The 144,179-nt window shown below is 38.4% G+C and overlaps 1 protein-coding gene across 1 annotated transcript; it reads right to left on the bottom strand.

Annotated features, from left to right (window-relative positions):
- Positions 1 to 28,673: 28,673 nt before the first annotated feature.
- vegfc (vascular endothelial growth factor c) lies at positions 28,674 to 102,626 on the bottom strand. Its single transcript, XM_053337287.1, has 7 exons — positions 102,364 to 102,626; positions 71,874 to 72,111; positions 70,483 to 70,673; positions 60,092 to 60,231; positions 52,122 to 52,267; positions 36,144 to 36,468; positions 28,674 to 29,295 (listed from the first exon to the last, which is right to left on the bottom strand). The coding sequence occupies exons 1-7, from the start codon at positions 102,475 to 102,477 to the stop codon at positions 29,187 to 29,189; spliced, it is 1,263 nt and encodes a 420-aa protein (XP_053193262.1). The 5' UTR covers positions 102,478 to 102,626; the 3' UTR covers positions 28,674 to 29,186.
- Between the last annotated feature and the right edge of the window lie 41,553 nt (positions 102,627 to 144,179).

Raw genomic sequence — 144,179 nt, forward strand, 5'->3', positions numbered from 1 at the left:
AGCAGCTGTCCTGAGTCCTTGCAGGAAACAGAAAAGGTGTTTTCTTTCCCCACTGCAGCACAACTGAAATGTTGCAGTAATAGTTTTCGTCAATGAGCCATTGTTGGAGATTTTTCCTTTTTTTTTTTAAATGAAGGACCAAAATATTATTTTCTACCTTTCTACCTTTCTTTTTTTTTTCCTGCTGTGCTGAAATCATACCAAATTTTGTGAATTTTGTGTACCATTACACCCCCAGTTGATACATTTTTGTATCCTGAGGTTTTGCCATGTGAAATCGAACAGAACCAAAAGGAAACAATAACGTAGGAACTCATCTACTGATTCAGATTCAAACAAACTGCAGGTGTGAAAATACCCTTAACCTACTTGTACTTCATTCTCATTGCTGTTGCTGCAATGAAACCTGAATTTCCCTCTGTGGATTAACAAAGGTTTAACTCATTTTATCTTATTTTCACTTTACATGGAGCTAGAGTTTATGTTTACCAGGATCTTCGTTAAATTTAAGTTTTAACTCCAATGGTAGGAAACAGTTGAAGACTATTTACCTCTTTGTCAGTCATTTAAAATGTAAATGAACTTTGTGAACCTCTAAACATTGTGTGTACATTCTGGCTGATGATGTTATCTGGTTTAGCATCTACTATCTGTCTGAATCCATGTGAACACACCATTACTGAGACTCAAAAGTGATTAGGAGTGTCAGGGAGTGTATCAGTAAAATGTCTACTAAAGATTGATTTGGTGATTTGTATGTGAAAATATTTTAAAACCAGGATATATGTGGTTAAAAGTAAGAGTTGTGTCCTACTGTACCTACATACTTAAATGTACATTTTAGTTCACATTTTAGTTCAGTTTTTATCAAGATGTCTAGATGTCTTTTAACCTGCAGATCACCAAATTAGTGCTTACTGGTTAGTTTTACACTTTAACCAATTTCACATACATAATGTAAAAATACATACCTTATATACCTTTGCCATAAGAATACTTAAATAATATATATACTGTATATATATATATATATAAATTCATTGGACTCTAAATAGTCCTCATATCCAGTTGAGTCTCTTCAGCGTACATGACTGTCTGCAGTTCATCTACTAAGCACAACAGCTCTCATCAACAATTAATTCCTGGCTGAGATAACCTAATAATGCTTTTACTTTGAAATAGTTTGAGCTCAATTTACTGCCTTAGTGGACTGAATTTTAAGTTCATCTCAGATGTGTTTTCTTTCTTTTTTTTCCTCCAACTTTCAGACATGGTCATAGCTCTTCCTTTCGCTGTTTGGCTAGCTGGAGACATCTTACATCAGCGTGCCGTCATGTTTTCAACGCGTGATCAGGAGGATGGTGATGAAACTAGAAAAAAAACAGGGAAAAAAACCTACTTGTGTTCCTGTCAAAAACCTCAAAGATTTACCACATGAGGGAAGAGAGAGACAAGGAGGGTGAGATATAAAAAAGAGGCCAGATGACTGAGCTGAGTGTGTGTGAGTGTGTGTGGAAGTGTGTCTGTGGGTGGTTGGTAATGTGGGGGAACTAAATATTCTTGTGGTTATTCTCCCGTAGGGAAAAAGCAAGTCTATGAAGTGTGTAAGCTGCTCAGTGTGTCTGTGTGTGTCTGCGTCTGTGTGTGTGGGAGTGGTGGTGGTTGTGATTGACAGGCCGTTACGAGGTGCCTCTCATTCCCATCTGCGTGGTGAGCTTCCAATCCGACAGCGCTCTGGATCAATCAAAAACTTCCGGGATGGGAATGTTGAGGAAGCAGGAAAACACGACTCGCTTCCCTGGTTTTACACAAACCCAGACAGACAGATAGATCGATCCACGGCCTCATCTCCACCGCTGCTTTAAAACGACACCAGACTACAGCGCTGAATCTCAAATAGTCTCCAAATGAACTGAAACTTCACTATAACTAAAGTTTACTGTAATGATAACAGCTCTGAAAAACTCCTCACTACTGATGTTCCAATGCTTAAACCTGTTTTACCGCATTGTTTGGCCACTGAGGGGCAGCAGAAACAAGTTGTGATCAAAACACATACGTATCATTATCTTTTAAGTAGATGTTGCAAACACAGCTCTCTGATCCATCAGAACAATCAGAGCGCAGTGAATAATAAAAAACAGCAAAGTTGAAAGTGGACGGCTAAAACTTATTATAACACTATGGACTATACACTAAGGATGTATTGTGATTGAACATCATACGTATTTTCTGTCTAAATAGTTTTTTTTAAGTGTGTTTAATGAGATGAGAAGCGCCATTAATTTCAAATGTATTTATGTTTGTTTGTTTGATTGTTTGTTTTGAGGTCAGAAAACTGGAAAAATGCACACTTCTGATATATTATTGCCTTTAGTCATTCATATGGATTCTAATATTAACTCTTCTTGTAGCTCTGATTTGGTCTCCACCAGCTGCTGAGAAAAATATCTTGCTCTCCAATTAGCTAAATCGCTAAGGTTGTCTGTCTACTGTTTGGTGCTGGGCAGGGAGTTTAACGTGTACTGTGGATTAATCAGCAGTTTTTAGTTGAACAATTGTCTGCTGCTACTGACAGAAACTATGTTTAAGAGACTGAACCAAAACAATAAAGTTGTGGAATATAAAAAATATATATTTTGAAAATACTTGTCACTGTTAATATCAAATACTTTGCAGCTGAGTTGTGATTTCATACAGTGTTGTAATAATTCAGGAGGAGGTTCTCATTGCTGAAGGTCTTAAATGTCAGACAGTAATATGTGTGGCCCCACAGTACTGACAGAACTAGAGATCTATTGAGACTATTAAATGATGAATGCAGTGAACGTGTTTGACATTTTTTCAAATCCCAGTGCAAGCACCACACAGGCCACTGCTCCACTTTCCACTTTCAACACTAGTCGATGCCCCAGAATAGTAAATTTTTTGTTCAACTTGCTAACTTGACTAGATAGTGTACTTTGACTTCTTCTCTTAAAAAAACACAGAATGACAATGATCGGCTCTTCAGGTGAGGAATCAAATAACAATAAAAAGACTCCTAACATGGCTAAAGTCAATCTGTGCACTTTATTTCTGATCATCAAACTGACTGTTACACTGTTATAGGGGGACAGAGAACTAACATAATGTTTAATAAATTGTGATTCTGGGCACCCCCTGAACCAACATTAGGTTATTTTAAAACTATTTATAGTTGACACATTTACATTCACCACATCAAAGCCATTACCTACTCTATGGTAATGAAGCACTTTGGGGTGCTATGGAGTTGACCTTACCAACAACTAATGTGTTGTGGTTTTAAAGTTATTGCTTATAGGCCTTGGGAACAAAACACATACTGTTCTTTAAAAAAGAAAAAAAAATCCTGTCCAGTTATTTCAAATGTTGATAATAACATTTGCCATATTTCTGTATTAAGATTTCATCAGACTTCCTCAAAGTAAATAATACATATCAAAGATGGCAGGATAGCATTCTATCATAGGAGTAGTGAACACTGTCTCAGAATCAAGATTGTGAAGGTTACTTTGGAAATGTAATGATATTACTAGTTTTTAAAATGTAACTATTTCAATGACTTTATCACAGTAATGTAACATTTGATGACTTTTCTAATCTTCTAACCAATGTTTTCAGCTGTTACGGTAAATGTTCCCATCAAGCACCAAAATCTAAGTTCAGTTGTTTTTCATGGATACTGACATGATTTATAAGAGAGATCATTTCTTATAAAGCAACATTTATCTCTCATTGTAAAATGTATTCATTAGTTCATGTAGATTTAGGAATATAAAATAAAGATATTTGATGAATAAAGTGGGTTTAATTGGTACTGTGACACCATTTAAGCCCATGTGTGCTCCAAATGTTATGATTTATTTACAAAATATATAAATATATAGATTTAAAATAATTAAAAACAGTAACATGTTAAATATTAAAAAATGAGGAAAAACCCTCCTGAGCAAAATCTTAAAGGTGTGACTACAGATGTAACTCCCTATGTAATCATCAATATTTTCATAAATGACTGCAATTGTAATGGATTACAGTTACATTTATTTTGTAATTATATTACGTTACATTTAACTAGTTACTCCCCAATTCTGCTCAGACTACTGTACTGCATTTTAAAGCTGCACTAATCAATATCTTTATACACTGTCGCCCATAAATTTGGAATAAAACATTTTGTACTTAAGTAGGTAGGTAAAGTGTAAATATTCACAAAATTGTAATGATCAATCTCATTGCACCCGGTCAAAGGTGTTTACAGAGGTGTATAAATATATAAATAAATAAAAGAAGAATGTGTCTGAAAACAAAATTATTCCAACTTTATGGGCCACCGTGTATTAAGAATGGATCAAATAATTATGTGTACTAGAAAGTTATTGCTAAGTGAAAAACTGAAACTCATTTATGTTTTTCCAACTCTCATCAGTATTTTCAGCAGTATTACGCAGTATTGTTTTTCAAGCAAAAAGATCTGATCAACCCACTTTACTCTACCTGCCCAGCACCAAACAGCAGACATACAAAATTAGAGACTAGCTGTGAACATTGTGGAGCATTTTACATCTTACCTTTGTGATTTTTGAACTTGAGTTTATCAGGCAGCCAGAAACATGACTCCTAATGAATGTTATCGTATTGTGTCTCTGTGGCTGTTGGATGTATAGATCAGCAATTATTTTCAGAAACATTTGTCAGAGCAACTTAAGTGATAGAGATGCCAGTGATGTGTTTTCTCATAGCTCTGCTGCCCCCTAGTGGCCAACAATATGAATTATTGCAGCTTTAAAGGTACCAGCGTCCAATATTGGAGGGAATAGGGGTTAATAGGTCACAGTTCAAAATGCTCTTGGGTTCCAACTGGATTAAGTGAAGTGAAATTATCAGAATTGACAAACAATATTTATATAGTAATGCCTATTACCATTATTTGTTGATTTTATTCTAACATCTATTGGCCCATATCATATACACTGCCTGCATATATCACTGTCACTTTATTACACTGCTGGGACCTGACATTTCGTTCTTTTCATGTGAAAGCATGTTTTTGAATGACAATAAACAAACCTTGAACCTTGATGAAGTTCAGTGTTATGAACGATTTTATACATTATTTTATATTCATATATCAAAGCTCATCATAAAATATGATATATTTTGTTGAATTCCAAGATCCCTCCATCTTGAATGAATATCACTTCAGATTTCAGTGACCTATATATTGTGTGTACTTCAGCATTTATTAGCTATTTCTGAGTTAAATTAAACTTGTACGAATGAATGTGAATCAGAAGTTTGTATTAGATGTCTAAGTCAGAGGTCAGAGTTTTGTTTACCAAATAAACTTTGTAATGACATTTTTTTTAAAGTTTTGAGTGGAGTAATTGGAACAGTGGGGAATGAAAACAAATCAATTTTCGACTTTTTATGATGCACATCTGCCAGCATTGCTTTAATGAAAAAAACTTGATTACTGTAAAAAAGTTTTTTTTGTTTGTTTTGTTTTCTAAGTCAGGCACACAATGGTCTGTTCACATTTTGATTCATTTGTTGACGCCACCATTTCAAGTTTTGGAAGCTCAGTTTTTCAGTTGGTAGATAATTACTTTATTGCTCAAAATCACTGGACAATTATGATGCACATTAACATTTGAGTTGCATATATTCTTTTAAATGTTAATCCCTCATTGATGCACCGGTGTAAAAAGTATTTCTTGGTTGTAATAGTTAGACTCATAATTTCTTGTTTCAATTTTGAGCTACTGAAAACAACGTCTGAGGGCTTTTGTACCTTTCAATGCCTGTTTTTCCAGTACTGATGAGGAGATTAGAGATCAAAATACTCTGACCTAAACATCCATTTCAGTAATGGCATCCATCACTGCAAATCATCCTTGAGCAAAACACTGAGGAACCTATTCATGAGTGAAGCATTTGGGACGACCCTGTTGTCAGGGCTCTGGGCTTTCTGCCTGATGCAAGATACAGCAAAAACAAGCTTGGGGCAGATGCTGTTCAGACCTTTCTTACAAAGTATTTTCAGGTTACTTCAGTGCGTGTGTGTGACTGCCAATGTAGCTGACATTATCTGAATTTAGCTGCTTCAGTACACCCCTCTCATGCGGTACTTACTCCCCGTAGCTTAAAACAAACACCAAAAAATGAATTGAAGCTGCTAATTAACCCAGCAGGTCAGATGAAAACGTGTTAGCCATGGAAATGAATGCTGGGATACCACCTGCTGCTTAACAGCAAATACAGTCCCAGAACGCAGAGCCCTCCCACAGCATATTAACTTTCATCAGTCTACCATAGAAGAGGTTAATGATGAGGGTTAGGCATACCACACAATGGTTTGAATCTACAAGATGTTGGTCAGATCAGTTAGTCCTGCCAGGCTGATATGGGTGCTAAGTTCTCCACCATTCCTCGAGCCCTTTGTGTCAGGAACAGCAAAACAGAACTTCAGAAAATGGTATTTGGATTAATAGGATTTTATGTACAAAGCATTCATTAATCAAGAAATGGATTACCAACCGAGAGAATCAGGTGACTGACCCTTAGTTTGTCTGTGTGGCAGCTACAAATTAGCTGGCATGCAGTAAACCTGGTTCACAGTAGTATTACAGTGTAGAAATACTTATTGGTTTCTTAGATGAACTAGCATATTTGTGAGCTGTAGATGTTTTCTGTTCATGGCCACTTAGTAGGTTAATCCAGTCATTTGTTGTTTCCCAATATTAATTTAATCATTATCTCTACATTAGGTACCTTCAATGGGAGAGGAATTGAGAATTAAAACTGTAGTGGACCTTATGAATCAAACTGAATCATACTATGAATCAAATTATAAATTCCTTTTGCTTTTTGTTTTTTATAATAAACATATAAATTAACCTCAAAGATAATCTGCTGAGAATCCACTTCAACTTCTGTTTCTTAATATTCTTTATTGCAATTCTTCAATAATACCACAAGATGGCAGCATTTAGCTGTTTTCCCCCCTTCATAAGGACGTTATTGTTGCAGTTGTTACCAGCAGAACAACACATGGCCACTGGTGTTCTGTGAAGGTTTTATGATGACTTTCCATTTAGATGTGGTCTAATAGTAGTGTGGATGTTAAACATGTAATATTTATTTTATGTTCAGACCAACAGGTGGGAGTATTTTGGCACTGAGAAAAAAGACAACCATTAAGTGTTACTAAATACTGCCTTGTTCAGAAGGTTATTTATGACATCCAAGGGACACAAATAAATGAATAATTTCTGACCTTCAGCTGTTTCACTGTTGCTGATAAATATAATTTCACAGCATGTATCTTAGCACAAGGGTTTTCTTGGACTTTTGACATATTGCCAACTCATTGGGTCAGAAAAGGCTTACATTCTTTTGGAAAATCAGTCAAACTCTGTTGGCCACACTTTGATATGAGTAAGAGTTGTGACATTGAGTTGTCTGGAAACACTTTAGAATTTGAGCAGTTCAGTCTTTGTTTCCTTGAGTTAAACTCTGTTGCTAAGCACTGTTACAATACAGCTCGCTGACTGGTACAGTATGTGTGATCTGGAACCATTAAGTGATCGAACATTGGAGTTTTGAGGCACTTCTTGGGGCAATTCAGGAGAGGTGAACACAGGTCAATGATAATAATACTAATTTATGGCATTAATACTAAGTTTTCGTGACATTGTTTTCTTTTTTTCAAAACAACATACTTTCTGGAAGCAAAACACTTCTGTACACCTTGGGTATGGTGAATAACAACTGTCAGACAACTTAACAAATAATGAAGAATCTGTGTCAGCATTAACAATAAAAACATCAGATTGCACTGACCCCTGCATGGTTTAAACATGATCCCATGGATACTTATGGAGCCTACTTGACCCAAACCAAAACCTCCTCTCAGGACCAGATTGTGCATTGAGTCCAGCTTTACTGGGGGTTGTCTTTAATGACATGGTTGTCAGGTATGTAAGTAAATAAACATAAGTGCAAGTTCTGCCAGAATACAACAGGATCTGAAAACAAATCATTATACTTTATCTTATTTTCTATATCTTATTTACTGGTATTTTATTTTCATAATATGGTCATCATTTTTATTAGTTTTGATAAGACTTTTCTCTTCAAAGTAACAACTGAGATCTGGGAACACTCCCTGCAATAATAATAATAACTTTATTTTTATAGCGCCTTTAAAAACAGAGTTTACAAATTGCTTTGACAGACAAATTAAAAGCAGGATACTCAGAAGGAAATATAACAGGAAGCCAAACAGTAAGGTCAAACGAGCAAGACAAACTTAAGGTAAAGTTAAGATAAAATTAAAGCAAGAAGACAAACACAGAAGAGAGAAAACAGAAGGTAAATAAAATGATAAAAGGGATTTTTTGAAAGATTTAAAAAAGGTTTTTATAGGTCTTCTCTATTCAGGCAAGTGGTTCCAAAGCCAAGGGACCCTGATGGCAAAAGCACAATCACCTTTTGACTTAAGGCTCAGGAGCCGCCAGAAGGACCGCACCTTAAGATCTCATGCTGCAAACTGGCTCATATGGTGTATGCTTTAAAAGTGATCAGTAAAATCTTAAAATCAATTCTAAATCAAACAGGGAGCCAATGGAGAGAAGCCAGGAAGCCAGTCTGCATTCTGAACTAGATGGTGGCGAGAGAGTGACTTTCGGTTTATACCACAAAGAATGGAAGTACAGTAGTCGAGTCTAGAGAAAAGTGTGTGAATGACCTTTTCCAAGGCAGGGTGTGAACAATCTCTGCACTCATCAGCTATCATTTGATGATGATTTAGCCTCTGGGGGCAACAGCCAATGTTTCGGGGCTTCCGGTGTAGCCAGTGGATATCCAGGCGAAGACTTCCTCTTCCATGCGCCAGTCATTGTTAGCAACTTTAGATGTGAGAATGGAGTTGGAGTTGAGAGACGTCTACGGCTTGGTTGGTTCACAATAGTCAGTTTACACTCAATTAACAGTTTAAAACCAAACAACCGATCATTACTATATGTGTTTCAGGTCCAGACAACATTTTGGCCAAAGTGTTCCACCATGCTGTTGTAGAAATCACCTGTGGAAATGGAAACCAGAACACTTACAATCCTAAAACCTTGTCCCTTGCCTACAGGTTCTATATTCGCAGATAACTGGTTATAGAGTTTAGAATGTGAGAGTGTTGGTTTAATTCTGGAGATGGTTCTTGTTTGAAGGAAACAGGACTGGACAACTTTTTTGAGCTGTGGTTCAAAGCTCAAATCTTAATCAGATTTTTGGCTTGTTTGGTGTTTGCCCTTTGATTCGTGTTTCCCCTAAATTTATACAGTGCTCACACGTACCCCTAACTCCAACCTGTTGTTTACTGTTACATTTTATCTGAATTTAGACTAAGCTCTAACCCCAACCATGGAGGACAACAGTACAGGAAGCTGAAGACTCCTTGTGTTTCTCTGTGTTTTCCCCTCACTCTTGCTTCTTGTGTTCCCCTGTTGCTCTATCTCTCTCTTTTTGTTTTTGTCTGTATATGAACCCGACGTGGATGTGGTTTCCTGCCTACTGTCCCGTCTCCTGGCTGCTACTCTGCTAAGCACTCACACCTGCCTGCAGTCTGCTCATTACTCTGCCCAGTCAACACACCTGCCTCTCATCAGCTCATCTACCTGAAACTATTCCAGCATGACTTTCCAACCATTCCTAGCCAGATTGTTGTCACACTTTAGGCTGTCTACTAGTCTCACTTTTGGGAACTCTCTGCTGCTTGTGTGTCTTCTACTGTTTGCTAACCTGCGCTTTCTTGTGCCTCACCTCCGCCTCATCTTCAGTCTGCCAGCCAGCCATTCCCAGCCTGTCACACTCACCCTTATTTCATACTTTTCCACATAAGCTCCACTCCTCTTCCCATCAGCTCTGGGCTTCCTTCCCCCTGCCATCAGCCTCCATCAGAACTCAACTTTACAATAAACACTTCTTTATTCATAATCCAGCTCTGTGTCCTGCACTTGGGTCTAACCTTTGTTCATACCATAATAATTGTAGTAAAACTGACAATGATCTCACCTTAAATTTTGCTGATAATTCATCAAGTAGGTCAAAGCTGAACAAGGAAGCCAATCTGTAAAGTGAATGGTTTACAATGAGCAGTTTAGATACTAATCTTAACCTTTGCCTTTGTTGTTTCTGCTAAATTATCCTTTTAACTAGCTAATCAACACAACAAATTACTGGCTTGAAGTACAACAACATCTCCTTTTATGGTTGCATGGTTCATATAGCCAACTACTTAAAGGACTTCAATGAGACTATGAATACCATTGAAAATTGTGATAAAAAACTATTGTGGCTTAGTGCAGGCTGCATCTCTGTGGCAGATCACTTAAGGACCATTTCCACTGCAGGAACTTCTGGGTCATTTTACGGGGCAATGACCGATGGCGCTTGTCTGGAACCACCGCTGAAGGACAGTCTCCCAGAACTTTTATGGGGGTTACGGACTATGGAGTCCCTGCCTCAGGGTACTGAGGCAGGTACTCCATGCAGCAAAAGAAGATTAGTAGTAGAAATGGAGATGGACAAGAAGACATATTATTGAGTCACTTGCAGAGTCCGGTGGGTCCTATCAAGGTCCTACTATGGCAGTATATGTGTAGGATCGTCTGGTGTCAGTCAGTGTTTATTCCACCACTGTCTTTTTACTTGATGTATGTTTGTACTGCATGTTGTTTTTATTGTATGTCATTTATGTGCTGCAACTTTTCCCTATCTCCGAGATAAATTTCTCCCTGGTGGAGACCAATAAAGTAACCTAACCTAACCTACTCTTCAATCGAACCACAACAGAGTACAACTGAGAGTACTGAGTGAGAGGACGTTCCTATAAAGTTTACATCTCCTAAATTTTACCTGAAACTTCCTTAATAGGACTTTAATTCCCTTATCTAGTTCTTTTCAGGTCAGGTACACATTTTTCACTCTTTAATTTAGACATTAATAATGCCTAATATTTGATTTGGTGCATTAGGAATTTGTCCATCATCTTGTTCTGCATGTGTGCTGATGCATAGAGTATTTTCGTAACTTTGCTGAAAGGTATAATACTCCACTAAGTACACGGCAAAGTGAATCAAGATGTAAAATATTTGATACGACAACCTCCCTGAACCTGGACATCCCCCCAGACTCCAGCGGACCCCACTGAAAATATTCTCCCAATGAGGTGAGAGGTGATCTGCCATAAATAAAGGTTCATGTTCATTAAATATTTTATGTCCCATGTGACTGACTGTTTCATTCCCCATGTTTAGAAGTCAGAATGAATGACCTTATATAGAATAATGTGTGTTTTTCAGAGATTTAATATTAGCTAGACCAAGTGTCTGCCAGTGCTGGCGGTCGCTGTGTTTTCATAACCAGAGGAGAGGAGTAGTAACTCTGCCTCTCTGTTTCTGTCTCTAACACACACACACACACACACACACACACACACACACACACATACTCACACCACTTCAGCCGGCCAGTGCTTGAAAGATGTTACATAAAAAACTTATTTTGGCTGATAGACATCGCATCTGACAGGCATGTTCAGGGTTAGTGGGAGGTCAGATGCTGGAGAGGTTTCAGTGGTACATATTGTAGCAAGGTTAGATAAATCACATACTGACCTTTGAGTCAAACTCATATTGACCAAGTGAAATCATTCAGTGCTCTTTCACTTTGTCCATAATGGCTGTTGTTACAGCTGCAATATGTAGAGATTTTTTGGTCCACAATCTATATAAAAATTGAATGTATGCCTATAGGAATGTGTGTGTGACCTCAGTGTCGTAAAAACTGGCAAAAGCACAAAAAGAGAGCTAACGTAGTTTTTATTTCAGACTGCATCATAAATTGTGTGTACCCCTTCACCTTAAATAGTTAAAATGACTATGTCCCACTCAGGATTTTTAAGTTAAATATTGATTATTGATTGACTTCTGTTCTTTTTTGTTTTGTCTTTTCAGAAGGCTCCATGTAAAAGCTACTACAGCTAATCTGTACATCTTTTTACCATACATACATATATACTATAGTGTGTGTGTGTGTGTGTGTGTGTGTGTGTGTGTGTGTGTGTGTGTGTGCCATTATAAGGATTGTCTGTCTGGTAGACACAGACAGCAGACTAAAGCTCCTGCTGACTTGCTGCTTTTACTATATAACCAGTAAAGACAAGTCGTGTGTCCTACTTCTCCAAAGTGTTGAAGCAGTATTTCATATTAAAAGTGATTTCTCAGAAAGTGATAATAAAAATATCATTGCAGAAGTAAAGGCATGTTGCTGGTAAGATCTGATGGCATGGCGTACAGTTCAAAGCATACTAGGAGCTACAGGAGAATTCCAGTTTTTCATATTTAAAGATCTCCAAGTTTTATGAAAATAACCTGCTTTGAATAGTAATGTGTTGTGAATGCACTTTTTCTACAAAATAGTTAAATTACTTTGTCAATAACCCTAATTAATGATCCTACCCTCCTCTATGACCCTATATCACTGTAAAGTCCATACTAAGTGTATGTGTGTATCTTTAAGGAATGTCGAATTTAGTGGCATCTAAAGGAACAGCCTTGGCAGAAATGGAATATAATATTCATAAGTATGTTTTCATCCAGAGAAGCCACTGTGTTGCGCCGCCATGTTTCTACAGTAGCCCAGAACAGACAACCAAACACTGGCTCTAGAGAGAGCGAGTTTCGCGGCCGCCATATGTTATCCTCAAGGACTGTGAAAATAATGGACATAGCCACCGTGACATCACCCATTGGTTTGTGGACTCTTGTTATAAAGGCTCAAGTTATAATTTTGATAATTTCCATCTTTGATTTTTGTAAAGTCAATTGACCATATTTGGACAAAAGGGTGGAGCTGACCCTACACTAGCTGCTAGTTTGGTTGGGATGGTTCATTAGTGTTAATGTTAATGTTTGCAAGTGAAAAACAGGCTCAACACCATTTAAAAACAAACTGTACTTACCAGACCAAACCAAACATGGCTGTCAAACCAAACATGACCAAAATGTAACAATCATCTTTTGAACTGAAAACAAACAGGAATTTCAATGACTATGCCTGAATCTGAGATTACACCATAGTTACATTACCTAACCAACGTTGTTGCTTTGGTAGCAACCTGCCTGTGTTGCTGTCACTCAAATGAACAGCGCTCTTAATTATTCATAACTTAAAGCCTTAATACAATTCAAATGGGTAAAATTCACCCCTGTACAGTTCTTATGAGGACGTTTAGCTATAGAGACCTAAACCGTTTTTTTGTACGAGGAATTTTAACATGGGGATCTATCGGGATTGACTCATTTTTGGGTCCAGCTTCAAGTGGCCATTTGAGGAACTGCAGTTCTTGGCACTGAATGGCTTTGGCTACATTTATCATCCCCAGAGGTTGGTTCTCCCACAAGCTTGGACAGTAGGTGTATTGAGTTAGATGCAATCTGCAAACTCAGTGCTAGATGCTAATAAAAAAATCCTGGTCACAAGTCCTTTAAAAACACATCACACTTGTATATAATTGCATATTGGACTATGACTGGTTCTCAAACTCAGTGTCTGATTGGTGCATCCCTCCTTCAACCCCTCCTACTACCCCCTTAAAATGATGATGTCATGATGATATATTTCTTCAACTATCCCTGTTTTAATTGAGCTTCTCCTGATTTAAAGTCTTTTTTGGTGTTCACTGCTTTCCACCCTTATCAAAATAAAAGTCTGAGGTAAATATCACAACTTTAAAACTGTAACATAATAACTACACATGTACTGTCTTAGTTTTCACATTTGAGAAAACCTTGGGAAAGAAATACAGCTCAGAAAAGGACTTTGAGTTACTTTTCGAGAAATAAATAAATAAAGGAAACAGGCAGATGTGCTGAACAGTTTATTGAGGTTTCTAACTTGTGATTCTGACTCAGTATCTGGCGTTTTGTTTCAGTGCTGTTTACTGCAAGCAGCCTCTTTTATCTGTCTGTAAGTCATGCAGCCTGTCTCGATTAGACAGCTTATTGCACCTTTTAGGGCTATTTCATGGATGTAGTCGAGATTGGAATGATGAAACTACACACACACACACACACACACACACACACACACACACACACACACACACACACACACACACACACACACACACACACACACACACACACACACACATACAGTACACACACTCTTGTCCCAACAGGTGTTTTCAATTTATGCTGCTTTCATTCACAATTATTCACAGCTAGTAGATGGTTTGAATATTATTGACCCACAGGAGACACATACTCGTGAGTCAAATAAAAACCTGATGTGCAGTGTGTTGTGTGTCGGTGTACACACTGGTTCAACGTGACATTTTAAATTTGACCACTTTTATGAAAAGCATTTTTTCCAGTGTGGAATAAATCAGCTTTTCGACCATCATGGTACACTAAAACAGTGGGAGCCATATAGTAATGAGCTATTTCAGGTGTGTGTGTGTATAGCTTGTTAGCAGACTAAGGCATGTTTGACTGTAGGTCTTACGGTGAGCTGAGCCAAATTCTCACCTCAGAAATTTGATATTTAATTAGAATAAAACTGAGAACCTTAATTTGTTTCTTTCTTAAAATGAGTCGGGCTGCTGAGTGTTAAAATCATGAACATCAGGATGTGAGGCTGCTTCCACATTGGCTTCATAACTGTTTCAGTAATTTTTCAGTATTACAGTAGGCTATTATGTAAGGAGAATACTTGTATGCGTATGTGTTAAATTTAAAATCTGCCTTTTGTGTGAGGAAACTAATGATACTACAGCTATTGTGCATACTTTTCCATTTAAAATTCAAAAGAGATTTGAGATATTTGGGATATGTTTGTTGAAACGGTGTCTGAGTCTCCAGCTCCCCTGGCTCTGGTTAAGACCCCAAACTGAAACACTGTCAACTTCCATTGTGTGCTACAGATGGGAAAATGTCCTACTGTATGGCGTGCAGAACATTGTGAAACCACATAATGTAGGCTTTTAACTAGAACGGTCATCAATCAATCAATCATCAATCTTTATTTGTATAGCGCCAAATCACAACAAAGTTATCTCAAGGCACTTTACACATAGAGCAGGTTTTAAACCGAACTCTTCAGGTTTTAACTTTAAAGAGACCCAACATTCCCACATGAGCAACAGTGGCCAGAAAAAACTCCCTTTTAACAGGAAGAAACCTCAGGCAGAACCAGACTCAGAGTGGGCAGCCATCTGCCTCGGCCGGTTGGGGTTGAGAGGAGAGAGAGGAAGGATAGAGGAGAGAAGCACAATGAAAATCAACAATGAAGCTAGAAGGTCCAAGACTGGAATCTGTCATCCAGACATCTACAGGCCCAGATTACCTGTGAGATGAGAAAACACAGACAACTCCGGGGAAGAAGTTTAGATTATTGAATGCATTAATAGAACATGACTGTTAATGGATATAGATGGATGGATAGAGAGAGAGAGGGAGGAGGAGAGAGGAGCTCAGTGCATCATGGGAGTCCCCCGGCAGTCTAAGTCTATAGTAGCATAAACTAAGAGCTCTAAGAGCCCTAACTATAAGCTTAATCAAAAAGGAAAGTTTTAAGCCTACTCTTAAATGTAGAGAGGGTGTCTGCCCCCCGGACCAAATCTGGAAGATGGTTCCACAGGAGAGGAGCCTGATAACTGAAGACTCTGCCTCCTGTTCTACTTTTAAAGATACTAGGAACCACAAGTAGACCTGCATGCTGGGAGCGCAGTGTTCTAGTAGGTACATAAGGTACTATCAGCTCTTTAAGATATGATGGAACCTGACCATTAAGAGCTTTGAAGGTGAGGAGAAGGATTTTGAATTCTATTCTGAATTTTACAGGAAGCCAATGCAGTGAAGCCAAGATGGGAGCAACATGATCTCTCTTTCTAGTTTTTGTCAGAACACGAGCAGCTGCATCCTGGACCAGCTGGAGAGTCTTTAGAGACTTGTTAGGACAGCCTGATAATAATGAATTACAGTAGTCCAGCAAATGCATGGACTAGTTTTTCAGCATCATTTTGAGACAGGATATATCTGATTTTTGCAATATTACGCAGATGAAAGTAGGCAGTCCTTAAAATTTGTTTTATGTGAGAATTAATGGACAGGTCCTGGTCAAATATAACTCCTAGGTTCCTTACAGTGGTGCTGGAGGCCAGAATAATGCCATCCAGAGTAGTTATGTCATTTGATAATGAATTTCTAAGGTGTTTAGAGCCAAGCACAATAACTTCAGTTTTTTTCTGAGTTTGATAACAGGAAGTTGCAGGTCATCCAGGCCTTTATGTCCTTAATACATGTCTGTAGTTTAGATAATTGGTTAGTTTCATTTGGCTTTATTGATAGATATAATTGAGTATCATCTGCATAACAATGAACATTTATTGAGTGATTCCAGATAATGTTTCCTAAAGGAAGCATATATAAGGAGAATAGTATTGGTCCAAGCACTGAGCCTTGAGGAACACCATGTCTAACTTTTGTTTGCATGGAGAATTTATCATTAACATTTACAATCTGAAATCTATCAGATAAATACGATTTAAACCACTTCAATGCTGTTCCTTTAATACCAATTAAATGTTCAAGTCTCTGCAACAGGATTTGATGATCAATAGTGTCAAAGGCAACACTAAGATCTAACAGAACAAGGACAGAGAGAAGTCCATTGTCTGTTCAAGTTTAAAGGTCATTTGTAACTTTTACTAGTGCGGTCTCTGTGCTATAATGAGCTCTAAATCCAGACTGAAAATTCTCAAATAAACTGTTACTATGTAGAAAGTTACACAGCTGATTAGCAACGGCTTTCTCAAGGATCTTGGAGAGAAAGGGAATGTTCGATATCAGCCTATAGTTGGTTAGAACCTCTGAATCAAGAGTAGGCTTAATGCATAGGCTCATGCATTCATGTGGAGCTGAGGAGCAGTTTCACAATCTCATTGTCATGAGCTGTTGTCATCATACAAATATAGTCATAAGATCAATTAGATCTGCAAAGGATTCTTTCATTTGTTATACAATATAAAACATCTAATAGAGAGACAAAACATAAAAGCTCCTATATGTGAATCTACTGTCTCTCAGTTAAGATTGTCTCTGTCAACTTCATAGAAAGCCATAGAGTGTACTACTCTATGGCTTACATATGATGTATGACTATTTTAGAGACTTAGATATCATATCATATTACATTGTTGATGGTTTATTTTATTTTTAATATACACAAGTATAGTAAAGCAAACAACAGAAACACACCTGACCGCTTCAGTTCAATTATGTTTGTCGTCTTGGTTTTGTACCGTACTGCCTTGATGACACTGCTAATGTCAATGTAAGTTGCTCTGCTCTGCATGATATTTAACCCTCACATACTGTTCATATTCTGACCCATCACAGTATTTCCTCTCATAATTAGTCTCTATACCAAACTTCTGAACCACAAATCAGAAAGCGCTCATCAGTCACGTACAAACATGATTTATCCTTAATGAAGCTTTCAGACAGCAGAGAGAGTTTATTCTTTTGTTTTGTTTTGAAGTATATTTTTGTGGCTTTTTGCCTTTATTTTACAGGTTAGTAGAGAGAGAGACAGGAAATGGGAGGGCCGCAGGATAGGGCCGCTCGGTGCGGGAATCGAACCGGGGTCGCCTGCAGTGAGGACTGTAGCCTCAACACATGGGGCGGGTGCTCTACCCACTGTGCTAAACTCCGCCACATTCTTTTGTTTTTATGATTTAAAAAAAACACATGGTCCAATGTTGCATAAAACAATGAGAGCTATTTCAACAAATTATATTAAATGTGAAGAATGAAGACTCTTGAAATTTTGGATGAATATGTGTCAAATTTGTTTCCTTTTTGTATATTCCGGGTCACATTAGGGGAAGATATCAAATTTATCAAAGTGTTTTTACAGCTCTGGGTTGTGAAAATGGGTCAAATCTGACCCTGAACAGTATGTCATTCAGTAAAAAATATTCAGAAACAAATGTGTAATATAATCTCTGACCATGCATATTCATATTCACATCAAAGTTTTAATCATCTGCCTCAGCTGCTATATTTATCATCAAACCATCTCCTGTCAGTAAACATACTATATTTGAATGACACTTATTAACATGTTACTTATTTTGCAGGTCCCACATGGTTTCAGTAACATGGGCCCCAAATGTGAAGCCCATGTGGGCTGACTGTATGAGCTCCATAAGAGATGTAAGTGGGCTAAGCAGGCATGGGCATAAACAGGACAATTTTATGGGCCCCATATTGTTTCAGAAACATGGGCCCCATTTATGGTCCATTCTGATCCCACTTAGATCCCAAATGGGCAAACATGTGGGGACTACATGGGTGTCACCCAATTGGGCCCCACCTGAAACCCAGTCAGAACCCACTTGAAGCCCATATGGGCAAACACAGGTGAGGCCACCATGGAAACTGCAGACAAACCCACTTGGGACCCATATTGCAACCCAAATGTAACCCTTATGGGGCCCACATGGACATCCTGGCTGGGTAGCTACTGTTTTTACTTCCACTATCATCTTTTACTCTTTGTAAAAGATCTCATGTCAGCCCTGTTTTATATGACACATTTTGGTGCTGTACTGTAAATGTATTTGACAGAAACAATAATTTAGCTACTAATGACAAGTAGCAGTGATGCTATAGTTAAGACAATTGATTCTAAAGTTACTTATAAAAAGGAAGCTCCAAAGCTATAAATAGCTTCCAATAGAGTCAAACTGTTTTCATGATGTGAGCTGAGATCTCTGTCAGTGCCCCCAATGGTCATTATGGCTGTGGCTCAGGAGGTAGAGCAGATCAGCAACTTGATTCCCAGCTCCTCCAGTCCACATGTTGATTGTGCTTGGGCAAGATACTTAACCCCAAACTGCTCCTGATGACTGTGTCAACGGTGTATCAATGTGTGTGAATGTTAGGCAAGGCAGCTTTATTTATATAGAGCATTTCATACACATGGGCAATAAGTACAGTCCATTTACACACCACAACATGTGGTCTGATGGTGGCCACTAGAGGACAGGTCAAGGGGTCACCAAAATCATTACATACTTATTGTAGGAACCATAAATATTGACAGTTAATTTCAGGGCAGTCTGGGCAATATTTGCACTCGTTCAGCCAGCATGTCGTCATCCCTTCTGCTAGAAGGACAAAAACAGAATAATTCACTCTAAGTGGCTGCCTGTTCAGATTTCAATGCCAATGTCTGACTCATTGAAGTTACTAAAAGCCTCTGTTTCATCTGTCAGGAAACAAATGTGAGCACAATTGAATGTTTAGGTCCAACCAGAGACATTTTTTAAAGAAATCAGATTCATATTGCTTTTCTAACCAAAGTATTTTTAAGAGTGTCGTCTCAAATTAAATTTGGATTAAATATAAGTAATTGTGTCTGCAGTTTGGTATTCTAAGGACAGGTGTGGGGGATTGTTTTCACTATTTCCTTTAAGTAATAAAGCCAATCAAGTTATGATTGTTTCATGCCAAACATCACATCAAACATCAGTCATGAATTACAATCAATGCACATGATTAAAGGTATTATTACAGATTAGAGAACAGACTGCTTTATTTACCATCCTCTTGTTTTATTGCAGTAAGAGTGACAGCTGCATACAGCTTACTGTAAATGTTATTGAGAATACTTCCACAGAGGGAAAAGAACATCTGGCAGCGGTTCAACTTAATATGGACAAAAAATTAAATTACAGTAACTCTTGTGAGTCCACATTAGAAGTAACGGTCGATCCCTTCAAGTACATTATACACACACACACACACACACACACACACACACACACACACACACACACACACACACACACAGCTTCTAATTCTATTGTACTATCTAAGCAGCTGACACACCCAATGCCCCCATTTCCCTCCTATGTGGTTGTACTCTCTTGCCCTCTCCCTCCATCTCTCTCACAGACACACACTTGCACACACACACACGGAGGTCATAAGTCAAAAAGGGTTTGAATGGCAGGAAGGGAGTGGGATTGTTAATACTGGACTTTACTGTAATATATGGTGTGAACTGCATTCTGTGCCACTGAGCTTTATCTTCACATCTCTCTCTCTCTCTCTCTCTCTCTCTCTCTCTCTCTCTCTCTCTCTCTCTCTCTCTCCTAGTCTCACTCAGTCACACACACACACACACACACACACACACACACACACACACACACACACACACACACACACACACACAATCAGACATCGTGTGTGCCAACATCTTCTTATCCTCTAATCAGCAGACCTGGGTAGCTCCACTAGCTTCCTTCCCTATTATGGAGAGACTGGAGGTGTGTGTGTGTGTGTGTGTGTGTGTGTGTGTGTATGTGTGTGTGTGTGTGTGTGTGTGTGTGTGTGTGTGTGTGTGTGTGTGTGTGTGTGAATGTCTTGTGGGTGTTTATTGGAGTGTCTACAACTGTCCCACCTTTACTTCCTGGAAACTGAAACAAAAACAAACAAAAAAATTAAGGGAGCCTAATGTTTCAAAGAGGGAAATTAAAGCAGGCCACATATTAATTATTTATAATTAAAAAATGTTTTGTTTAGTTTTTTTTTCATTTATCCTGACACCTGTGGATACATTTATAGACTTTTAGCTGCAAATTAAATCCAAACATAGGAAAGGTTAAATAGAGAATAAGAAGACCATAGACATACATATCTATATTAAATGTATGATTTCATTTTTGTTTAAAAATTAAACACCACAAACACTAAACATAATTTCACAATAACGTGATAACAAAACATCTCAACTCATATGAACTCTTTTCTCTGGGTGGATCTCACTGACAGTCGAGTCTCTCTGCGTGTCTGAATGTACAGATTTGATTGGCTGTTTAGCGTCATGTGAGAAAATTGACTTGCTGTGAGTTTCTGAGGGCCGCTCCACTTTTCGTGTAATAGCTCATAGCTAATAATCAGCCACAGGTCTGGGTTTGGATCATGGTCTGGATAGTCTGGGTCCAGATAGTCTGAGTCCAGACCCAGACTGTGGTTCACCTGTTAGTGATTATTGTCAAATTTTGTCTGAGCGTTTCTATTTTAACAGGCGCAGTTTCTCCAGCTATTACGGTAAAAGTGGAGCGGCCCTCAGAAACTCACAGACTACTGTGCAAGTCAATCTTCTCATGTGACGCTAAACAGCCAATCAAATCTGTGCATTCGGACATGCAGAGAGACTCGACTGTCAGTGAGATACCTCTGATCTAGACTGTTACACAGATACAGCTGTGCTTCAAGCTTACAAAGATGTTAATAAACAGCTGTTTAGCAGGTATAATGCTTGCCATGTTTACCAGTTTGGTTTAGCATGTGAGCATGCTAAATTTTGGTAATTAGGACAAGGTGCAGCTGAGGCTGATGGGTGATAAAGTTCCAGCACTTTATATCGTTTGGCAAAAATCTGTTTTCATTTTTCATTTCACAGTATCTCATAAGAAATCTGTGGTGAACCTTTGCTAGGAAATGAGACTCTTGGTGTGTCACCTACATTTTTTATTTGAATTTTGATTTTATAAGGCATGAAACAGTCACCAGTTGTATTACAGGCTTAAAGAACGGCAACAGAACAAACGTTTTATTTGACATTTGAAGTCATAACATGGTATTCATGTATACAGAATGGATTTCCCCTTTGAATATTTTTAATAATACATTAAAAGCCATCATGACGTTTTCAGTGTCTCACTAGGCAGTCCTGAACCTCCACCATCAAATTCCAGGCAGCCCTTTACACATCCTGTGTGGAGGTTTACAGGCAGTCAGTAACCCATTCATGAGAATATAAAACTCACTCCACTGTTCAGACATAAAAGGGAAAAAGTACTTTGCTTGAGTAAGTGAGTAGGGGTCATTAAGAAACACTGCTCAGTGGTTCTGTTTATCCTGTTGTTGAAATAGTTTGTGGCATCATTTCAAGCAATAATCAAAATCCCCTCATTTAAAACTCATTCTCGTGGCTGCTGTTACTGAAAGTGTACAGAGTGCAGTCATAATTACAGCAGCATGCTACTAAGCATGGATATAATGACAGCTTCACTTGGAGTACATATAGTAGGTTTCTTTAATGCATACTATAATTTGGGCAAACTGACCCTTAAATAAAAGCTATCATTTGTAAGTATTCCGCATTAATGTTTAAAAATGACTAGACCTATGTTAAATATTTTATGTTCTTATGCTACACAGGGTGCTAACCTGCTCGTCAGAGGGAAACTAACATTCACACACTGTTGGTACAGCCATCGGGGGAAGTTTGGGGTTCAGTATCTTGCCCAAGGACACATAGACATGCAGACTGGAGGAGCCGGGAATTTAACCACCAGTCACCCGATTGGTCGACGACCTGCTCTACCTCCTGAGTCACAGATGCCCCAAACATATAACCAATTCCTAACTAAGAGTAATTGGTTGTTTAACAATCAAGACTCCCATGATGCCACTCTACTTAACAATGTCCCAAACTCCATCCTTTGTTATTGTTTTGATTGAGAGACAACATAAATTACATGTTGTGCCTTTAACTAGATTGACTTCTGTGTCCAGAACACTTTTGGTATTGACCAGGCTCACCAAGTGCACCTGTGGCACACAGATATGGGGAGGCATCAGAAAGTTTTCCTACTTTCATCCCCTATTCAGACTCATGGGTATTAATGCCATAACCAGAAACAACCTGTAAATAGAAAGTCGAAGGACGAGCAAAACATGAGAAAAGCAGTTTATGCAGATGTGTCTTCACCTAATAAAGTGACAAAATATTACTGAACATAAGTTTGCCAAGATTGCCAAGACAATCGCTTTTATATTATATTATATTGTCTCCTGGGCCTGTGCAATATACTTGTACAATTTAAAATGCAATCTAGTGTGTCTTTTTAACTTGAATTGACTCTCTGAACAAACAGCCGCACAAGAGTTCCTATGTGTGCAAGCACAAAAGACAAATAAAGTTCTTGATCTTGATCTACTGTGCCTTTCCTCCCAATGGGGCACACAGTGAGTCACCAAGATACAAGTTGAGGGAGATGCCAGCTTTGTGGTGCCATACTACACTTTGCACCCTTTGTCATCACAAAAAAACAGATCCCAGATCTCAGCCACATCTAATCAGGTATAACTTCTGTTTTTTTTGTCATAGTTCAGCACCTAAACTAGATGACTTGGGTATTCAGTACCATGAAGGAACCTAAAGATTGAAGTTTCTTACCTTTTATTTGCCACATCTGCTTGTTGCAGTGTTGATGGGTACGACTACAGACTAAATGTGTGGATTTGACAATGGACCACACACACATTTTATAACACTGCACTATAACAAGCATGTGAAATCCCCCCTTTGAACAAATGTTGTGATGTTCTGACATTTGACGCTTCACTGTAATCTAATTTAAATCTCATTGACATTTTGTTCAGCAAAAATAACTTTAGAAATAACTCTGTTCTCACATGCCAGTGAGAACAGTGATTGTGTTTCATTTTCACACAAACAACACAGACAAAGAAAGATACACACACAGAGACGCACACACACACACACACACACACACACACATATACTCCATATGCAACAAGAGCACGGTGCACAGTTTGACACTGACGGTCAAATGTGGAAGAGAAAGAAAGGTAAGGTTTCTTCTTTCCTGTCTCCTCTTGTTCCACCATCTGTCTCTGTGCCTTAACCCTATTCATGCTCTACACACACACACACACACACACACACACACACACACACACACACACACACAGCGACAGACTTCCCTCAGAGATGGATCAATCCACCATGCCATTCATTCAGGCTCTGCACGTGTGTGTTAGCATTCTTGCGTCGAGTGCAGCGATGCAGAGGTTAGCAGGTTGTGTGTGTGTGTGTGTGTGTGTGTAGGACACACTGTTCCAGAGGTTGATATACTTTATAATGCAGTCCAGATGTTAAACATTAGTTGTCCAACCACCATCACCTCTCATGTCAACCCAGTTAATGTGTGTGTGTGTGTGTGAGAGAGAGAGAGAGAGAGAGAGAGAGAGAGAGAGAGAGAGAGAGAGAGAGAGAGAGAGAGAGAGAGAGAGAGAGAGAGAGAGAGAGAGAGAGAGAGAGAGAGAGAGAGAGAGAGAGTGCCAGTGACAGTTTGAGGTTTCTTTACAACCTGTATAATCCATATTTATAACATAATGGAACAATAGTAAATGCACTGCATGATGGGATATATGTGCTGTATGTGGTGTCACATCATCATTGCAGGCTCACTGCATAGTATCCCCTAAGGAACAAAGCAACATTACATATATACATATATACATATAACATATAATGTTGGGTCTCTTTAACCCTCATATACTGTTTGGGTCAGATTTGACCCATGTTGACATTTGAAAGCAGTTAAAAACCACAAAAGTTACATTCTTTAAGCCTTAAATGTTATGACTAACCCTTTATGTGAATAGTGCATTGAGATAACTTGCACTGAGTGATTTGACACTATATAAATATGCATTGATTGATATAACACATTGTGTTGTATGGCCATATGCTGGTAATACTGTTGTAGTTGAATGTCTGCATCTAGCCAAGCACGCTCCTAAACAGTAGGTAGTGTTCTTGCCCTACCTGTTTCAGTAAAGTATTTTGGGGACTGAGTTTTTGCAGCATGTACTTTGATTCAACAATTCCCTCAAGGATATTGTGATTTTGCGATCTAAATTACTGCTGCTTTTCTGCATGAAATGGGTCAATCAACTGCTTATGACTGGACCATAGACTGTATCTGGCCAATTGTTGCGTTCATGTGGTCATATGAGTTGTATATTTGACCCCTATAGGTGTGAGAGATTGCACTTTGTTTTTCATTTAACATACACTATGTCTTTGGGTTGCATTTACTTAGTCAGAAGTTGTTCAGACAGCAAGGATAGACATTAAAAAAAGATGGCGGATGCAGCTAGGCCAGGTGCTGGCAGGACAGGGTGACTACTCAACATCAGTACAGGGACAGCAGATGTAAAATTGCCTTTTGGCTAATTCTGGCATGTTTATGTGAGGGGTTAGTTATTTCAAGACTATTTATGTTTATTATTGTTGGTATTTCATATTGTGAATTTAGAAGCCCCGATTTATTTTTGTGTGTAATTCTGTTCATTTAATGGTTTAATTTATAAAAAAGAAATAAAAGACACTGTGAGAGACAGTCCTGAAATCTTACATGTTTGTGTGAGGCTAAAGTATGTGAACCCTTGCTCTTAGTAACAAGTGTAATCGCCTTTTTCAGCAGTAACTTCTACTAAATGTTTCAGGTAACTGTTTATCAGTCCTGCACATCAGCTTGGAGGAATTGTAGCCCATTCCTCCTCACAGAACAGTCTCAGATCAGGCATGTTGTTGGGCTTCTAGCATGAACTGCTCATTCAGGTTCCTTCCACAACACTATAGAATTAAGATTATTGGCTTGGTCATTCCAAAACAAACATTTCTTCTGCTCTAACCATTCTTTGGTAGAACAACTTGGATGTTTCGAGTCATTGTCGTATTGCATGACCGACTTTCTGTCCAGCTTCAGCTCACGGACATATACCTTGACATTTTCCTCTAGAATTTACTGGCATAACTTGTTCTATCAATGATTGCAAGATGTCCTGGTCCAGAGACAACAAAGCAGGTCCAAACTGTGATTGTGCCACCATCATGTTTCACAGATGGGATGAAGTTCTTATGCTGGAATGCAGTGTTTGCCCATTGCCAAACATAACGCTTCTATTTTTCCAGTAGCCTTCTGGATTGTCCAATGCGGTCTTGATGAAACCATAGACGGCAGAAGTTCTCTTTGCAACTCTGCCATTCACACCACTGTTTATCGATGTACCTCTGATGGTGGACTCATGAACACTGACATTATCTACTGCAAGAGAGGCCTTATATTTTCCTAGATGTTATCCTTGACTATTACACAATTTTCTCTTGGTGTGGTTAGGGTTGTTGGTCGACCACTCTTGGGGAGGGTAACAATGGTGGTGAATAGCCTCCAACTCTCCCTGACAGTCGCCTGGTGGAATCCACTATTTGGAAATGGTTTTGTAAGCCTTTCCAGCCTGATGAGTATCAACAATTGTTCTTCTAATGTCCTTTGATCGAGCCATGGCACACTTTTCTGTGTTGTTAAGCCGAGACTTTGCTAGTGAATACCGACATTTCCTCTTCTTTAACTCAGGCAGGGCCTTCAAGACCAACTCTAATTTTCTATTCAAATTAATTGATAATCCTCAGAGGTTCACATATTGTGCCAAACACAAATATGTAGTGCATCATTTTCCTCAATAAATAAATGTAGTTTTAATGTTTAAGACCATGGCTGTTCATTGATAGTAGTATAAAAGAGCACATAAACATTTCAAATTGCATCATAACCTTTGAGAAAAACCATGCAGTGCAAATAATTTCTGGCCACAATAATCACAAAAAGACCCTGGGGGGCTGAACAACCAACAGCTTTGAGAAGGGACAGCAAACCCACAACTGTTCTAATATATGTAATATATAGAAAAAATATATAGAATATATAGAAAAAATCCATCTGGTGTCAGAGTTTATATCTTGTATCTATTGCTGAAGGAAAAGCTTGCTTTTTATCAGGTAATACCCCCACATATTTACATAAACTGCCAAAAATGTAAAAAAAAAACAAACCAACAAAATATATAGAAAATGGAGAGAGGCAGTGTGGTGCATGGTACTAAATGTTTTATTGTGTACACATTCTGTACATTCCAGTGAGGATAATGCATCTGGTGACCAGTCAATGAGATTGAAAGCTCTGAAAGAGCTGGTAAGTAGACCTTTGTGTTGACATTATTTTCTCACACCACATCCTTTATCTCTGCAACTCCCCGAAACCAGGAGAGCAGCTTGGTTAATAAAACAGCACACCCAGCTGACAGGGCCCGACATTAAATGAATATATCAGGTTTAACTTCTGCTTCTTCATGCTCAGTCTGGACAAATGTGAAACACCAAAAACATCTTAGTTCACTTTAAAAGATGATGGATGTTTTCATATTTTACTGTATGACGTTAACCTTCATTTGTATTCCGCTGTCTGTAGCTGCAGGGAGGACGGCTCATTACTGGAGAATGTCCAGTAAGGAAATAAGGAGGAAACAATAATACGGTTAGTTTTTTAATAACATGTCTTCAGAATTGACCTGACCAAACAAGTTCCTCAGAATGTTACCCATTCTGCAGTCATTCTTTCACAAATACTTTTTATTAGTTTAGAATTTGTTCTTTGGATTTGTTCTGTGGGTTGTATAACTTACGAGAAAAACCTCCTACATTTACTCAAAGAGCAGCTGGTGTTGTGTGTAACAGCTAGAAATAGCAATTTCATGGGCATAATTCTAGATGACAAACTGTTACACAGATCTTATAAATTTAGTATACAGAATCAATACTAATCAATTGTAATTAATATCTGATTTCCAGAAAGAGAAATATAAGAGAGAAATAGCTGATGAAAGAATGTCAGCACAAGGTCCAATAGGTAGCTGTTCTGGAGCTCTCTATCATATTATATGGTCTTCAACAGAATTTCGAGTTTGCCAAGTCACCATGGAATTGTAGACGTGATCACTGATTGTTTACACGACTTCTCATTCAATGTTGGCTCAAAAGCTGAGGACCAAAGTTCACTTTTGGCCTTGGAAACAGCTTTTGAGAGAACAATCTCACTGCAAGGTCCATTTAGTAGCTATTAAGGGGCTTTGAAGTCTAATGGCATTACATGTAGGTGTATAAGCATGTGTTCGCTGTAGGCCTGTAATATTCTGAAAATGTTCTCATGGTGATTTCAAAAGATGGACTCTTGGGAGATCAGCTTTGAGCTAAAAGAAATCCAAACAAACCCAAATTTCACTTATTTTTTGCCTGGTTAATAATGAATCTGGAAGGTTCATATGTGAGTCATTAAAATGTAATGTAAAAAACAAAAATCAGTATGAATGAAAAGTTGTTTCTAGATGGTCAACCCTTTGATGTATGTTTAAACAGTAGCATGCACAGCAGTGATTGATGATGACTGTTGCCACTTATGATGATCAAATCTACCTCAGCCTTTGGGCATTGTGCAGATTACTGTTAGATTAAATGATTTATTGCACAAACTCTGGTGAGATGAAGAATTTAATGAAACCTCACATATCAAACACAAACACAGCTCTTGTTAGGTCGTATAAGCCAAAATTCCTCATCCTAAATCTGCTTCTTAATATTTTCCTTCTAAACCTTTCAGGTATGAAAGTTTTTTTGTGTGGGTTTGACTGTCAGTTTCACAAAATAAAAGTGGAAATTAATAAAAAGGTGATTTCAGTGTTTTTAAAAGTTCAAAGTCTTGTCTTTACACTACACGCAACACAGGTTTTACCAACACTTTAAGACCCTTTAGCTTTTGAAACCACTGAATGCTCAGTACTGGTGCTGAAAGAACAGACCAGAACAGACTGGATAAAGAGTAAGTTAACAATATACAACATCCAGTATACTTTATTTTACAACATATACTTTACATGATATAAAAATATTGATCACAGTGTATTTTCATGGAAAAAGGTCGAAATTGCATAAACAGAGGTTGAAAAATAACATTTAATAAATTATATAATCAATATCTGACATACGAATACTAAGACATAATTAATACAAAACCCCCCAAATATTTTAAAACAAATTATTTAGACAATATTTTAAAACAAGTGTCGAGTGTTGACTCTTTCTTTCAGTCCTTCTCTCCATCCTCGGGCTCCGATCAGTGGCTCTCATATTAAAACGTCCTCATAGCCGGGTCAGTGCATTTCCCACCTTCAAATCACCAGAGTTTCCCATATCTGCACTCCAATCACTAAGGTTTTCCCACATTCATCAGGGTCCGCACAGTTAGCTGCCATCACAGCTGATGGGGATACTCATGACCAACAGGTCTACAGGGGATGGCTGATGAATTCTATGTGTTAAGTTTGTTATTTGCTCATTAGCATCTTGTTAGCTCCTTATTTAGCTGGTGGTTAGTCCAGCCGTCTCCAATGGGACGGTACACAGCGGCACACTTCCTCGCTGAAGGAGAAACCCGGTTCACACCTTCGCCTCCTGACCTCGCAGGGAGGCCTGAGACAACTGCAATGAAGGAAAAAAAATGGGATAAGTAGATAAATATATTTAGAATGTATTGGTTTGGCAGGATTGAGTCCCTGCAAGTGAATACATTAACCATTTTCATTCTTGTGGCCAGTTCATTTGATGGTAATGTACCTGTTAAGAGATTTCTAGATCGCAATGCAAAGTTGATTTAGAAAGATCATTGGATGTCCAAAATGGATAACTGATATTTCTTCTGTATTTGTTAACAATTTGGTTTGATGAGGGAAAGTAGGCAGGATTTCAACTTCTGACTCAAGGCCTTTATTGTTCTTCACACAACTATTTTTGACACCTTCCATATAGCCATGTTTTACCAAAATTCTCAAAAACTAAACCTTTACAACTTTAAGGCCATTATCTATTGATTTAAATCCATCATATGACCTATCTATCACATCATGCAATGTGTTTTATTTTATCTTTATTGTAGAGACATGAATCAAAAAGGTTTGTTTATGGAAAGCACCCAACCTGAAACCTCAGATTCCACACTGGTGTGGCTCACATATTATCTTGGATTTGAATCATTTTGGTCACTATGATTGTCTGATATGGAATACTGTTTCCTAGGAGCCTGGAGGTTTTCAGTACAACCAAACTGCTGCAAATGATTGAGGACTGCTGCTGCCTCGCAAAGACAAACACTAACTACTTTCTTGTGTGTTCTTAAGGTCAAAGGTTACAAACTAAGGTTTAGATTTCAAAGCAGTAAAAGCTATACAGCCTTCAAAACTACTATGTGATTAACAACCCAAGCCTGAGCCACCAGAGCTTTCTCCAGAACAGGATGTCAACATTGAGAAAAAGGTTTTCCATTTTAACTTCTGATGCAGGTATTGGTCTTTGGCATTACTGGAAAATTTGATGTCTCCAACCCCAAAAACAATCGGAACAGCTCCTAAAAACTCAGCCCAGGTTATACTCTCAAACTTCAAATGACTAATGAGCAATGAAGTGATTGGCAGGATGGAGTCAGTGTTTTACGTAGCAGTTACTATACATAAAGAATCTGGGACTAGTGTGTAATTGCCAATGCTTCTCTGGCTGCACGGGGTGTCACATGGTGGATGACAGAATATTTAGTCATGGTTACTTAAAGAGACACACACACACACACACACACACACACGCACACACTAGCAGATTCACATAGACACAAAGTAGTAAATCCCAGACACTAGATTCCTACCACTACTCATAAATCACTCTCAAACGGGGTCACAAAGGGTCAAGAATGGACGGGATGGATGAATGTGTGTGTATGCATGTGTGTTTCCTCCTGTGTGAGGAGAGGAAATGGTTAAGTGACAGCTAGGAGAAGTCATTAGCACACTGCAGTCTTGTATTACAGACCAGGTTCACAGCAATAACCATCTACCACTGCTGGACAAACAGACACTAACATCACCAGTGTGTGTGTGTGTGTGTGTGTGTGTGTGTGTGTGTGTGTGCATGTGTGTATTGGAGCAGAGGTTGATGACCCTAGGATGTTGCAACCACTGAACCGCTGAAATACAAAAACAAGTTTGGCTTCCAAATGTCTCCCTGTAATCACAGTGGTAAAGAAATTAGTGAGCTAATAATTTTATTCCAACAAACTAGACGACAAGAACAAGAACACTTCATCATGTTGGAAAACTGATTTTGTGTAGATGTAGAAATCCTCTGAATGGCCATGAAACACATCTTGTAGTGAAAAGCTGCTGTAATGTTCCTATAGAGGCAGCCTACTCAACTGGCGGCTGAATGGCTGACATGATGTGTTGAGTAATACATTTGTTTCAAATATGTGATTACCTTTGGGGCACAGCTTGTATTGCCAAGAAAATGTAATTAAGCACTTTAATTTATGACTAGGCTACTTATATAGCCAGATGAATCCAACCAGTTAACTAAACTACAAACATGCCTTAAGGACATAAAGGCCTGGATGACATGCAACTTACTGCTATTAAACTCTGAAAAAACTGAAGTTATTGTGCTTGGCCCCAAACACCTTATAAAATACATTTTCTAATGATAGAACTACTCTGGGTGGCATTACTTTGGCCTCCAGCACCACTATAAAGAACCTAGGCTCTGTTTTAGGACTAGGTTGTACAATCCCTTATTGATTTGCACTCCTGATGTGTGGAATGGGTTGATGCAGACATTTAAGAGGTTCCAGGTAGGAGCCATGGTGCTGTCTATGGGACAGAAGGGCTAAAAGCCTCATTGGGGTCGTCAGGTGGGCACCCTCCTTCTCTGGTGTTTCAATGATAGGCCCACGACACCTCCAGAGGGCCCATCGTCCCAGGTGTGTCCCCCTCTGCTTAACCCTTCTGTGTCACAGATACTATTTTGGGGCCCAGGTGGCGTCTCTCCTCTTCACCCAGAGCCACCGGCTTGCCAGTTCAGCTGTGCATGAGAGGGCTTTGATGGCTTGGCGTTGAGCTTGGCCTAGAATTCCTGTCCTGGACCTGTATTTTCAACATTGATATTCAATGTGCTTTTGTTCCTTTCTCTTTCTCTCTCTGTCTCTCTGTCTGTCTGTCTCTCTCTCTCTCTCTCTCTCTCTCTCTCTCTCTCTCTCTCTCTCTCTCTCTCTCTCACACTCACTCTCTTTGATGATCGCCCGGTTCTGCCTGAGGTTTCTTCCTGTTAAAAGGGAGTTTTTTTCTTGCCATTGCTCATGTGGGAATGTTGGGTCTCTTTAAATTAAATTAAAGAGTACGGTTTAGACCTGCTCTATGTGTAAAGGGCCTTTTCGAGCCTTCCGACCACTCAAAGTGCTTTTACACTACATGTCACATTCACCCTTTCCCAGACACATTCATACACGTGATGGCAGGGGTTACCATACAGCAGGGGTCGGCAATTAAGTTTGGCCACAGGCCAGATATTTTCCAAGCCATTACATGTCGGGCCACAACCAAAACAATGGCTAATTTAATGAATTAATAGGGGAGGACGGGTGATAATGAAAATGATAGGCACTCTTGAAATGACAGAGCAGACGCACTGGGCTAACTTTGTGGACTGACCACTGGGGGCGCTATTAATTATATGCCATTTAAAAAAAAAAAATCACTTTCACTAGTTGCGGTTAGCTGTCAAAAATGTCACTATCAAAATATCTCAAGAGAAAGGTTGACAACGAAAACAGGATCTTTAATCATGAATGGACAGAGAACTATACCTTCATCCTACCCAGTTTCATTATTGCAAAGCCCACATGCCTGATCTGTAACGAGGGTGTCTCCGTATGCAAAGACTACAATATTAAACGACACCACGAAACAAAGCATGCTAACTTCAAGGTTGCATTCCCTCAGAAGACAGAGGCACAAAAGCGAAAAATCGAAGCCCTGAAAGGTGGATTTGCACACAGCAACAGGATCCTGCTGCGAGGCCTCACATCCCAAAAGAAGGTAACTAGTACATCTCTAAAAGCGTCCTGGTTGCTCGCAAAGCACAACAAGCCATTCACTGATGCAGAGGTCTTCAAGGAGATGATGGTGGTAGTTTTGGAGGAGTTTGCTACCGACCAGTCGATGGATAGTGTGATCGGGTCAGTGAAACAGATGTCCCTCTCTGCGAGGTCTGCTGCCTGCCGCGTAGAAGCGCTGTCCGACGCGGTGCAGGGTGAAATCATCACCGGTGTCAGTCACGCAAACTACTTTTCCTTAGCCATTGACGAGAGCACTGACAACACAGATGTAGCCCAGTTGTGCGTTTATGTGAGATATTTTAATGGGAAAGATTTCAAGGAAGAGCTGCTGTCTCTAATTCCACTAGAAGGGCACACCACTGGAGATGCTATATTTGCGAAACTGGAAGAGTTGTTTCAGTTGCATTCATTAACATTTCAGAGGGTTAACCTAATCGTAACAGACGGGGCTCCTGCTATGATGGGAAAACACAGAGGTCTGGTAAGCAGGCTGAAAGAACTCACCCCCCAAATTCACAGTTGTAAAGGCCTATGTTTGATGTCTGGCCTGTTTAAAAGAAGTTGTGTTTTAATTTTCACAAGGCTAATGTGAAGCCTATGTCCTTTGTTTGAATGACTAATAACTGTTTTAGGGACTAATTCGGAATTTCAGCACCAGGCGCTGTCCACTGACTTACTGTTTTTTCATGTTGAGTGTTCACGCTGCACCTCGCTGACGTGCTTATTCACTCTGGTATTATTTGTCGATTGAGGAGGTTTATCTGTTTTGGAAAATGAAGTTTCTAAATAAAGAGCATTTTTGAGACTGGCAGTCCGATTTTTAAAAAGTATATTTTATATATTTTTTTCATTCTCTAGTCTAGTCTAAACAATCTCGCGGGCCAGATGTTTTTGCTTGCGGGCCACATCTGGCCCGCGGGCCACCTATTGCCGACCTATGCCATACAGGCTGCCAACCCACTAATCGAGGGGTCTAATATTCACACTTGGGGATGGGTATCAGTACTCGAAATAAATAAATAAATAAATAAATCGATAACAAGTAGTATGGAAATGTCTCCTGTCAAAGCAAAACTGCAATCCATCCTTTTTGCACCCAGAGCTAGAAAATATGACTACTCGTATGGACTTGCTCACAGCCAATCAAGCAAGCGTTCTTCAATTTAATGTGTCATGTGATTGACCCACTGCCAAAGCAGCTACAACCCATCTGTGGTGGTGAAGTCACAATTTAATGCTCCTTTTCACATGATTGGTTTTGAATGAAGTACTCAGTTGATATCAGTATCACTTTAAGGGTTCTTGGGTTGATACTGGTATCGTCATTTTCTAAATGACACTTAGCCCTAATTCACACACCATTGGCACAGCTATCAAGGTCCAGTATCTACATGCATACTGGAGGAGCCGGGAATCAACCTGCCAATCTTTAAATTAGTGGAAAAATTAACTCTACCTGAACCGTGTGGTGTACATACATAATGAGAATAATAGTTCAGGGAAATGTCCGGCTGCCAAGCCCTTAGCTTTCTGACAATGTGGCCCTCTGAACAATATAGTTGAAAAGCACTGCTGTAGTGGCTAATATTTGTATTTGATAATTGTATTTTTCTCACAGTCTCAGGGTTAAACAGTATGTACTGTACTGCTGTTACCAGGAGCGATTGCTCAGAGACAACAAGCTCGCCTTCCCCTAAAATTTCATCAAATAAATTGTCACAACTGTCATATTAAATTCACACTAAAATTATAATTTACATCAGATCAAATCTGCACTTGAATGCGTTTGATTTTACAACTATGACATCCTGTAACCAGCTGTTTATTGCCGTTATTTTCCAACGTGATTTCCCTATTAAACACTGGCAGTCCGCCTCAGACTCAGAGCGTAGGTCAATGGAGCAGTGGGCGGGTTGGACGCTCTGCTGCTGTATGATGATTGGAGGAAATGTTTCATAGGGCTCAAAGCCCTTGATAGACAGCTTTGGATAGGCTGACTCTTCTGAGTGTAGTTTTGCCAGTGTAGCTTGACTTTCTCGCTAAATCTGGCGACTTTCCAACTCTTCTTGGCAACTTTTTTTCTCAAAGGTGACTATCGACAAATCTAGCGAGTTTTTCTGGTGTTATTAGAGAGTTTTCTGATGTTTTGGAGACTGACATGAAAGCACGTATCACTCTGTCCTCAACGAGCAGCAGGTGCTGCTGCGAGCCCTGCCCCTGTCCCAAAGCACTCATAGACGGTCAGGTTCACAAAAAAAAAAAAAAACAACAACCTAGAAATCAATCTTGTTACTCATCAATGACATATCCAAGACTGTTATAATCCCCCCAAAGCAAATTCAATTTGCATTCAGTATATTGGAAATAATCACCTTTTCATAGGGTGATAATTTCACCTTTTACTATAGGGCTCTGTTACCTGGGTGGGTGAGGTGTTAAGTGTGTTTTTTTGGCTGTCCTGTGCAGGCCTACCTGGGCAGGCTAGTGGCTAGTTTTGAAAATCTTTTTTTGTGTGTGTGTTGATGTGGTTCTATGGCATAGATTAAGCATACAACAGCCTCAATTAAACACTCCTTTTTTTTGCAACTGCCTCGCTTCAATATGACAAGTTTTATGATGAAGACGTAAAGTGAGCTTCCCCTGTTTAAAACACCAGCAGCCGTCACTGGCTGTTACCAACAAGATTAGGAATGGTTTTGTTTGTCAGGGCAGATGTAGTAATATGATGGTGTTATTATCAATAACAATGTAAGTCTCATAACAGAGATGATATACTTAACCTCCTGCCCATTATGGATGGATTGATGGATATACAATGAATGGATGTACAAATTGATGAAAGGATATACGGGGGGATGAATGTGGATTGATAGATTAGATGACAAACGGTTGGACAAACTGCTCAAGGGGTTTAACGAATAGATGGAGAAATTGGAGCTTAATGGGTTGATGGATGGATGGTAAATGAATTGAATGGGTATGTGGATGGACAGAAAGACAAATGGATGGACAATTTGATGGGTGGCTGGATAAATGAATGGATGAACAAAGTGATGGATGGATTGCAAAAGTAAAATGGATTGATGGATCAATAATAGATGACTGATTGAAATGAAGGAGGGTTGGATCCATGGGTGGATGGATGGATGTGATATAAGATTACCGAAATTCAAAGCTTTCAACCACAGACCATTAAGTTTTATTTTGGTTGCTGATATGTAGGTGGATACACTATTGACTCACATTGTGCATAACCAATAAGAGAGCACTAGATGTATGGACCCAACCATGCTTCCTAAAAATGTGTAGGAAATAAGCTTCCTCCATACAGGCTTTGGTGGAAATGTAAAGCAAACCACAAACAGCACTAAATGTATGCATCCCTACTCCATACCTGCATGTAGCTTGGTGGAACCTCCGTCCTTTTAGGAAACACTTGTTGGGCGACTCGTTACATTCACAGGAACACTTTGTTTTATTGAGGGGCTGGTGCCGTGGACAGGTCTTGCTACATGTGCACTGACAGGTCTCCTTGTTGAAGACATGGGTCTGTGGACAGGAGGGAGTCGGCAGGGCATTGCACACACACTGGCAGGTGTTGCGGTCCAGGTGTCGATTGGGGCCACAGTCGTGAGTTTGATCCCCACGCTTACATACGCACTGACAGGTTTCCATGTCCAGTTCCTTATCTGGGCCACAAACGTCTGCTGAGAATATGTCTGCAGAGATGTAAAGAGATGGAGACAGGTGGATTATTATAACATATAATGATAAATGGTAAATGGACTGTACTTATATAGCACTTTTCTAGTGTTTTTGACTGCTCAAAGCCCTTTTACGCTACATGTCACATTCACCCATTCAAAACCTGATGACAGGAACTACCACACAGTGTGCTAACCTGGTCATCAGGAGGAAACTAACATTCACACACCATTGGTGCAGCCATCGGGAGTAATTTGGGGTTAAGTATCTTGCCCAAGGACACATTGACATGTGGACTGTAGGAGCCAGGAATTGAACTGCCAATCTTACAATTAGTGGACGACCGTTCTACCTCCTGAGCCACAACACTATGTAATGATATTCAGTGTTGCCTTTTTTACATTTTCCTATGCTTATGGTCTCCGGAAGTAGCGAAAACCCAAGGACTGCCGCACAGGTGGTCGAGTGGTTAAGAGAGCATGCCACATACGCAGTGGACTCCGGTTCGAGTCCCGGTTGGCGGACCTTGGTGCATGTCACACCCCCTTCTCTCTCCCGTGATTTCCTGTTTCTCTACTGTCAAATAAAGGCATCTATGCTGGAAAAAATATTTTTTTTAAAAAGAAGACCCAAGGACTACATCTGACCAGTTAAACGTTTGTGGCATGTATTAGAAATCAAAAATAGAACAAAATATCCCTTCAAACACAGTCTGTGGGACAATCACTTGTACCTCCATACAATTAAATACTGCATTAATTGTATGTGTTTAGATGCTTGACCAATAAAGTTGCCATGAAAGAAGCTACAGATTTGAGAACACATATGTTTCACACACGTCTTCAGCCTAGCAGCAGAGAAGATCTAAACAATCACCACAGTTTCAAGGTGGACACCAAGATTAATGTCACCAATTCAGTATCCGTCCATATGTGAAATATGGTTACAATCCCCCCTTGTGTTCCTGAGTTGGTGTTGAATAATAGCCAGAAAAGTGTTTTTGCATAACATTATGATATCACAGTTGACCTTTTGGATAAAAAACGGCATCACTTCATCAACAAAACTTGTGTTTTGTATTTGTTATAATTAGCCTATTCATTTTTGAATTATGGGCAAAATGTGTTTTGTGAGGTCGCAGTGATCTTAACTTTTGACCAACAAACTCCAATCAGTTCATCCTTGATTCCAAGTGGACGTTTGTGCCAGATGTAGTGAAATTTAGTTTGAAGAAATTCCCTCAAGCCGTTCCTGAGATACCATGTTCATGAGAATGGGATGGACAACACAAAAACATAATGCCTCTGGCTATGGCTGTCACTGACATAGGCATAAAAATAATGGATGAATGGATAGTGACCTAGGCTGACCCACTGAAGCAAGTGAATGACACCTCCTATGAAACAAAGGTGTGTGCCACTTACATGCACATGCATAACTTTACTGTATACTGTAGATAAACATATACAGTGCCAAATACAAATATATTGATCAGACTGGTGTCAGTGTTTGAATTTGCAGTATATGCAGTATATGTGTAGTGAGTACTATGGCACTGGTGTGATACAGTTGTTAAGTGGCATGCAAAGGTTAAAGATGTGGTCATTTGCTGCTGTAAGAAAAAATACTGCTGCAAAACAGTGTTGTAAATGTTGGTTGTTAAGGAAACATGTTACACAACTACATATAAAAAATGTGCATGATAGTTGTTTAATGACGCTGATTAAGTATGAAACTGAGACATTCCGGAGAAGCAATGATCTCTCCTCAGGGATTACACAGATTCTCTTTCAATACTGGTAAACTGTCTTTTAGCTTAAAAACACAGAGAGAGGAAGAGAGAGATGGAGAGAAAGCAACAAAAGGTTTGGTGAATTGATGTTTAGATGTTTGTATGTGTTTGTGTGTGTGTGTGTTTGCGTGTCTATAGACGAACAAACACGGATGACAACTCTTACAAAGAAGCGGTTTACTGCTGACAAAATGCAAGCTGTGTCTACTCCAGCAGAGTGTGTATGCCTAAACACAGTAAACAGCCGAAATCAATGTAATGAACTTCAGTGGAACTTTAAATTCCCCAAAGGACAACTGTTGTCATGGAACTGTTTTCATGCTTGGAACAAAACAACAACAATAAAAAAAAGAGACCTTTGATAAATTCTGTCAAATTAATCATTTGTGCCGTTGAATTACTGATGAGTAACTCATACATTCAAATATCTTGATTGTTATAATAATTTCTGACATGAATGACATCTGCAATAAAAACAGTTTCCTGATGATGTAATCGGTCATCCCTTAAAAATGTTGTTGTTTAGATGATGTCAGAGATTACATCACACTATGTACAACAGTCAAACCAGAAGTGTAGCCACGTCTCAGTCCAAAAAAACAAAGTGTAATGAATCAGAACGTGTGTTGAGGCGACAAGCACACATGAAATAAATAATGACGCTATTATAGCATAAGAAGTTCAGGCTCACTCTGAATAACACACTGCTCACTGCATTACAGTTATTATATTACACATGCAAAGATATTAAATACCTCCACTTGCTTGTCCTATACTGGCCCAATTATGCACAATTGGCTATAATAATTAAAGTTTTAATTTAAGGGAATGCAGTTACATAATTTGAGGGCACCAATCATTACTTTTAGGGAACCATGTAATTTGAACAAATTACATAATTTATTCATTTTTGGAAATAAATTACATCATTTGGGAAAACGTTTGAGGGAAAGTTACATAATTCAAGAGTAAGAATTATTTATGTTAAAAAAGTTACACAATTCAACACCACAAGATTTTATATTGGATAACAACTAAGTAATTAAAGCCCACATTCTTAATATGAAGGAACATAATGCACAAATGATTCATTTCAGGGAACACATTCAGACAAATTGTGTGATTTGACAGCATCAATTCTTAATTCATGAGTGCAGAAGTCACAGTCATTTATGTGAGGACAGAAATTAGACAATTGAGAGCTTCATTTATTCATTTAATGCAAAAAAATATGGAATTTCAGGGCACAATTTATTAAACTTATGGAACAAATAATTTCAAAGTTTGGTACAAAGTTTGGAATTAATAGGCAAACGATACAATTGAGGGAACATATTCCATAATTAAAGGACACATTATTAATGTCAGAGATCAAATTAGAAAAATCAGTGACACAAATCATTTTTGGAGGGAAAAAAAGGATAAACCCTGAGAGTATAAATGATTATATGTTTATTTAGTGTATGTTGAGGATGCAAATGATTCATTTGAGGGACTAAATTGAAATTTGTAGCAGCCTTAAATGTTCATTACAGCCCAAAATATCACATGGTTTGATGTGTAATGCACAGAGCCTCTGAGAAGTATTTGGTTCAGTATTTCATGAGAAGTTAAACCATTATAATTATAACCAAATTTAAAACTCACACATGTGATCATTCTACGAAAAGTGGGTGTAATGTGGTTTGTGTGTTATGATACAATCAGATGATGATGATGATGATGCGATTGAATGGAACTGGACATACCATGGTTTGTAGAATAATGTTCCAAAGAGAGATTTTTTTTTAAAAAGGAAAAAAAAAGGTTTTTAGTTATGCAGGATCACACAATGCTGATCCATTGTGGGTTAGCTGGCGAACCTGTTTTTGATTGGATGTGACAGTCACTGGCAAGGGTTAATTCTCTGTGAACACACGCACACATAAATACACATAGAAACGGGAGCTGGCCATGTTGTTTCTGTGGAAAGTGAGTGGTGGTTACAACAGCTCAAATTAGGATTTCACATGAAAGCCACGTTGTGTAAAGTTTTCATTATTATTATAAGCTCCCTTGCTTTGTTTATGGTGGGAGACAATTTTATGTTGCTATTTTATGTCCTTGCTTAAAATGCTTCTACCAAAGTTGTTTTTTGAAGGGAAAGAAAAAAAATGATGAAATGTACATGTATTTTTTACATGACAGGTTTTCACATTTAAAAGATAGTGAAAAGATACACTAAAACTTACACTAAAAATACAGCTGTTAGTTCTGTAAGATTATCCCAATTTTTTTTTAAACCACAATATATGAAAAAAACAAAGGAAAATGAGCATGTGATACTTTGTCTGAATTGCTGCTCTTTATGGTTTCCATATTTTTAATGATGCCAAATTCTCTTGTGATTTATCATTGCTTTTTCTGTTTTTGCTTTTCACCAGATGTTTGCCCCGTTTGCAAAACAAACTTTCACAATACGAGAACAAAAGAAATGGAAATAGAATGACATAGAAACTGTCTACAGTGAGGTCTGTGGATTGTGCTGAGTGACTAAGACATTGTTTTTGGAAAGACAGTTGATTTTCACAGTCACTTTTCTTGACTGTGCCTTGATTACATAAGACATGTATTGTTGATTCTCACTATAACACTATTTCATTACTGAGAGTATCAAAAGTATAGACACAGTTTTTCTTCAAGTGAAAGGGAAGTGTGTCCAAACATTTGACTGGTAATGTATAAGTATCTTAACTCTTACATACTGTTTGGGGTCAAATTTGACCAATTTTTACATTTGAAAGCTGCAAAATACTCTTCCTAATGTGACGGTGCACTTTTTTTTTACATTTTTGTGCACATTCTTATTTATGCAAATGTACAAATTTGACCTGCATTTATTAAAATTAAAAAATCAGCATTCTTCATATTCTACTAAATGTTCTTCTGGACCATATATAGGGTATAGGGATTGTGAATGTGTTTTTTCCCCTCATTGATAAATACAATACACTCTGTTTGATCTCTGATAGCTTCATTAAAGGCCGTGTAAAGTGAATTCAGATATTTTCTTCTAAACACATTAAATAGGTCATAAATGTATTTCTAAAAAAGGTGTAAAAAGCATTTCAACCATTTAGATTTGAATTGTGGAGCTAGGCTTCACAAACTGTGTTTCAACATTTCTGTGTTCAGGATTTAGTGGGCAGGTCTGAAAATCACCATAAGCCCGCCCCTGCTGCTCTAGAGGTAAGTAAGTAAGTAAGTAATAGTTTATTTTTGGATAGGGACAGTGCATATTGATGAACATCGATATTAGACATCTCTGTAAACATCTCTGTAAAGTTGCTAATTTGCATCCGTAGTCCCTAGTGATTAAAATAAATATAAAAACAGAATACAAGTCAGGTATAAATTCATTCAGCACACACTACTACTACTACAGTCTACAGTTAGCTGAGTTAGCCGCCGAGTTAGCCGAAGAGCTAGCCACCAAGTTAGCCGCTGAGTTAGCCACCGACCTAGCAGCTGAGCTAGCGGCAGAAAGCTCTCAGACGTAGCGCCCATGTTTCTGGTAAAGGTGGTGACTTTGATTGACAGGTGATACTTGATAGGGGGCGAGGTTTCAGCGAACTCGGCTGAGTTTTACACAACTTTGAAGCCTAATTTCATATATTTGGCGATTTTTTTAATCATTCAAATTTGGCAGGGTGGTTAACAACACACTTTTCTGTGGTATGTCAAACTCAGAAAACACATATATTTTACACAGACTTTAAGGATTAATCTAACGTTTATTAATGACTGATGGGGAATTTATGAATGTGAATAGGTGTAGAGACTAGTTATGTGAATATGAACAGTAAGGGTTAAGTTATATTTCATGTAGTTAAAGTATATATAAATTGCAGTGGGGTCTTCCACGCTGTCTTTTTCAATGTTGCAGGAAAGTTGAACATTTTGGCTTTAAATTATTCATTACCTGACTCACAGGGTATGTTTGGTTTACAGAAATATCATTTTCTTTTCATATGTCATTTCGTGGTTTGTGAACAAGCCATAAAATACCACATATTTTTGTAGCCTCTCTGCAGAGCAAGCTGCTAACCCCAACCCTAAATCTAACAGTGAGAATGCCTCCAGCAGTGGTAAGTATTTCCAGTTTAAATGTACAGTATAAACACAATAACACATTCATTTCAGCTGAATGCAATATAGTATTTCTGGTATAGCATACTTTTCTCCTCTCATATGTTTTTTCTCAACATTCCTCCTGTTGTGACCTCATGTTCATAGTGGCTGTCTGAACATTTCAACAAAACATACATCTCAATACAACATCCAGCCATGCATGTTGATGGGAATGTCAAAACAAAAGGGCTTCTCAATTGATTTTATATGTCAAAGCTGATTTACTAGTCATGGGGAATACTACTCAGGCTTGGAAACAGTTGTATAATGTCTTCTGTGACACTGGAGGGAATTTAGCAAAGTCTGAGAAAATAAGTCAAGTGACATTACATGTGTATATTTGCTTTGGCTTAAATACTACATTTTATTGTTATTCTTCTTATCATTTTTTTTAGAATTTCTTTTATTTTCTATTTTTTTTACTTTAAAGCCTGCATTACCAACTGGGGGTGTGAAGTTTGTAAGACATGATATTTACCCACCAAAAACAGCTACAGTGTTGCACTGTGGGAAATGTTGTGATTTGGTGTTTCCAGCCTCTGCTGCATGCAGAGCTTTCAACTTAGGAGGAAACTAACATATTCATACACACATTCATACACTGTTGGTGCAGCCATCGGGAGCAATCTAGGGTTAAGTATCTTGCCGAATCGAATCGCCACTCTATCTTCCCTTAGCAAAAAGTAGTTTATTCAAGTGTACAACGAGTATACTTATTTTATACTAAAACTGACAGTATACTTGAAGTTTACTTTTTATATACTATATTTTATATACTTAAGAATAGTATAGTGAAGTATACTTGGCTTATACTGAAAAGTATAAATAAAAGTCTAAGACTAAGTACATTAATACTAAGACTTACACTTATACTTTAATACTAAAGCTTATACTTGTACTTTAGTATACGTTTTACTTCTTTCTGCCACAAAGTACTAATACTTAGTATATCTTGATCCAAGTACAGAATAAGGTCAAGTCATTGACTCGTGCTTACATTTCATTTAGCAGAATAAAAATGTTTTTCACTCTACACATTAGCTTTGAGGTATTACCCCTGTTATAAACTTATATGTTCAACATCATATAGTATAGAACTAGTACAATGGCAGTATATAAAAGAGTGTACTTGTGGTATACTTTAAGTATACTTCAATAAACTAAAATGTGGACTAGAAGTATATACCTAGTACACTAGTAGTATATAGTATACTTGTTGTATACTTGAAAGTGTACTTTTGTAAACTTAAAATGATATCAGTATACTTTCTAGTACACTACACACTATACTTATATTTACACTCAAGCATACTTAATAAAATGAACTTCAAGTATACTACTTTTTGATAAGGGTCCTGAGCCACAGCCACCCAAGTGTAATCCTGAATTCTCAGAACCTTGGTCTGGTTGTTTTGGTCTGCACCCGAGTGTGATAGCTGCTTCCATTCCTGCCCAAATGAACCGTACCAAGGGGGAAAACTCACTAGACTTTGACTCAATCAAACTAAACAAGGCAGGTGTGAAACCGCCTTAACTTCTCCCCCAAGAAAGAGTCAGGGCCTACAGGTGGCTGCTTGGGTAGAGGTGGTATCAGGTGGTGCCTGAAGTAGTTTGCAGTAGCTTCACAAAAATGAATTGAACCTCTGGGTTAAAAACATTGAGCTCTTGTACATGATAAATTCAGTACAAGGTGCATTTCTACAGAACTAACAGAGTCATGTCATAGTATCCACTTTCAGTTTTCATGTAGTTGTCATTAACAATAAATTCTACTTTGTTGTTTTTTCATTCAGTGTTGATGTACTGTCAATGAAATTCAACACTTCTTTCAGGTGTTTCACACTAAAAGTCAACCAGGAAACAGAGAAGCTAAATGAAGATTAAGGTTAATGCTTTTAATGTGAAACACCCGTGCTAAAGAGTTGAGCTTCAGTGACAGCAGCTTGATCTTAATAAACTGGAAACCATCAGTGAATGAAAATGTGTTTCTGTTAGAAAGAGAAGCCCAGAGCAGATGAAGTGAACCTGTTATTGGTGGAAGCTGTGGAAATATACATTCTGCTGAATTTATCATGATAAACACGTTAACACAGAGGAAGTAATATATTGAAATTATATCGATATCGTGATATGAGACTAGATATCGTAATATCGTGATATGTCATCAGAGTTGTCTTTTCCTGGTTTTAAATGTTGCATTACAGTAAATATGTAATTTTTTGAACTTACCAAACTGTTCTAGCTGTTCTGTTATTTACTTTTTACCCACTTTTTCATTATATCCACATTACTGATGATTATCAAAGATAATAGTGTAAATATTTAGTGAAAGCATCGACAGTCATCTCTGCAATGTTGTTGTAATATCGATATCGAGGTATTTGGTCTAAAATATCGTGATATTTGATTTTGTCCATATCGCCCAGCCCTAGAGGTAGAAGTATTGAGCTAAAAAATTATATTATTTTTTCCTGTCTCAGAATAAATTGGTTCTGTGTTCCAGGACTCTTTGAGCAGCAGCACAGTCAACAGTGATTCCTATCCTGAAGAAGGGCACCACTAAGGTCCTGAATGACCTCCCACCTCTATGGTCATGAAGGCCATGAAGAGGATCATCAAGGATCATATCACCAAGGTAACTGACTCATGATGGACCCGTTGCAGTTTGCTTACCGGGCTGGCAGAGGTGTAGATGATGCTTAAATACCATCCATAAGCATCTGGAAATCCTCACCATAAACAAGACCAAGGAGATGATTGTGACAGATGGAGGAGCCAGTGGAGAAATATAAATATCTGGGAACATTCTTCGACAACTTGCTGAGGTTTTCCTCTAACACAGAGGAAATCCTAAAAAAGTGCCATCAGAGACAGTTCCTACTCAGGAAATCATTTGGGATCAACAAGGACATTCTCACATTCTACTATGCCTTCATTGAAAACCGTAATAACCTTTTCTTTCTTATTCCACTCTATCACCCTGCAAAACAGGAACCGCCTGCTGAATGTGGTTAAGGTCTGCTCAAAAATCATTGAACAACCTGTTCGAACTCTCACTGCCCTGAATGATCAGCAAATTTCTACAGGACCCCTCCCGTATTCTGTTTCCTGAGTTTGAGTGACTCCCCTCAGGACTTTGCTTGGATCACAAATCTAAAAGCACTTTATAAATTATTATTCATGTGTTGTATGTTGTCTGTTGAGGTGTGTCTGTGCTGCTTGGTTGTACAATGTGTGTTCTGCTTGTGTTTGTTGATTGTATTTCTTTTTTAGCTACTGTCATGCCCCTTGGGGACAAATAAAGTGAATTGAATTGAATTGAATTGAATTGAATTGAATTGAATAGTTGAGGCCAATATTTGAGAATTTACAGTAATCTACAGATTTTGTAATGATTGACAACCTTCAGATATTTAGTTTTATCATGATTTTTGACTATGGAGGTCTCACAACAGCTCATGCTATGTGTGCCTCACCATCTGCTTTTCTGAAGGCATTTCCCAACACTGTGAATGTAGCTTTATAACTTCTTGTCCCTACATGAACACATGACCCACTGCCTCAAGTTTTTAGTTTCTGACAATATTCCCGACTGTCTTCATTCGCTTTTTGGCTGAACTTGGCTTTTTCTGTAAAATGTCATGCGTGTGTAATCCATTACAAGACCTCACATATTGTTTTATAAGGACGAGATCATCCATCTTCATCTGTCCCTCCTTATTCAAACAACGTGCTGTCATGCCCACTTTTTCTCTCCAGATTATTTCTAGTATTTTCAGACATATGTGCACATATTTTGGAGAGCTCTGCCACGCATAATTATTTGTGTAATATTTCCTAATAGTAAGGTCTGTTCTACTGGACTATTGCCATGGTTTGTCAGACTTACTTGCCAAATTTCTGTTTTATATCCCAATCTTTGGGGGGTGACTTTGGGGTCTCTCTCCACCATGAGAAATGTCTGCAGTTTGAGGTCTGCTGCTCCTCACAGTTGAGATGAAATATGATGTTGCATGTTCAGATGGATTTCGGTGGAGTCAGTCCACACATCAATTAAGTTGATATGCAGATTAAGATATCTGTCCTCGATTAAGACATACTATGTGTCCAGTGCACAGCACCATCCAACTCACACAATTCTCAAATGTGCACAATTTATAGACAATAAGCAGAATGAAAGGATGAGATAAGAGCGTGATGATAGGAAAGGCCGTAAAAGTTAAGGAGAATAGATGAACGCATACATTAACCTTCAACTTCAATAACAGGGGTAATGTTTCAAATTGAAGTACAGGCTTTTCTTTTGAAAGCTTGACTGAATCTTAACTTTTAGCTACTTAACTTTAACCTTCTGCAGCTTGACTACAGATAATAAAATGGATAATAAATAAGATAATAAAAAAAAAAGATATATGCAAACTTCAGTCAGGACTTCTCAAGTCTGATTAAGCTTTCCAGTGTCCATATCCATATATATCAATAGCATGCACTCCCACTTCAACTGGCTACAAGTTGAAGATAGGCTGATCTCTTTCTACATGGAAAGTCTTCCATCATATGAGTACAATCAATTAAAATACAATCTATAATCATTTACATATGCCACCAGACAGACAAACAATAACTTCTTAAATGCACAGTAGTATATAGATCAATGAAAACATGGAATTCTTTAACAGTTACTTACTAAATTAACACAGTTATGCTTTGAGATAGCATGTTAACATGTTGATAATGCTAGCATGTTGATGTTTAGCAGATATCAGTTTTAGCATGTTAGCATTCTAGTTAGACACAGGCATTAGGCATTGCTTTAATTAGAGCCCAAGTACTAACAGTGGGAAGAAGACCCTATTGTTTCTGAAGGAACTCTTCTTTATTATTATTCTCTGAAAACAAATGCATTTTTGGCAGCCTAAACGTGCACAAAAACTGGTGAAAATTGATGTTTTTTGGGTCACAAAAATGGGCGGGGCAAAATGTCTCAACAGCACACCCTAGAGAATTAAGAAAAATGAACCCCTCGCACCAGATTGACATATGCAAAAGAAATTCGGTATGCATATATATCATGCAAAGATGCGCAAAAAAGTCTCTTGGACCCAGACCCTAACTCCAACAGGAAGTCGGCCATTTTGATTTTGATTTTCAATTTCTAGGAATTTACGGAAAAATTCAGTTAATTGTGGCATGAAATGTCTTATGATCTTATAATATCTTATATATCTTATAATGAGGCTTTTGCAGTTAAATCATGTTGTTTGTTTGGTTGTAAATGAACCTGTGAGTGGGAATGTATGTGTCTGCTCTCTGTGATGGACGGGTGACCTGTCCAGTGTGTGCTCCACCTCTCACCCAATGACAGCTGGGATTGGCTCCTCTGTGGCCCCTCTGTGACCCTTAGAGAGGATAAGCAGTATGGGTTTTTTGATGGTTTAATAACATAATGGTCATGCTAATTCAGCAGTAATCCAATGTTGAATCTACTGGACTAAAATGTAAATTTATACAATTTTTAACTGTTTTTCTTTGTTATTCGTAAAAAAGACGGAATGATAACAATAGAGGGAAGGCTCATTTTCAAGACATGAAACAATTATACTTCATGTACTACATTTTTAAATGTTTTAGATGAAAAGCCTAAGTATGGGCCATTTAAGATTGTAGTATGGTTAAAATAATAGCTACTAATTTAGGTCAGGGTTATGGAAGCTGACTGTTGGTAGGAAACTACAGAGTTCTATGTCAAAGTCTGACGTTTTGTTGACCTGTCCAACCGGCCTGACTTCCTCCCTCTGTGATCTCTTTGGCTCTATAACAATTTCACACTGCTGCCTTCCAAGAGCTTTGTCACATGAACATTGGTATTGGGAATTTGCAGAGGTGTCTGATACTGTGGCTTTTCTTTGGAAGCCAGTATCAACTAAACATGTGAGGTTTGTTCTGACTTTGGCGTCAGATGGAAGATGAAGGGTTCATTTATTCTCTGTGGAAATACGCATGTAAATTCCATAGTAGTCAGTGAATTCAATGCTGACATTTCTTGTCTATAAGTGAAAATGTAGGTTGATTCTTGACTGTGGATCTCAAAGGTCCACTAGCTGTTTTATCGCATGGCTCCATCCCAAGGGAAAGATCATGAGTTGCAGTTGAAAGCTCTGGAAAAACCTAATAATTGAAGCTTGAGTTTATTCAGGCATTTATTTATTTTGCCAAATTAGGCTTAATCCTCTAGGTACTATGAATATACACAACACATTTCATGAAAATCCAGCCACTATGTGTGTTTCTGTTTATGTGTGTATTTGTATGTGTGTAGTAGCTGTGGAATTTGTTACTCTAGGGTCTCTGCATTCCTCTGCTTCTCATTTGTTTACACTGTTTACACTCCAAAGAGCGTTATCATAACCAAACACACACACACACACACACACACACACACACACACACACACACACACACACAGACTCAAACACACTCCAGTCATAAATACTCTTCAGTGAACGCATGAACATTCTCCTGTCACACACAAACACTAACACAGAGAAAGATGGCTCTACTAACATACTGAGTGTTTGTGTCAGTGTTTGGTATGTGTGTGTTCACTGCGGGCCTTGGCGACATGTCATGATGAAGTAACAAGCTGTTTTGCCTGCTCAGCTGCCCCCCCCCCCCCCCACACACACACACACACATTTTTTTTCTTTGCTGTTCTGGTTCTATGACAGTTCCCTCTTCTGCTAAATCTAACTGTACATGGGTCAATGAGGTTTTTTTGTCATGTGGTTTAGTCAGATTTAAAGGGTTAAAATGTTAAAATAAACATATGAATAACTTGCACACATTCTTTTTTTTGTGGACCCAGCATCAAATTTCTGCTTTTAATCCATTTTGAGAGAATATATTAGAGGATTATGGCAAAAATGTCTAAATGGTGTAACCATAAAAACTTTGTACCAAATAATTCAACTTGCTTAAAAACACTAAATTCTCAATAGAACACCATATCAACAAGTGTGGCATGATCTTACATTATAACCTTTTATATTAAATAAAGCTAATGCAATACAATTGTTCTAAATATTAATAATAAATCAGGAACCAAGTCATTATTAGTATAAGTCCACTTAAATACACTGTAGGTGGATAAAATATGGAATATTTATCATTATTTTGTGGTTACACCATTTGACATTTTCAGGAGTGTTCAGTCTTACTTTTTTACCATTGATTATATGCATGTTTCAATACTGAGTCCACATCTTCAAAACTCCTCATACAGTGAACCAACAGGCTGCTGGAAACAGCAGTTCAGTTTACACAAGACAATTAACTCTGTAAATCAGAACACACTGAGATAAAACCACTAACAACAGGGAATGATGATCTTCTCTGTGGCAGTCTTTAAACTAGTAAATCACTATTGTGAAATGCAACAATAAAGGCTTCAACAGTCTTTACTTCTGATAGTTTGGCTTGTTTTTCAGTGCAGAGTTGGTTCTATGTATTTCAGTGTGATTATGATTTGACAAATTGCAGTCCAAATGAATACATGTTGCTCATAATTGCTGTTGTGCTGACTGTGTGAAGAGTTTTGAAGATACTCAGTATTGAACCATGCACATAACTATTGTCATAAAAACGTTCTGCTCTGTCTGTGCTGAAGCCGATTATTATGCTGGATTCCTATGATCTGCTTAGTAGACGCATGTGGAATTGACAGTCAATAGCTGTGTGGGATAATCTGTGTTTATGCATGTGGATGACCACCTTCCAGGTTGAGTAAGTAATAATATATATATAATAAAAATAAAAGATGTGTCTTGTGAATCAGGATTTGATTTTTTTGGCCAGCCCTAAGCAGAGGTACTCCATGATTTTGAGGTGGTGTATTGGAATTAATGCTGTCAATAAAAATGCATAGAAATATGTGAATGCAAACCAACAAAACAAAACAATAGCTACAATGTGAAGTATTGCCAGTCATTTGGTTTGGGTTTCTTTCTTGTTGTTGGGGATCTTTTGTTGTATTTTTCAGATTATTTTGCACTTTTGGTCTTTACAGTAATTGGACAAATGTTCTATGGGCAGGGAGTCTATGCGGTGTGGCCTTGCTGCTTTTCTATTGGGATAGTAAAACAAAAGCAAACATTGGAGATATTTGAAATTATATGGCGTTCCACCAAACTAGAAGAATCTCACTTAGTCGGGCAAGATAGTCTTAAAACATACAGTATAAGAAGGCCCTCTGTAACACCAGAGCTGCCTATTACTAATCACTAATAGAGGAGAATAAAAACTGTCCTACAGGTTTCTTTTCAGCACTTTAGCCAGGCTGACAAAGACTCATAACTCTATTGATTGATTTATTCCTATAACTCTCAGTAGTGTTGACTTCATGAACTTCTTTAATGATAAAACTCTCTAGTATTAGAGACAAAATTCACCTCTTGCCCTCAACAGGCACTGCTTTATCCTCAAACACAGAAACCTTCGAAACAGCTGGAAGACCTGATATATATTTAGACTGATTTTCTCCAATTGAGCTTCCTGGACAAGCTTTAATGATTTCAACCCCATCCCAACCAGGATACACAGTATGGTAGTACTGTATACCACAGTGAATTAAAGTAGGTGGAATTAAACCCCTTCTTATTTGGATTTTAGCCAACAACAAACCTATATCTAACCTTCTCTTTCTCTCTATGATCCTTGAGAAATCAGCACAGAGACAGCACTGCTAAAAGTTGCAGATGACCTCCTCATTGCATTAGACAAATGACTTCTCTCTGTACTTGACACTATTGACCATCATATCCTATTACAGAGATTGGAGAATTAATTGGCATTAAGGGAACTGCAGTAAGCTGCTTTAAGTCCTACTTGTCAGATCGAGTTCCGTTTGTACAAGTAAATGGTTAATGGACTGTATTTATATAGAGCTTTTCTAGTCTTGTGACTACTCAAAGTGCTTTTACACTACATGTCACATTCATCCATTCACACACATTCATACACCATTGGCACAGCCATTGGGAACAATTTAGGGTTAAGTGTATTGCCCAAGGACACATTGACTTGTGGACTGGAGGAGCCGGGAAAGAACCACTGATGTTCCGATTAGTGGACCCTCCTGAGCCACTATAGGGGCCTATAATGAATGTTTTCCTTATATGCTTCCTTTATGCTTTTATTTTGGAAACACTGTGTTCATTGTTATGCAGATCATACACAATTTTATTTATTGATGAAGCCAGATTAAACTCAGTTACCTAAACTCCAAGCATGCCATAAGGACCTGGAAGATTGTATATTCGTATCATTCGCAAGGGCTTTTTTTTATGTATTTTAATTTGGAAGACTTTAGTTAATAAAGTTAATAAATTATTTTCTACATAAGAGCTCCTATTAGTTGTTGTGCAATGAGCCCAGACAAGTGGATTTAAGAAATGCATCCAGTAGATTTTATTCCACACTATTTCTATACAGAATGCTGTGTTATTCTCTGGTTTCAGATGTGGTTTTAAGGACACACACGCGTTTAGTTTGCGTATGTTTTGCAGGTGATCTACTAAGAATAACTGCGTAAATGAAAACAGGAGCAACAGGTAAGACAGCAGTATTTAAATGAGGGTTTTGTGTCTTAATGGAGAGTTTGGACGAGCAGAAAGCTGGCCCTTTGTGTGGAAATGTGCTGAAACTCACCAAGGTGTTGTTGGGAGGGTCTTGGAGGGGGCAGTGGTGGTGGAGGGGGGCTGTTGTGGTGCAAATTGGCAGCCATGCCGACACATCTACACAATCTGCTGCTCCAAGCTTGACCAGGAGGACACGTCCTATTGGCTACCGGACACCTTTAATGGAGAGAGACGGAAAAAGAGATTTAAATAGACACATGAGACTCTGGAATAGTTAAAAGACCTGAGGAGGCTGTTTGGACTGTAAGCTGGAAGGAGTTCAGTTATCAGTGCAAATCATTCAGAGCCTTGTATGTGATTCTGAAACATTTTTATGTACAATAATTTAATAATATTGGAGATTACAAAAAAAATACTGTCACATATGAACAGTAGTTAGGGGTTAAATCAAAATCTAACTCCCATCTAACAGAAATTATTATTGTGACTTTCTGTATATACTTAGAAGACTGCTGGGAAGCTTTCTGTCACGTCCTCCTCTTCTTCTTAAATGGGCCAACTGTAACTCTTCCTGGTCTGTTGAATTATAGTTAATGCACTCTTTTATACAACACTTATCATTTTGACTTACAATAACTTAATTTTTTTTAATTATCATTGCTTAATTAGTAATGCATTGCAGTATGGCTGGATCTACCATACAAACAATCTGAGCAGGAAAGAGTCTCTTGACGTTGATAATCATGGTCACTGTCAGAAACCCAGTATGTCCAAAACTAAATATGGAGTTACAACTTTTCCACCCGACAGCAGCACTATGTGACATTTGGGTTCTCTGCCCCAACAAGAGGGCAGAGAAAGAATTTTGGAGGTATGCCCGTGTTTCTGTGTCTGTAGAATGTGCAAATGGGACACTGTTTGTAGGTTACTAATACACGCTTGATTTGCTGATATTATCTGTTAATATCTGTGACAATTCTCATCTCATTTGAAATATTCATTTTACATTATCCTGTTTACAGCCAAGTCCAAATAATAGCAATAAAACTGGCCAGCCAAAGAACTCATCATCTCTGTCTGATCTTCCAGAGTTGGCTTGGACTGAAACACAGCGACCTTAGATGTTGGATGTGAGTGTGTCTGACTGTGTGTGGCTGCCCATGATAAGCTAGCTGACGGATCATAGACAAACAAACACCTTGATCAAAGGAGGATTTCTTGGGTCGGCTTCAATCAGCTAGGAGGGAGAGGGAAGTGTAAGGATTATCTTTGCCTGGAAGTCTCTGAAGTTAGAACATTTAATTGAATCACTGGAATTTCTGCAGCCTCTCATCACTGTATTTAGAATCAGAAATGCTTACATACAGTAGCAGGCCTTCTAATCCATATTATCCAGCTTTAGAAATGTATACCCTTACTGAATATTATACAACAGAACCAAATGAGCAAATTATGATTCCACTGTCTCTCCTCAGTTGAACCAACAGCAAGATCAGCTTCCTCTTGAAGTGACTATGTAACATCTTGCTTTTTGTATTTTTATAATCCAAAAATGACTTTTTAAAACATGTAATTTGCAATAGTCACATACAGGATTATACATTCCTGAAAGTTACCACAGCAGCAACTATTTGATCTTTCATCAAAATGTTGTAAACAATAGAAATACAAAGTAATCCACCAGGAATGTGAGCTTCTTGCCAGATGACATCACACTGAGTTGCTGGTTCCATTTTTTTTGCCAGGGCCCCCTTTGTTGGCACACCCAGTGCTATTTTTTATGACCTGACTCTTTGTTAAATGTGAACCACCCTTAACTCTGAATAAGAAAAAGAGCAATAAGCAAAAGAGCTAAATAGTTCCTAGTTTGCTGAGGATGTGTTCCCAATCCAATGGATTTAATAGTTTCCATAGATTTCATGAAATCTTCCCCAGTCATTACTCTGTTCATCCCCAAAACACCTGCAAGTATTACTAGATGCAAGAGAAAGCTCATCATTATTAAAGCAATAAAATAAGTCAAGGCAACATCATACTATCAACATACCAACATAATAAATACTACCTATATCATCTATATATACTATATCACATCACTAGTTATATCAAACGCAACCCTTACATCCTGTAGTGTTCATGGTCTAATTTGACCCATTTTCAAATTTGAGAGAAGAAAAAAAAAATCTTTTAGCCAGAAGTTTGATGACTTTTCGTCACGTGACCCAGAATATACAAAAAAGGAAATATTTTAACTTTCTAAAAATGTTTTTATGCAGCTGATACACATTTTTTGGTGTTTGACTCATATTTATTTAAAAAAAAAAACATTGTAAATATTTTTTCTCCATCAACAAATTGCATAAAGACTAAATAATACACTCCCTCTGCTCTCTGAAAGCTTCATTAAGGATTAATCACCTATCTATTAATGACTGATGAGGTGTTCAAGTCTCGGAAACTCTGAAATGCCGAGATATGAACAGTACATACATTCAAGGTGTAAATAATAAGCAATTACATACTGAGATGATAATCTGTAGCATTTAGTGCTAATTCACAATTGCTTGCATGCTAACTCGCGAAAATGAGATGGTGAACATGGCAAACATTACCTGCTTAACATCATGTTAGCATTGTTACAGCATAAACAGCACGTGAACAATGTCATTGTTAGCATGTTACGTAACGTTAACGTAAGAATTTAGCTCAAAGCACCACTAGCTTGAACATATTTATTATTTTGGCATGTTAAACGCCAACTTTCAGTGAAAATACAGTATACAGTAGTACTGAAAGATACAAAGGGAAGGTTTGCTTTGTTTTATTGCTCTTAGAGATTATCAGTGTTTTATTTATGTCTTAAATAGGTTTTTTTTAATTGTCTTAAATGTTTTTATGGCTCAGGGAAAGCTATCTCAATTGCATTATATTATTGTCTGACTCAATATAATGACAATAAAGCTACACTTACTCTATGTACTACTGTAATTTAATTGAGTTCATCCCACATTTATCACAAACTGTCAACATTACTGACCACAAACTTTACTTCATCCTAAATGGTTTTAGTTGCCAGCTACAGATACAGTACATGCATTGTATGATAATTATTAGAAAACTGTTGAAAGTGAACAGTCAGAGATGTTGTCAATAAAGAGACAGACCTACAGATTCAACTAGATCCTAACATGTTCATGACACTTAAAAGGTAAAGTGATCAAATATGGTTCATAGCAGTTCAGTTGATTGGGAGACTGAGAGAAAGCAGATCGTATAGTCAAATAAACATCTCCATCAAAGACAGGCCTGTAGGGTTAACTTCAGATAGGTGGAGGGGACTCACTCATATCTGTCTGTTTGCTATGTTAAGACCACATGACCTTAGTATTTGTTTTCTCTAGTTAAATTGTTCCTGTTTTCTTTTCCCTGTGCCTCTTTAATCATTTTTCACCCTTTATGCTCCTTTCAGTGAGTCTTTTTCCTTTCAGTGACACCAGTGTGAATGCTACTCTTCTGTTGTATTTTCAATAACAGACAAATCCCAAATCAAATCTGTACAAGATTGCTACATTCCAGTTTGCACTTTTCATGAGTGGCTATTAATGACTCACACTAGGACAAGCATGAAGCATGGAAATCTGATTGGCTGCTACACACACACACACACACACACACACACACACACACACACACTCACACAGATTATGATCATCCACATACTTGCTACATGTCTCTGGCCACTGTAGTCATGTTCCACAGGAAATGAACTGGCTGACAGTAACCAGCTGCTGTGTCACTGTGAATGTGAAAAGTTCACAGCTGAATCATGATGAGAAATTAAAACGGTCTCCAGTGGAAGATTCTTTAACTAACATGTTATTCCTATCACTCGTGATTAACTTTTTTCTCATCGGGTTAACTGTTGAGCTCTGGAGCAAAGCACTGTAGAGCAATAACATCTAGGACAGAAACAGATGCAGTCATATATTCACATTATCAGTTTATCCATATTATCTAAACCACTTCTGGGTCGGTCTCATAAAATACATCTCATAAGATATATAAAAGTCTTTATTTTAATGACCTAATTTTTTAAAACATTTTATCTATTGGATAATATGACTGAGAGAATGGTTAACCCTTACATACTGTTCATATTCTACACCCTCACAGTATGTTGTAGATCTAAGAATCTCCTCATTAAAAGCGTCTATACCACATTTTGAACCACAGTTATATTTAGAAAGCATCAATAGTCGATCTGACTGATCAATAAATGTGATTAAACCTTGATTCATGTTTCAGAGAGCAGAGAGAGTGTATTTTTTAGCTTTTACACCACTAAACATCTCCTATCACACAATATCATGTCCTATTTTACCTCAGACATGAAAATATAACATAGACATAATGATGGAAATGTATTTTATAACTTTATGGAAGTGTGGGGTTTATTGTAGAACCATTAGAGCCATCAGTCTTCACTGCTACATCATAAAAAGAAATCCTCATAAATACTGTCTTATTAAAACTATTAACTATTCATTTATCTAAAACACATCTCAATAGATACGACTCAACTTTGACCCAGAACAGCCTCAATGGACAAACATTTTCAAATATTTTCATGTTTGTGCATTTTGGGGTCACTTCAGGAAAAGTCAGGTAAGGATTAAACTGTGTGTATGATGCTTGTATTATAACACAGATTGTGACACTAGTGGTGATAATGAGTATTTCCTTTCAGTTTACAGCTAGATGTATCAGTAAGAAATACTCTAAAATCAACTGCAGTAGGAATAAGTCACTCAATCTACATAAAACTCAAAAGACTCAATAAACCATTATCTCCTGAGTCATTATTATTATATATTGCTGTTGCCCATTAATATCAACTTTAAAAATAATTTAGATTATCCGTGTTTATCCAGATTATATCCATGTTATAGCCATGTTAAGGAAAACAAACTCTGTCCTGAAATCTAATAGCTTGTTTGGATTTCCACAAACTGCCAAGAAAAATATGCTTCCTCTGAAATGACTGTGCATGCATACAGACACACAGACACACAGACACACACACACACACACACACACACACACACACACACACACACAAAGTAAATTATATAAGACACCACAATGTGAAAATAGTCTGGATAAAATGCACATTTTTGTGTTTGCAGACAGACAAATTGTTTGAATTTGTGAGTCTGGCCATGAAAAGACACACAGTGTGGTTTCAATTAGAGCTGCAGTGGCATGGATACATAAACACACACACACACACACTGATGTGGGTCTGAGAAGGAATAAAGGAAAATGAAATAAAAAGAATAGAGAGTGTTTTTGGGAAACATAGTCTGGTGTGAAACTGGTCAACCTAATGTGAAACATACGTGTGCTTCATGCTTGTGTGTGTGTGTGTGTGTGTGTGTGTGTGTGTGTGTTCTGGATGATTTGTAGGTGTGAAAATCTCTACAGTAGGTTTCCTTTTCCAGCCATAATCGGACAGGCTGTTTAGTACCACTGCTGTGTATGTGTGCTTGTATATATATTGTCAAATACCTACACGTATTAACATTCATCTAATATCAGAGTACTTTCCATCTTCCTCTCTCACACACACACACACACACACACACACGCACGCACACACACACACACACACACACACACACACACACATTCCCTCACTTCATAATATCAAGGCCTATTATATACATCAATGAAGTGGAGATTGTGAGCCACTTAACTTAATACTCTGTAGAAAGACAGAAACTTTAAATATTCAGAGAGTAGAAAAGAATAGACCAACATTACATTCCAATTATATGTCTTTAATATAGACACACACACTCACAAACACACACACAGTCTTCATTGATAAACTCTCCATGTCTTTCCCTGGTTTAGATTCATTGTGAAGTTCTATGGCAACTATAAAGTACACATTCCATATTAAACAGATCATTACTCTATGGTATTACCCCATCCACACACACACACACACACACACACACACACACACATCTAATTGGATTTCAACCACACCTGGGTCTGACCATTGTTCATCAAACTTCTTCCCCGGAAGAAATGGGAGTGGGAATGTTGGGTCTCTTTAAATCAAACCTGAAGAGTACGGTTTAGACCTGCTCTATGTGTAAAGTGCCTTGAGATGACTTTTGGTGATTTAGCGCTATACAAATAAAGATTGAAAAAAGCCAAGCACATAAAAGAGCTTCCTCTGGTTCTGAGTATATATGTGACTATAGGCCATAAACAGGTTTATTAAATAATGGTTACATTATAAGAGTCATTTACAAAAAAAGTTGTTCCTGGTTGCTTGCGGTTGCTATGCAACATTAGTAAACTGTCTCCTGAGAGCCAAGCTTTTGTTTGGTGTTAATTTTTATATATTTGGGATCAGTACAAAGAATAAGCATTGTTTTTGAACAGGAAGTAGTTTTTGAAACAAAATAATGTCCTTATTTGTGGGACAATGGGTTTATTTTACTGTATAATACAATTAATTCGCCAGTGTATTATCTATTTAGTTCCTTACATTTACACCTTCCTTTTGCACCAATGATAATAAAGTACCAATGTCCTCAAACGAGTACTTCCTGTTGCTATTGCTAAAATTACTCAAACTTGTCTCAAACAACAAATGTTATTAAGGATGAATAAAGAAGTTTCAATCATACAATTTGATCCTCGGTCACCAATAAGGATAAGATAGAGAGCTCTCACATTTCTACACACTTACAGATAGAACTTATTTTGCTTCAAGGCCCGCATCCAAAAACTCTCAGACCTGCTATGTATCCAGTCAACATGTGATCAGTGTGATGATAATAGTAATGTAAAGTTACGTTTTCACCACATAGCTCACAATAAGATATGAAAGCTCTTCAATTTCCTTACATTTTCTGATGTACACAGCAATTAAGGGGGAGCTGGGGTGGAGGTGGGGTGGAGGTGGGTGGGGTGAAGGTGAGTTGTAAGCAGCTTGCAGAGGAAGCAGCAAGCTGTACTAAGGTCTCCTGTATGAGATTCATCAACTGAATGCTTACAAAAGAATCAGCTGAGCCATCAGCTGATGTAGGCTAAATTTAAGAGCTGAGCTTGACTTTGGTCTCGGTAGGTGTGTTTAAATCTAAAGTATCTCTGAACAGAGTGCCTGCTTTCATTCAGTTTTGGGAAATGACTGAACATGAGCATCCTTATGTTTTCAAAGAAAATAAATTGTGAATCACATCCTCATGGGAAGCCAACTGACACAGAGTGTTATGCAGAGGTCATAAATCCCAGCAAGCTTCTTGTAAGAATGCAGGCAGGAACACACACATACACACACACGCACACACACACACACACACACACACACGTCATGCTGCTGTGGAGTTAATCAAACGATCATCTGAAAAGCCTTTCCTAAAGTAACACCCCTGTATACACACAGCACAGGAAGCAACCTCTGCAACAATAGACTCAAACACTCTGTGTGTGCGTGTGTGTGTGTGTGTGTGTGTGTGTGTGTGTGTGTGTGTGTGTGTGTGTGTGTGTGTGTGTGTGTGTGTGTGTGTGTGTTTGTGGCCAATAAGAACACCTCAGCTGGAAAAAGGAAAAGGTTGTTCCTATCCTGAACACACATGCAGCTCTGATGAGGTAGTGACCAGATGTAGGGTTAGGGTTAGGGTTAGGGTTAGAGTTCTCAGTAAGCTGTCACAAAAAAAACTGACAAAAATGTCTGCAGGTTCGAGTGTGTGTATATATACATATATGAGTGTGTGTTTGTGTGTGTGTTTGTTAGAATAAGGGTTAGGTTTAGACATTTAGTTGTGATGGGTAAGGTTAAGAGGAAAGGGTTAGGGAATGAATTATTACATTGAGTATCTTCACAAAGATATGAAGACAAACAGGAGTGTGTGTGTGTGTGTGTGTGTGTGTGTGTGTGTGTGTGTGTGTGTGTGTGTGTGTGTGTGTGTGTGTGTGTGTGTGTGTGTGTGTGTACAGTGATGCTGTATAACTGCTTACTCAGGCAGGGCTCTCCTGATGATACTGTGAACTTGTTTGTAGACATCAGGTTTGGACAGACAGCTGCACTGGGTGTGATTAGCCACACTGATGGTCACTGGCTTGGTGCCTTGGGTGATCGGCACTGTAATCTCAAATAGCTGCAGAAACAGATAGAAAGATATGAGTCAGACAGACATTAGAGGTGTTCATTTTCTGGATCAACACACAAAATGTGAAGTTCCAAGATGAGCAGCTTGCTTTCAAATGACCACAATGGAAGTTATAGAAAAACACTCTTCAACCTTCATACTTGAAACTTTTGGCGGATGCAAAGAATCAGACATTAATCTTTGCTCTGCATCTCACACTGAGTTGTGAGATTATCTGAAGATGTAACTGTCAGCTGGAAAAAGAACATCATCCATACACAGGTAGGCATAAGACCCCAAGTGTCTATACTGTAGGTTCAGCTAATGTTTACCATATCCTCCACTGTTTAAAACATCCCAGTCATGATACATGTTGTCCATAGCAACAGGGTCAACCCCCAGCCATCCTCAATGTAACATGAATAAATAGCCAAACCCAGATCAGTGTTTTGGTTTTGATTGACTGTTACTAATGCTATAATAAAAAGAAACATGTTAGAAGCTAATTTGACCTTACATGTATATTGCATGACTGACAAACACTGGACTAGTTCAATGACCTTTTATATTCAGTGCAGGGAGAGATTATTCAGTTTATTTTAAAATAATGTTCCAAGTAATGAACAACAACATATCACACCTGGTTAACAGCTGGCTCATCCAAGTCACAGGTTGCTTTGGCTTTGGCTAACATTTTATCAGTTACTTAAAACTTATTTTTGGTCTCCGGCAGATACACTGATGACAGGAGCTACCACGCAGGGTGCAAACCTGCACATCAGGGGGAAGCTAACCATTCACACACATTCACACACCATTGGCGCAGCAATGGGAGCAATTTGGGGTTAAGTGTCTTGCCCAAGGACACATGGACATGTGGACTGGAGGAGCCGGGAATCGAACCACCAATCTTCCAATTGGAGGACGTGGTATTGCACATAATAGTCATCAGGTGAAGAGAAACTCTGTGCCAGTGGATGTCTATTGGACATGCTTCTACCATTATAGCAGTGGTGGAGGAAGTCTTCCAGAGTCTTTTATGGTCTTTTTAATTGGGCTTTATAGTCCACTAATAATTTTAATACAGGCAAAGGTCTAAATTTGACCTCGTTCATACATCGGCCTTTAAACACACAGACCACTGCCTTAGGTCTTACTGGACAATGAAGCAATCCCATCCAACTGGAGAGCAGTTAGCCTGGCTAGCTGGATAGCAGAGATATTCTTGTGTAGCCACGTCTCAGTGAAGATGAGGGCACATCAGTTTATCATTTTTCTCCAGGTCAGAGGGAAAAATCACTATTTGGTGGAGCTGTTAACAACTCATAGACATCTGAAATGTGAGCCCGACTACACACTGTTTTTTGTAAGACCTGAAATGAAATATACTTAGTTATATTCGGCTACTGCATGATAGCTAATAATATATCAGCTTGTATTACCTTTTATTAGACTTTCTCTGCCCCATATATTAACAACGCTTTTATTCAGTTTCACATGGATGTAATAATTAATTAATTATTAATTAATTAATTAATGAGTTAATTGAGTTTACTCAATCTTATTCAGTGGGCCAGGATTTCTATTTCAGTCATTATGGGTTTTCCATCACAAAAAGCCACTACTTTTAACAAGGGCCCTTGAACAAGAACCCTTCATCTTGGATTTGAACCTGATGCTTTAATCACTGGGGGGGAAAGCATGTTTTTAATGAATACAGCATATCCAGGAACCCTCAGAACCATCAAGCACCGAAACACTAAAATGAAACAATGAGTAAGAATCTGAAGTATTACCACTTGAAGAACAAAGTGAGTAATAACGAGTTGAGCTTCGGTTTTCACATGGCACTGAGATGAAGATGCTTACACAAGACTGTGTTGAATAGAACAGGAACCCTGAGAGACACTTCATTCTTTCAATCAGGGAGGTGAACAGCATGAATAGAAACTAATTAGTCTCAATGACTCCTATTCAAGACCCCTAAAAAGCTTAAACTGTCTCCCTCCCGCTCATCCTAATGAGGATATCATTAAAGCTGACCTCAGTCTTTTTGACCTGGTAGAGTGCTCACCATGGTTACAGCACACACACACAAAGAAAGCTCTTGAGATCATGGTGACCGTCGCTGGGTTGAAAAGTTCACCTGAACACATTTCTTAAATTTGCAATGTTGTTTGGGTTCTTAGAGCTTTGAAAATCCGTCATACTTACTGTAGGCTTACTGCCATTGACTGTTACCAAAAGTCTTGTGTTTAGAAAGACCTGCTTCCTCTAAAGAATGAAAACCCCAAACACTGTTCAAGGGTATTTTCAAAAAATACTAAATCTGTTCCGTAGCTGCTGCTCAACAACAGGACAACGGCAATGAAAGGATTGAAAAGTGTAAGCTTGTAGAGATATCATAAAAACTTTATTGAACCGTAGGGTTGACACAACAAATTGTAATATCAAACAGAGATATTATGGGGTTGATTACTAAATATACCGCAAGTTTCCATCATAGGCACTCCTTTAGTTTGGTAGGGCCATTTACTGATGCTGTCAACCATGATTTTTCGCTGATTTTTGCTTTTTGTGCCTAAATATTACTGAGTTATGACTGCTAGAATGTGTAAATGTGACTGCAGGTTGTTTTAGCCGGTTTGAATTTTTAGACTTATGCCGTCATTTTTTATGAGCATGTGTTGGTCAGGAAATCACCAGAACCATTAGGATTCAGCTTCTGGGGACCATGAATATGAACTACAAGCGTCTTTGCCATCTGACCATTAGTTGCCAAGATATCTTGCTCTTGAGCACATTGTTGGAAGAGATGACTGACCGACTGACCTCATGATCCATCCTCATCAACAGTACAGCAAAAAAGAACATCGCTAATATGAAAAATGTGGGGTATTAAAAGTAGCACAGCCAGACACATTAGACACAATATGGAGAAGTGAAAGAAGGAATGAAGCAGGGTGCCACAAGAACATCTGTAGAATTAAAATCCATGACGGTACAGGTGTTGAACTAAAACCCTTATGCAAAGAACCACCAGACAGAAATAAATGCTTAAAGATACTTACAGTCAGTCCAACAGTAAATTATACAGTTTAGCACAACTTCTATAACCTGCTAAGTGTTGAAACCTCTCAACGCCTGCCAGCTGCTTTAAGACACTGCCAAAGCAAATCAGCACAGTGAAACTTTCAGGGTGATGAAACTAACCACAGGAACGCTTTTAAAAGAAACAACTACAGTTGACTCCTAACCCTTCCATGTGTCCATAATGAGACAAATTATTTTCAATCACATTCAGAAAGTCACTTGAATATAGACAAACTGTAAATTGCCTATCTACTCTGCGATAATTTTCGATGATGTAGTATGTAGCCTATGTAAATCTTCAAACTCTGGCCAGTAGTCTGAGACTGGAGCCAAAAACAGCAGAACTAGCAAAGTGAAAGAATGTCTTGTGAAACCTCAAAAAACACTGTGGCTCAGCACCCAAAGCCTTGTTGCCACTGCCAGATGAAAGCCTCTCAACTTCAACCTTGGCCTCCATTTTATTTCCCTCAACTATTAAGTGACATGCTTCATCAAGGTTTTTGATTCGGTGCTCTACAACTGTTCAAACACCATTGCCCAATTCTAAAATATGTAAGGAGATGGATATGGAGATGGAGATGGATATGGAGATGTTTGCTTTTCCAACAGTAATGGTGTGTTCCAGGTGTCTGAGCAGGAAAAAAGCAGCAACACAAATGCATGTAAGTCAAAGATTGTGTCAACATAAAGCTTATGTTACGCTAACAGCTCTTAGCTCCTCAACTGCGCAATCACTCCAAATAGACAGTATGTTTTATAAGGATCTAATACTATTGTTTATTCAATTAATTTTTTATGCCTTTTATGCATTTATCTGCCTGTTCTGAACATCAGTTCCTATCAGCACTATGGGCCATCATAGGTCAAACACCACAGCGCAAGAGAAGAAGCATATGCAAGTCGAGGGGTTGCAGTAGGTTCAGCTGTAAAGACTGCAGGACTGAGAGATTGGACATTGTAGATGATTTAGACAGAAGAGATAACAGCTTCAAAGTAGAAGTGAATACATTATCCATATCCATGTATAATGGAACCCAGATACAATGATTTAAGTATCCACAGCACTTTAGCCAGTAAAAGTGAATGCTGTAGAGGAGAGGGAACTCCATGACTCACATATTTATCTCAGAAAAGACAGACGAAAAAAATGTTGGATGAGAGATTGCAGAAACGTACTAAAATAAGCTGACATAAACATCCCCAACAATCATCCTCCACCTATGCTAACATGTTACATATGTAACATTAGGATTCACTTGGAGTTGTGCATGTGTTGAATTTATTACCTCCGTTTTGGCCTTTACCAACTTCTGAGATCAATCTCTTTTTGTCTCCTTACCTGTACATTACTTTACTTCCTTAAGCTAGTTACCTTTATCTGTCTGCCATTTGGGGCTCGAGTTGGCTGAAAATTATTTTTGATTTCGGTATTATGAGAGACCCATCTTAAATCATACAGAATCATTTGAACCCACATTAATGTCAACATTAACTGGTGATTAACACTGTTGTCAGTATCTATTCCACTCCTGTTTCCGCACTGTTGATGCATGTACACATTAACATTCATACACACACTTAAGACACACAAATATGTATTTGCACACAATGCACAACACACACAAATGCACACACATCCTTGAAGTATTCTGTCCACAGTAGACTTCCTGCTCTGATTAAAATCAGCATTAACAGCTCATCTAACAAAAGAGCTATCAGCCCAGACTGCCACTGTCAGTTCATTAAATTAACACTTATAGGAAATGGATAAACCAGCTGTGCTGAAACAATAACTTATCACACACTGCATGAGCCAGTTCATTAACAGCAGCTGACAGAAATTACCCACTGTTTCAAGGAAACACTCAGTGTGGACTGAGGTGAAATAATATATTGTAACACATGGTGCCCATGGTTAAACACAGACAGTAGCTTATTTAAAAATGCAACAGATATTATGAGTATATACACATTTTCATCAGGTGCAAAGTCTATGTTTTACACTTTCACCTCATCCACCAAAGTTGAGATAGTGTCTATGCAGATCAGGCGGTTGAGATAATGTCTATGCAGATCAGGCGGCACAGTGAAACAAACTGTTGTGATATATAATTGAGGACATGCAGCAAAAGCCCTATCCAAAATCACACACATGCACACACACATTTGTCGTGAATTCCTCAGTCATGGACATAATGCATTCCCTAGCCCCTTCCCTAACCTTAACCATCACAATCAAATGCCCCAACCATAATCTTACTCTGAACTGAACCTAAACCCAATTCCAACCTTAACCTTAAAACCAGGTCTTAACCTTTAAATTGCCCTTTGAAGTTGTGAGTACCAAACAAAATGTTCTCACAATACAGAAATGTCCTCACAATGTTGGTCAACCAGAAACGGTCCCCAAGACGTAACAAAAATGTGTACAGAAATATTGGCTGGACGGAGCACCCTGGTAGCTGAAATATATTACATATAAAAATACTGTGTGGAGACAACAGCAAATCACACACATTTTACTGCCGTAGAAGTACAGACATCACTGTCTTACAAAGTAATTGTTTGCATTATTATCTATTAGGGGTGCTGTATTTATATGGAATTCTAGATCTTGACCATATGACTCATGGAGAGGAACAGTTTTCTCTTTATAGAAGCTGAGCCATTAAAGTTTAAGAGCTGCTGTAGACAGTGGGACAGTAGGCCTCCCACTAATGTAAGTATTTAGTCTGTTTTAAAGCTATAATGTGTAACTATTCTGCATAAAAATGGCTAAAATCGAGTAGACCTATGTTATATATTTTGTTCAGTTGTGTACTTACATTGCACCAAATGTTTCCAACAATTTTCAAACCTAGGAAATTAAGGAAGGAAATGGTTTCATTTGGTCACCTATCAGTGGTGTCCAGTGTTGGGGAGTAACGAATTACATGTAAGGACGTTATGTAATTGTATTACAAAATTTACATAATTGTAATCCGTTACATTACTGTAAGAAAATGCGTAATTAAATTACAGTTGCTTTTGGAAATTTCCATGATTACAATTTTAGTTACATTTGAAAAATCGCCGCAAAAGCTCGGATTTTACCATACATTTTAACATACATTTTAACATACATTTTGGTCAGTTTTAAGTACATTTTTTAACTGTGTAAAGGTGTTTAGTCAGCAGTTGTCTGGCTCTTAAGTAGCCAGAGAAACAAGCTAAGCAAACGTTAGTGGCAGCTTGGCTCACATAGAGCTTCTCCCAGACATTCTGTGTCCACTGAACAGCCTGAGAGAAACACATTTTTATCGTGAAACTGCTTTATTAACTGTTTTTTACCACTTGTAATCCCTGTGTTCATTTGTTTTGGAGAGGAAAAGCCTTCTGAGGATAATTCAGCTCCCAGAAAAATGCTCCTGAATGTCTGGACCATAAGTTATCAGAGAAACAAGCTGAGCAAACATTGGCAGCGACTCCTTACGTCCTACGTCTGCTGAACAATACCAGAGAAACACAGATTTTTAACGGGAAACTGTTTATTCAGTGTTTTTACCAGTTTTAATTCCCATGTTTGGTTGTTTTGGAGAGGAAGTGGATAACTCACCATAATACCTCCTGAATGATGGAACCCTGAAGTAATCCTAACTGGAAGAAGCTGACTGCAATGATGGCAATGATGGTTGTTTAGAAAACAATTTCCATGATCCCATGTTAATTCATGACGTCATCGAGATCTGTCTTTTGTTATTGGTTAGATTGCGAAACCCCTAGTGGCAGAAATTACATAGTGTGTGTTTAATGTGTCTTTGACTCTTCTCTGCGATGACATCTTTGACTCTGGAATGGAATCAGAAACAACCAGTGGTAATGATTTTGTACTTAGGGTCTGGGTTAGAAATCAATGGAGTATTCTGTCTGTTGAGCATCAGTCCACAAACTATGTTCAGTGCAAGTGTTGTTGCATTATCACACATGTTGCTTTATCCATCTGTTCTCTACATCTTCAACAGGTCCATAACTGTGTTTGGAATGTTACCGAGGCATGTCCTCACTGTGTACAAGTGTTTTTCACTCAGCTGCTCATCCAGCTGCAGGAAGACGTCATGCTGGGTGATCTTCTTCTTCAGGAAATGTTTATAGCAAACATGTGCTCCGATATCTACAACATCCAAGATTTTGTGTAACACTGTTCCGGATGAAGAGCAAGTAGCAGCACTTACTGTACACCAAAGTAAACATTTGCATCTCATCCAAGACATCAACACTGAAATGCTGCTTGCATGCTTCAGTTGTTTTATATGAGACGTCATCAGCTTGTGTTGCAGCTTTCTGCTTCCAGTGACTTATGGTTTGCTGCTGAATCAAGATGCAAATGTCTGTTTATGTGCCCTAGGTGGCAGGTCTTTTAGCTACATGCTCATTGCTCCCAAAAGAGGACGATTTCTGTCTGTTGTTTTTTTTATGTGTACACACGACAGACAGTTAATCAAAGCTAAAGCCAACCACTACCTCCACAGCTGCTTATAAGGATATTACCTTGACCGAAATTTGTGGAAATTTTTTTCACATGATCTAAGTTAAAGTATCTCTTGGGAAAGCTTAGGTTTGGGTTAAAATGGAATTTTTCAATGTATACTGTGTTTAAATGACTATAAATGTATGTTTTTACGAGGATTATGTTAAATGAAAATCCCTCTTTGGAAACGGTGTTTACATACGAGTAAGATGATCTGGCTCAAAAGCATTTTGACTGGGAATCAACCCAACAACACTTTGACCGGACGGCAGCTCATAATGGTGTGCTGCCTGAGCAACACTGTGCTTCTGTCTTCAATGTGCACTTACAAGTTTCTTCTGTTACTGGTGTTTCTTTCAGTAACCATGTGTGTCTGCTTGAAATGTGCTCAGAAAAAAAAGACACATTTCAACTATCACCATACGTCTTCCATTACATTTTAGTAGAAATCACTTAGTGGTTTGGAGCAGTTCCAAACATTACCGCACATCCACCACATATTATTTCCTCTAACTATTTCTGGCCACTCTGGATGTCTCTATAACAGGAGGGCGGGATGAAATATATAGATGCTTTCATTGTCCATAATGGAAATACAGAAAAGAAAACATGCATGAAACAAGCTTTGCTTTCATCAGACCAATTTCTAATAATTGGTTTGGGCCAATCAGTGTCCTATGACAATTATTGTGTGATCTTGTGATCTCTCAAGGTAAGATGGTGATAGACAGGTGTCATCCAATCACCTGCCAAGTATTGTTTTGAAAGTGCCCACCCTTTTCCAAGCAGTTGCCAAGTACGACTTCTCAGATGGTTTTATGTAAAAATGTGGTGCATCAGGTTAGCTCGAGGCTACAATTAATTACATCATAAATGATGAACATGGTGATTGAACAACAACAATAAAGCTACATACTAGCATTTGCATTGCTTAAAGCCTTAATACCATTCATCCTGTATTTCATTCTGCCCCTTTCATACAGCAAGTGCGGTAAGTAAAATGTGCAAAATTAACTTTGATTGATTTCACAGTGACAAAAAAAGTCACTTAAAAGCAGTGATTTATGGTCACACACTGAACACACACACACACACACACACACACACACCCACACACACACACACACACACTACTCCTGTGGTCAGACCACTTAACAGGCCAATTAAAGAGCAGACCACATGCTCCTTCTCTTTAACCACAGTTGTACTCTGGAGACCAGTAGACACACACATACACTCACATTTCATTCCCTCTCACTGCAGTTTAACCTTAAATGCCTCACACACACACACACACACACACACACACACATTTATTTTTTATTATCAGTCCAAGTAGCAATTACCTAGACCAAAGACCTGACTTTTAATCCCATTAAGAGTGCACTGGGTTAGAATAATGGATGATTGTCACCAGTAATATCTGTAACCTTAAATGTCTAACACACACATACACACACACATATGCATACTGACATGGATGTTTCTGTATATCCTTCACATACACATACACAGGCAGTAATTACCTTACAATATTACTGAAGTTCTTTACAATTGCTTACAGCCATTTACCAATGCTTACATTACTGTTACTTTTTTGGCTTTATCATTATTTTACTCTAACAGGGACCATTATTTACAAAATGAATATCATGCTGTATTAAGACTTGAAACTAATGATTTAGACTATTAATTAATTTGGAAAGTGTTTACTGAGGTAATACATCAAGTGAGTTGTCAGTTTCTCATAGACTTCCATGCAATCTGACTTGTTTTTGCAACCAGTGGAGTCACCCCCTGATGGCCATTGGAAAGAATGCAGGTTTAGACAACTTCTGCATTGGCTTCACTTTTGAGACCAGGAGCGGACCACGTGAGTGTAGCTGACTAAAAATGTTTTGCAGATCTGCTGCAGTAGGGGTTTTATAATGGAAAAACGTCCAGTATACTTCATTAATCATTAATAATGAACAAATAATCTATCGTTAACACGGCCGGCTATTGATTCAAGAAATTGCTTAGAATTTTCAACCCTATTACAAACTATTGTCAAAACAGTTAATTTTATGTTCAAACATCTAAGATGGCACAAAAAGACATGTAAAAGTACCAAAGTGATACTGGGATAAGTAAATGTAATATAATCATGGAATTTCGAATTGCAATCAGTTAAATTGCTGTTATTGAAAACAATAATTATATAACTGTAAAGTGTTACAATATGTCACTGACCAACACTGATTACCAATCCAAGGCCAAATGTTTCTGCCTCACTAGTGAAAAAGATCTACGAAAAATTATTTTCATCCATCATATAATGGAAAAATAGATCCAGTTTCAATCTCATTAATAGGTTACTGAGTCACACTGGTGTTTGCCAGTAATATCACACGGCATGAGAACCACACTAAGACCACAACAAATAGTTCCAATGTGTGAACCAGGCAAAATGACAATCCCTGCTATTCCATCAGTGTTTTTTTTTTACTTGTTTATGCACAATCACAGCATCACATTTAAAATTTAAGTGCATTAAACCTTTGTATGTGGTATGCTGGGTGCTCCAAACAAACACTTCAAAGCTCTTATACATATTTCCATATTATAGCAAATAATAATACTAATAATGATGGGAATAAGAAGAAGAAACATGTGCTTACAGTTTTGCTGAGGTAACCAGTGGAGATATTCCTGCACTGTTTGTCTTCAGAGTGGCAGCATCCTCCACATCTGTAGACGGACACACAGGGTGGTTTATAGAAGATGTTGGTGGGAGCCCCGAACTCCCTGCCCACGTCGACACACACTTCTCTGGGCATGCACTGAGTCTTCCTCCACTCCGACTCTATACCTGCACACACACACACACACACACACACACACACACACACACACACACACACACAGAGCAATCAGACCACCACTACAGCCAAATTGGAATCTATTATGGACATAACTTTATGGCAAAAAACTGTCAAATCTGTCAGCCTGAGATGTCTGTTGGTAAGATCTGACAAGAGTATAAGCTTGCATGAAAGTGCTGTAAATTGTTCCCAGAGCATGAGTTCTTTCAGCTTAAATCTGTCAAACCACAAGTTTATCTGAATAATTTTCATGCTTTCATGCTTATCCAATCCATGAAATGATTTCCAGACATTTTTGAAGGAAACTATTCATACCTCTTGGAACTTTGAAATACTTTTAGAAATACCTGCAGAGCCATACACTCTTAACTATGGAAGTCAGTTAAACTAAACGAAAACTAAACTAACGAAAAAAAACAAACAGCTGTTTTGGTCAAATTCCACAATGCATGTCATCTTAATACATCTTAATAAATGAGCTCATATGCAACTGTAAATGACCTACTTAAAAATGTATATTAAAGGAGCAGTGTGTAGAATTTAGAGGCATCTAGACATAGCAGAAATGTAACATAATATTCAAAAGTAACTTTTAATCAGTGTAAAATCACCTGAAATTTAAAATTGTTATATCTTTATTATGGTTGAATGAGCCTTTATGTCTACATAGAGAGTGTGACCTCTACAGTAACAAACCAAACACTGGCTCTAGAGAAGAACTTTCATGGCCACCATAGATTCTCCTATATGTTTGTGTGTGTGGGGGGGGGGGGGGGTGTATTCAGCTGGTGGCAGTCAACTGGTCTGGTCAATAAAATAGTTAAAAAAAATAAAATAGTTTACCTTGTTAAAACATTTAGGTAAAACAACCAGGATCTAACAGTGTAGCATTAAAATGTGGCTTAAAACGTAATAAAAATGTCAATTCACACAGAACTTCTGACAGGCAAACTCAACACAAGTCCTCTGTCCAGGCATTAAAACCTCCCTGCTGTGGGACAGAGTGCAAACTTTCTTCAAACTATCTTCATTAGGTAATAATATGAATGGCATTTAAGAAGACAGGGACAGACGTGGCTGCAAGTTCATTTACATGATCTGCCACTATTGTTAAAAATAGAGGAAGATAAGTTGGATTTACACACAAAAAATGTGACAGTAACACACTTGTATAGTCTAAAACGTACTTTTCAGGACTTCCAGGTTGAGGTAGGCAGCAGCAAATGTCGGCTCTTCTGTATCTGCCAGCGGCCTCAGTCGGCGAGGCTGTGGCCGGTGAGAGAGTTTGGAGGCTGAGGCGGCGGCGGACAGTTTGGATCTGCACTTCAGAGCTGCCCAGTATGAAGGATAGATGAGACTCATCAGTTCATCCACGCTGGAGGCTGAACGCAACTTCTCCTCCATGTCTGGCTTTGGTGGAGAGTCCTGAAAGAGACCAGAAACACTTTTCACTGAGAATGCCTATGTGACTGTGTGTTAGTATGGATGTTGAGTAGCCAAAGAACATGCTGTTATATCTGGAGAATACAACACAGAGTAGAGCTGGATAAAGTCCCAGGTCAAGTCTCAATTGAAGGCCAACAAGTCCCAAATCACAGTCAAGACCTAAACTGAAAGCATTTTTATAAATATGTTAAACAAACTAATATTATAGTAAATTCTCACATCCTTATCTGATAAGTAGAGTCTGATAATCTGATCAACTTGAGCTTTATGCTTCATGGACACATTTGGCAGCTTTACTTTATTGAGTTCTTGGGTTCACCATCTGTATTATGCATTTTGTGCCCCTTCTGTTTCAGTCTTCAAATCTTTAAAATGTTGATCAAGCTTGGAGGAGTATTAAATAAGCACTTGAGATAAGTTGTAGATTTGTAGGGCTCTTATATCAATGTTTTTGATTACCTGAAGGCAGCTGCTATTGATATCTCTAATGCAGCACACATGTGGCTGACTGACACCAGATGATGTAAGTTGCTTTACTGCCAAAAACGTGCCAGTGTGATTGGAATCAGAAGTGCGTGGGGTAGGGGTGGTGGGGGGGTGTTACAGTCTGATCATGTATTGTGCGTCTGATGGTTGCTCAGGCTGCTCCAGTTTCTTTCCATATAAAGATATACAGGTTAGATAAATTACTAAACTCCATCTACACAAATGAATATATAATGTACATATCTGTCACTGTGTTTATCTGCATGGTGAATCAGAGTGACAAACGCTGTCCCAAATTCATAATACACACTAATTCTAAGCAGGTTTTGAATAAATAGAGTGTTAACGGTGGAAAAGAGACAAAGTACGCTCAAAAAAGCCAGTATGCATTAAAAAGCAACAACACATATTTGAGTGTGCTGTTGATGGACACAATGCAGAAGTCAAAATTGAAACTTACTATTTGTGGTGGTGGCCCACCTCAAAAAAAGTAATGAAATAAATGAAAATAAATGAATAATTGAATTTTTGAAAATACTACTAATAATAATAAATTATTTCCAGTTAGAATAAAACAATAGCATGTTGATTTCTACAAAACTATGAAGATTAGCATTAGATATACTACACACTTAAATTAGACTGTATATTTATTATATCGTATGGAGCTGGGACTTAGCTACAATATCTTCACTATGTGTAATTGCTTCTTACTCAATGCATGCTGGGATAGCACGCTTGAAAATGACTAGAACCTTCATTTCCACAGTTTGAGTTATGGCTAAATCCAAACACCTTCAACCTTTCATCTAGCACTACTATCAGGTACAAAACTTAGCTTGACCACCAGTTTGGCTCATGGCATGGATCACCAGTAGATGAGTCTAATTCTGAGGGTGGAATCTTTCTCCAGCATCACTAACACATGGTAAACATTTCCAAGAATCACCTAAGTCCATGTGTCCAATGGAAGACATGCATTCTTGTTGAGCTGAGTAAGTACTATTTCATGAATTCAAGCAGTAATTTCTGAGTTTGGGCTGCAGAATGGGTTGAATGAGGTCAGATAGTTGCAGAATTTTGTACAATTGCACAGATAAATAATGAACTTTAATCAAAATTGACAAATGAATGTGATTTCAGGAGTATTGTATCAGTGCTCTCCTTGTGGAACTGATTTTCATCCACCCCCCCACCCCCCCACACACACACACACAGGTCCTGGGGGTCTGAAGTGTGAAAACAGGAGCTGTATGAGAGGAAAGCTGATACTGCTGTCTGGGAAATTCCTGTGGTACCCAGTGCTGCTCACACGTGTGCTCACACACAGAAAGTGACATGTTAGAATGTTCATGTGGGAAGAAAAAAGAGACAGACAGAGAGAAGTGAATGTTTATGTGATCATTTCCCTGCACAGTTGTGTTCCATATATCCTGAGCTATTTTTACTCTTTTTTACCACAGTTTAACAAGCATTGACAACATACATGTGCAGAAATAAATCTGATTTGTCAGTGATGAAATTATCAGTTCTTAGCAAAGTCTAACTTCTCTATAGTGACTAAATCAAGTCAAAGATCTTTATTAGCAGACCACAAGTTAAGATTCAAGTGGGTCAGTCTGCTGGTTATTAGATTAAATTACTTTACTTACAAATAAAAAGAAAAAAGGGGCTTATCATTTAAATGAAACATGTTGAGCTACACCAACCTTTGGTTATGACCAAGATTTTGCTTAGATTCATTTTTTTTAAAATTTTACCAGAAAACAATTTCAGGAAAGTGATAGAACTGATCACATTTGGTTACATAGAATAACCTGTCCAGATAATGCCTCTATTAGCTGAGCCAAATTTGGTAACACTTTACTTGTAGCATAGTGCTGTATAGGCCTGTCTCAATTATTATCATTTTATCTTACAATAACATAATTATCAACATCATCACATCTATATATGGACTTATCATATGATACATGGACATGACCTTGATCAATTTATATATAATATTGCCACACTTCACATTAGCAGCTAAGAGGCTATTCATGTCACATTTACTAAGATAGTAGTGTCCTCCATTCCTCACTGTGTATGTCCTGAGTGGAGACTGTAGAAGAATTAAAGGTAAATAAATCTGTCCCCAACCATAATGACACTAATATTGTTTATCGGGATTATTTCTAAGACAATATATCGTCCAATAAAAGTAGTTATCTTAACAGGTCTAGTGCTTTAGGTTAAACTATAAAACCTGTCAGTCTGTATTAATTAAACATGTTAAACACTTGGGTCAAGAGGAAATTATTCTATTACTATTCTACTACTCTACATGGTTGACAGGAATTGACTTTGGTGTGATCACAACCACAATGACCAGAATCCCAGGACATCACATAGCTGCACTGACAATAACACATAGACATACATTGATCATAAAAAGGGATACAGTAAATACAAGAAACAAGTATCCTATAATAAATAAAAACAGCATTCCCACAGGACGCGATCAGCACCATAAACCAGCATAATGTGTATTGTTATAGTGTTGATATCATGATCTTGTTTTAATGGGCAAGAAATATAACCGTTAGTGCTATTACAGAACCTGCTGTCCTGGCTCTGATACTCCTTGTTCTTTTTAAAGAAGGGAGGAAATTAAAAAAGGTGATAAGCTGGGTGACAGGGGTCATTTCAAATCCTGAGTCCCCTAACATGTACTGGTTTAAATAAAGGCTGACACTTAGAGTAGAGTCTGTGTAAATGAGTGTAAAATAAGAATGAATTTAGCAAACAGTGTTTAGACTCTGCTCACAATTCTTTTGACAAATGTATGGCTCCCTGTATGTGAATGTTATCTCACTTCCTGTCCTTCAATACAATTAGGTATAGCTATTGTACTATTTATGATAAACAGCAATTTAACAACCACACAATAACTGTGACAGCAACAATATGACTGTTCAACGTAAGCAAGGCCATCCTGCACTCTCTCACACTCACACACACAGACACACACTGACTGGCCTTTGTATTAGTTCAGTCAAACAGACAGTGAGTAAAGCAATCCATTGTATTTTACTGCCTCTGTAACTTTGTTTAGAACCACTGCAGAGATAACACACACAGCGCTCCATTTCCTACTAGAAACAATGTGTTTATTTATGTATTCGTCTATATGCATATGCATGTCTTTGTGTATGTGTGTCTGTGTGTCTGTGTGCACAGATTTTTCTTCATGTATACGTCCTGCCGGAGTTTCCTCTGCCTTTTTGTGTGTGTGTGTGTGTGTTTGTCTTTCTATGTGTGTCCTGCCTCAGTTTCCCTGATTCTGTGTGCTTCTGCTTGTGTGTTTGGGCGTGTGTTTTCACACATAAATACAGCCTCACACACACACACACCATCCCTTCACGTGGGAAAAAGCCTTTTCTCTGCCGTCACATTGGCTCAAAGAAGCCGAAACAAACAATTGAGATTACAACAGCTCTAAATAAGACTCTGCTGTCACCTGACAAAAGAAACCACAGCTTCCTGCTCTGAATACCAGACCAGGCAGTGCAAGGCTGACTGCAGACTCATGAGATCAGTTTTATCAGCACTTCAGAACTATACTGACCACTGTAACCTTTTTGGTCCTTCCTGCTGTTGATGCCTGAAGGTTTCAGACAGTTTTGGAGGGGAAATACTGCTGATAAACAATTTAATTCATTCACAGTATACCGTTGGCAGAATATTAAAGTGCCAAACTGGTGGTTTAGCACGTCGTAGTCCATTAACTACAAACCCTGCTTGTGCTGAATTGCTGCAATTTTCTAAAGCATGGTGTTGTTAGAACAATGTCCAAACTGAGAGGCAGCCGAGCATAGTTCATTTCACTAAACCATGAAAATCTACTTTCTTTAACCCTCATCTGTCATCATCAAAAGCTCACTGCATTTTTCTTTTACATTATTTTTTGACTACTGTTACATTAGGACCATTTCTAACAATCAGAAAAGCACTACAGTTATGAATAAAATAGCTGTAATCCAAACAAACAGTAATGCCATTCAAATCTCATGCTGCTAAACAGATTGTACATTAGGACCAGTTCTCTCTCCTATCCTCAACAGGTCAACACCGATGGCCTCCCACTCTGAGTCTGGTTCTGTCTGAGGTTTCTTCCTGTAAAAACAGAGAGTTTTTTCTTGCCACTGTCGCCAAGTCCTTGCTCAGGTGGGAATGTTGGGTCGCTTTAAATTAAACTAAAGAGTACGGTTTAGACCTGCTCTATGTGTAAAGTGCTTTGAGATTACTTTTGTTGTGATTTGGCGTTATACAAATAAAGATTGATTGACTTACATAGTACTTTTTGACCACTCAAAGCTCTTTTACACTACATGTCACATTCACCCATGAATACACATTCATAAACTGATGACAGGAGCTACCATGTAGAATGCCAACCTGCTCATCAGATGGAGTCGAACCATTCATACACATTCACACACTATCTTGCCCAAGGACACATGGACATGTGGACTGGAGAAGCTGGGAATCAAACCATCAATCTTCTGACTAGGGGACGACCCGCTCTACCTCCCAAGCCCATCATACATTTTCTATATCGCCAGGCCATGTAGAGTCACTATACACATATGTATTCAACATGTTTTTTGCAGTTAAAGTCAAACTAAAGACAAATCAACAACTCAAGCTCAAGCCAATGCTGCTTAGAAAAAGTGGTTACATACAATGAATGCATGGATGGTGGATGGACGGATGGATGGATGGATGGATGGATGATGGATGGTTGGATGGATGGATGAATGGTTGGATGGATGGATGGATGGATGGATGGATGGATGGATGGATGGATGGATGGATGGATGGAGGGATGGATGGATAGATGAATGAATATCAATGACAGACTTTCTCTATCTATGTAAGTAACACATTAGATATAGTAGGGAGAGCTACTGTTATGAGTGAGTGTCTGACACAAGTGTTATCAGCACCGTATCAACAGAAGACAGCGTTTTCAATGCAGCTTACAACTATTAGCTAGCAGAAGACGCTGAGAAGTTCTCTGTCAACAATTTTCAAGTCTCTGCAAGTTGATTTTCAGGGAACTGAGCTGAAAGCACTGACTGCCTGGGAGGAGGGAAATCAGTCAAAAACCATATGATATGCTCAGAAACATGAGATGGTAATTACACACACACACACACACACACACACACACCACTCATTTGTGTAAGAGTTCCTGCATAGGTTCATCAGGTATACTATGGTCAAATACTATTTGTGGGGTTGGATTGTGGAATGATTCTCTGTTCAGACAAAGGCACAGAGGTAACAATGAGTCTGGTAATAGTTATTCTAGTACTATTTACACTCCTAAGAAACTGCTCTAAATGTAGTTTCCTTGTTGGAATGCAAGATCCCTTTTTGTTTTTCTAAGTCTAAAGCAGAGACTCCCTGATGTACATCACTTGTCTCGTTGTAGTTTATTTCCTTGACATTTCATATCCTGACATCTCCCAGTACCAGCAGAGTAGTCAGTGAAGAGAGTTACAAAGTGGTTAGAGTGGTTTTAAGGCCATTGTTTAAATATGATGTTACAATCCAGCTGGTAGCAGCATCTGTTGGTAGTAGTAGTGGTATCTGTCTGCCTGAATGAACATTGTGATTAATTTTAGACACTGAGATCATTTACAGTAAATGGTTTAAAAAAGGCTCTGCTCTCTGAGCTCTCAAAGGATCCAACTGGGACTGGGATGATACTTGAAGTATCAAAACGCTTCCACCAAAGTGTTTTTGGGATTCTCGGAAAAGTTGCTGATGCTCCTTTCCAATGTCGGAATTGGGGAGGCTTTATTCGACTACTTCTGTAACTTTCCGTAACTGACAATCCAACAAACGGGTGTGCAGTTGGCAGGATTTGAACTTCTCTCTCAAGCTGTTTCTGTCTTCAAACAGCCAGGCCACAGTACTTCTGTTATTTATACATCAGCCGACAAAATTCCTTAGGAACTGGATTGTTTTGAGCATCCCCAAGCCTTAATAGTATCATGATATAGGGATGCTATTTCACTTGAATTCTTGACAGACCTTCTCATCTGCATTGTAACTCAATTCAAGAGTCTACAGTCATACTCATAAAGGATGTGGCTTCTTTTTTTCTCAATATCAGAAAATCTCATGTAATGTTGCATGAGTTCTTTTTTTTTTTTGGCTCTGCACAACCGATTTTTAACAATATGTAAAATATAGTCAATCGGCAGCCAAATCAATGTTTAACATATTCACCATCTTAATTTACCATTTTAGGATGATAACATTGAAAACGAAGTTCAACTGAGGCTCATGAGAATGTTGTTAGTTTGTATTGGGTCATCAGCCACAGTATTGGGCAAATTGAAATTATGATGATGGCAGTCAATGAAAAGAGGATCACCAAATCATCAAATGTCTTACTGTTGGTCCTCTGGGGAAAATGAAGGTATTTTTTAAAATTTTGTGCCAATCCATTTTGAGTCAGATATTTGAGGCAGCTGCGGCTCAGGAGGTACATAGGCTCGCCCACCAATGGGAATACTGGTAGTTCAATTCCTGACTTCCCATGTCTGCATGTCGATGTGTCCTTGGGCAAGATACTTAACCCCAAATCGCTTCTGATAGCTCTGCCAACGGTGTGTGAATGTGTATGAATGGTTAGTCTCCTTCCTGATGAGTAGGTTAGCACCCTGCATGGTAGCTCCTCTCATCAGTGTATGAATGTGTGCGAATGGGAGAGTGTGATATGTAGTGTGAAAGTGCTTTGAGTGATCTTAAAAATTAGAAAAGCGCTATACAAGAACAGTCCATTTACCATTTACCATATGTCACTGGATAAGCGAAAACTTTGACCTGCTGGTGGAGGAAAAGTAAGGCAGTGAAGTCCTTAGAATGCATCCTCTAGTCACCACGGAGATTAATGCCAAATTTCATGCCAGTTTATCCAATAGTTGTCAAGAGTAAGGCTGTATTCAGATCAAATCAGTCGTCTCATTTATTTGAATGGGTGTAATGCAGTCCACCACACCACCTGATTTTAATAGTGCCAAAAATGGTTAATTTAGCTTACTAGTCCACCAATCTCATTCATATTCATCCTCCAGGGACCATGAATGTCTGTCTCAACATATAATTAAAAGCTAAAAATTGAAGCCTCTTCCTCTTTTGGCAAACTCATTGCACTTAGTTTTGGGATCATCTGAAGGAGAGATGGATGAAAAAAGAGAGATTATGGGAAGGAGGAAGGAGGAATGGAGTCCAGTATGTTTCTAAATATGAAAGGACAGTTTCACAATTTTTCAGGTCTGACTTAAAACAACAGTCAGGGGGCCAAATGAAGTTAAAGAGGTTTTCCTCACTGTTATCATTCCTCCCCCTTAATACTGACTGTTAAAAGATTTCCTTCAAATGTGCTTTCAGTGTCAGTGATGTAGGCCAAAATCCACAATATGTCTACACAGTCATTTAGTGCAAAAATACATTTAAAAGTTGACATGAAGCTTCTATTGAGCTTCATCAGTGTGAGTTAGTCATATCAAGTGATATCTGACGCATTTACAGACTTTTTAGCATCAAATTCCCTCTTAGTGTTTCCTGTTGAGCTGTGGTGGAAGTATAGTAACAAAAAGACTTTGCTACTAAAAACACTGTAACGTTGAAACATAGAAGATGAAGATTTGACTCATTTGGACGCTGAAGATTCATATTAGCTTCACATCAACTTTTAAATCCATGTTTACACAGGAGGAGGACTGTGGGTTTAGTCCTCCATCACTTCCATTGTAAGTGTATTATGAAGGGATCTTCTAATGGTCAGTATGAACAGGAAGAATGATTAGAAAAACATGTTTCAGTGTTCATTTGGGCCACAGACTGTTGTTTTAAGACTGACTTGAAAAAATGTGAACAGTGTTGGCAGTCTTTTCCCCTCTCTTTCTCTCTCTGTCATGTATGTAGAGTATCAGGGCTTCATTGGAAATCTCTGTGCCATGATCAGAGCTTAAATGTCAGCATATTAACTTTCAGTACTATTTAATCTGTAAAACCTTTTATGATTGATCTACGATGTGATTAGATTCCTGTCGTCTATATTTATTTAACATATAAATGTTGGTTATAAAGATGGAGTGACTTGTCTGTTATACAGTTCATGGATTTAATAGTAGTTTAATAGTAGTAGCTTTGGAGTTCATGCTTAGATAATATCTACTTCCATACAATCCTGTGGTTGGTCTGCTTTGCTTTCACACCACAATCACACCACAACAGAATCCAACAGAAACTAGACCAAGAACCTTCTTGGTCCAGATTTTCATTGACAGCTTTCACACCAGCTTAAACAACCAGAACCAGAAGTACAGACAAAGACTGATTAAACTGAATGAAGATGCTTAGGTAGAAAGAGTATCCAACATTGAACATATAACAATGACATGCTGGAAAAAAGGTTGGATACAAATGTAAACACACAAGTGTCAGATGAAAAGCCAGACAGCTGCACACATGTCAGACAGCTCAGGTAATGTATGTGATTATAAGACTCCCCAAAGCTTGAAACCAGAGAGCTAGTTCTGCTGCATGATGTCAGCAGCTGACAATTATCTACTCTGTCTGGAAGCTGTGTGTCTGAGGTTTGCCTCATTTATCCACACAGACTTTATCTCACTGGAAGGATTGGCCTCCTGCATTTGTCTCACTGCTGTCTGGTTCCTGGGGAACATTGGGAATTGTCTGGGGTTTTAAAATCAAAAATATAATTGTGTGTGTGTGTGTGTGTGTGTGCGTGTGTGCGTGTGTGGGTGTGTGTGTGTGTGTGTCATTGTCATTGTCATGGTAAATAAAATTGCATCTCATTAGCTGATGGATTAAGTGCAATTTTCTTTTTTTCTCATTCACTTTGGTCATGTGATCAATAAATGGTTTATTACTGTACAACTGATTTACATCTGCTGATGAAGACTGCAACTAAAAGCTCCAGGAAAAACTAGTAATTGGACCTTGAGTATTATTTTTTTTCTCAAACTAAAATTAATATGAATAACCTTCAATGCTTATCATACTTTTTCAGTTATATTATAAAACAAATTGTGTTCATTTAAAATTAGATTTTAGGAGTTGAAAATACCTTAAATGATTTGTTACAAAGGCAATTTGTGTGCACGAGCTACAGTTTCCTGATGTTTCTTCATATAAAAATACATAAATCAATAACTATATAGAATATTATCATAATTATATCTGCAGGAAAGTTGACAACTGACACAAACATCCATCTAACAGGAGTTTCCGTGCTAGATGAGAAGTCACAGCACAGATGGTAAAACACTCAGCAGACCCAGCAGACATGGAAAAGACCTGTCAGATAGTCAGCAACATATCAAAGAAGGAAATCCAACAAGCCTTTTAAGACATTAAACCATCTGTCTTCATATATATATATATATAACTTTTTTGTTTTGCTCTAAGAAACTTTCCTTTGAGACCATAAAGATTTAATTATATTGTACTGAGACATCAAAATCTAATAAAAAATCACTATTTATTTAACATATGATATATTACTTAAAATTATATTTAGAAACTAGCTTGTCCAAAGGAAGTAGAATACAACAGAGAACACTGACTCCAAGTCAAACAAACATGATGTGTAACTGTGACAGAGTGAAGGCTTTGGAAATCACATTGTAAAACTCTTTTTATTAAAGATGAATTAATCAATACTTCCAAATGAATAAAGGCTCAAATGATTATGTGTAATGTGAAAGAGATCTGCAATATGTTTTGAATTGTGTGTGTGTGTGTGTGTGTGTGTGTGTGTGTGTGTGTGTGTGTGTGTGTGTGTGTGTGTGTGTGTGTGTGTGTGTGTGGCTGAGGCTGAAGGTCTTTCTAAACTGCTGTGTGTAATGGAAAGTACTCAGAATCATTGGGGGATCTGCACTCTGCTGCCCCTAGTGGTCAAATATATTTCCAAATAGCTTACAAATACATTTTGGGTCCAATACTTCTTGACCCTGGGCTTCTGTGGTGTACTGTGACAGTGTTACCTGGATGCTAAGATACATCCCTGAATTCGTGACCCTGTGCAGATCCTGTAACAAGCCTTCTAGGCCAAAGCTTACCTCACTTTATATTCTATTATCCTGTGTAGAGTGATATGATCAATGACTTGTTTAAAAAGATACAATCAAATAACCCTGATTTGTTTAGGTTACCTGAAGCTAATATGTAGATTTATAGGAGATACTTGGCTGCTAAAAGAGAAAACAGTGTAACCATCCTTACACAAGACTCCTATCATGCAAACTGAATATGCTGATTCAGCATGTGGCCAGCCTGGTTATTGTATAGTGTATTGTAAGCCCAGAAAGGTGCAGGACACTCAAATAAAGAGAGCTATTAAAAATATATGAGTATTTCTTTGCGTTTTAGGCCTGAACCAGCTCAAAGCTCAAAGAGTTTGTGCTGGTTTTATTTTTATCTTTCCTTTTTCAAGCTCAAAAATAACCAACGTAGAAACAAACTGCAACAGAAAGATCAACCACAAACTGATATAGAAAGTTCCAGAAGACTATACCTGTATATGTTACATACTGAGGCCAGTGTGACAATTACATGTGTGTGTGTGTGTGTGTTTGTGCATGTGTGTCTATGTGCGTGTGTTTGTGTTTGTGCATGTGTGTGTGTGTGTATGTGTATGTGTATGTGTATGTGTGTGTGTGTGTGTGTGTGTGTGTGTGTGTGTGTGTGTGTGTGTGTGTGTGTGTGTGTGTTTGTGCATGTGCATGTGTGTGTGTGTGTGTGTGTGTATTCAGCAAAGGCATCTGAAGTCAGTCACCTCAAACAAACTACTAGCTTGGTGGTCTAGTTAGTGTTTTCTTTCTCTTCCTCTCTCTCTCTCTCTGTGTGTGTGTGTGTGTGTGTGTGTGTGTGTGTGTGCGTGTGTGTTAGAGTTCAAAATTCATCATGGCTATATGTTTGTTTAACCGACAAATGTTTGATTGTGTGTCCGTGCCTCAACACACACACACACACACACACACACACAAACACAAACAGACAGACAGTTTACACAGCGGCTGCCAGTGTGTAACCGCTGCATGTTACCCCTAACAACAACAGCTGATGTCACTGACTGCTGCATTAAGTGTTTACAGCTCCACACAGCTTCACAATGTCTCACCATAGTAAACAGCAGCCTGAGTCTGAGCTCTTTATCGGACTTTTGGGGGAAAAATAACAAAAATATAGAAAATCCAGCCTTATCTTTTTATCGTTTAAAGGCTCAACTGGACTTAATGAAAAGTGTTTTTTTACATATAATGAGGAGGAATGAGTCTGAGCAGTGTAAACACATAAACAGAATCCACAGTGCGTTTTCTTCCCTGATCTTTCTCTCGTTACACAATACCAGAGTCTCCTTCATTTACCTTCACTGCACTGTACCTACATTAACCAATCAGCATTGGATTTAAATTTAATTGCCGGTTACTGATTGGTTCTTGTAGTGAGCTTTGCAGGTGACGGACTATGTCAAGAGTTTCAAACACATCCACACACACACACACACATGCAGGTTTAAGTATAGAGGTATGGGTTGACATTAGATCCCCAATGATACTCACACACACACACACACATACACACACACACACACATATTTATTTACATATGCCTTGGAGAAACACTGTCAGTTTTAATTGCCTCTTGATTCAAGCTTTTTCTTCCTTTTTTTTTTTTTTTTGCAGAACCTGAGCGTTAAAGCAGCTGTTCACACACACACACACACACACCACACACACACACACAGAAGAGAAAGAAAACATCTGCAACTGCAAACAGAGACAGAAATAAAATGTTTTCATACTAAATATGGAAAAGAGGTGCAAGGTGAGGAAACCCCCAAACAGACAATGGCGAATTACAGATGTGAGAAAGATGTAGTTATACATTAAATTAAATCAAATTAGATTAGATTAAATTAAATTAGATTACATATTAGATGATATATTAGATTAGATGTTAGATTAGATTAGGTCATTGCAGCAGCAGGGAATGACTTCTTGCACTTACTTGGATAAGAGGAAAGTGTAAATAAAGTTTTGGATATGACATGAACAGAGGGAGACGGAATGATGTGCAGTGAGGGAAATAAAGCAACATAGTTTAAAACAGGCTGGATGGAAAATTGGCGGTCAAAAGAGTCACTCTACACCTCAACATACAGAAAACTACATCACAAACAATCACTGATAAGCACAAAGTAGTATACTAAAAAACCTCTGGTCCAGATGTGTGATGCCAGTTGCAGCTAACATAGCAGTTGACTATTCCAAAAAGACAAATGAATGGTAGATTTAATTATGATTAATGCTGTTTTATTACAGATTGTGTCATCAGTTACTGTTAAAGTATTAACATGAGCCCTAAAATAAATACTAGATAAGCATGTTCAGTTTTTTTATATTCCATAATCAGGGAGAACAACTCTACAAAAACACCAAATTTAGAAATTTAGACAAGCAGAGTCACCACTGTGTTTTGGTACTGAGGGTTTTTTTTTAGGTTTTCTGCATTTTTGTGAGGAGCTGCTGCACCTGTTGCATTTATGATCCAACATTCACATCCAATCCAACGTGAATTTCTTGCTGAATTAATGTGTTGCTGTCTATATAAGAGTTATTTCTGCCATGGCTAACTATTCGGAGCTTGAAACAAAGAAGCACATTGAGTAAAAAAAAACAAAAAAACAAGTTGAACATCTCTGGCTCTTAAAGTCTGTGTAAAGTAAGAATAAATATGTGTTCTGAGTTTGACATACCACAGAAAAGTGTGTTGTTAACCACCCTGCCAAATTTGAATGATTAAAAAAATCACCAAATATATGAAATTAGGCTTCAAAGTTGTGTAAAAATCAGCCTCTTTCTCTGCTCCCAAACGCTGTGGGAGTGCCCGCCGAGTCCGCTGAAACCCCGCCCCCTACTAAGTGACACCTGTCAATCAAAGTCACCACCTCTACCAGAAACATGGACGCTACGTCTGAGAGCTTTCAGCTGCTAGCTCGGCGGCTAACTCGGCGGCTAACTCAGATAGCTGGCTAACTGTAGACTGTAGTAGTAGTAGTGTGCGCTGAATATATTTATACCTCTACAGCAGCAGGGGCGGGTTTATGATTTTCAGACCCGCCCACTAAATCCTGAACACGGAAGTCTTGAAACACAGTTTGTGAAGCCTAGCTCCACAATTCAAATGTAAATGGTTGAAATGCTTTTTACACCTTTTTTAGAAATACATTTATGACCTATTTAATGTGTTTAGAAGAAAATGTTTGAATTCACTTTACACAGTCTTTAAAGTCTGTGGTTTAATATCCTGCAGCAAAAGGCAGAAATCAGAGAATAAAATCCAAAGCCAGAGCTGCATTGTAAACTGGATTATGAGTGACAGCTGGTTAAGACTGATTGATCAGCACTGATCACAAAATCTGGAAATGTATGACACAACTCATAGAGAAAACAGTGCACAGTAAGCACGAACTGGTGATTTTAAATCTCTTTGTTCTGCATAAAACCATCCAACGCATTCATATTTAAGGCTGATTTGTTTTCCATATCACAGACCTGGATATTATTATGTTCTCAGTTCATTCTTTGTGCTTTTCAACTTGGAAAACAAGCAACCTCCTGCATAGTTGAAGTAGCCAGTTGATTCATTTTTTCCTTCCACACTGTATGTTTATGTTATGCTTCTCTCAGACAAAAAAAAAAACCTCCTGGAAGCTTTTGGCAAACTGTTCAAGATCGCATGTCTGTTTTTGCCTCCTTTAACCCTCCTGTTGTCCTCGAGTCAAGGAAGGAAGGGAAGGAGAAGGAAGGAAAGGAGGAAGGAAGGGAGGAAGAAGGAAAGAAAGGAGGGAGGGAGGAAGGAAGGAAGAAGGAAGGAAATGAGGGAGGAAGGAAGGAAGGAAGGAGGGAGGAAGGAAGGAGGAAGGAAGGAAATGAGGGAGGAAGGAAGCAAGGACGGAAGGAAGGAAGGAAGGAAGGAAGGGAAGAAGGAAGGGAAGAAGGAAGGGAGGAAGGAAGGACGGAGGAAAGAAGGAAAGATGACAGAGGAAAGAAGGAAGGGATGAAGGTAGGGGGGAGGAAAGAAAGAGAGAAGGAAGGACCTATTTAAATCATTGATATTGTTCTCCAAAACAAAATAAACAGTCACAATCAGAATTGTTCCTCCATGACTTAGTTTGGACTTTTCACAAGTTGTGAGCTCTGTGTCTTCTTCACTCACGCTGAAGAACTTTCACACCAAAAACATGGCTGTGATGTCACTGTCTATGCTGCTATGTGTGTGTGTGTGTGTGTGTGTGTGTGTGTGTGTGTGTGGCTGTGACGTTATTTAAACTACACTAAGCTAGATGGATGGATGGATGGATGGATAGATGGATAGATAGATAGATAGATAGATAGATAGATAGATAGATAGACAGACTCAAACTAATGCAAATGATCATCAAATGACTGAGAATAAAACTAAATAAATATCAGGTGCCATTATGAAGGATCCTCAGTGCGGGATAGTGCATCATGTTTTTAGTTAAATAAACTGCTGACTTGTCAGGTTCTTGGCCTCTCAGCTCTGCCAGTCTCACTCCATTATGCATTCTATCTTCACTGACCCTCCTTCACCCTCCATTCACTCCCTCTCACTGCTCCCCCACCTCCCATTCAGACCCGCACGGCCCCCAAAAACACAGCGTGTCAAGTGGTGAGGTCCACAGGTCAGACCTCAGTGGGTCCAACACCAAGTGGTTAACCTTCACATGTCAAAACAGCCTGAATGAACTCTCACATGCTCTGATTTCAAAGAGCGGCAAGAGTCAAAAAGCTGTGAGAGAATACTGGTCAAACAAGAGAGAGAGAAAGAGAGAGAGAGAGAGCCAGAGAGAGAGAGCCAGAGGACTAAAGGCTGTTAACATGTTTTAGTTTGCAGCCAACAAATTCACTGCATACATGGAAAAATCTGACGGTATGTTGATACTTTACGATGCATTTAAAGACTTGATTTTATTCTCTGGCTTTTAACTGTGTTTAATCTGTTTTATTTGTTAGCTGGTTTCTTTGAATTGTATGTATAAGGAAGGGCTATATAAATAAAATAAACTTGAAAATATATTTTTTAAAGGTCCATGGAAGATTTCTATGAACAAAACAAAAATTTTGCGACTGAAGAAAACTTTTCAAACGCAAACAGATAAGATAAAATAAGATAAGATATCCCTTTATTAGTCCCACGATGAGCGAAATTACAATATTGCAGCAGCAAAGATGGAGTGAGGCAGTATGGCCATCAGTAGGATATGAAGATATAGATAGATAGAACATATATCCAAATTAAGCACAATTATGACCCTCAACCTTATGTTAAAGCAAACTTAATAAATCAAAGGTCCTTAGTGGCTCAGCTGAGAACAGGAATCCTTCCCTTGAATCTCGAAGTCAGCAGATTTAAAAACATTCTTGAAGATGAAAGGTTATATGTATTATGTGAACTCTGTCCCTTATATGATGAACTGAGAACTCCAATATTTACTGAAATATCTGGACTGGCTGTTTAACTCTAAAATCTTTAAGTTTGCTAAATATGTATCTGAAGTCTGGAAAAAGCGTCAGTATGGTCTATATGTTTAATTGCTCTAATGTCTGTTATCTGGTTTTCATTTGTTATTATTTGTTCCTTTTTTGTTTGTTTTTTTGTTTTGGTGTCTTGTAAGCCCATTTGGACTTTTTTTTTTAATCAAATCAGTAGGGACATCTGTATTACTGGATTGTCCACACCAATATTTTTTACAATCTTGGCACTTTAACTCCACATAATGTTAACGGTAAGATCTCTGCAAAGTTGCCAGGTTTAAATGTTCCAAATATCACAGAACTGAAAACAACTTAACTGCAAAACACTCAGATCTTTTGGTGTTATATATATCATTTCAGGTATTAGATGTTGTTACCTTTTTAATTATACAACTGTATAACTGTTCCTCCTTCAATAAAATGAAGACATCTGCTCCTTCAATCCAAACATTCATCTTTGAAATAGTGGGGTAAATATTTATAATGGATATGTGTCATTTAAGACATGAACTTAATGACAATAACTAATGAGCTAAATTAGCCACAGCCTGTACAACAGAACTGGTTTTGACTGTCAGGCATCTTTTTTGGTTGGAGGTACAGATATCCCCGAAATCAGAACCAAAAACTCATTTGAAATAAGTAGAGATAGCCAGGTAGAGTTGGGAGTACGATGCGGACTATGCATAGACTGTATAGAAGAAATGGACATAACATCCGTGACGTCACCCATTGGTTTGTGGACTGCTGCTCGGAAGCCAATAATATCGAATCTAGGCAGGGCCATCTTGAAAATTTCAGGTGCATTCTGGGAAAAAAAGAACACGGATTCTACTTATATGGGCATGAGGCAGAGCCATGGGCGGACGTATGGCCGGAACCAACGGCGGAGCGGGGAGGCTGCGATTGGTTGCGAGGGCTGGATCTCGAGGACATTGGTCAATCAACCTGTCAATCACAACGTAGCCACGTAGCCTGCTTTATCGTCAAATATAAAATCAGGGAGGCCAAAATTTCCCCAATGAACATCATACTGCATTGAAGAAGGCTTTAAACTAGTGATTGAGACCATAAACACATTTTGAAAACGTTTACTGAGGTCAGAAATCAAGTGAGAAGTTGGTGAATTCTCCATTGACTTGTATAGAGCCGGACGTCTTTTTGAACACAAAACGGTCGCCCCCTGGTGGCCTTTTGATAGAATGCAGCTTTAAGTTACTTCCGCATTGGCTTCTTTTCAGAGGACAGGAACTCCCCACCTGGGACTATGGGGAATACAAAGGTACATGCAGTATGTTGTTTATTTATAGGATAGGGCATTTTCTGTTGCTGCTCCTAAATTATGGAACGAGCTTCCTTTAAATATTAGACAAGCCTCCTCACTGTCTGTTTTTAAAACTCGTCTTAAAACCCATTTTTATTCCTTGGCTTTCAACCCAGCATGAGACTCTGCTCCTGTTTTAGTGTTTTATGTTTTTATGGTTTGTTTGTTTTAATGATTGTTTTATTGTTTTTAATTTGTTTTAAAAACAATAAACAATTATCTTAGTATTTATTTCCTGTTAATTGTTTTACGTTTCCTGTGTTGTTTTTATGTATTTATGTACAGCACTTTGTTTCAGCTGTGGTTGTTTTAAAGTGCTTTATAAATAAAGTTGAGTTGAGTTGAGTTGAGAATTTATATGTATGATTTTTATTTTTTATGGACACGGGATACAAGAGAATGTTGTAATATATTATTAATTTATTTATATTTGTGAATTTAACTGGACCTGTCTGCATGTGTCAGGAATTGAACTGTAATAACATTTATGATGCTGCTATGTGTGATTTGGATTGTTTGTTTGTCTGGTGTTTTTGTTTGTTTTTATTTTGAAAATCAGAGACATGCAGTCAGATGCGCTCTGATGCCATAATGAAAGATCTTGATATAAGTTCAGGAGCTGAATGTAGAAAAAATTATATATAGACATTTTAGAGATTTAAAGATGAAGTTTGAGCATCACTGTCGTTAAACTCTTTGAGTTTTGTTGCCCAAATTCACAAACTGAAAGAAGGACGGAAACTCAATTACAGAGCATTATATTACCTACAGATTGCTATACATTTATTATAGGGGTGTGGCGATACACTCAGCTCACGAGACGAGACACGATATTGGGTTCACGAGATCAAGACGAGACGAGATTTTAACTATATTTTTAAGAAAACTTCAATGAGGAAATAAATGACTGATTCTTTTATTTGAAATTCACAAAATGGAAATTGAATTGATCCAGTAATCCAGTAAATCTGTATCAAGGCAGATTCAGATACATTTTTACGATCTGTATCAGCTACAGTAAACCCGATTCTCGATTTATTCTGCTGTGTTTTATCCACCTCAGCCTGCAGTTGCAAAGCAGCTTTTCAATCATTTCATTTCTATACATGAGTGAAAATTAGAGTGTGTGACTATGAACAATGATTTGGACGCACTGTAGTGAATGACTCAGAGTGCTGACACCTGGATTGGGAAAATATGCACTAAATCACGAAATTCCAACACTGGCCAATCTGTTATCAAATCTCTTCTGTTTCTTATCAACACACTGCAGTGTACAACACAATCAGCTGGGCAGCTTCTCAATTTTAGCCAGAGCTGACCATCATTTTCTTCAAATTAAAATGATTTGTTTCTGGAGCTCCAACAATATCCAACAGAGTGATACGTCTTCTCTCTAGTGGATCACGTCACATTCATTTCAGGGCTCACATTTCCATGTTACACGTTCATTAATATCATATCAATAATCTCAGTTACTCAGTTAGTTCAACGTATATGTTCCACTGCTGTATAAATATATGTATCACATCGGACTTTGTATTGGCGCATTGTCAATATTAAAGGACTTGGATCGGGTTCAGGGCCAAAAAAACTAGATTGGGACCTCCCTAGTTACAGCATAAGTATGCACTCAGTTGGGAAAGTCTCCATTGTTTATGGCCAATAAACACCGACTGCAGAGACACTTCAGCATTCATTGAAATTGTATTGAAATACAAAAAAAAAAAAGGAAAAATAGTTAAGTGTCTTGTTTGGTGGTTGCTACATAGGTGATTAAATTGCTACATTAGCACCATCGTCTGGTAAGCAGTGGGGTTGGGAGGATAGAGATCCACATGGTCTCAACATTGGAAAACATGAAAAAAAAACGTTTTCTGGCATGTAAATGAGGATTTCAGTCTCTAGGGGGCACTAGCATAGCGACTTTTGATGTTGATACTTGTGAGTTTCATAGTTTTGTAGTTGAAAGAATTTGAAAGAAGACCACGTGAATACCTGGATACCAAAAATCATGAAAACAATTTTTTGGGAAGTTTCATCTACAGACGGAATTGTCCGGATCAAACACAAAGTATCAGATTTTCTTAGGTTTATATTATTTAACCGTTACCAACGAGGCTCGATACTAATAGCGTACCATCATCTCTGAAATGATAGAAAATGTGTTTGGGATAAACAAGTCAGGTCATTCTTTTCCTCTGCAGACTTAGAAAAAGTCATCCATGCTTTAACCTCCAGACTTTGCAATACATTTTATTCGACTTAAAAAACAGACTGCACTAGATATAAGTCTGCTGCCATGTCTTTAACACATACTAAGAGAGGGGAACACATTACACAACGCTTGCTGCCCTTCACTGGTGAGTTTTAGAAGTGATTTTACTGCATGTTTTTAAAGTAGTGACTGGTCTGTGATCTGGCAGCTCCTTATGAGCCTGATCACTGATTCAGATCCTCCAGCACAACCCAAAATCTCCACTTATCACTACATGGAACCAGTCCTATTCTGTTGGGACCCCTCAGCTGTGGAACTCCCTTTCTGGAGAACTCAGGCACACTCAGTATTATCTTTTAGATCTCTTCTTAAGACTCACTTTTATCGTATGGCTTTGTCTTAACTTTGTATTTGTTGTACTAAAAAAAGCACCTTTGTTTTTGAAAGGTGTTTTCTATAAATAAAATCATTGTTCCTGTGCTTCCAGGATGAAAGGGATTTTATATATAATACAATATAATTGTTAAATGGGCTGTACTTATGTAGAGCTTTTCTACTCTTTCGACCACTCAAACCGCACATTCACACACTGTTGGTACAGCCATAGGGAGCAAATGGGGTTAAGGACAGATCACCATGTACACTGGAGGAGCCATCAAACCACCAATCTTCCAATTACTGGATGACCCGCTCTACCTCCTGAGCCACAGCCCCACCACATATTTTTTGTTTATCTATTTTAAACTCATCATGCTGAGGCTGATGGCAAACAGGGCACAGCTGCGGTGATCAGTGGAGGAAGAGGGGAGAGCTGTACCTGGCAGAACCGAAACTAAAAACACAGAGGCACATGATAGGTAGGAAGTGAATCTTAATTAAGTAAGCTTACTTCTTTTCTTTTTGACATGACTAAAAAAACAGAGAAATGAGTAAATGGTGGTTTGGAGTAATGTGTAGATAGAGTGAGATAGTTTTTTTTCTTTCTGATCTTTGAGTTTGTGATATAGCGCCACCACACTTTGGTGGTGATGGCAGGAATAGCATATCTTTAATAAAGTGAATTAGTGATTAATCACCTTCATGCATGAACCATACATCAAAGAAGCCTCATTTTACACATGATCCAGGATGATGGAGATAAACTATCATTTAGCAAATGACAAACTGAACTGAGCCTTGACTACAATGGAGCTTGCCTTCTCATGCTGTTATTATAGTTTCTATCACTGACTGGCTACTCAGTAAAAGTTAACATTGTGATTATTAGCGGATGGGTTACAACTAGTGAAATAAAACATCATAAATGAGGAAAATATCAATTATGTTCTCTATAATGTGAAAAATGTTCATCATCAGGCATGAATTATTGACCCACAACTAAGCAAACTAACATTGATGGAATACTAAGAACAATACAGACACTAATAACAACTATTTCTACAATTATACTATAAGAGAGGTCACTGGAGAAATTGGTGCACTCAGCATGCTACAATCTTTCCAGACTGTTATCAGGAGCAGAACGGGGGCCGCGGCATATGAAACTATATTGCAAAGGCACAGTCCAACATGGAAACATTTACTACTGAAAGCAGCATCTCCACTCATGATAATAACAACATAAAGAGCCAACATTATGGTTTGGGGATGGTTTACATTCACTTCGGAAGTCTGGAGCCCTGATTACCTTTCATATCCATGTCTGTTTTTAAAACTTTTTGAATCGCTACCTACAGTACTTATTGTACATATTGAATCATAAATGCAACAAGAAGACCAAACAGATGCTCGACAGAAGCGTTCTCTGCCCACTCTTGTTCCTGCAGGATCATGTCGTATTTCTGGTGTGATATTTATTGTGAACAGTCGGTATTTAGAGCAGATGGACATGCATCTCGACACTGAGGCAGAGCAGTGAGACTGAGCTGAACACAGAAATCACAGGAAAATTCCTCTGAAATGCTTGCTAATTACACACCACATTCTTCTGCAGACTCCAGGGGGTTGTGAAATATGGGCGAGAGATACAGACAGAAAGAGAGGGAGTGAGGAGTGGGCGAGTGGGGGGGGGGGGTGGGCGCAGTTGGGGCAGGGGGAGAATAAATAGAAACTGAGAGATGAAAGCGAGACTATGTGGTGACTGAGTCAGGATAAAGGCTAAATCAAGAAAGATCATTGATAATTTTCTATTCTTGGTCATCTTAGTCATGATGGAGAGTGATGGAGCAACTTAAGCTCACGGAGAGGGAGAGGGAGAGAGAGAGAGAGAGGGACATTGAGACACAATTGGAGAGACAGAGAGAGAGAGAGAGAGAGAGATGCTGGCATTGCCTCGGGTATTTCACCACATCCATCCGTCTACTTCAGAGTTCATGGGTCATCTACAGATTACATGAAGGTTGTAACTTTCTGGCGAGCTGCAGTGCATGGCTAGAAACTATCATCCCTTTAAAACATCATTGAATTTCATAACAGTAATATTTGACTTGGAGGGGGGTTTATCATGTCAGCTTGGCCAGATTTTATCAAGGCTTCCTGCTGGGGCAAAGCAAAACTGAGAAGTCATCCTTGAAATATAAATCATACACTGTTTCTACACTCTCTGAAGGAACATTGAGAACTCGTCATGAATATGAGTCTGTACAGTAAGGACCTGATTTACTAAGATCCCAAATAAAGGCTACTAAATTGCGTGTGCACTGCAATAGATTGCGGGTTAAATGTGATCAGGTTCTAGTAGAAGAGATTAACAAAAATATTGAGTTATAACAAAAACAAATATTACCAGAAAAAAACACATATGGGAGAGTATTAGTGACAAAGTCAATGCTGTTAGTAAAACCAAAAAATATTCCACTCTAAAAATATTAACACATCATTGTCATTGTGCCTCCTTCTCCTCCTCTCTACAGTAACAACAGGTTAATACCTTCCCTTCAAAAGTATTATTTATAGACACAGTTACCATCAGAAAAATTACCTTCATGATTGTAAATCACAATATGGGTGCTATATAACATATTTGCATTTTCTCCTCCCTGTATTTTCCACACTGGGGTAATAACGCCTCATATTACATATTCATTACAGCAAACATACTAAATGGACAGCGCATACTGTCTTGCACAGTTGAAAGACTCAAACTTCAGTGTGCTGCGTTAGTACATCAGTTTGCATATTTTTGTGGGTGATGTCAAGTTTGCACACGTTTTTAGACACGCAGACTTTTAATAAATCAGACCCTGAGTGTAGCAACAAGAGTATCAAGATGTTTTTGCTTTAAATTTCTAGCAACTACTGATTACAGCATTAGTCATAGTTTCATTTATGGTAGTAAGTTGTTTCCCATTTACTGTTCATTAACATTGACATACCTGCCTTGTTTAGTTTGGTTAAATCAAACCATGGAGTGTTCACCTCCTTGATGTGGTTCATTTGGGCAGCTGTGAACACAGCAATTGCAATTGCTCTAAAGTGCAGACCAACACACATGGTAGAAGAGGTGGTCTCGGTCTGGTTGCGAACAAACTCTGGTACGGTTCATTTGTGGTATGTACGTGATCCAACCTCTGTCCAAACTGCAGGAAACATAGCACATTTTCTAGATTAAATCAGCTCCAGTAGCCAGATGCCCTGTGCATTATGTTATGGTATGTCATCAATATCTTCTCAGGACACAGAACGCTCGTCCATCAATCACATGTCGACATGGGCAAGACACTTAACCCCAAATTGCTCCCAATGAACGGTGTATGAATGTGTCTTAATGGTTAGTCTCCCTCCTGATGAGCAGGTTAGGGTTAGCTCCTGTCATCAGTGTATGAATGTGTGTGAATGGATGAATGTGACATGCAGTGTAAAAGAGTTTTGAGTGTCCGATAGACCAGGAAAGCGCTATAAGTACAGTCCATTTACCATACCATTTATCATCACGCATAAAGTTTTTCCGACATCATGACAGTGTGACTGTGGTGTGAGGGGCAGTGAACAAGTGTTTCAGTTACACTGTATGCTGGTGTGCGTGCATATGTGGTGCCTGCATGGTATCACACATGTGCCTGGAGATGCTGACGTAAAACTGTAGCCACAGTTTAATAGATTAATGGGAAACCCAACACATTGTTCTTGAGACGTTGCCTTGAAGTGCATTCAACTGTGCCATTCTGCCAACATATTTTGGCTTGACTATATGTCCCAAACGATGACAACATTTATGAGTTCTGCCAATGGTCCATTTGGGATAGTTATAGAGGAAGAAAACCACTCTCCTTTCTCCCCATGAGATTTGGCATTTGCTGATACATTTTGGTTTGTTTGAAATTTTCTTTGTGAAACCAAACCGAACCAAAGGTTAAATGCAACAAAGCAGCAACTCATCCGCTGAGTCAGACCAAAGCAAACGAACGACAGGTGTGAAAATGCCCTACTTTTCAAACGTTGCTATAGTGTTTCAGATTAATGACTGAATTCATTTTTTCTACCTTCCTTTCCATTCGCTTAACTACAATATGAAAACCAGCTTACTCGAAACTCTGCGAGTTTTCATAGAAACATGAAATGACTTGAAACCAATGACAGCATAGACTGCAGAAACAAAAACACATCTACTGATCTAAATAAATATGATATGCTTTGGCAGTAATACCAAGTACTTTGTGGTATGTGGCCTGAAACATGAAAAGACATTAGAATGGTCCTCTGTCTGAATGCATTTTGTCATAGTAGTATTACTACAGTACAATGAATGCCAATCAGCAGTATGAGATACCTTCCAAATGAAGTCGGAAAGTTTGAAGTTCAAGCCAGCTACACCAAAGAGAAGAGTTCATTTATGTCTGAAATATAGCCCAAAAAACTGAAAATATACCAGCACTTGCACCAAGTAGAAAGTACAAGCTGCATTAATCAATATTTTAAATAAACAGTGGATAAAATGACTACATGTAATGTGAGAGTGGTTGCCTGTGCTGATGAACACCGGGAACTATCAGTCATCTACAGAGCATCTCTAAGCTCATTGTTGTGCTTTTTATTGCTTGCAACTGTACTGTTTCCTTCAGTCTCTTTACGCAACTTCATTCCCAGCATCATGCAGCTGTTTTCAGTAGAAAGCTGTCTGATGAACCCACTGTACACTACCTATATAGCACCACAGTGTAGAAAATTAAAGCTGGTGAAGAAAGTGAAACATTTAGACAAAAAGAATCAACTAAAGCAGGTTTAACACCACAAAATCACCAACCACGTCCACATCTATTCAGCAAACATACAGTACATAATCGATCAGCATTTATTGATGTTCCTCTTAGACTTTATGTTGACTGGCAACATTTGATCCCAATGCAGGTTGTAGTGTGACCTTTTATTAACAGGCAACAAGGTGTATAGGTTGGAGGTTGGGGTGAACGTACAAAGTGTGACACCAAAGGTCTTGGTTTGTGTTCTACCATAAGCTTCAATAGAGTTTTTGAATGTTTAACCAAGCACAGTCTTTCCCTAATTTGCCTAAACATCTTTGCTGACCATTTTGCAGATGAATTCAATGTAAATGTATAGTTATTATGTTGCTTAGAAACATAATCCTGACAGTGTTACATTTCCTAAAAGAAAAAAATACACACATTAGCCAATACAAATAAGTTGTATATAACTAGAATTTGTATTGTTTCTGCACCCTGCCACAATAAACCTCTGCAAATTACATAATTGTAGCATGTGTGAGGGCCCAGCATGTATTCTAGAAATTGGAAACCCAACAGTCTGCGGTATGTGCAGTTCTGTGTTGATGATTGGACATAACAAAGGCATGAAAACAAAGGAGTTACCAATTTTGGACATGTGATGAGCAAGTACCACAAAACCAACAACACAAGTGGCATATATAAATGTCAGTATTGTTTATATAGCTGTAGATTTGTCCACATTGCCAACTATGCGGTCAATGCAACGGCAAATCATGCAAAGGACGACAGCGCAGCAGTATGAAAAAGAGTGGAAGAAGACTTTAAAAATAACTTCCTGAATTAAACAAAAGTCAAACTTGAGCTCAAATTTACATCATCAGTATCACAGTCTCAACAAAAAATGCACAGACAACTTAACTTTTCAAACATCCTTTTAATTTCTGATCCCTGACATTTATCACATTGGAAATAATTCACAAAAAATGGCCAGTACATTACCAAAAACAACTAACATGACCAAATTAACATTTAAGTACTTTATTGTGTTCGTCTAAATGTTTTGGCACTCATTGATGGCCATGTGCTGTAAAAGGACTTTCATGTGGTATTTCAGGCAGAGCTATTATTACTCACTAATGCTGTTGTTTCGAAATACTGTTTGGTCCAGGACCAGAAGGTGGATAGGGCTTACCCTTAGAAAACCCCAAAGCAAATATGTCCTGGAGCAAACCCCATAGGTCGAAAAGAAAACTAGATGTGGAAAGCCAATGAAAACATGGGGGAGAGGTAAAAAACAGAGAGGAACCACTAGGAAAGTTGTGAAAACAAATGGCACATAACAGGGTTCATTGGAGGGGCTGACTGGGGATTTTTCCTCAGAAACAAGCCAAATGTAGTAAGTCAAATGAGTCAGGAGGATCCAGACGGAACCATTTACAGCTTTGTAGATGATTCAGTGTGCATGTTGTCAGTCCTTGCCAGAACTTGACCAACATGAGTTCTTGAAGACTAGAACTCACACCTAGTAAAGGTAAAGTGATTTATTCAGGATTAAGGAATGCACACAGACACCCAAGTTAGCATCGATTTGTTTTGCGATAAATACACAACAAGACTCTGTTTGTAGCAGACCCTAGAGGCTTTAATACTCATTACACTTCAGAATACAAACGTTTTGGAATGCTATTAATTTCTGAAACAGAGCTGACATATTTTTCCCTGAGGATGATTTGAAAGAAAAGTTAATGAAGCATTCAACGCTTACAGTAAAGGGTTGATGAAAAGTTCCTGCCCCAATGGAAACATTAGGCAATTGTTAGGAATTTTCCTCTTGGGATCATGAATCAAACTTCCAAATCTTGTCAGTTGTTGTGGAGATATCTTACACTGGACCAGAGTCTCGGACTTATTGGTCTGACCAACCGAGTGAAGACCAGTTGACCACTCTGATTGGGGAACAAAGCCTTTCCCAGCTCACATGGGACAAAAAGTGGCGTAGACCTGCCAGTTTACCACAGGGCTGAGACAGAGATAGACATCTACTGCTACAAGCAATATTAAGTTGCCAATTAACCAATTAAACTTGAGATCCAGAGCCATATAGCCACAGGGGGACAACTCTACACATAATAAGGGACCAGGATCAGGACAGGGACCAAAATAGACCCCTAACCCAGCCAGCAGGTCCATGTGGGCCCCACATGGCTTAAAAGCAGGCTACATGGGTACTGAGTGGGCATGGGCTTGAATTTTATGGGTCCCACATGGTTTCAGTAATATGGGCCCCACATGTGAAGCCCATGTGGGCTGACTGAATGAGCCCAATAACTGATGTAAGTGGGCTAAGTGGGCATGGGCAAAAACAGGGAAAATTGTATGGGCCCCATATTGTTTCAGAAACATGGGCCCCACATGTGTAACTGACCTAGTTGGGCCCAACCTGAAACCCAGTCACAACCCACTTGAAGCCCATATGGCCACTTGAAGCCCCTCACACAGGTGAGGCCACCATGGAAACTGCAGACAAACCCACATGGGACCCATATTGCAGCCCGAATGTAACCCTTATGGGGCCCACAAGGATATGTCGGCTGGAAACCAGGTCCTTATTGTTATAAGGATAAAGTGCTAATCACCATTGCCTAATGATTAATTCAGCGTAATTAATACTGTTTTTATATCAACACTGAATCAAATGTCTGAGAGTAATGTGAAAGGTGATGAAGACAACTTGTAGTGCAGCATTTATGGTCTTTCAGTTTTGGTTGTGGTCACCATATATTTACTCTGTGATAGAGTCTGAGTCAAACTTTCTTTATTCGGCCCATGAAACTGACAATTCAGTCAGATTTCAGGTGTGTTACGCTACTACTGGCTAATGTAACCTGGAGCTACCACAGTAGCTTCAGGCAGAGATAAGCAGCAAGCAACAGAGGTCTGGTAAACTCACTTCATTATAACTCTTAACTCAGAATATAATTTGAGACAATTTATCAGATTTCACACAGCTCCCACTGGAGCCACAGAAGGCGTTATATAACCATAAGCAGTAGTACGCCCGAACAACAGTCTGTGTAAAATTGATGGAGTTCTGCTTGAAAGTAAAACAAACAAAGACATTAATGGGGTAAATTAAACAGCTTATTAAAAAGAAATTCAGGCTGTAATAAAATTGACTATGCCAGCATTATACTGCTATATCGCTGTGTTGTGCAATCAAAAGAGGAAGGCTAAATGAAAGGACTTAACTGAAGCTGAACAAAACAGACTGAAGCACTCATTTGAAGCATGAAACAAGCAAATCAAGTGTGAAGAGCAGATTAAATGGTTGTTTGAATACCTCATTCCTACAGCATTATCTCCCAGGCACCAATCTAAAAGACTACTTTTTTTTATCCTTATGCTTCAAGTTTTCAGCTGACAGCAGAGATGAGTCGGTATCAACTTTTATTGAAATTCCTCAGGATAACTTTAAAGGTAAGAAGACAGGAGCGGGAGAAAAACCCATCATCCCAATTAATATGATCAAATGGCTGCATGTTACTGCTTAGGACTTATCCCCCCCCCCCCCCCCCCCACCCACCTCACATTGCAATGCCTCTCTGGTAGCCACACACACACACACACAAACGTGACCCTGTGACACCTGCCTTCATTGGTTCTTTTCTCTGGCTAATTTGAAAACTCTCCCTCCTAATCCTCCCCCCCTTGGAAAAATGTTCTCTTCTCTCTCACACACAGTTTTCCTTCCTCTCTCTCTCTCATCCACTTTTTTTCTATGAATTCAGCTCAATTCAAATCTGCTCTGCTGGCATGACATTAAAGAAAGGTAGGTTTCAATTGTGTATCCATCCAACTGTTATTACAGAGCCTGACAGATGAATAACAACCATTAAACAAAAGCCAGTAAATATCAGTGTTACCTTCTGTATGTAAAACAATATGCGATGTAAGAAATCAGTGTTTGTGTATGTCTCTCTCCGTCCTTGACCTCTCAGATCCAGAGCTCAGCAGTAAAAGCTGGAGGTAAGACTTTAATGATATCCTGCGCACCAGAACAGATGATTACAATCAGTTAGAAAAATACACTCAGAGAGATGTGGCTTTGGCTTTTTTGTTTTCACTTGTCCAAAGCCACACACACATCAAGGGAATAAAGGTTGGAGAGCAAATTGAGATAATCGGTAAAATCTAAAGAGAGAGAGAGAGGGAGAGGGAGAAAGTGAAAGCACCCGGGGGTGGTTTTCTTTTGTTGGGCAAATGGGGATATGGTCTTTATTTAGGGAGGAGGTTTAGCCATGTTTGACCAGTTTAGTGGCATTTGGATACTGTACATTTCCAAAAGTTAGAGGTGCTATTTGTCTGCAGTATCTGTGTACACACACATTTTAAAGGTAGGGCTATATATGGGTTTCTGGGTATTTCTGGTTATATTGGTATATTTGTCCAGGATATATATACATGTCAAGGGAATAAAGACACATTTCCTGAGGATACATTTTCTGATTCAAATTTCAAAATAAGATAAGAAACATAATCCCTGTGTCATCCTATGGATGCGTTAAATGTTTGGAAGGTTTGTGTCTAATTTCTGTTTCCTAGATTAAATCAAGTTGAAGGTGTAATGCAGCTTTTAATATTCCATTTCTGGAACAGTTGGGGGCTCACAATAGATAAATTGAAAGAGAATGTTAGTTTCAATGTAAGGGTCAAGCTCCAAAATAGCAGGACCCCACAATTTTCATGATGCAACTCAGTGGCATATTTTATTAGACTTTTAATGCAGTGTGTAATGTTGAGGATTTTCAAACTTTACTCAAAAACTTTATCTTTTTTTTTTTTTTTTTTACATGGACCTAATATAGATGGTAACATTTTTCTAATTTATAATTAAGATGTATGTGAGTCTCAGCAGGTGGGTTAGTATACATGGGTTGCCCTCAGATTCACTTCATTACTTATTCTTTCATTTCAGATTTAAAAAAAAAGTAACATGGTGAAACTGGAGTGAAATCAAACAAGCTTTTCCTTGTTTCTGTAATGTAGGATTAAAGGATCTGCAGTCCTCATTTCACCCCAACCTTAACTTCTCACTTGAAGGTACCATAATGTGCAACAGTGGGACAGTTTCTAGTCTCCTGGATGCTCCTTGATCCTACATTATATAATAGTGAGTCCTGATGCTTCACCTGACTGAACCAGGTGAAACCTTACAGCCCATACAGACCGCTGCAGTGTGCATGCAGACACACACACACACACACACACACACACACACACACACACACACACAGACAGACAGACAGCTTCACCTCCAACAAGTTCTGATCTTTTTCTTTTCTCTTTTTTTTAACTCAAACTTACCGGCTCGTCCATCTGCTCCTGCTCGTAGTATTCATAATCGCTGTGGCTGAAGTCGCTGGCCAGGTTGGTGTAGAGCAGATATGCCAGTAGAAGAGATATTCCCAGTAGGTGCATGTTTATAAAGTCCTCAAGTGTTTATAATCCGATAACCATAAAAAGAGAAATATTTTAAAAAACCCTCCCCTGTGTGTGCGCTCCCCCCTCCTTCTGCCACTGATAACACTCTTTCATTTGGCCTCTCTCTCTCTCTCTCTCTCTCTCTCTCTCTCCCTCTCTCTCTCTCTCTCTCCTTTGTCTCTCTGTCAAGGTCCAGTAACGTTACTTGCTCCACAGAGAGACCTCAGCATGTATGAACCCCGCTGTGAATGGAAGCCCGGTCATATGGAAACACATCAATCCGGCTCGTTAAATTTACAGGAAAAAACCCGACGAAATACCTTTCAAAATAAAAGCCACAATTTGGCCACTTGGTGAAAGAGCAGTAATAAAAGGTTCATACCAGATTAATCGATATTTTTCTACTGACCTCTATCGTCAGTTGATAGGAAGTGCACTGAAGACTCCATCTGTTGCAGTGCACCTCCACCTCTATGTCAGATCATTATCATATCATAGCAGACTCATGTAAACCTGTTCTATTATCTCTGTCATTGTTGTAATCATAACTTTAAAAATACTTCAAAATAATATGTGTTCATATTTATTCATTGTTTAATATTTTGTTTATTGTTTAAAATCACAGTAATGTCTTAACTGAGTGCTGAACTCATACAGTAGCATGTGTTAAATCAGGGGTGTCAAGTTTGTTTTAGTTCAAGCGCCACATAAAACCCAATTTGATCTCATGTGGGTCAGACCAGTAAAACCATTGTACAATAATATACAAAAAAAAAAAAAAACATAGTAGGGGAGAACAGGGTTGGTAGTCACACTTTTTACTTTCCTTTGAATTCCTCATAAATGAATACTGAACAGATTCCCTTTTACTTTGTAATAGAAGCCTAAAGTGTCAGGTAGGAATAGAGTGGTCTTACTCTCCTTCAGCTGATTGTGTTCAGAAGATATGTGCTGTCAAATATGTCTTGTGTACTAGTGACAATCATCTCCATCATAGGGTTGGTAGTCTCACACTATGATGTTGGTTGTCCCTGTCTTATTTTAATGGGGAAACATCAATAATGTAGACAGTGTTAAAAAATATATTTAAAATGTTTAGTTTCATTGAAAGACAACAACCTAACACACCTCATACACCAAGAGAACATAAACAGGAAAAATCATTCCTCTAAGTGCATTTTTTTTATTCTTATACAACATTATTGTGCAGCTTCACCTCTCTGACTGCTCTGACCATCACATCTGGAGGAGTCTGTCTGTTGTTTGTCTTCCTGACAAAGTTCCTGCTCATTTTGCTATCTTAAAAGAAAGAAAGAACTAAATACATCACATCATATAAGTATATGCCAACATGTGACAACCAACCTCAAAGAGAATGTGACAAACATCAAACTGGGATTTATTGTTACCAGTAAATGTTGTAGCATAGTTAAACTAATTGAGCAATTTCAACAATATTGCACCTCAGTCTTTTATAGATTATTTTCCACAGAAGCTGCTGATTGACTTCATTTTGTACAATGTTCAGTATATTAGTGGTATATTATCATTGTTTTTTTTTCAGAGGATTGTATTGTGGTCACAGTGGATTGCAAAGTTATCCAGTGGGTTGAACTGGACACCTTGGAGGACCGGTTGTGGCCCACATGTCGTATGTTTGACACCCTTGTTTTAAATAGTCTGATACTGTCTCATAGCCATGGATTTAAATAAAAGAGTTGTTTCCAAATGCTCAGCATATGTCACACATATGTATCGTATCATGCTCTCTAACCACGTAAGGTCAATAAAGTTTGGGTTTTTTTCTGACCTTTTTGTTTTTTTCAAGTGGTATGAACAATACAAAGTAATTAGACAGTATAGCTACAGCAGACATAAACAGTATAGTCAATAATGTATAAATGTACTGTGTGATGAATGTGATTGCGTATATAAATTGATATGTGTCTGCTGGTGCTGACCTGTAACCATGTGATCACAGCTGCCACAAACCAAACCAACCTCCACACCCATCACATGCAACCTCCACACCCATCACATGCACTACCACCAGTATACTTCACTGCACTGTAAAAAGAGCATCTTATGAACTATGTCATATCTATTAAACAGACATTGAATTAGAAATGTGCTAAATCCATTGATGAGGCTTCTAATGTTAGAACTTCATAACATGATACTGTGCTTATAAGGCATTTCCACCCAATTACCAATAATGTCTTTGCAGCAGCTAAATCCACCAACAGAACTATCTTCATATGAAGAGTTAAGCATTAATAATAAAATATGCAGCAAACAGGATAATAGTCACATTGACCCATAAAGAATGGGCCTGGACCTCACATCATATGCAAATAGGTGTCAGCTACTTTTTGGGGACATAAAGAGCATCGAAGACTTTTGATGATCTGAAGTTACATTTGTAAACTAGTGTGAGCCTCACAGTGATTCCTGCTGCTTTCCAAACAAAAATCAATCCAGCATCCACCAGACCGGTAGAGAGACATGATGACAGACAGAAACAGAGATGAGTTCCTCTAAATGTCAGGTCACTGCAGACTGATCTGTATCAACAAAAAAACACACGAGCTAATTCATTCCACTAGTAACAGACATAATTAGTCTACCAGGCAGGTGGTAAAAGGAAGCTTTACAATGCTGATACCCAAATCTAATGCAATGAAAAAACAGTTCTGCACAGAGCCTAATGGGATTCATTACCTTGTGCAATCATTGAAATCAAAGATAAAATACAGTTTAAGAAACTGCTTAAAATCCACCTTATGAATTTTCAATAGACATATATACTGCATATGTACATGTGTTGTGTTTATGTGACTGTATAGATTGATGTAGATGTGTGTGTATATGTATGTATGTATGTGGATGTGTGTGTATATGTCCTGCCTCAGGATTTTGAGTCACTTTTTTGGCATTGTAGCACCTCCTAGTGGTGATTTTAGTTTAACAGGAAGTGGTTTTACATGTGGTCTGAAAACAGATATCAAGCAGCCTAAGGGGCTCATGTCTCATCTGCTACCATCCTATTGTTTGAGCTTGTGAAAGCATCATCTGTAAGTTTCTGAGTTATGTATCATCGTGTTTAGAGTATATTTGATAATATTAGGAATGAGGATGCTTTTGTTAACCTTTTAAGATTAATGTTGTAATTTAACATGTGCTTTTCTGGTTCATAATAGTATTGATATTGCTTACAGGTTATAAAACTGTCAACTTTAAAGTGCAAGTGCATTATTATAATTTCATAGACATTTACAGTAAAAATTCATATATTTTTGATTAATTTAAAATTGATATGATATGCTATGTAGCAGTAAGCTATTACTTTGTCATAGTACCAGCTGCAACATTATTGCATTGTTTATGTACTTTGTTGTGTTTGTTGTGTTTTCAGTTTCACTCTGGTTTTGTAAATGCATCTACAACAGCATCTTATTAAAAGGAACTACTAAGATGATTCCTGACTGTTGTGCATTTATCGGACGGAGTTTGGCTTGCTGTTAAATTGTGTTGCCACACAATGAGAACAGTATTGTATATGTATGCATGTACGTGTGTGTATATGTATGTATGTAGATGTGTGTGTGTGTATATGTATGTAGATGTGTGTGTGTGTGTATATGTATGTATGTAGATGTGTATATGTATGTGTAGATGTGTGTGTATATGTATGTATTAGAGCTGTCAAAATTAGCGCATTATTAACTAGTTAATCCAACGCACCCTTATCGCCGTCAATTTAATTGACGCACGATTAACGCGCGGCCGTTGTTTTTGAGCCTTTGGTCTTTCCGTAGTAGGAGACGGTCATATGGGCGTTGCCTGACTATACAGAGGCGCGAACCTCGGCAAGCTAACGCCCTATGACTGACACACCTGCAAGAAAAAGGACACGCTTGCAGCCGGCGTTTATACACAACAAAAGCAACAAAAAAAACACTGAGAGACATGGATAAGGCGACGTCGATTTTGAATGGAAAGTTTATCTTCAAAGCCCTGCCAGATGGTGGTATTGACAGGACAAAAGCGATATGCATTTACTGTAAATCTGTGTTTAGTTTCCACCGGAGCACGAGCAGTCTGAAGTATCACTTAGCTGCAAAGCATACAGCTGACGCGGAGAGCCCTCCGCCACCCTCTAATCTAAAACAAACGACTCTGGGTGGTGTGGCACGGAGACCACTAGACGTGTCCACCACCCGCCAACTTTCAACAGAGCTAGCTAAATGGGTGTCTACGTCTTGCAGGCCGATTAGTATTGTGGAGGACGAGGGTCTGCGCAACATCATTCGCATCGCCTCCGGTGACTATACGTATGCACTGCCTTGCAGAACTACTACAACAACAAAGATGCACGACTTGTATGAAGGTGAGAGAGCCAAAGTAGCGGAGGCTGTAGCTCAGACTAGCACTGTGGCGCTCACTGGTGACTACTGGACCTCACTCGGTAATCACAGCTACCTCGGCGTCACAGCACATTATTTTGACAGCAAGTGGGTGCTCAAGTCTCATGTGTTGACTGTTATGAAGACAGAGGAGAGGCACTTGGCCAACACAGTTGCAGGGCACTTCATGAAAGTAGCTCAGGAGTGGGACATTGAAAACAAAGTCAGCACATTGACCACCGATAGTGCACGCAATATGATAGCGGCGTCCAGGGAGTACTGGATACTATTATGTTTTGTGTTTGTCTGTCTTTCTGACTCTGGATGAATATGACGCAGACTATGGCTGAATATTAGACTGACTTGATGAATATGACAATGACTGGATGAATATACTGACTGGATGATTAGTGTACTAACTATGGATCAATATGACACTGACTGGATACTGGATACTGTGATGGATGCTGGATTTTTACTATGGCTGAATAGCTGTTATTATTATAGGTTACATTATGCCTAACTGCACTTATTTGAGTCCTATTCTGTATTGCACTGTTTGTTTTTGTTTTATTGTTTTTTTCTGCAGCATGCATTGGGCGTTCCTGCACTTTAAAAATCAGTACTACAACGCTGTATGTAGTGTGTGATATACCAACCTGTTATTTTTGTTGGGGTTGAGTGTATATATAATATATTATTTTTCCCTTTGCATCTTTTGGTTTGTAGTTTGCACTTATGGGGACTAATAAATATGCTGCATTTGCAGAAATCAAGTATTTGGCTACCCCTTTATTGATATATGATTATAAAATTGAAAATATCAGTTTAAGGTTGATTTAGAACAGATACAAAAGATGCGATTATTTTGTGATTAATCATGAGTTAATTATGGACAACCATGTGATTAATGGGATTAATTTTTTTAATCGACTGACAGCTCTAGTATGTATGTAGATGTGTGTGTATATGTATGCATGTAGGAGTGTGTGTATATGTATGTGTAGATGTGTGTGTGTGTATATGTATGCATGTAGATGTGTGTATATGTATGTATGTAGATGTGTGTATATGTATACATGTAGATGTGTGTATATGCATGTATGTAGATGTGTGTATATGTATACATGTAGATGAACTAATAGGTGGATGATATTCTTTTCTTGTCTAAATTTGTGTGTAAAACGTTTTGTTTTTTTTCCTGTATGCTTTGGACATACATTGCTATTCTCTTGCATGCTCTCTTTTTTTCTTTCATCTATTTGGTTATATTGTATTTTTGAATAATATTGTGGGTTTATAATATTCTGTGTTAACTGTGGACTGTTGCTAAACTAAACTAATGAATAAAGATTCTAATAATGGAGTCCCGTCTGCAAAGAGATTACCATGAATAATACTACAGATTACCATGTGAGCTGTTATGTATCTGATTAATAATTTATGGGTTGTGTGTGTATGTTTATTTACCTGGATGAGGTAACACTGGACTTTACATTAGTAGACCAACACCTTTTCCTTCTCCATGAACCTTGGCAGTAGGTGAAGTTGTACCAGAAACCTCCACCTCGTTTCTGTAACACTGGACTCAGATGTTGATATGTTGTCTACACAGACTCAGGGTCTTTGGGGTTGACCAGAAGCTTATGTTTTTGTTTTATCAGACAGCAATGAAAGTGATAGGGAGGACTGAAAACTCCTCTCTGCATTCCATCTATGAAGAGTCTGTCCTCAGACTGGCACAGAGAGCTTCTTCCAATTCTGCCCACATCCTCTATCCAGAATACCTACTGTTACCATCTGGCAAACGTTACAGAACCCCCATATGCAAATTTAACATTTAAATATTCATTTATCCCTAACCCTCCATTAGAATAATAAATAAGATTATGTAAACAGTGTGAGGTATGCATTATTGTCATGTTGATGCTTTGCTCTGATTGGTGTAATCCCCTTACTGTTACCTTGTACAGAAATTTGTGGGAATGTGCTATAGGAGTACTTATTATATTTATGTATCTTAGGCAACAGGTAGCATTGTATTATTTATTGTTGTGCAAATGTGCAACTTTACTTTTCTTTTTTCTCTTTAACTATGGCGGGGGCTTGTCTCAGCATTTGAAATCTATCTATCTATCTATCTATCTATCTATCTATCTATCTATCTATCTATCTATCTATCTATCCATCCATCCATCCATCCATCCATCCATCCATCTCTTCCTTCCTTCCTTCCTTTCTTCCTTCCTTCCTGGAAAACGTCCGTCAATCCTCACATTCATTTTCTCACACTTGCCAAAGCTCCACAGAAGACATAGTGTGAGTGTTTTTCAAGGCTGTGCAGCTTTCCTGGGAATACTCTGCTCTTCAACCCAGCTGATGGACTCGTGACCCTTGGAGCTTGTCCTCTCTTGTCCTTCCAGTGACTGAAAAGAAGTTACGATCCTTTTGTCACTTGTCCCAAAGTTATTATACATTCTATTGACTACTTGATTGGAATTTGACTTAAATATTTGCATGATAACATAATGATATAGGAATCACATGAGAGAGACATCATGATAGGTTTATAGAGGACAGGACAGAGAGCAGGTTGTTATGTGTCATTGTAAAGCAGGTCATTGACACTATGTTCTGTCAGCTCTATCAGCTAGCTTTTAACCTACTAATTCATCTGACAGACAGTTTACTTATTACATTCCTACTGAGACTGACTAATAAAAAACATTAATCTGACACTGAAGCCTTATTATTCTTTTTAAATACAGTGTTAAGCATGTTCAAAGTGTTTTTTTAAAGGATATACATATAACCTGACTCATTTTGCTCAGTTACGTTAAATATTTCTGTCTAAATCTGCAGCAATCATAGTTATTCAGAGTTTAACCCATCAGTAGGTCTGGGTATGGTTTACAAAACGACGATACCAGAACCAATCTAAGTACCCTTAAAGTGCTTATGATACCAATTGGGTACTATATTAGATACACATTTAGTGTTCTGTCTTTGATCCGGTGTAACAGGTGTGTAGTGTAGACACACTTCAGAGTGTTTAGGTGGCATCTTGGCTGCTGAACTGCTGAGCAAGCTAACTCAAATTCACCAGGACTTCACCACCACAGATGGTTGTAGCTGTTGTGGCAGTGGGACAAAAGAACGCTTGCGTTGATTGACTGTGAGCAAGTCCATACAAATAGTCATATTTTCTAGCTCTGGGTGTAAAACGTTTCCATACTACTTGGTATCAGTTTATTTCGGTTGATACCTTAAAAGGTATTGAGTATTGATACCAAGCCATACATATCAGGTTCTTTTTTCTTATTTTCTATATTCTTTAAAAAAATTTATATATGTACTTTTACTGGCACTTCTTGCTCACCAAACATATATGTACATATATTTGGTTTATTAGTACAACCTTCTTTTTTTTTCCTTTTGTTTTTCCATTGGATAGTTATAGATGTATTTCTATGTGATACTACGTGTGTCTGTTTTAACCCTTACATACTGTTCATATTCATCATGACAGTTACTGGTCAATATTGAGTTGGTCTAAGAATCCTCTCATAAAAAGTATCTTTGCCAAATGTTGAAGCACAGATGTGTTTAGAAAGCATCAATAGTTGATCTGACTGATCAATAAATGTGATTAAACCTTGATTCATGTTTCAGAGAGCAGACAGAGTGTATTTTGTAGCTTTTACATCACTAAACATCTCCCATCACACAATATCATGTCCTATTTTACCTCAGACATGAAAATATAACATAGACATAATGATGGAAATGTATTTTATAACTTTATGGAAGTGTGGGGTTTATTGTAGAACCATTAGAGCCATCAGTCTTCACTGCTACATCATAAAAAGAAATGTATCTCATCAGGACTGTGTGGATGTGCTTTGATCAGATTTGATTGACAGTGGCTTTTTAACATGACACACACTGTCCTCTGCACATGCAGGACTGTCTCTGCAATCTCTGGAATAATCTGCTTGCTGATATCAGACAGTCTGACCAAAATTCTGAAAATTCCTGGACAGCTGGGTAAGCAAATTGAGCGCACCTCTTCTCTAAAATCCTGTTTAAATGTCTTTCAGTAATGATGGTTCCTTGCAATGCCAGGCTTTTCACAATATCTTTGTAACTCATTCCCAGCCTAAAAACTATCATACTGTCCCTGTCCATCATGTAGCTTTAGCTCCTCTAATGCCTCTACCTGAGACCTTAGAGAAGGTGCGCTTGATTTGCTTACCCAGCTGTCCAGGAATTATATTAATAGTATTCATTTGTATTTTGTGCACACATTATATCTATTTCATGGCCACAATTTATTTATTTTTTTGACCATGTCACGGGGCTCCTTACCTCCTTGTACCTGTCACTGTGTTTTATACTGTGTCTGGTCTGTGCTTTAATCTCTCTCTTCTCCTTCTCTGTCCTTATATACTCCTCCTTGTCTTCTCTTTTCAACACTCAGGTTTTTCTGTCCTGGGACTTCCCTCTCCTTCACTTGGCTGTAAGTGCCTCGTTGTGGATCGTTTGGATCTAGATTTTCATCCTCCAGCCTCTTGTCTATCTCTCTCTCCTTTTTGCTTCCTATGTGTATGTGTCTGTCCTCTTTCCAGGTCTCCATAATGAGAGGAAGTCATGTGGCTGAGGTACAACCTGTTTGGAAGTACCTGGAAGTATGCTGTATGGATTGTGTGTGGAAGTCTCTGGAGGCAAATTAGAGATTATGGGGCTGTAGAAACAGAAATGATTTGACTTTATAAGCTGAAATCATTCCACTTTCCTCCAATATGCTGCTGTTGTTTGTTTTTAATCTGCTAATTTTTCAGCACTTCACACCAATACAACAAACACAAAGACAAGATGGTTTGCTGAATTAAAAAAATAAAAGTCAGTCTTTTAAAGCTTTTTTGGATGAATTTTGAGTCCATTTCACAGTTTCCTAAACCGCAAATATCTCTCGCTCTTTGTTTATTTTTATGAAAAATGTCATGGATTGTTGATTACATTTTCCTGACAGTGGACCAAATCAGAAGAGAATTTTTAGGGCTGCGCTGCTCACATTCCTGATGGGTAGAAGTGTTGAGGTGAAGCCGGTCCACAGTGTGAGCAGGTTCAGCTGAAATAACTTGGCGTAGAGCAGAGAGAGATGGAGCGACAGAGTTATTGAACAGGCCTTGGGCTGTGGGTTCAACACTGTAACACATACACACACACATACACACACACACACACACACACACACACACACACACACACAGACTATGTGAAATGGAAAGGCTGTCCTATGCAGGGGGTCTCTCTCCATCTCCAAGTTGAGCCAAGATTCTGTTATACTGAGGAATGAGTGTGTGTGTGTGTGTGTGTGTGTGTGTGTGTGTGTGTACGTGTGTGTGTGTGTGTGGGGGGGGCACTCTGCAGACATTCAGGGGATATGAAATCCGTCAGCATGGCTGGCATTCCAAAATATTACAAGACAGACAGACACACACACACACACACACACACACACACACACACATATATACACAGACACTTGCACAGGCTAAGAGCAACAGCTTGAATGGAGTCTTTTCCTTTCTGTTATATTCAGTTAGGATTAAACTGAGAGGGCAGAAACAAATAGTAAGTTTGAGTCATTCAGTGAAACAGAATTAATTCATTATTTAAAACAAATACAGAAATGGTCGTGCATGTGCATCTTTGTGTTCTTTTTTAATTACCTCATGGCTGCTAAACATAAGAAAGGTGTGTGTGTGTGTGTGTGTGTGTGTGTGTGTGTGTGTGTGTGTGTGTGTGTGTGTGTGTGTTTGTGTCCCATGCTCCTCATTAGACCAAAAGGATTATTGTTTGACTTTGCGTTGTTTTGATTGGCCTGTGCCTCGGAGGTCAAGGGTCAATCCGAGGATTGTAGGACCGGTCGGGTCAACAGCGTTTCGAAATCACTTTTCACCATGGCAACAGCCACCCGTGTAGCCAGGAGTAACCGGAATCAAAGATAAGAACAACGCGTGTACGCTTCAGGGATTATCTTTCAGCTCAGTTGAACATGGGTTCAAACTGAAAGGTTCAGCTTCCCACAAGTCTGCAGAACAACACTTATCAGTGATAAAGTGCTGATACTGACACACTCATGGACTTCATGTGGATCTGTAGATTACAGTCAGTCTGGAAAACCCAAGCAGCTTCTTGTCTGTCTGTACGCTTTTATGCAAATTAACATTCAGGAAGCAGTTTCACAAAGGCAGTGTCAACTTTCACAAAACGTTGTCTCTTGCACATTTCGTGGACAAAATTGTTGGTACCCCTCTGCTGGCCTGTTTCATTTGTTTGTTTTTTTTAAATGATTCTGTTGAACCACAATTCAAAAGCAATGTCTGATTTTCATTGGTTAATTTTCAGTACATTTTTATTTATTATTACTTTTGTCAGTTTCAAGTTATTTCAGTGACCATTGTGGGTTTTTCTTTCTTTAACAGAGGGGTACCAACAATTTTGTCTATATATATATATACATACATATATATATATATATATATTTCAAGTAAGTATCAAGTAACCGTTTGTGAACACATGTTTTAATGCACAACAATGTGTATGGCACTGATGGAATCCCTAAAAATATCCACCAACATGTGCATTAGTTTCTTGGTTCTGGGTGAAATATTTTAAGTGTGTGTGTGTGTGTGTGTGTGTGTGTGTGTGTGTGTGTGCGCGTCACCCATTCCAACTGTGGGAATTTCTATCCTACCGGAACTGAAAAACAATGGACAGGGTGGTAATAGGGTGTTTTGTTTGTGTGGTTGTGTAGGTGTATGTGTGTGTGTGAGTGTGTGTTTGTATGTGGGCATGTGAAAAAATCATAAAGTGGAAAAAGTTATAATTCATGTTGTTTTGAAGGTCTGAATGGAAATAGTTTCCCATTTTTTTCCAGGACAAATATGCTTGTTAACATTTTTTTTAATTATGAGAAAGAATCCCTTTGAATCCAGTTTTGTCAACCATTAAATTGTAAGCAGTGATGATGAGAGCGAGCCAGTTACAAACTCATGATAGTCGACCAAAAACATGTCAAAGCGGGATTAGTCACTGGAATTCAAATCCATCCATCACTTATCAATACTTGGTGGCTGGCACAGTTTCAAGTCTCACTTAGCAAATTTTTATATATTGTAATTGAAAGTATGAAAACAAACAGCCTACAAAGTTGGAAAAATACAGTCAAGTATCAAGAGTGCTGTGATATGTTTTACATAATCAACCATATTATATGTGCACATGGAAAATACCTCTATGGTGTTTTGAGGTCACAATCCAAAGTATGGAATACAACAATCCTGCATGTGTGACTCCTATCATGATCTATTTTGGGGATATTTTGACACAGACATTTAATAAACACAATGGTCATTTTTGAGGACAATAGTACACGTGTCACAAAAGTAACATTTTCCATTTCAAGGATGTCTTACTCGATTAGAGGTTACATTGTACAGGAGCATGGTATGCTAGCTGTCTACCTTAAATAGGAGTCATTGGCTGCAGCTGTGGCTCAGGAGGTAGAGATGGTCGTCCATAGATTGGAAGATCAGTGGTTCCATTCCTGGTTCCTTAAAGTCTGTGTAAAGTAAAATAAGAATAAATATGTGTTCTGAGTTTGACATACCACAGAAAAGTGTGTTGTTAACCACCCTGCCAAATTTGAATGATTAAAAAAGTCGCCAATTATATGAAATTAGGCTTCAAAGTTGTGTAAAAATCAGCATATTTCTCTGCTACCAAACACTGTGTCCACTCAGTACCCACATAGCCCACATTTAACTCATGTGGGGCCCACATGCAGGCCCGCCGCTCCCCATACGCAGAGTACGCAGAGCGCGTAGGGCCTCAAGTACCTGGCGGGGGCCCCCAAAATTAAGGTTGCTAAAAAAAAGTCATGATAATTATTATATTATTACATTAAAGAAATCATATAAATGAGTTATGAACAGGCCCACCGTTGTTTTTCTTAATTGTGTGCCCTATTACTCAAAACACATGGATTACCTCGTTGGCTGCGTGCCGTGTAAAGGAGGAATTATCTCTGGTCTTCGGATGATTCTTGAACACTTAAACACCTTGTAACCATGGAAACTGGTCCTTAACTTTACAGTTTAGCTTAACTACAGCACATGTCGTCTTCACCTTCTCCTGTTTACTTCTCACTCTCTGCCACAGCGCAGCAAAAACACAGAATGTCAAAATAAAAGCGGTATTTTCAAAATAAAAGTTGACAACCCTCTTAAGCAACACAGACACACAAAGACACCTGAAACATGTACAAAATGACAATAATAGTATAAACAGTGATAAATTATAACTATCAGCTATGTATTATATTGTAATGCTGCTGTTAAGAAAGTTTTTGACATTTTGTTTTATATATTTTGCTTAATATATACATTTTCATAATTATATGTATATTTCATGTCAATTTTAAAATAAATTGGGGGGGCGCTCCCTGACCATTTATGCTTAGGGCCCCCAAAAGCTTAGCAGCGGCCCTGCCCACATGGACATGCTGGCTGGGTCTGGGTTTACCACCTGATCCATGGTGAACACCTACAAAGAGCATGGATGAAGCCAAGACCTCAAGCTCAAAACGATGGCGTGTCAAAAAAGAGCAAATTTTGGTTTGAGTTTGGCATCTGGGATTATGAGAAAGGTGTTTTTGAGGTGCATTTTTTAGATGATGTGTTTCCTTTTGGTTTTCCCTTGAAGTTCACTCTGTACCTCCCACACAAGAACAATACCGTCTACTTCAGAGAGGCTCTGAACTGTTTTTCTCCGTCACAAAAGTCCTCCATACAAGTCGACAAAGCACCCTTACAGTCATTGACCGCACCCTGCGCACCAGTGAGGGTCAGGGGTCCACCAAAATGTTTATGAGCAGCATTCTGTACGCTGCTGTTTCAGTGACTCACTCTGTCATTTCCTATATGCAGAAGAATTCCCACCAGTTACCATAGAGACGTAAGAGTGACATTCAAGTGACGAGGGAAATTTTCTATTGGGTTGTTATTTTACCATTAAAGGAGACATACAGAAACATATGAGATTCAGGATTGAGGGTAATGATGACATTCCCTAATATAGACCCAAAGACAGCAACAGTATTTGTATAGTACAGCATATATATATATATATATATATATATATATATATATATATATAGATATAGTATGTACAGCTTATATATTAAATGTTTACCTGTAAGTAAAAACATAGAGAAAAACTATTTTGTATTCTTTCTTTAAATGAGCGTTCCTGTCTTTCTGTGTTAGACTTCTCTCTCTCACACACACACACACACAGACACACATACACACACACACAGTGGCTGGAGGGAAAGCATGGTGGTGGAGAGATAAGCCTCCTTTGTTAGCTGGTTGTCACTTAGACACCATTAATTAGACTGGGCCCAAGGAAACAGGTCAATGACCTAACTAATAGCTGCTATGTGTGTGTGTGTGTGTGTGTGTGTGTGTGTGTGTGTGTGTGTGTGTGTGTGTGTGTGTGTGTGTGTGTGTGTGTGTGTGTATGTGGGTGTGTGTGTGTTGAGTGTGTGTTTGTGTACTACACTGCACTACAATGTGTTTCCCACTTTTAGGTCATTCTCACTGAGCAGTATTGTAATGAGGGCTGAGACAAATGCTGAACCCTTTGCACTCTGACTCGTTTTACTTGCTCATCAAACTTCTTTTTTTTAAATCAAAGGATGCGAGGATTCAGTCTTTCAACCAGATCTCAATGTCTTCATCAGAATTCATTCATTCAGATGTATTTGAATGTTTGAAAAAAAGTTTTCAATATGCTAGAAATATCTCTATACAAACATATTATAACATGCACCTATTTTATCACTTCATCCTTGTAAAGAGTAAGTCATGCTGATTTGAGCAGTGTGTGTGTGTGTGTGTGTATGAAGTCTGTGTGTTTCTGTTTGACTGAGATGTGACTCAGTAGAAGGGGTGAGACTTTTGACCTTTTTGGGTTCAAAGGGTTAACTGAAAATAAGTGCATTACATCATGATGCCCGCTACTTTTGTATCACTGCAAAAGCTGCATTTCATTCACAAAGCAGGTGTGTTTTTAAATAAAAGGCTCCAACTTTTAACACATCATAAGGAATAAGGAGTATGTATTCAGTGAAAACATAAGTAGGGGAGAATGGGGTTTTTTTATGAGAAGTTGTATTTTCATTGCTCTTTGTCATAGATGCATTCATATCATTTCCATTGATAGGAGATAGGGGTGTGACGATACACTCAGCTCACGAGACGAGACGAGACATGATATTGGGTTCATGAGATCAAGACGAGATTTTAACTCTATCTTTAAGAAAACTACAATGAGGAAATATATGAAATTCACAAAATGGAAATTGAATTGAAATGTTTTAACTACTAATTTTTAGTTCTACTTTCTAAATATATAATGATCATATTCAGTATGCAGCACTGTAAAAGGTTTCCCCATATAGATATTTTATAGATGGATCATTTTGGTATTTATGGAACAACCATAAATACAAAAGTTAGATGCAATCACACATACACAAATACCAAAAAGTAAATTATAAAGAGTAGAAACAATTCTAATATATAAATATACATTAAATAAAGAATCCAATTATCACAAATTATAACATATTGCTAATAAAAAAACACAGAAATAAAAGTAAGTTGCATAAATACACAAGTAGAACAACATATAAATTGTTATAATTTGGTAGTGTGACTCATTTTACTTTTGGCATCATTAGGCTTCCATAGCTGTGCTAGATTATCTGCTCCTCCTACTTCAGTCTCAGTGTAGAGACCTGAGGTTAACTTGCTGCTGCTCCTCTCCTCATCTCATACTGCTGACTGAGATCTTCTCAGCAGGTAGAAGCTCTAACAAGGTTAATGATCCACACGTGACATTATAAAAAGAAGACATGACGTGCGAATGAGCGATAGAAAACCCATCCTCTTTTTTTTTTTTGGTGAGGCCCTTAATTATAGCTTCGCGAGACAAAATTCACTTCGATGAGAAATATCGTCGCATTTTCGTCTCGCGAGATCTCGTGCCGCGAGATCTCGTCACACCCCTAATAGGAGACATTCTGAAATTACGGTAGAGGTTTTCATTTTCCTTGCCTAGAGGACAGCATGAGCCTAGCCTACACAAGAAAATAACCTTAATGAAATAAGGAGAATATGACAAAAACGGTTCTATAAGAAGTATTATGGGAATTTGAGGATTTGGGGTCTCATACTAAAGGAACTAAAAGTCAGGATATCTCTGCTAACTAACTAACTTCATAAATGCAACCCTAAATTGCTGGAATATCCCTTTAACATGGATTCTAATAAAAATACTTGTTATTTAAATGTTTTAGGATTACGTTATCTACTTTGTTTGTAAAGATGTGGCTGGAAGAAGAGAGAAATTAGATGAAACCGTGTGTGTGTGTATGTGTGTGTGTGTTGTCATCTTTACTGATTTGACTGACTTTTGAAGAAATGTACTGACTATACAACCTAAAGAAAAAGAGCTCGCTGTAGTTTAGTTTAGTTTGTGTCATTCTTTCTCCCTGTGTCTCTGCTGCTCTGGGTTACATAAACAACAAATCCTTGGCTCAACACTGACCTCTTGGTTTGGCAATTAATTGTGTGTGCGCACACACACACACATACACACACACACACACACACTCACACACACTACATCTAAACACTAATAGCTCAGACCCCCCACAAATAGCATGTCAAGGTTGTGGGCACTGAGAACCAATCTCTCCCTGCCTGTGTGCATGTGTGCGTGTGTGTGTGTGTGTGTGTGTGTGTGCATCAGTGTTTGTGTGTTTTTCCCTAATTGGAATGCTATGCTTTTGGTCGTGCAATCACAGACGTCTGTGGAATTTGAGCTGATATGAAAATAATTGCTTGACTTTGGCTTGGTCAGACGTTTGTAACGAGCACCGTGTTTTCACAGAATCAGAAACGTAACACAATCCGCTCTCGTGTTTACACTCTTACTTGTTATAATCTGTTCACAGGATGTTTTTCACCTAGCCTGCTGCAATGCACTTCAACTTTCATCTAAAGTTCTCACTTTGTGTCAGCCAACATATTCAGAATGCTTCATCATGGTGAAATTTGGCACGAGTTTGAATGTGCACGTGAGTCAAGAATACTGTGCTGTGTGTGTGTGTGTGTGTGTGTGTGTGTGTGTGTGTGTGTGTGTGGCTTGTGTGTTTGTCTAACATGGAGACATGTAAATCCCTGATTAACTCTTTAACATAAACTTCCTTCACTGACTGATCAACATGGAATACCAGACACTGGTGGAGGGGATTAGGAATGTATGTGCGTGCGTGTGTGTGTGTGTGTGTGTGTGTGTGGGTGGGCATGCTTTAGACTAGACAACATTTAAGCATCAGACCAAAGGGTTATTTAAATTATGTAACAGTAAAGTTCTGCAATGTCCTGCACTGAACTGAAATGATAGTTTGGACAAGGATTTCGCCATAAAGTGGGTGAATGTCACACACTTCTGTAAATGTGAGAGAAGTGCGAGAATGAGGAAGTTTGCGCAAGAGGAAGGACATCGAGAAACATCATGTCACTGATAAAATATGTCAGGCACATTAGTCTAATGTACGTTAGTTCAAATGTGAAAGTAAACATATGAATAACTTGCACACATTCTTTTTTTGCAGACCCAATATCAAATTTCTCAAATATCAGGAACCATTTAGATTTTTTAGTATAAGTCCACTTAAATACACTGTAGGTGGATAAAATATTTTTTGGCTACACTATTTGACATTTCCAGGAGCATTCAGTCTTACCTCTGGTAAAAAAATGGTACAAATGTCATTTCAAATGATATAAAACCAACAAAAATACTAAATGTACATTTTAACACGATGCTGATTTTAAAATTATTTTTTAAGACATTTTTGAATAACTCATCTTGCCAACCCATATTTGTCACTGACCCCACGTCATTAAACATACATACAGTTGCAATCAGAAATAATCAACCCCCCAAAGATTTTAAGGATTTATCTATTAAAGTTTTTTCAAAGAACAAGATTCTGCTTTGGATGAGTTCTTTATGAGTGATACATAAAATAAACACACAACGTAAATGATGTAGTATTTGTGTGTAACAGTATATTTAGTTAAGATAGCCATATCATAATTATTCAACACCTATATAATATTGTTGTTTAAAGCCTTCCATCAGTTTTTATGGCCTAAAGTGGAGTTGAAACATAATGAAGCCTTTGGGAACTCTATAATGATCCTTCATTTGCTTCAGCTGTGATTCATATATAAACCCCACCCATGAAGGTATCCAAGGTGAGTTGCAATCATGGGAAAGACAAAGGAGCTTCCACAAAAGCTGAAAGAGGAGATTATTTCATCACTCTTGAAGGGCCTTGGGTATAAGAAGATTTCCAAAACATTCAACATTCCGTGCCCTGAAAGAAAGCCCAAAATTTCACCAAGGGCCCTTAGCAACTTAGTCAGGACAACTAATAAAAAACCCTGTGCAAAACACCTACAGGATGACCTGATGAAGGCTGGTGCTTCAGTGGCAACTATAAAGTTACGTTCACACCGCAGTTAAAAGCGACCTGAATCCGATTTGTTTGCTCAAATGTGACCCATATCTGATTTGTTTCTGACAATGTGAACAGCACAAGTCGCATTGAATCTGACATTTCCAAATCCGATTCAGGCCGTTTTCAAATGAATCGGATACATATTGGATTTTTTTTAATGCGACCGCAATCTGAACAGTCAGGTCGCATTTAATGTAGCTTTACATTATTCTGGAGCAACACACAGCTAATGCTCCGCATAAAGACGTCATTAAAGCATTCATTTCCTTCTCCTCTTCCTCCTTTTTAACATCACCCGCTCACATGTTTCCCGGCTGCTGCCACACACTGTTTTTAACATTAGACCATAAATGACTGACAGTAACTTCACCAGCTGTTACTGTTGCCATGTTCGCTTCCGTACACACCGTTCTGTGTATGACGTCATTAATGATCAACTGAACATGCGGGTCACTTCAGGAGGCCACATTTAATTTATGTAATATAACAGACAAACAAAAAATTGGATTTGAGCAATAAATCAGAATTGAGCATTAAGGCCTGCAGTGCGAACGTAGCCTAAGACGTGCACTGAATAAACAAGGACTTCATGGCCGGACTCCAAGACACACTCCACTCTTGACTACAAAGAACATCAAAAGTCACCTAGAATATGTCAGGAGGAATTTGGATAAGAATTTTTGGAGATAGTTCTATAGGCTGATGAAACCAAGCTGGAACTGTTTGGACACGTGGACTAGCAGTATGTCTGGCGTGCGAAACGCCAGGCTTATGACCAGAAGAATACCATCCCCATAGTCAAGCATAGAGGTGGGTCATTGATGATGTGGGGCTGTTTTCTGGAGCAGGAACTGGAAATCTTGACCCTGTACCTGGTGTCATGGATTCCCAGAAATACCAGGCCATTTTAAGGAGGAACGTGTTGTCTTCTGTTGACAAATTGAACCTTGGTGATCATTGGACCTTCCAGCAAGACAATGATCCCAAGCATACCTCCAAGTCAGGGGTGGATTGGCCATTGGGAGTACCGGGATTTTTCCTGGTGGGCCGATCAATAATGGGCCGATAGCTGCCTGTTTTTCATTTTTTATTTGTTAATTTAGTTTTTGCTGCGCCTTGCCATGGTAACTCTCCGGGGCCCAGAGCAGAGACATGCACTGGCCCACAGAGCTCCGCTGCAGCCTGCAGACACAGCAGAGGCCCATTGGCTTGTCTGTCTAAAGAATACCTGGCCCAGTGGCTCTATGATAGGCTACAGAGGCCCAGGAGTCCCACCCACTAGACCCCCCCGTCCGTCCGTCCGTCCGTCCGTCCGTCCGTCCGTCCGTCCATCCAATCACCTTTAAAGACAACCAGTCATGATGAGAGAGTGAGTGAGAGAAACAACAACACACCAGCACACGAAAAACGAAGCAAGAATTACAAAATGGAGAATGAGGGTAAACAACGAAAAGGCGGAGCTGAAAAACGGAGAAAAGAAAAGTTCCCGCGACCGACGCTGCTAAGAGCAATAAACTGTCAGAAATGTTTGCTGTGGGGGCCAGCGTGGCCAGAGCTAGCAGCAGGTGTGTCAGGGTGAGACTCCCGCTGCCATGGTGGTGCAGCAGCAGGTTGAGGAAGACTCTCCACCATGTGGAAGTGGTGATACAGTCTAAAGCAGGTGTGATCCTGCCAGCATGGTGTGGATAAACACTCATTAAATGTTCAGAATGGTTACTTAACTGTCTATGAACTTTACTTAACATAATAAACAGCAAACTCTGCATAGTGTGGTGTGTTACAACTAGGCCTAAATCTAGTTATCTAAAGTATTGGAAAACAATCATATTCATATATCCTGATTCATTGATTAGTTGATTTTATTAACCACTATTTTCACCAAAGGATGACACATAATTGCAAATCTGCAAATTTACAACTCACATGTTGCAATGTGATGTGGTCTGAGCATGTAGAGCTGATCATTTCTACCTATAATGACTTCCCCCAAATCAGGTCACTGGAGTTAAAGTGTTTTAAGTGTCAACATGCACCTTTCTTTGTGCCCACAGTCCAATTTGTTCATGAAGGACATTGATCTAACATAACACATATGTAGTCTATTGTTGAAAATTTGTTTATTTGGATGAAACCCCTTGAGATGTACCATCTCGTTTTCGAGGGGGTCCAAACATATAGACAGACATAGATTCAACAAACAAACATGATCTCAACAATATAGAAAAACAAACAGACAAATAAACAAACAAAAACAACAACAACAAAAAAAAAAAAAAAAAAAGACATAAACGTTAGTGCAAACAAGGACAAACCACAGTTATTGTAACTACCCTGGGACAAAACAAAACAACCATAGTAAGGCAACCATGGTCAACACTGAGAATAAAATGACAGTATATAATGATTAGTACCGGTTCAATAAATCAGAAATGCATCTTCATTGAAAACAGGAACAGGTCACCATGAGATGAGAAGACAGAGCATGCTTGAAAATACCAAGAGAGGAACTGGATCTGATATTAGCAGGGAGGTTGTTCCAATCTGCTGGTGCTTTAAACATAAAAGCTCTTCTACCAAATGATTTGATGACATTGGGAACAGAAAAAAAGGGCTGCGATGAATGTCTAATATGATAACTTGTTGTATATGGTGTAAGATACTGCTGTAGATAGGATGGGTAATTAAAGTGAATCCATTTGTATATCAGCTGTAACCAGTGCATGTGTCTTCTCATATTTAGTGATGGCCAGTTGAGTCTAGTGTACATTGTGCAGTGATGGGTAAGAAAAGGGCATCTAAGGACAAATCTGCAGAGTCTATTGTAGTATGTTAAGTGAAGCAAGGTCTGATTTATGAGCACTTTGATATATGATATGATATATCACAATAATCTATAATTGGGAGTATAAATTGAGTGGCCAGTTTTTTACGTACATTAAATGAAAAACAAGTACGAGAACGATACAACATATTAATCCCAAAATTGACTTTGCGTAAAAGATGATTAATGTGAGGTTTAAAAGTAAGTTCAGAGTCTAGCCAAACGCCAAGATATTTGAAGGTGTCAACTTTATGTAGAGGAGAGCCGTCATTACAGTTTATAACACAAGAACCAGGGATGGATTTAAGTTTTTGTCTGGTACCAAATATCATAATATAGGATTTTGATTTATTAAGAAGGAGTTTGTTACGAGACAACCATTCCTGGACAGAAATAAAATCGGACTGAAGGGAGGACTGAATTTGAGTTATATCAGACTGGGATGTATATATGACGGTGTCATCAGCATAAAGTTGAACACGGCATTTAGCAAGACTTGTCGGGAGATTATTTACAGAAATTGAAAATAGAAGTGGGCCAAGAGTTGACCCCTGAGGGACACCACATTGTTGCATAAGAAAATCAGATTGATACCCATTTAAGACAACACACTGTTTTCTGTTGTGAAGGTAAGAGCTAAACCACTGGACTGAATTGAGAGAGAGACCAATATTGTACAGTTTGTCTAATAGAAGATAACGATCAACAAAATCAAAAGCTTTACTTAAATTTTTGCACCAGTGAGTTCACCATTTTCAGCAGCAGCGAACACATCATTTGTAAACTTCAAAAGCGCAGTTGTTGTTGAATAGTTTGACCTGAAACCCGACTGGAAAGGTGATAATATATTATTAATTGTGAGGTAGTGAGAAAGTTGATTATAAATTAACTTTTCAAATACTTTAGCGATGGAACATATGATAGAGATTGGTCTGAAAATTATTTGGTGAGATTTTCCTAAATGAAAAGGAACTGGAACTGGGACAGGCTGAAATATGGCTAGAGGAGGATATAATATTGGATTCAGATAGCAATGAGGAACATACAGTCGAGAAGTGCTGATTGAAAGTTTGGGCAATAGTTAGTGAATCATTGATTATAGTATCCTCAGCTCTTATTTTATTAATAGAGTGCTTGTCAGATGTATTAATAATGGTTTTAATTTGATTCTAGAATTGTTTAGGATTCTTAAAGTTGGATGTGAGAGATTCTTTATAGTAGTTGGATTTTGCGTTACGTGTTTTTGTTTTGCTCATATTACGTAGTTGCCGGTACACTTCCCAATCTGCATTGTCACGAGTTCGACGATAAGTTGCCCACGCTTTGTTCCTCTCTCTAAAGAGACTTATAAGATCAGAGTTGATCCATGGGAGATGTTTGCCCTTGACTTTGACAGTTCTTCAAGGTGCATGTCTATCAATAACATCAGTAAATTCATCATACAGAAAATCCCAAGCATCCTGAACATTCGGTATAAGTTGGTATCTGTCCCAGTTAATATTAATCAGATCATTAATAAATAGAGCAGGGTTCAGTTTCTTATATTGTCTAATTTTGATTAACCTAGGGGGTAATTTAGCTAATTTAATTTTCCATACACAAAAAATTATTGAATGGTCACTGAAGCAGTCAGACATGACACCAGCCTTTAGTGTCTACAGATGGCATCGCCCACTACATCTACATTGTTGAGTGAGTCTGCTCTGTCAACTGATGAGGTGAATATTATGTAGTCCATTATAGCATAGGTTATATCTCGCAAGTAAAATTACCATTATGAGTGCTTTATTGTTTTAGAAATACAAGCAAGCAGTGCTAATAGTTAAGTAATGCTAAACAAAGCTAGTGGTTATTTTATTGATATACGTTATTAATAGCGGGATAGCATTGGCATGCGTCAGCTACACTACGGAATGATTTCACAAATACTATGTAGGACCAGTATAGCCCACAGTCCATATTCTGTACTGACATGACAATATTTCCATCATATCATGAAAACATACATTTACAAAGCTTTGTGTTTGTATTGTGTTTCACTTTTTCAGAGACTTCTTCAGGAGATGACATTGGATGACTGCAGGCAGCTCATGAGAGTGCTACTTCAGAGGCAGCCAGGGTTGATTTTTGATGCTTTGATGATGTGTCAGCCTTGATGATGTGTCAGCGCAGGCATAGTGCCCCAGCGCTTGCTGGAGTGGCAGGGGTACCATGGTGTACTTGTGGTAACGGTAGGGACATGCCTACGGAAGAAGGCTATTTACATATACATAGGCAGTACCAGGAGGACATTACGGTATTAGGCCAAACCAGGGAGCCTGGGGATGACAACCCGGAGTACGGTTATGCTGCCTATAGACATTTCATCTATTGGCATTATGGCTCTTTAGGCCAAAGAAACAGGCTTGTCATCCACTGCTGTGTTTGTAGGATCAGGGACAAGTTCCCTGATCCCCAAGGACAGTATAGTGGTTTCACACCTGGTCTCTGAGTTTCCTTCCAGACCCTCTGGACAGAGGCGCATTAACATCACTAGAGGCCCCTGGGCTACAGAACTTTATGAGGCCCCCGCCACAGGACTTTATGAGCCCCCCATCCCTAAGTGGTTAACACACTATATTTTGCCTAAAAAACTCAATACAAGGTAATCTTTCGCTCTGTGCCATTTATATGTACCATTGTATGTACCAATGTATGTACCATTAACTATGTGCATTTCACTTTTGCAAATGAGCCAACATATACTCATCCACACACACAATTACATCAGCACTATACTTCACTTAGGCTAGTAATAACTGTTCCATAGGCTATGCAACAAATCAAAAATATTGCAAGCAAATAACTGATTCATCTCGGTGCCATTTATTTATTTAATGTATGTAGGCCTAACATTAACTATGTGCATTTCATTTTTGCAAATGAGCCAACATGCACACACACATACAATTACATCAATCAATCAATCAATTACAATTACAACGCTTCATTGTTGCTAACTATTAGGCTATGTGTCGTCTTGCCTGTCGCTTTGTGTGCTGTCTGCTAAGCTGCGTGTTTGATATATATGGTGTGATTTTGTTACATTGTATCAAAATTAAAGATATGGGAGGAGGGGAGGGGGGCCTCTCGATGTCGCACCATCCTCATCACTTTTACCACCAGATGTCACTGTAGTGCAGCGTCATGTGCGTTACGGTCGAGTGCTCATTAACCTACATAATTGTTCTCAATTTTTAGAGGCCCCTCCCATGGTGGAGGCCCTGAGGCTGTAGCCCAGGTTAGCCCGTTCATTAATGCACCCCTGCCTCTGGAATGTTCACACACTACCTCAAGTACTCACACACCTGCCCAATCACCAACAAGGCATCAAATCAACTTATTTATTCAAGTCAATTTATGATAATGTAGTTATGTTTGTTGTTCTATATATTTGGTGCACAATTACATTCATTAATTACATTTTTTGTATGATCACTTGTTATTCTAAAGTTCACTGAATAAAAAATATTCAGCAGTATTCCCCTGCAGTGTCAGTATATTATTACCATTATGTAAGCTGTAATTTACTAGTTTGAGACACAAAAGGAAAATGTAAAACAAATAACTTAGACTAATGATACATATAAACATTTATTTGACAGAAACATTTTTGGACATCCTTTTCAGTGTCTGGACAGTAAAAAAGAACATAAATATGTGCCCAGACAAACAAGAATAAGCTATAGAAACATGAGTCTGTCTGAACACCAAAAGCAGTGTGAACAAAGTTATCCAATCACCTTCCAACAGTCAAATTGCTGCACATAAACCATAGATCATTAGTGTAAAGGCCCATTTATGCTCAACGTACGTACGAAAATGTATACGTCCTTTTCAAACGACGTATAAACTGCTCACATACTTCCATGCGTCCTTTACGTTGGCATGGATGTTAACCAATACATCCACCAGGGGGCAGCACAGAGTCAAAAGTTTATGACAACAACAAACTCAAAAACAAACATGGCGACTGTGGAGGAGATATTGATAATGTTCCTCTTGCATAAAAGACAAAAACTATATGTTTAAAGTTTCTCACCAACTCACACAACCTTTCCTCAAAAAGTTCCGCCATTGTTATTACTTCAACACTACTGCCCCCCCGGTTTCCGGTGGTACTGCTCCGTTTGGTCCATATCCGTAAGCTTTATGGTAACGTGCACTAATACGGACGAAATGAACGCAGAGCACAGACAGAAGGCTCCGTCTGTATCCATATTTAATGTTGAGCATAAATGGGCCTTAAGTGTCACAGTCTGTTCTGCTCTTCTCCTGCTGCTGGTAAATTTCCATTCACCACACCTCTGCTCCACTCCTGCTAATCAGCCACACCCACCTCATCAGTTAACTCTGTTCACCTGTGCACTCAGCTGCAGCTCATCAGACTGTTGTGTATTTTCAGGTCCTTGTACCTGCCTTTGTCAGGCTTTTCACTACATGCATTTATGCATTATATCAAATGAGTACTTACTCATAAGGGCTGCAATCTGGGCATGACCATCTGTGCAGATCTCCACCAGCTTGATGTTGATGTCAGATGATCAAACAGTCTGGATGAAACCCTCCTTCTCCTTGACGACAGAGTTCCACGATGTCTGTCTCTTGTCTGTGGTGGCAACATGAGTGATCTCCTTGGTGTCATTCTCCATGGCGGTGTAGCTGCAGTACTGTGCACAAATCATTTCTTCCATCCACTGAAAAAAAAATCATAAAAGAAAAATACAAAAATAAAGAACAGTTAGTTGCTTACATACAATGACCCTGCCACTGATTAATCGATTACTTATACTACATACTATATATACACTCAGAGACACTATATACTATGCACCTAAGACCACAACATCTTTCCCTTGAAGGCGAAGGAGCGCCTCAACCCTCCTCTCCTCCCAGTTCTGCTTCACCCTGTCAACACAATAAGTGTCCTGTATGGAGAAGAATGTGTTTTTATTTACCATCCCCATGTTCATAAATATGAACAGGAAGGCAACCTTGGAGTAATTGTTGCCAGACCGAAAAATGTTGCAGACAAGAGAAAATCTCCAGCTTGCATCCCATAATTCATAATGGGCTGGGAATTCCACCTCCAAACATTGTGACCATTTGGGCAGATCCAAGAGTTAAATAAAAAGGAACTGCATTAACCATGTGCACCACTGGCTTTTACAAGAAATCTGCATTTTTATGCGATCATACAGTTGTGATATCCCCTGACTGTCAAGCCGTACCCACACAACACTCATTGCCGTGGCCTTTGAGGTGATTTTGATCTGAAAGGGGGTGACGCAGTTGCACATCACACCAATCTTCAATACTATTTTACATATATCTGCAGGCAGGGTCACAAGTGTAGCCAGTTGTCTCAGTCAGGCAGTCTTCATATAGTACTGATCGGTGCTCTGGCACCGATGATGTCACAAAAGACACGCTGTGGGGCTGGTAAAACAGATGTGTCATCACACGGAGGATCTGGCTGTGAAGGCTGGTCATGCACGGTCTCATCGAAACCAATCACGTCGAGCCTATCAGTAGATGGTGCTTTTAGTACTGCTCCAGACATGCTGTTGATGCACAACATAATACAAGACGTGGTGCAAACAAACCTATGACAGTTCAACTGTTACCTTTGTTGTTGAACTTCACTGGCTTCAATGATGACATCCAGTCACCCATCTCTGTAAAGAAGAAACAGAGCATGTTCTGTACATCACATATATGAAGACACAACAGCGAACACAAATTTAACAAATCTGAAAGGTTTTGTTATACGCACACACACACACATACATACATACATACATACATACATTATATATATATATATATAAAGGTCCTACAGATAACCAGCAGATGGCAAAATTTGTATTGTTATGTTCCGAGGGCCAATTACGATAATTTCTGATTTGCTTTGGTTGACCTGCAGAAAACTTTGTGACATGCAGTTTTTGACATTACATAGGCAGTCATGGGGTGAACTCAGTATGTCAGGATCAGTGGTTCTAGCAGGCAGGTACACCTGCATGTCATCAGCATATTAATGAAAGCAAACAACATGTCTGTTCCAGGGGAAGCATGTACAGAAAAAATTAAATTGGTCCCAAAACTGATCCTTGATCGTACTCAACAGGACCAAAAGATGATATGTGGTCATTCATGGATATACAGAACCTCCTTTAAATAAATCTGTACCAGATATTCCTACCATACCCTTTGACTGTGCCAAAGGCAGCACTAAGGTCCAGAAGAATGAAATACAAGAAAAAAGTCATTAGTCATCCTGAGAAGGTTGGTCTCAGTGCTATGATGCTTGTGAAAGCCTGACCGAACATTTTCAAAAACGTTATTGTTTTCTATTGTTAAACTGTTATTTTCTAAAATATTTGATATAAAAGGTAGGTTGGAGATTGGTCTATAATAGGGTTTTTTTAAAGAGGTTGTACACAGGCTGTTTTAATGTTATCCTGTACACAACCATTAGATAAAGCAGTGTTTCCTCTAGAAACTTTTGTAGCAGCGGTGCTGTGTGTTGATAACCTAGCAACGCTAGGAGGATCCGGAAGAAAAACTTGAAAAATAATAGGGCTGCAACTAACGATTATTTTGATAAATGATTAATCAGTCGATTATTTTTTCGATGAATCGGATAAAAAAATATTTTTTAAATTTCCACCCCTTCATTCAATTGACAATGCAAAAAAGTGCTCAAACAACATGGACGTTGAGTTGTTAAAGTAATATTAAATAATAAATAATAATGCAACTACTGTAAATGTTAATGACTGATAGTTTTAACAAAATAACATACACATGTATGCTACACAAAAATAGGTATTTTCTGTAAATAAAAGATAAATAATAATAATGGTTCATTGTTGTAGTAACCAGTTTTACTTTTTCCATCATTAGGCTTCCATATAAACTATGTGTGCTAGATTCCCCTGCTGCTCTCCTCATCTCCTACTGCTGACTGTGAGATCTGAGCAGGTAGAAGCTGATAGTTCACTAACTATAACCAGGGAGCACACTGCAACAAGGTTAATGATCCAGACACTGACATTATATCATTGATATGATGCGCAAAAGCCATAGAAAACCCATCGCTTTTTTGTGCACAAGCGCAGTCACTCTCTAGTGTTGCTGTTGCTTGCTCGCTCCAGATTCCAAGGAGCCGCTATCAATATGCAGGAGAGTCGGATTGTCTGCTTTTATCCTCCCCCTACTTCAGTAGCTTATGAAGGGAGGGGGCAGGTGGTGTTATGAAGCCTACACTGAAGCCAAAAGCGAAGTTACATGATTAACTAGCTGCTAGCCACTCGAGCAGGTGATCAACATAGTTAACGTCACGTTACTTCAAGCACAGTCATTTCTGCTGAGGCGCTGCTGAATGTACTTAGGATAAAGAAGGATACAATGGATAAAGAATTGTTCAAAGCTGATCACAGACAGGGTTCTTTCCCAAAGTCAGATTCAATGACTCTGTTGGTATTACATCAAATGGACTGGAAGACACTATCTCTAAAAGTTAAGAAGAGGAAATGGGAGAAAAATGATTGTCTTGAATGTATGATAATGGACATATTATACATTGAAGTAGTACACACACAATAAATCATCTACTTTATATTCGATTTATGTTACCAACTTGCCTCAAATGTTTAATTGTGCTTATCTTTGTAGGAATCACTGATCATAATGTCGACATGAAAAGTAATCTACAGCAATATGTATTCAGTAAAAACCCAGCACATTTCAGTAAGTTACTTAGATGTTTTTTTTATAACCGAAACTGTCGTGAATATTGCTAAATGGCCAGTAAACCATGTATGACAACATTTAGCTGTGAGAGCACAGAAACGTTCCACATAATTATGAGGACAAAAACACAACCGATAAGGCTGCCAGGTCACTTCATAAAGATATTTTCTGCTACTTTCTAATAAAACAATGCCAACGTTAGCCCTAGCATCGAAAAGAAGCTAACGTTAGCCTGACTGCAACATCACAGTAACATACATCACATGCACTATGTACTAGTGTAACAATTACAATTAGCTTTTTAGCCCCGCCGAAAATCATATCAAACATTATGTAAATCAAGCAGGGGTAATTACCTGTCAAGCAGAAAAGTCGCCAAATCTGCTTCGGTTTTGAGTTCTTCCAGATCATGGAGTTCCCTCCGCCTCTGATAGCCACTCCGATGTTTACTCTGGTTTTATCCCAGGCTCTGTCTAATTCTTTCTTTTGTGCTTTTTTTCTTCTGGTTTCCTCTTTTTACTAGTCTTTGCCGGGTCTGCTGTTGTTGGTAATGGAGGTATTGGTAGTTTTGTCCTCGCTGACGGTTGTTGCTGCGCCATTACTATTCTCTACGCTCCTGAAGCCGCTCTCGGAGACAGTCTTAGCAAATATGACAAAAAGTTACTTTTATAAGACTTACCAACTGCAGCTTTTAAGGGTAAGAGAAGCTCTGATGCACTCTACTTTACCGATGAAGTAAGATAAAGTAGGGTTAGATTTACCAGCTAATCGACATTCCTAAATATAACTCCAGGGTTATACTGATGGGCTGAGTTCACAGAAATATTGTGCTCTTGCATTTTTTGTCGTGTTATTGTGGTGGAGTAATAACTGCTCTCCTACACTCTGACTTATAGCTATGAATACAGTGATTTATCCACTGGTTTCTTTGTGTAGACTTTAACCTGAGGAGCAACAATATTCAATATTCCACACTGTGAAAGAAAGGAGGAAGGGGGGGGGGGGGGGGGGGGGTTGCGTGCAATCGCTGATGGACACCTCATCGGCGATGGGTGTCAGGCATCGTCCATCGGACCATCCCTACAGTCCAATCAAAAGAGGTGGTTTTGGTAAACACACGCGAGACCCACATGATCCATGACCGTAATATTGGTTTTAGTTAAATGATTGTCTGGTGATTTACAGACAGACACACACATTTTGCTTAAATAAAGCAATTTTTTTCTTCTAAGAATGATACTTGTCTGTTTTGTTGGTTATTTCATGGCCCCTAGTACCAAAAAAAATAAAATACTGTCACCGTGAAATACCGTGGTATACTGTACTAACACCGTCACCGTACAGTACTGTAAAATCCCATACCGTTACACCCCTAGTACTGAGTGGGCCTGGGCTTAAACTGGGCAACTTTTGTAGGCCCCATATTGTTTCAGAAACATGGGCCCCTCATGTGAAGCCCATGTGTGCTGGCTAAATTGGTCCATTCTGATCCCACTTTGACCCCATATGAGCAAACGTGGATTTTTCATTAAGTATGAAGGAGGAAGTGTTATTTTAAGGGTTCAAGCAAGTAATAAAGTTTTTTTTGTGTGCACAAATATTTTCATATGTCATAAATGTCTAGAAGATTCTCCTACTGTGAGCCACATGTGCTTACATCAGGGTATATACGTTTATACATATAGAACTATTAATACTAATCTACATAACAGTCATGTAGATATTTAGAAAGCATGTATACACATACATACAAGGTCTGGATCAATGCTGTAATGACAAGTTTGGATCCAAGAAGGGTAATACAGTATATGCTGTAAAGTCCATGTTCTTTGACATAAACACATACTTTATCTGTTCTCCAAAGGGTCATTTTACCACTGAAAAACAAACTTAGTGCATGGGCAAACTATGTGAAGGGCTTAGCCTAGATCTTATGTCACAAATATGGCATAAATTCATTGGGTCTCTTCACAAAAATTACTAGTTTATACAGCCAGAGTTGTTTCATCAAAAAAAAGAAAGAAAGAAAACTCAATACTGAAGAATGATTGAGTGGACATATGTAGTAGTTATTTTTTCTAGTGAGAAGATAGTTGGATTCAGCCCCTTATTCTGCACTAAGGCAAGGTTTCCCTCTTCCTCCATGGCTCTTTTCTTTAGATGAGCCACTTGCACAACATTTAAAATCCTATGCTGGTAACAGTACAGTACAGTACAGTAAAACCTAGAAATACAACCTGCATCTACTTGCATATTCAAATGTCTCTAGAAGGTAGAACCCCAGCACTCTTCTCTCCTCAGCCCTCCAAACTTCATCTGAATGTTATGAAACAGTGATGTAGCAACAGGGCCAACGAATGTGAAAGTGATTTCCGCGAAGGCAAGGGGGGATATAGCTCTGATTAGAACAGGAGATAACAAGGTGTGTAATGACAGCAGAAATATGTAGTGGGACGGAAGTGATCCAAATGGATAACAGACATCTGCGTAGCTCAGTGGCAAGCCACGTACTACCAAACAGTTGCATAAGTGAACAATCGAGTTGGGGAAGGCTAAAGTAAGGAGGCTAAAGAGCTGTGATTTCTGCATTGTACTTTATTAATGTCAGAATTAAGATTAACAGAAAAAAAAAGAAATAATGTCTTTTAAGGGACCAAATTAAAGATATCATTTGTTGAAGAAGTTATTATGTTCATTGTCACCCATTCTTAAAAATCATAAATGAGACATGACAAAATAATAGTTTCAAATTCAGTTTATGGTGTTTATTAATTTAACAATCTCTTCAGGCTATTTCATTCCAGACCGAAAAATGTTAAAATTCACCAGTAAACTAGGCTACAATAAACAACACAAATAATGAACACATTTCAATAATTGAAGAATAAATGTAGAAAAAAACACTAAAATTTAAAAATGAATTTTAGATCAATTAATTCTACTATTGCTTTATTTCATTGCAGATCAAAACGGTCAAACATATTTTAAACTTCATCAATAAACTGTACGCTACAAGACACAAGCAGCAAAATAATGAATATATTAAAAGAATTTCATTATTGTTGAAGAAGATAACACATTTTGGATAATAACATTCTATACTGGGAATAAAGACACAGAGTGGTCTCTATCTCTATGTGCATTAAAATAACTGTTGAGAAGTAGAATTAGATGAGGGGGGAATTAGATGATATCATTTGAGATAAAAATAAACTTAAACTGAACACAGCTTTCAATTTCTATGATCAGTTGTTAATGCAACAATGGACAGCAACTTGAACACCAATGTAGAAGTCAAATTTGACCCGGTTGAAGAATCTTCTTATAAAAAGTGTCTATACCACATGTTGAAGCACAGATGTGTTTAGAAAGCATCAATAGTTGATCTGACTGATCAATAAATGTGATTAAACCTTGATTCATGTTTCAGAGAGCAGAGAGTGTATTTTGTAGCTTTTACACCACTAAACATCTCCTATCAGACAATATCATGTCCTATTTTACCTCAGACATGAAAATATAACATAGCAATAATGATGGAAATGTAATATTATTATTTTTGAAAATTTCAAATTTCAAGCAATTTGACATAGTTGAATAAATTTGGTAGGCATATGTTATTGTAGTACATTAGTTGAAGCAGTGATGGAAATGTGCTGTAAACTGTGGGACACATACATCTGTAAATAGAGAGGGGAGCAGGGCAGGGGGCCAGCAAGAAAAAGAAGTGAAAATATAGAAAAGCAACACCCGTCTTGAAATCTTTCACAACAAAGAGAAGGTTACATCAGTCTATCCACAAATACACAAGACATGGGCAAAGAGTGGAGACAGTTTAGTGAGGTACCTCCAGTGGAGAGAAGCAAGGGAGGAAATGAGAGAAGAAGCAGTGTCAGGCCTGGCAGGAGCAGCACATAGATGAGGTGTCTACCTTTTCTCTCCAGCTTGGCTCCCAGCATGAGGAGACTTCAGGGTGGGGGGGGTGGGTATCCTCTATCAGCAGTTTTCCAGGGATGATCTTAAAATTCTGAAAGTTGTCCAAAAGGAAATATGCACACATTAATTCAAAGGTTTATGAGAGTCACATAAACCTACACATCTGTTTAAATGTTAGGTTGTTAGGTTTTAACACAAATGTTATTACTAATTTATCATTTGTCTATTAATAATGTATTACTATTGATTGATTTTTAATGTAGATTTCTCTCTGCAGGTTCAGGTTTTAACTTTAGAAGGGAGCTCATCTGTCCATGTATCTCTGTGCTGCTGCTGACAGGATATTCATAATTAAATGATGCCTGACATTCACAAACACACCAGCACAACAAGTGTTAGCTAATTAAGCTTATAAATACTGTTCATACTGTTCGGGTCACATTTGACCCGTTTTGACATGTGACCGCTGTAAAAACACCCCAAATGTCTTTTACGCAAAAGTGGCCCAAAAGTACAAAAATAATTTTTAAATGTTCTACTTTTGTATAGGTGCTACAAATATTAGTCCATTGAGGCTGTTCTGGGTCAAAGTTGAGTCGTATCTATTGACATGTGTTTTAGATAAATGAATAGTTAATAGTTTTAATAAGATAGTAGTTATGAGGATTCATTTTTATGATGTAGCAGTGAAGACTGATGGCTCTAATGGTTCTACAATAAACCCCACACTTCCATAAAGTTATACAATACATTTCCATCATTATGTCTATGTTATATTTTCATGTCTTAGGTAAAATAGGACATGATATTGTGTGATAGGAGATGTTTAGTGATGTAAAAGCTAAAAAATACACTCTCTCTGCTCTCTGAAACATGAATCAAGGTTTAATCACATTTATTGATCAATGAATGAATGAATTTTCACCTACAATAATAAAGTAAACCTAATGCCTGAAACGAAATATAGAGTAATATCCAACTTAATTTGTAGCTTAGTATAAATGTAAACTGTTCAGACTCTCCACCACACCATCTCCACTACTGCTGCCAGTCAGTAATTCGTATAATCCAGCATCACCTTGAAGTCTATACCCAAATCTCCCCCAACCATTTAATGGAATTTCAAGGTGTAAACACTGTGCATGAATAAACTAGGCAATGAGGCAGCTAAGCTATTATGCTAGACAGGATCTACTGGGATCTCCGGCAGAGCCTCAAAACACTGATACTATCAATTCAATCAAAGTAATAAACAGACTGATCACAGAACAGCTATCAACCATGATCGTATCTGTATGTTGTGGTCTGAATATCTACAGATCCAATGGAAAGGAAGATTATCATCAACTTATCAAATCATCATTTTAGTTATAAACTTCCTTCTGTATCTGGCTCTATTTTCCCTAAAAATAAACTTCAACCTGCAAATGTTCCTTCCTCATGTGGTGTACCTACCCCGGAGAAACTCGCAGAAAGATTAAATTTACACAGGAGACATCATTCCAACAAAAATGTTCCTTTCTCTCACTGTGTATGAATGTGTGAGAGAGGCAGAGGGGTGATAAATCCTCTTTATTTACCACAGTAGAATTAGAATGTTTTTTAGAATTGGAATTATTTTGCTATCTTGTGTCAACTACTGATTTGTTGCCTCAACTTAGTAATGTTACCTAAGTTATTTATGTTGTTTCAGGCTCCAAAAGTAATGATGAGTTTTCATCCAGACTATATTCCAATTTACTGCCTCACAAGATTGTAAAACAGCTACTTCACTACTACAAAATTAAAAGAAACATCATGAACTCCATGAAGCCACCACAGTTTTGCTCATAAGAGATGACCCTCCCAATCCCATCCCAAACTTACCTGAAGAGCACCCAACAATACAGCTTTACCATAAGATGAGCCTACAGCAATCCATCAAAGCCCTCTCCAGACATCACCTGGTCGCCAAAACAAACCTCTTGTGGGACTGTCATCGAAACACCTATGAAGGAGGGTCAGGCCCACCTGGTGACCGCAATGAAGTTCTAACCTCCCCCTTTATCCCACCTCAAACATCCACCGTGTCACCCTTCTGGAAACCCATAGTTGGCATGATCATACCCACTCACATATCGTAGGTAAATGCAGGTCAGAAGGGATTGATTTGGCGCTATATAAATAAAGATTGATTGATAGTTTGAAAGAAGACTAGTGTATCCTGGACCATTTTTGTTGTACTTCATGCATTTCTTGCTCTGTTCATTAAATTCCCTTGACTCTACAAATTGAACTCAGGAGACCAGTTATTCTCACACAGATAAAGCTGCACCAACACCCAACAACGCATGTACCATCTCAAATGTTTTGACTAGATAGGACCCAAGTTCTATCAGTGCCAGCACTATGCAGGTGTCCTCTGGCGTCTGGGGTTCTTGGCCCCAGTTGTAGAGGCACTTTGTCTCAATAATTCCTGTCCTACAGCAGTCACTCATTACATGGCCATCACAAGATGTTCCAGTAAAGAGTTTGTCCAGTGAGACTTTGAATCCCTTTATACCTGCAACTTGCAGGTATAAAGGGATTCAAAGTCTACAAGACACAAGCAGGATTCAAAGTCTCGCAAGACATACAATGTTCCTATTTGATCATGCAGATAAATCTGGCTGGAGGTTCCTAGTTTTGGTGGGTCAATCCCTAACACTAATTTATGTGCTTCAAAGGCGTCACTCTCATACAACCTGCCCTCAGAGGATACAATGCGTCTTAATGGCTCTGTTTTTTGGTTGTACTAATAATTGATGGAGCAGGAGTGGTGGGAGAAATGGAGAACTCTGTTCACCCTGTGATCCTCCCAACTCTATGCTCACCACATCATCTTCTGATATATCATCAAGATTGAAGACAACAGGTTTGCTGATCTTGTAAATGTTTTGTATGTTTTCAGGGCCACAGCTTTGGTTGGAACAGGGCCTGCATCTCTCAGCAGACCCATAGAATTCAATGCCTTTAATTAAATCTAGCTCTACTTTTGTACTGCATACCTTTCAAATGTAATGCCACTGTGTTGTAGCCAAGACAGACAGATGCCAAGTTTTGCATATTCAAAGATCTATTGTTGTATCAGTGTATATTCCTAACAGAAGATAAGACTATGAACAAGCAACCACCTTTCACTGGATACTCTCCTCATGCCAAGCTTTTATTAGATATTGTATAACACTGGGGATATAACTTTTATGAAGTTGAGACTGTGGCTGTGTCTCAATTTGGACCCAACTGCGAGGCTGCATCCTCGAAGGACGCGGCCTTTGCGGCCTTCGAAGGATGCATCCTTGAGGAACCTCCGAAGGACGCATCAACCGTTGTGAAATGAGACGGTCTAGCCTTCGAGGCATTTCCTGGTTGCGTCACCAGCTGTTCCCGCCCATAAGACGAGAAAGACGTCTCGACCGAAAAGACGGAGAAAAAGCTGACAAAATTATAAGAGAGAAGAAAGGAGAAGAATAAAGGAAAGGAGAAGAAAGAAGGAAAACACACAAGAAAGAAAGAAAGAAAGAAAGAAGGAAAACACACAAGAGAAAGAATAATAAAATAATAATAATCTCTAAATAGTTATTTCTGATGTAATTTTTGTAAATAGTGAAATGTTTCATCACTTGATAATAAAAGAAAATATTTAATCCCTTGTTCTTCCTGAACAGTAGCACTTTATGCAACCCTGTTATAAATTGTACTGAAGTTGTAAATACTAAATGGAATAGACGTGTAACAATGAACAATATTTTTTTATTTAATAACAACATAAAACATCAAAATCTTCACAATCAAATAAAAAATAAAGAAAAATCATAAATAAACACAGTTCATAAATAAAATCAAATTAAACACATCTATTAGATGTATATTTATTTTTCTATTACTTTTCCAGGAGAGAGAAGAGCCTCTTCATCCTGTCTTTCCCCTCCTGCTCCCTCCTCTCCTCTGCCTCATTTTGCCTTCTCATGTCCTCCTTTATGAGGTCAAGGAGGTCATCCTCCCTCCTCCTCTTCCTCCTGGGCCCTGGCTGGTCCTCCTCCTCCTCCTCCTCCTCCTCTTCACTCTCCTGCTCACCCACTGCGGCACTTGGCCCTGGTGTGTCCTCACGGATGGAGGCAATGAGGACAGGGGGGGCAATAGATGGCCTCTGCCCCAGTACCTCATCCATGAGGACAAACCACGGCCAAGTGCCAGCAGTGGACTTGCCGCTGGCCCCCTCCCCTGTCCCTGGATATTTGCAATCCTAAGGCAGTGGAAATCAATCATGTCAGCAATTTTCAGCAAAAGTATTTAGTAACAGTAAAACTAATCCAAACCATAGGCTATCTACTTTTTTTTTTTTTTTTTTTTTTTAATTGTCCCATTTTTTTTTTTGGCCTGGTAGGGCTGGACCTTCCCCTCCAGCCCAATCTTTTCCAGTATTGCTCTAAACACAGAGGGAAGCAAGAGAAAAGGTAAACACAAGATCACATCAACACAGGGATGCAAAGATGTACAAAAATGGACATCAGTGAATAGATGGTCATTTTCCCCTCTTTGTTTAATCAGGAGCTCGGTTTGCTCCTTGCTCCCTAAAACAAAAATAAAACAAAATGTAATGTAAAACATGTTTTTTTTTACTATGTCAACAGACAAAAGGGTTCTAATATAGCAAAAAATTATCATAATAATGATAATAATGAAGTATAACATATAATAGTGATAATCCCAAACGTAGCTCTTTATTAAAATCTAAATTTGTTCATCTTAGTCCATTTATATATATATATATATATATATATATACGATATAAGTCAAGTAATAAAATATAAGTAATTAGTAAAAGTATAAGTAGTAATAAGTAAAAATAATTAAATAAAACAAACCAATACTTACACTTGAATGAAAAGTCTTCACCTGTTGGTGTCGCCATTGTTGTGTTTTCGCGGCACTGAACAGCGCCGCGCAAAGGATCTTGGGATTTGGGAGGCCGCGAAGGATAGTAGCGATGCATCCTCGAAAAAGAGGGAAAAGAAGGCCGCATTTCAAGGCTGCATTTGAAGGACTCTTCGAATTGGGACAGCCTTCGCGCGGCGTTGTGACGTAATCGGCCTCGAAATGCGCACTTCGAGGATGCAGCCTCGCAATTTGGACCAAATTGGGACACAGCCTATGTGCCTTGATTATTATTAACTAAGTTACAGTTGCGAATTTGGCCAGACAAACTGTAGAGGTTGAAGTTAACTAAAGTTATGGAAGGCCTGGTTTGGATCTTGGAGTAGTTCACTTCAGGCCATTCAGTGGGATCATTCCTCCAAGAAAAGCAAGATGAGGAGAAAGGACAATACACATTTTCCTCTCTGGTGGGTTTTAAAATATTCTATTGATATGCTGAAATCTAATGTTTTTAGATAGCTACAGGCACGGTTCCCATTTTAGGAGAAGGTGTGAACTGAGAATTGTTGGGTTCTATTCTATGGTGCAGTTACATGCATTTGAATACCCTTTGTGTTAAAATATTGTAATGCTGAAACTGTCAGAACCCTTGAATAAACACACAGAAAGAGATGGCGTACAAAAGGGACAATCTTTATTAACACAATATAAAGAAATTCATAAAATGGCCGGAGAGTTTCAACCAGATGAGGTGACAGTCACAGGGGAAGGGGAACACAGCTTCCTTTACGTTGAACACAGCACACACAAGGCTTGCAACAACACACCTTAAATCCACTGCACACAGGGCTAGTCTCACTAGCTTTTAAGGCACACCTTTGAACACAGCACCCTATTTTGAAGAACCACCCCCACACGGCTAAACTTTAGCATAAGACAAGTTACTTAGCATGCTGACATCCTCCGCTATGAGGCACTGCAGGTAAGACACAATGCCCAGACCAAGACTCGTCACCTACCCCCTAGTCAGCCCTCCTGCTCCACACTATTAAAACTACAAAAATGGCCTACCACACAATATGACAAATACATAGGCATACAATAAACAAACCACAAGGGAATGAGAACAAAGTTCATAAAATGTACTTAACTCGCCTACTCGACGAGACCCTCCCCCAGGGTCTGAGCTTGTGCCACCGCCCAACTCCCCGGGGAAACAGCTTCACTGGACGGTGAGACAGGAACCGGTTGGTGCCTGGGTGAATGCTGGCACAGGCCACCAGGCAGCACACAGGGAGCAGAAGCAGCACAGCACTCTCTAATGTGGGCCCTGGTTTAACTACAAGAGGCACCCAGCCTCCCCTCCTGATACAGGAACAGCTTCCCCCTGACTACCTGTCTTCATTGCCAGCAGCTCTATCTAACTGCGGACGATACTCGTCCTCCTACCAGAGTGCCGTGCCACCAAACATGTTGCTCCAACCCCGTCCTGCCCCATTTGCCCGCCTTTTCATCGTCTCCTTCTGTGTTGCCATCAGTCACAGCTGCATCAGATCACTAATCACGGAGTCTCTGCTCCTGACGTCACTCACTAGAGGAGCCTCCCCTAACTCTGACCACAATATGATCTCAATCAATCAACCAATCAGACTTTATTTGTATAGCTCTTTTTAACATACAAAATCTAACACAAAGTGCTTCACACTCTCTCTAAAAACTAGGGACCAAGTCCGAAACCTTGGCGTGCTGATAGACTCAGATTTTACTTTCAGCAGTCACATCAAATCAGTCACCAAAACAGCCTTCTATCAGCTTAAGAACATATCCAGAGTGAAGGGTTTTATGTCTCAAACAGACCAGGAGAAGTTGATTCATGCTTTCATTTCAAGTAGACTCGACTACTGTAACGGTCTTCTGACTGGACTCCCACAAAAAAGCATTAAACAGCTGCAGCTCATTCAGAACGCTGCAGCTCCAGTTTTAACCAGAACAAAGAGATCAGAGCACATTGGGGGTTAATTGTATGTTTTAAGTTTCTCAAATTACATGTTTTTCTGTTTTATGTAAAGCACATTGAATTGCCATTGTGTATGAAATGCGCTATATAAATAAAACTGCCTTGCCTTGCCTTGCCTTGCCTTGCCTTGCCTTGCCTTCACACAATAAAATAAATGTGCTCCTATCCACACACAAAGCCATAAATGTCTTTGTAATTAATAAAGCACTCAATAAAACAGTAACTGAGGAAACGCAGGTAGCAGCTGACAACGTAATGACAGTCAATAACGTAATTATGGCCGATAACGTAATCACTTTGCCTGGTTTTTAATATAATAAGGAAATAACTCAATAGCTTGCCATTAACGAAATAAGTTATTACATTATTGGCCTATTAAAAAAATACTAATACTAATATCACTTTGTTTATTTTTAATTTATTCAATACTTCCATAACTGATGACTTATAGCATAATAACTTATTATATTATTGGCAAAAAGTGACACTATTGGTTCAGGAATTTTATTTATTGACTTATTACATTAAAAATGGGCAAAATGGAGCTCCCTGGTAGTTGGAGCGCATGCCACATAATCGAGGCGTCCCTGGATCGAATCCAGCCAGGGACCTATGCTGCAGGTCATTCCCCTCTCTCTCTGTCCCTACTTCCTGTCGGCATCTCTGCCAGTTACTATGTAAATAAAGGCAAAAAGCCCAAAAATAAATCTTTAAAAAAAGACGGGCAAAATGACTACGTTATCAGCTGCTATTATGTTATCGGCCATTATCACATTATCGGTCATTATTACGTTATTGGCTGCTACAAATGCAACCATAAATCTCATCATTTTGCAATGTGGAAACACCAGAGGATGAGAAATAAATAAAAACTCAAAACAGCAAAGTAGCTGAAAGTGTTTTGGATGTTGTTGAACTGCTCCTAATGACATCATGTTCATGTTACTATACATCGAAGTCATTGACTTGTGATGGATTAATTAGCCAGATGTTTAAGGTTTTAAAATGTTTGCACACGCCGAAGAAAGACGAACATTACAACTCCTAATGGTTCAGGATTTTGATTGACATGTTTACACATTTTATTTTAAGTACAAAAGTTCAGCACTCTGAGGAGCTTGATAAAAACGGGTGTATTTTTCTGGTCAGTCCAAACTGGCCACAAAATCTCAGCATGACACATTTTTGGTTCTTCTTTTAAGACGAGGAGCAAAAGCATTTTATCAACTTTATTAGAAAGCTTGTGAAATCAGCAGAGGGGTCCTCCTCTTTGTGGACATGCCAGGAGAAAGAATTCAGATATTCAGTGAGTGGAGCGATGTTTTAGAAACATAGATGAATCTGTTTCAGCAGTTCAGCATCATGACAAGAGTTGAGTGAGAGCACACTCCAATTTCTATGAACATAACATATTTAGCTGCATAATGAAAGATCTCTCCTCAATTACAGCAGGTAGAATAGCTTTATAGGGTCTTATATTGTTTTATGTTTTTTTACTAGGCTATTTCAAATTATAGCAGAAGCTATAATATTTAAGAGCTATTCCCTAAGATACAGTTACAGTTACATAAAGAATGATATTCCTCTCATTTCAGGAACAGAAGTTAACAGGAAGTGCAGTTAAATGGGAAGGGGACAGTGGAAGAGATGATGCCAAATACATAGCGGTGTCCCACAGACGGACGTTTGCAACATGTGTCTGTGCAATACGTGCAAGATGGAGCAATAGTATGGGAAGTTGTAAAACAATGTGGTTAAATAGGGCTGAGTCAACTTAGACTACCTATGATTTTCATTGACTTAATAGGTTACGCATTCTTTTTTAAACCATGAGTGGCTCTATGAAGGAAGGAATGACGTATGTGTAAATATCATTTGATTTAGTCATCATGTTTTTGCCTTGGTGCGTTACCTAAATTATTTACTTCACCATAAAATCTACAGTATGATTAAATCTACAGTGTTTTTGTCAAGTTTCTGAGCGCTCTGAGTGTCATAAAACGGGGAGATCACACTCTCACCTAAGAGTCGTCCTCCTTAATCAAAGTAAGAGTTGGATGCGTCATAAATGAATGTCATGTCTGAGGTTGGAGCATTTATGCAATTCCTGGTCATAATTTTGAGGAAATCTGATGTTCCAAGAAACCAACTTTT

The sequence above is a fragment of the Scomber japonicus genome, chromosome 2 (genome assembly GCF_027409825.1).
Source record: "Scomber japonicus isolate fScoJap1 chromosome 2, fScoJap1.pri, whole genome shotgun sequence".
NCBI lineage: Eukaryota > Metazoa > Chordata > Actinopteri > Scombriformes > Scombridae > Scomber > Scomber japonicus.

Coding starts and splice junctions, on each gene's coding strand:
- vegfc (XM_053337287.1), bottom strand. CDS start 102,477: ATGCACCTACTGGGAATATCTCTTCTACTGGCATATCTGCTCTACACC. Junction 72,112..102,363: donor AGGAGCAGATGGACGAGCCG/GTAAGTTTGAGT, acceptor GGTCTCTTTCAG/GACTCTCCACCAAAGCCAGA. Junction 60,232..70,482: donor CTGGTTACCTCAGCAAAACT/GTAAGCACATGT, acceptor CTGTTTCTGCAG/CTATTTGAGATTACAGTGCC.